General features: G+C 39.5%; 5 protein-coding genes across 7 annotated transcripts; 3 read left to right on the top strand and 2 right to left on the bottom strand.

Moving 5' to 3' along the window:
- Positions 1-14,765: 14,765 nt before the first annotated feature.
- LOC135463540 (protein Mpv17-like) lies at positions 14,766-34,362 on the bottom strand. 2 transcript variants are annotated; one of them, XM_064740799.1, is made up of 8 exons: positions 34,216-34,362; positions 32,800-32,904; positions 28,240-28,355; positions 27,311-27,403; positions 23,606-23,701; positions 21,724-21,756; positions 19,716-19,768; positions 14,766-17,839 (listed from the first exon to the last, which is right to left on the bottom strand). In XM_064740799.1, exons 2-8 carry the CDS (start codon positions 32,870-32,872, stop codon positions 17,749-17,751), a joined length of 555 nt encoding a protein of 184 aa, XP_064596869.1. In that variant the 5' UTR covers positions 32,873-32,904; positions 34,216-34,362; the 3' UTR covers positions 14,766-17,748. The 2 variants fall into 2 exon arrangements, with proteins under 2 accessions (XP_064596869.1, XP_064596870.1); XM_064740800.1 differs by lacking the exon at positions 14,766-17,839 and adding an exon at positions 18,037-18,174.
- A 535-nt stretch (positions 34,363-34,897) lies between these two features.
- On the top strand, positions 34,898-46,849 carry LOC135463537 (adenosine deaminase-like). 2 transcript variants are annotated; one of them, XM_064740795.1, is made up of 9 exons: positions 34,898-35,108; positions 38,477-38,538; positions 40,155-40,280; positions 40,622-40,878; positions 41,585-41,715; positions 43,130-43,201; positions 43,472-43,650; positions 45,177-45,303; positions 45,700-46,849. In XM_064740795.1, exons 1-9 carry the CDS (start codon positions 35,088-35,090, stop codon positions 45,808-45,810), a joined length of 1,086 nt encoding a protein of 361 aa, XP_064596865.1. In that variant the 5' UTR covers positions 34,898-35,087; the 3' UTR covers positions 45,811-46,849. The 2 variants fall into 2 exon arrangements, with proteins under 2 accessions (XP_064596865.1, XP_064596866.1); XM_064740796.1 differs by lacking the exon at positions 38,477-38,538.
- Positions 46,850-48,789: 1,940 nt separating this feature from the next.
- Positions 48,790-59,023, top strand: LOC135463536 (dipeptidyl peptidase 1-like). Its single transcript, XM_064740794.1, has 7 exons — positions 48,790-48,972; positions 50,640-50,748; positions 51,538-51,819; positions 52,337-52,486; positions 53,035-53,277; positions 55,995-56,221; positions 57,872-59,023. Exons 1-7 carry the CDS (start codon positions 48,844-48,846, stop codon positions 58,103-58,105), a joined length of 1,374 nt encoding a protein of 457 aa, XP_064596864.1. The 5' UTR covers positions 48,790-48,843; the 3' UTR covers positions 58,106-59,023.
- Positions 59,024-76,609: 17,586 nt separating this feature from the next.
- LOC135463389 (lipoyl amidotransferase LIPT1, mitochondrial-like) lies at positions 76,610-102,224 on the bottom strand. The gene is made up of 7 exons (XM_064740647.1): positions 101,937-102,224; positions 100,435-100,542; positions 99,611-99,736; positions 98,524-98,914; positions 84,271-84,408; positions 77,667-77,745; positions 76,610-77,147 (listed from the first exon to the last, which is right to left on the bottom strand). Exons 1-7 carry the CDS (start codon positions 102,222-102,224, stop codon positions 76,610-76,612), a joined length of 1,668 nt encoding a protein of 555 aa, XP_064596717.1.
- Positions 102,225-104,383: 2,159 nt separating this feature from the next.
- Positions 104,384-125,727, top strand: LOC135463538 (HAUS augmin-like complex subunit 7). The gene is made up of 9 exons (XM_064740797.1): positions 104,384-104,449; positions 106,559-106,665; positions 108,543-108,619; positions 109,424-109,485; positions 110,716-110,834; positions 111,774-111,944; positions 113,649-113,748; positions 115,203-115,412; positions 125,518-125,727. Exons 1-9 carry the CDS (start codon positions 104,384-104,386, stop codon positions 125,560-125,562), a joined length of 957 nt encoding a protein of 318 aa, XP_064596867.1. The 3' UTR covers positions 125,563-125,727.
- Positions 125,728-144,179: the final 18,452 nt, after the last annotated feature.

Here is a 144,179-nt window from a genome sequence, read left to right as displayed (position 1 = left end):
TTACCTGTTGCCACAGGTTTTAACTAGATTTAACCAGGTTTTTTTTCAAGTTTACAAATATATAGACCGCATACCAAAAAGCAGGCATTTGGCGTAAATCGTCCAATTAGGGCGGGTACACGCCATTACAAATTTACCCCCCCCCTCCCCCACCTCCATGGACATACACAGTCAGTGGCTAAACTCTTGGCGTGCACGGTTATTTATGGGTTCTGTGTCTTTGGGGTTTACATGGTGTTTTCTTTTTGACCATTGGCGGATGCAAGGTTTGCTTACGGAAAGCCGGTACTATGGTTAAGGAGAGGATGTAAGGGAAAACCTTGTGTTGGATCTGTTCTGAAAACAATTTTGTTATATTGGGTGAATTCCGCTATCCAGAATGCAGATGTTTGGCAGCTTAAGTACGGAAAAAGGAATCCGGAGTTTTCCTTTTGAGGTGTTTATTTCTGGTTTTACCTGGGCGGCGCCCGATATCTATGAAAGCCGTTTTTGCTTGTGACCACCGTTTTGTCGTTCTGTTACACAGGTATGCACGCCAGGAAGGAGGTGTGGCGAGCTCTGATTATTCCTAAAGCCAATAAAGTGTATGTTGAAATGACAAATGATTTTTGTTCGTTTGAGTTGGCGAATTAGAACATAAATCCGTTTAACCCGGGACTAGGGACCGGATACTCATTGTGTTGAATTAGATCACCAAGTTGGATAAATAAACAGTTGCGATCAAAGCTCAACTGAGATACGTGTTTTGTTATCGACGACTGGTATTCTGTCATGGTACAAGATTTGAATACTGAATCTATGTGTCGAAACACATTCGTATACCAGCCGTCAACCAGTAAGGACATCCCAGTTCAATAGTCGCAAGGCGAATTCCCCAAAAAGACGTACAACACAAACCACCAAAGAACTAAAAAAGTGTATATAAAAGTACGAAAATAGGACGGAGAAGCAGTCAGCAGTTTGAAATGGTGTAGGAAAGACTCAAGGTATGTTCTACGCGACTGAGAGAAATCAGCATTCAAATCGTGTACCATGCTTTAGAATTTATTCAGTTGTTTAATAACAAAGTGTATCTCAGTGGCGCTTTGATAACTTGCAACTGTTTTATGTGCCCAACATTGCGACTCAACTTAACACAATGAATATTGTGCTCGTAGTCCCGAGTTAAGCGGAATTAAGACACAATCATGAAGCAAAACGCCAGAGATTCTCTGTCCATGTTTACTTACAACAGACTTGTACTCTATGTAACCGTAATAAACTTGGAGTGAAGGCGTTAGATGGAATGTCCTTGACACACTGGTTTTTGCAGTAATAACTTGTGACGTTGATTGAAATCGTCCCACAAAACGCCGAATCTAAGAAATGCTACAAGGCGAGACATGTGCACACCATATGCAGGACCCTTACATATATTGCTGTCTAAGTAAGAATAATTCACACTGTCAAAACTTAAACCATCCCTCTTGTCGTAGAGTCTGCGTGAAAGGAAACCGTTTTGGTCTTTATACAAATATAGGTTCGGATAAGATGTGCCATCAGGAGAGTCTGTAGTTTCTCTAAATCCATCGGAGGTCGATAAATATGTTTAACAGCCTTTGATTATGGATTGTTTACAGTCAGTAGATCATCAACATAAGGAACTATAATCAGGCCAGGTGACGGTTACTCCTTAGTAGTTTCTGCATATAGTCGAATTTATCTGATGACACGTATAGGTCTGCCAAAAAGAGGGAATTTGTACCCATCGAGATACCTATACACTGCTGATATGGGTTTCCTTACATAAGTGTTATTAATCAGAAATTCAAACAACTCAGTGAACAGCGTAATGGTTGGTTGGTAAAAACTGCTGACTGCTTCTCTGCATGATTCCGTCTTATTTTCACACTTTATATTTCTGAGTTCTTTGGTGATTTGTGTTATACGTTGTTTTAAGAATTGATATTGCGATAATTGACCCTGCGATTATTGACCCGGAAAGTCCTTATGGCTGACGGCTGATATACGCATGTCTGTTTCGGGGCATACATTCAGTGCACCCGTGCCTTTTGAGTACTTCTAAACCTGTCAATGACGTGTAATAAATTTATTTATTGATGTACGCTTTAAATTATATTGTATGCCTGCATAAGCCCGGATTCGCTGGGGATGTGTCCCTGTTCCTCTTGCATTGTTTTGATGTGATTGTAAGTTAACTGTTATGAAAAAAACAGGATTTTGTGAAAATCTAGACCAATGACGTCTTTAATCATATTGTCCATAAGAAACAGTGTGCAGTCATCGAAAACATTTCGGGTAAATTTACGAAATAAATAAACCGCCTTGTACCGATTTTAAAAGCAGTGTACTTTATAGTAATGTAGTTTATAGAAAACATTTATCTCTGCACGAAAAACGAAAAAGTTTAAACTATTTCCTCTGAAACAGCTGCTTAATTATCTAACTCTATTGGTAAGCTGTTAAGCCAGCTGGTGGACTGACTGACAACTCTGTAGCATAGCTACTGGCTTGGTTGACTGGTTGACAAATGGGATAACTAATGGACAGGTTCCAAGACACACTGACGGATCCATGAATAGTAAACGATATACTTTTGATATATCGATTGATGAAGTGATTGACTTATTGACTGGTGGACCGATTGGCAGATTTATCTAAAGGCCGTGGTCGATCCGTGTTGGGCTGGTTTATCGGTGGGTTGGTTGACAGATTGTTGAATTTGCGGAAATTGTTGACAACATGGCAGAAACATAGTTTTATGTTGACAGATTGATTATCTACACATAGTGAGCTGGCATACGGATTGAATTACTTGCTCATGGCTGGTAGACTGGTTGACAGGTGAGCTGGTTGACAGATTTAATAACTATTCTAAAAGTATTGCAATATAAATAAAGTCGTACAGCATAAATAGAAAGACCGGAAAAGCGACGACAGTGTTACAGCTAGCAAATGGTCAGACGTAGCCTAACTTGTGAAATACGGCTTTTTGTCAGTTTACGTCAGTCAGGGTTTTATGCACGTCCTATACCGATTTAAGCTCTCAGAATCATTACTATAAGGACTTAGCAGCTCGTCTAGCTGACGGTGTGGTTGACAGATCGATGAATTGATGGTGTACTGGATAGGTTGATCAACCGGTGTGACAGACTGGTTAACCGATGGGTTAGTTGATTGCCTAATTAACGGGTTATCTGGTTGACAAGTTTATTAACCAAGTCCTTGGTTAATGAAATTATTCGACTGTTGTACGCCATACCCAAGAATGTTTTCGCTCAAACGGTGAGTTTTATTGCTGAAGGAACGCCGAGCTTTGACAAGTTAGTGTCTCGAATCCACATACATGTATATTCTGTCCAGGGTCAAGATTGATAGATATTCCCTTTCCTGGTGAGTTTTGTCCGTGAAGGAAATTGGACGTGCCTGAGGTACAGAAAGGACATTTGTCATGTCACTGAAAGACTGTCCCATGTGTTACTTTACAAGCCATATTTCGTCAAACTTAAAAAGACAGAGCAGCGACAGCAGTGTGATAGCTGGCAAATAGTCACACGTAACCGGTGAAATATTGCCACCTGTCAATTTCCATCAATCAGGGCTTTATTCTAAAATGTAGTAGCAATGTAGACATCCTTTAACACCATGGGTTAACTGGAATTAGGTACAAAAATGGGTTGTAGTTTGTTAGATGTAAATACCGCTAGTGAACGTTATTGGGGACTAACAGATATCAGTGATGTCACTCATCGGTTCACGTGTCAGTGCTTCCATAACAGAGTTTTCACAGGTATGATGGCGAACATTTATGTGTAAGTGTGAACCGTCTGAAATTACATGTAGTTGGCGGACGAATGAATTTAATGGGCGGAATAATTGACAGGGACAGTACCCAATGCTTTTCCACTACAAAAGCTTTTGGCTACACGTTTAACGTGCTTTCAAAACCTTGTCTGTGATCTTTTGTCGTGCTTTGTCAGAGTGAGTGGGGTAAATAAACTGGCGAAAAAAACACTTAATATGTGGTTGCCACATTTATCTATTTTTATCGTTTCTTTTATCATGCTGTTTTAGACTATAGATACCTGTGCTTGTTGGAGTAAATACATATTTTTAATAACAAATACTTCTGCATCTTCATCGGTAACATACCTGATAGTATAGCTATTATATAAGGTGTTTTATTACGATTGCGGAGAGGTGAGACATTTAAGTGCTTTCATTCCAGAGAATGTTTTCGTCGCGTACTCGAGCTTTACGAGAGATGTAGCCACACACGGTGACCGTCATAATTAACAAGCAAGTAGAGGATCTAGGTTCTTTGTCCGTGTAGTTCTTAAAGTAAAGTGATGATTTTGTGAGCAGGTGTGGCAAACTGCACAAGTGAAAAAAAAGTTAGTCAGATTTTCAAGAGTCGATTATAAAAAAAAAAAACTCATATCTGTAACTTGCAAAACAGTTCAAAAATGTTGTTACATTTTGAACCTTTCAGTGCTGAAGATTAACTCGTTCTAAAATTGTCCTTTCAGCATATGTTGAGATTGCATTTACATGTATAACAGCTGGACGCCATGTTGTTGCCATACCGAGGACGAAAACGAGACAAAGGTATGACATCAGCAGGAAACAGGACTGTAGTGAGGCTATTTAACGAAAGCCACGTGACACAGTGGTAGACAGTCGCATGTAAATGTGTGGAAGATTCAAACCTAAAGTTAACAATATTAGATTATCCCATAATCTATAGGCAACACCCAGCAATGCCTTCTGTGAGCTCACGCCTGGTGTGTCCTAGTGAGTGGAAGTGACTCTACATATACCTTAACCATCTGACCAAGATCTTGATCAATGGTGTCAAGAATAATTTCTAACACAACATTCAACACAAACTAAAGTGTGTAAAGTAAAAATTTGCTACTTATTCATGTGAAGATAAGCAGTCAACAGTTTTCAACGATGACGGAGGGACCTGAGAAATGTTCTAGGACAGAGAATTGTATCGGAATTCAAACTGTATACCACGATAGTTCATTATTTCTCTGTAATTGGAGTAAGCGTCTAAGATGCGCTTTGATTCAAACTGTTCATATATGTATACTAAATATTGAGACTTTTATTGAGACAACTCAGCTTTAAAGTAAACCAAACAACTGTCTCAAGAATACCTTTGTAGAGTGATGCATGATCGTAAACAGTTAGTCTTTGATGAAAAAATTTTCCGTTGCACATGCAGGTTGTTTTTCTTTGACAATTCAGATTCAAAGATTAAGCCAGTGTATTGGTTAGTTTTTAAAATGAAGTTTCCAACTATTTTTCAGTCAGCCATATGGATTTGTTTCATTTCAACATAGGTGAATGCAGAGATGTGTTAATTTAAGCAAGTAAATAGATCTTACTCTTATGCTTACATATGAAATGGAGTTAGGATAGTCAACAGACTGACCCTACATGGAACGAAGAAGTAGTGTATCAAAACACTGTTTATCACAATAATAAAGTTTAGAGTTTGAAACCAGATTTACTTTACTGTAAAAGAGCTTAACTTTATAATGATTACGTTAAAACCCATTGTCTTATACAATGGTTATGAAGAGGAAAACTGGAGTGGAGTAACTCATTAGAATAAAGCAATAAAATGCCCGGTTTCCTAGCGTCATAATGCTGGCCGCCATCGTATAAGTGAGGTATTCTTGGGTACGGCGTTAAACACCAATCAAATAATTACATAAGATGAGAAAAAAAATGCAACAAAAGACAAACTTTGACGGCACCCAGAAATATATACTTGAAAGCTTCCGAAAAATATTATTCTTGTTAACTTCGATCTTCGGTCTGTAAATGCTTTGTTCGAACCAAAAATTGGCGTTTTTGGTGGAGTGCTGTTTTGGCGAATTATTGCTCTCTCTTTTATGGCTATATAAATTGAATTTCAACCATGTTTTCTACTTCTGATTTGGAAATTTACAGCATAGTACTGGGATTTTGAAATTTTTTTCGCTCGTACAGGCGAAAATTTTATGAATTTCTAAAAATGCGCCTAGTACGTCCGCGCCAGTGACGGTGTGTTTTTCTGGCGATATTGCCCGCCCCGAAATTCCTTTGCATCAAACATCAGATACTAGCGAAGAAATACGTCGACGATTTCACTCTGTCCACGTAGAGTGTCCTCCCCAGCGAATTTCAACGATCGAGACGATCGAGGAGACCAAACAAACAACGCGAAATTGTGTTGATGTGACATTTTGTTTGTGTCACATGGTCTACAAGGTCACATGACATGATCTAATGACGACGATCGACGGAAAAACTATACAAATCTCGGAGATACAGATCATATCGTTTGGGCATATACATGTAGTTGAAATAGGGTATAAAATATCTACATGATATCTGCAGGTGGTGGGGTATTCCGACTGCTAATGACCGAAGGGCCCCTGGTGTTAGAAAGGAAAGGTATGGACATCACGCGACAGCCAGCATTAAGTTCCATTAAAGTGCAGCGTAATGACCCAGGAGTCTCTCACCGCTGTGAGTTTAAGTCCAGCTCACGCTGGCTTCCTCTCCGGCTGTACGTGGGAAGGTCTTCCAGCAACCTGCGGATGGTCGTGGGTATCCCCCGGGCTCTGCCCTGTTTCCACCCACCATAATGCTGGCCGCCGTCGTATAAGTGAAATATTCTTGAGTACGGCGTAAAACACCAAAAAAAAATTTCCATTAATCTACCAAATATGATGTCTGTAGATGTAGTATTAATGGAAATACGATGCAGAGTGTTATTCACAGAAACGCCCCCTGGTTTTACTCTACAATCGAGAAATATTGGCATTTCGTGATAGCCTATGATGTATGTACATGTAGGTGCAGTATTTATGGAGATATGGGCTAGACTGATATTCAGGGCGCGCCCCCTGGTGTTAGGATCAAGAAATATGGGCATAACCTGATACCCTGCATTAATTACCAAAAGTGTGTCGACTGTTATGTCTGTATGTGCGGTATTTATGGAAAAATGGGGCAGATTGCTATCAAAAACTGCTATTTATAAAAGCGTCCCCTGGTGTTAGAAATACGTGTATAGGCATCAGGTGATAGCCCGCATTAAGTGCCATTAATGAACCAAATATGATGTCTGTAGGTGCAGTATTAATGGAGGTATTAGGCAGAGTGCTATTCAGTCTGCTATTCCCAGACGCGCCCTGGAGTTAAAATCGGGAAGTATGGGCCGCACTAAATGTCAATACTGTTCCACAAATGGTGTCTGTAGGTGCAATATTAAAGGGACAAGCAGCCTACGTCGCAAAAAATGTGCTGTTATTATAGGCGTTTTCTACATTAAGCTGCGATTTTCAGACGTCTACTAACTCTGAGTGGACAATGGAATGTTCAGTTTTTTTTCGGTGTTTCCCTTCGACCATCAACTCACTGAAGTCGCCGTATTTGCAGCACCTGGGTCTTTTTCAGTCAGTTACCTCCCCTTGTTGTGTAGGCAACGGGAGACGTTAAGCTAACTTGAAATGTCAGACACTGTATCATGTTGTAATTATGTGGTCTACCATGTAACTTCAGTTCTGCCCTGCAGATCGTTGGAAATTACGAGTACTTTATAAAACGTTTTTCGATAGAAAGGAAGATCGTATTTAGTTAACCAGACTTAGAATTCGCTTTCAATCTATCGTATTGTTTACATGTTCGATCCAAGAGCGAACGTTGCATTGTGGGAATCTTTGCTCTGTCTCACTTGCATGTTATGTCGTCGGGCGGACAGATTAGACAAGTGACGGATTTCGCCTTGTGATTCTCTTAATTGACATTTTTGGGAAAATACAGGCTCAGAAGTTTTAGTTAGGGGTCAAATGCAACTCGTTTTTGTGCAATGGTGAACCAACACAATAATTCTGAATTTCTTTTGGCAGTATGTCCCTTTAATATATATAACCTAATTGACCTTTAGTAAAATATCGACTGGTCGCCTCTGAAAGTCAAGAGCTAACTGCCAACCATCCACTAAGTTATTTCACTTCGCAAATGACTGTAACCTCTTGCATGTACAACCAATACGCCATATATACTGAATTTATCTCGTGTGTGAACCATCCAGAATTTATTTTGGTGGTTTGAAGAGGGGTTGACTTTGACAGCACTTCAGTCGATCGAGCTGACCGATCAAACAACGCGGCCCAAGGGCCCATCAAACCACCAAAATAAATTCTGGATGCTTCATACACGAGATAAATTCAGTATGTATGGCGTACTGGGTGGGAAGAAAGACGGATTACAGGCTATATATGCACATAGAAGAAGAATCATCATTGTGAAAATCACTCAGCAGTTCTTACCCAACAGGGGGTCTCAGTGGCTCAGTTGGTTAGCGCGCTAGCTACTCTAGGGCGCTAACCAACTGAGCCACTGAGAACCCTAATGGGATTGAAACTGCACTATAAATGCGCCAGGAGAGAGCCCTGAAAGAATTTCGTCTATAAGTGAACGAAGTAGAAGAGTAAAGTCAAAAATAATTCCACAAAAGATGAGGGCACACTCTACTGGTAGTACTCAAGACCGATGTACTGCATGTGGCACATTTGCTAGTACATAGTGTATTGTTCCGCATTTTCGTAATGCATAGATTGACGAAAGGTATCAGGGCAATTATCAAATTGCATTTGGAAGTGCCAGGAAGTGTGGAATTTAATCAACCACAGTGATTAACTGTGACTAATCCACCTATGTAATTTCTTGTAAGGTTAATTACTTTTGAACCATTGTGAGTTTCTTAATGCACAGAAGCAAACTAGCAACTAAACGGCAATATTTTCTACACCCCATATGTTTTAATACTGAAATAAAGCACACGCACCTCCCGTCCAGGGAGATAAATCATTGAAAAGGGAAGTAACATATGTATTACGAAAAATACTGAATTGCGTGGTTGATTCAATTCTACTACACTGGTGCATCCAAATGCCAATAGCATGGGTAATTGCCCGGACACCGTCTATCAAGGGAAGTAACTTTCGAGTTACGAAAATACGGAATAAGACATTAGTCTACATGTACATCGATGGTTGGACAGAATGTACGCTTTCTAATCAAGTTGTGTATATCTCATTCAGTTAACCGTAACTGACACCGCACAAGATGGAAATGCAAGTTTGAACCCTGGCATCGCTGACTTACCATCTGAATTTAAATTCCGTATTTTTAGTGAGCTACCAAAGTCAGGTGAAGTACATATTACCTTATTAATATTTTCAGATACATGGTTGGTCGCACAAGAATGCCTCACCGCTGTAAAGCTTTTTTATGCACCTAGTGTGTGAACTATAATCCAGGAGGAAGGACAGTACAATCTACCTAGTCTTGTTGAACTTATCTCTTCCCCATGTGGAGAGTTACACAGCTCCTTGCAAATTTCTATTACTTCAGGATATATCTGTAAGTCAAATATGGAAGAAAATACAGGAGTTGTTCTAAACGCATCCTTTTTTCATCGCAATTTCTGAGAAAATCTGACCGTTGACGGAAAATATGCATAATACAGAAGGGTAATTAACAGGTATAACAATACCCACCAAATGAATTTTTAAGCAAAAATTCTAGGGCATAATTTTCTTCATTTAGCCCAGAAACATAATCTGTGATAAATGCTTCCTTCTCTTTTATCCTTTAACTTACTATATTTATATATACTAAAGCTTTGTTATTCCTTAAAAATCATTTGGAGACGCCCGAACTATTTCTTTCAGGTATACTACATACAGATTCCCACCAATGCTATCACACGTTGTAGTGATCAAGTTGTGGAAAATTTATCACAACGCGTTTTTGATTGGCTTATAAGGTGGAGCCCGCGATATTTAACCAATAAAAAGTAAGCATTTGGCACAAAAGTTCTACACATCACCCTGCCTATATAATTCAATGTGTATTTATCTACTATGGCCACGTCCTGGGTATAGCGTAGTGTCTTTTGAGATGAAGATCAATTACCGCATTGTGTATTTAACTATTAACGTGGTCAAGTATTTAGTTTAGCTGTGTCCTTTTGTACGAGGATCTATTGCCATAGCGTGTATTTAGCAACTATGGCCACGTACTGAGTTTAGCTGTGTCCTTTTGTACGAGGTTCTATTGCCATAACGTGTATTTAGCAACTATGGCCCTTACTGAGTTTAGCTGTGTCCTTTTGTACGAGGTTCTATTGCCATAACGTGTATTTAGCAACTATGGCCACGTACTGAGTTAAGCGGTGTCCTTTTGTACGAGGTTCTATTGCCATAACGTGTATTTAGTAACTATGGCCACGTACTGAGTTTAGCTGTGTCCTTTTGTACTAGGTTCTATTGCAATAACGTGTATTTAGCAACTATGGCCCTTACTGAGTTTAGCTCTGTCCTTTTGTCCGAGGTTCTATTGCCATAACGTGTATTTAGCTACTATGGCCACGTACTGAGTTTAACTGTGTCTTTTTGTACGAGGTTCTATTGCCATAACGTGTATTTAGCAACTATGGCCACGTACTGAGTTTAACTGTGTCTTTTTGTACGAGGTTCTATTGCCACAACGTGTATTTAGCAACTATGGCCACGTACTGAGTTTAGCTGTGTCCTTTTGTAAGAGATTCTATAGCCATAACGTGTATTTAGCAACCATGGCCACGTACTGAGTTTAGCTGTGTCCTTTTGTAAGAGATTCTATAGCCATAACGTGTATTTAGCAACCATGGCCACGTACTGAGTTTAGCGGTGTCCTTTTGTACGAGATTCTATCGCCATAACGTGTATTTAGCTACTATGGCCACGTACTGAGTTTAGCGGTGTTCTTTTGTACGAGGTTCTATTGCCATAACGTGTATTTAGCTACTATGGCCATGTACTGAGTTTAGCTGGGGTCTTTTGTACGAGGTTCTATTGCCATAACGTGTATTTAGCAACTATTGCCACGTACTGAGTTTAGCTGGGTCCTTTTGTACGAGGTTCTATTGCCATAACGTGTATTTAGCTACTATGGCCACGTATTCAGTACAGCGTAGTGTCTATTTATTAAAAGATTATTTATTTGATTGCTTTTTCACGCCGTACTCAAGAATATTTCACTTATACGACGTGGCCAGCATTACGGTGGGGAAATCCACGACAATCCGCTGCCAGGTTGCTGGTAAACATTCCCACGTACGGCCGGGGAGGAAGCAAGAATGAGCTGGACCTGAACTACAGCGGCCACATTGGTGGAGCTCCTGGGTCATTATGCTGTGCTAGCGCGCTAACCAACTGAACTATTTATTACCATAACATTTAGCTACTATATCGATGTGTTGGTTAAAGCGTATAGTCTCCTTTGCAGGGTGCTCTATTACGCTAACGTGCACTTAACAACAGCGACGTACTGGGTATAGCCTAGTTTCCTTTGCTTGAAGATCTATTGCCATTCCGAGCATTGAACTACATGTAAAATGACGACGAAGAGAGCATGGCGTATCGTGTCCTTCTGTACGGACTCACTGTGTAAGATAGTCAAATGAGCTTTGTGCCTTCAGGCCAAGAACCCACGATCTCGTAGCTGCCTTAGACTTAAACTGGACTTGTTTTTAACTTATGGCATCTGTGAACATAAGAGTTTAATTTTAGAATACATCATTTTAACGCTATAAACTGTTTTTGAAGATATTTATTTATTCATTTGATTGGCGTTTTACGCCGTACTCAAGAATAATTCACTTATACGACGGCGGCAAGCATAATGGTGGGAGGAAACCGGACAGAGCCCGGAGGAAACTCACGACCATCCGCAGGTTGCTGGGAGACCTTCCCACGTACAGCCGGAGAGGAGGCCCACATGAGCTGGACTTGAACCGCATTTCGACCGCGTTGGTGAGAGGCTCCTGGGTCATTACTCTGCGCTAGCGCGCTAACCAACAGAGCCACGGAGGCCCTCGTTTTTGAAGATAAGACTAGAATAGTTTCGTTATTCTTAAGGCTGACCTTCATGGCAGTTCCGTGTATATACATGTAAGACCAAGCACACTCGCCTGACCTGTGTAATCCGTTCCTACCGTGAAGTTCATCCACAGAAAAAAAACATAAAATTTAAATCTATTTAAAATTTTTAAAATTATAAAAAAATAAATGAAAAGACATCTTAGCCAATTCCAAAGCAGTCCGTTATGCTATCCTGCGTTAACTATTTTTTTTTTCAGAATTTTGTCGTCATCTGGCTTAAAAATTGTTAAATACGGCGTAAAACTCCAAGCAGGCCTACATACAGTATTTTACACCAACTGAAAACATAGTGACGATTGCGATAGCCTCTCACTAATTTAACGAAAAAGTTTTGGTTTTAACTACGTTTGAACACAACTCTGAATTTAGAAGTTCAACAGAAAAAAAATACAGACATTTAAATTATTGGCTCAAATGTAATGGCGATCAGCCATTAGACGTTACAGTAAAGTATTAACTCCAGCTGAATCGGTTAAGTTTATTGGATTAAGAATTTTGATCAGATTTGGAATGAGCGCAGCAGATTTTTATATTTATTTATTTCATTGTTGTTTAACCCCATACTCACGAATCATTCACTTCTACATGTGACGGTGAGTCTAAAGCGGAGGAAAGCTTGAGGAAAGCGGAGTGCCATTCATAAACCATGGACCTATGGCTAGTCGCCGATAAGCTTTTCCACGTTTGACGTATACAGATCGAGTACAGAGATATGTGCATACATGAATATGTAGTGGAGTATTGAAGATCGTGTGAATTATTACTGATGTATTCATTTTGACTGAGATTTTTTAAAGAAGAAAACATAAAAATGATGCCAAAATCAGATGAAAGAGCGTCAAAAGTTATTTGCAAATATGACATCTAATATTTTTTGGATTTGCTTTTTTTCAAGAGAAAAGGGTATTTGAAAATATTTTGTATGGTGGGTATTTGTAACCAACTTTTGGTATTTATCGTTCTTGCATAATAATGTTCTACATAAGGATGTAATGTTTGTCTATTAATAAATCTATTTGGATGTTAATTTGTTGTTTATATCCAATCATATGCATTTAACCTAGATTATGATAATATTTATGAACATATTAAAACTATATATATGATCTAAACTGAGGTTTAATACATTTGTTACCTGAAAAGAACAAATTCCAGTGCAAAAATATTTATTAAACCTGTGTTACATCCTCATTTATGACATTATTAAACCTATGTAACATCCTCATTTATGACATTATTAAACAAGGAGTATAAATACCAAAATATGGTCCCAAATACCCACAATACAAAAATTATTTTCAAGTGTCTTTCTCTCCTCATGGAAAATTTTTATGTTTTTCTCCACCTTTAACTACGGTGACGTTATAAGTAATTCACGATGGCACTAGGGTTTATATGACGGAGAAGAACAGGGGAAACTTCCGCCTTAGTAAGATATCTCCTGACTAGTCCTCACTGTTATTTGGCGAGAACTGGATTCGAGCCTCCAACCTCGAACGAGGCCAGTGAGGCGCTTTACCTAAATGGTCGTTTTGTATATGTTGTCATAATGTTTTGACGTAATTGTTTCTGAAGACAATTGCACCGAGGTAACATTACAAAACTCGCTGAAAAACAATCGACCCCAATTCTAGTTCATCTTTGACATTTTAATTAAAGTATTTTCACGCATTGCACATCAATAAGGTTTAATATACACTATTTATCACTGACGAGGCAGATTAACAATATGGATTAGCACCCACGAAAAACAAGTTCATGTCCAAGCTGTGTACTTGTGTCTTCTTTGCTATACAGAAATAGTTACGCAGTATGGAAATACTCACTACAGCGCATGCGTCGCTCTATACGTTAGCTTTTCATCACTGCCACCACTAACAAATTTTGTACAGAAATTTTGAATAACGCCGAATTCACTCTGGTCACGATGATGATACAGGAAGTCATGTCAATTCCTCTGTCTCAACCATGTCTCTAATCATAAAAAAGGTGTATGAACTCTAATCAACACCTGAGACAATTTTGCTGATGAATGTTGATTACATGTACACAGTTCAGTTCGGGGGCACCAGTGATGAAGCTAAGCCTAAACAAGCCTACGTTCGTCTCACACGTTCCAAAGGTCAAGCTTGCCTAGTTATGCAAGCGTCGGCGGTGATGTAAAGCCAGTTTAATGAGCCACACACTGCATAAAGTCTAATAAGCCACGCGCTGCATGGAGTCTAGTGAGCCACGCACTGCACGAAGTCTGCCAAAGTCATTGTCATCGTAAAACAAAGAGGTAGAACTGCACCATAACAACAGAGACCGATATATTTTTACACGGCTTGGAACTGTCTTATGTTGTTGAGAAATGTTGAGCGATCACATCCGTCACAGAAAACTAGAATGAAAACTTAACTGCTATAGTCACCAACTTGGCACTTTTTAACCGGGCCACATGTATAACAGATCATTTAACAAACAAACCTTGCATAGAACATAATTTATATCGTACATATGGATACACCTATGTACGTAATATCAAATATAATACCTTTTTTTAATTTGACATCAATACATTATTATATATACAAAGGTTCTTAGTCATCTTGTCTAATTTTTGGATACAGGATTACACGCTGATTTTCAACCTATTGATGGTCGTGAGTTTTCCCAAAGTTCTGGCCGGTTTCCGCCCACCATCATGATGGCCGACGTCGTATAAATGAAATATTCTTGAGTACGGCGTAAAACACCTATAGGAAATACATACACACGCTGATTGGCTAATTAAATGCACGTCGTCTACAAATGCAATCAATCCTGACGTATGCTGTAAAATCATCTGCATAAGTGATCACTAAACACATAATGTCTTGTAATTACAAACGAGCGAATGGATCGTGAAAGAAAAAACGCTAATAACTATTTGAAAATAGTAATTCTCTGACTATACATGTAAGCGTTGTCGAATCTTGAGGTTACACGAGCTCATTGATTTTCCTTACTAAGCATGTAAAAAATTTGTCAACTTCAACCTCAAAAATATTCATCCGTCTTCCGCGATTTTTTGAGCTGCTGTTGCTGGAGTGAAGTCATAGCATTCTGTTACCTTGGTATCATTCAGAGGGGTAGGAAGTAACACTGGGAAAAAAGATTCCAGTTCCATCCCAATTAGCGCTCCGTCACTCTTCAGTTCGGAAGCAAATCTTTCACCCAATTGCCTGAATTGCGCATGTAACCTTAACCGGTAACGCGGATAGCTCTTTATTATCCAGAAATTAAGATGGCGGTGGTGTCGAAGGCCCAGACATGCTATTAATCGTCTTCCCATGATTTTCACGAAAAAGACCATAGAAGCCGATAGCATGTACGGTCTCAAATGTAAAAAATAACCATCACCTTATTTTTGCGATCCTTATTGTATATTTGTATGTAAATCGATCAATTTAATGTGTCTGTCGTATATATGCGGCGCTGTTTACATTCTGACTGGCCATCTCATGGAACAAATAATTTTGTCCTACCAGAACAAGTGTTTTGTCCCTACTTCATCTTCATAGCTTATTCCGAAAGTGACGTGAAATGGTTTGAGAGTTCTGTAATTCAACAAGACGGCTCGGAAGCTGATCTCCTTAGTAACAAACGGCATGAGTGAAGCAAATTGTCCTCCCAACATTGTAGAGTAAGAAAATGCCTATTTTTTAATCGCTGTCAGCAATAGTGTATTTGTATAATTTTCAGCTTTCAAGATAGTCGGAGTATTTCTTTAGAGCTTATGTCTTTCCATACCATTATGCCTTACTGGCGGCTGGCGGAGCGGAAAAGACAACCCTTTTCCACTGTGCTTCACCATGCGGCGCCCATTTTATTTTCACCATGCAAGGGTTATCACGTGATCTCCAACTTCCGGGCCATCAGAATAAGCATTGAGCTATACGTCATCTTGTGTAGCTTTGACAGTGTTAAGTTCGCGAGCCTGTCTTGAGATTCTTTGCAGAATTAATTAAGTTCGACAAGGGCACGAATCATGAAACAACGAGTAGTGAAAAAAAAAATTGCACTGTGTATACATACACAACAATTTGCTCTAACTTATGATACAGGGGACCAAATAGAGTAAATCTATAAAAATTATTATTCCTAGAAATGACATAGCTGCTCGAAGCCAACGATCAGCACGCTCTTTGGTCACATGACTAGAGTTCGGGAGGTAAAAACAGAGCGATTTTAACTCAGTTGAGAAAGGCATTGAAGACGATAAAAATTTTAAATATAGCTTTTAGGCCAGAGATTCTTTCTGGACAAGTAATCAGAATGCACCTAGCCTTCAAATACAATAGTTTCAGTGCGCTGTAACACTGCAAACTCCAGGAATCAACACAAATCAGCATTTTCCTCATTTACCTCCATGTTATTTATCACCTCCAGTCCTTGCGAGGAACCCGGTTGTTCGAAACTATGAATACATTTTTCATTACCTGCTGTGGATCTACCGCATTAATTTCCCATCCAATTAGGTACATTTATTTTGGCTGAATTAACTTACGTTTTGCACTGGAAACATTGTTCAAACGTGTATCATTAAACAATTTTTGAAATGTTTGGATATATGCAAAACTACCAGTTACAGCCAATCAACGTTAACTTTGTACCGCTTAAACACAGGCTCTTTAAATACAAACTGCTTGTAAGACATCAATGGGCAAAAGAGATCAAACACTATACTTTCAAAAATATACTTATACTGTCAAATTTACATAAAGCATGATAAGATTTAAGATTTTTAGGTGTCTCATCAAGTCACACACTTACAGAAAAAAAAAAATAAGAAACAATTAAAACAGAATAAAAATGCTCCTATCGCCTTACCAGTAACAGGAACCAACAGCACGCTGAAACAAATCCTCATGAAAGGAGAATTGCGACCATTCTACAAAACTATTGACACCACATTGAAAAAATAAATGACATTATATTTCAAGACATTTTGCAGCAACCATGGAAATGAGTTTAATCATATCAATCAACAAAACACGTGTTATCTATGTCCTCCCCTGTCGTCATCAGCGCCATGACGTCATGCTTACGTATCAGTTACGTCCTTGTCAACGACTTATTACCTTATTGAAGTTGGACAAAAGGCACTCTCTCTAAAACCTTGCAAAGTTTTAAAAAAATGGAAAGCCATGCAAAATTCCCTGATAAGTTTCATTAAAAATGATCATAATATCATTAAGATTTAACTAATGTTTGTCTAGTGACAAAAAGATGCCGTCTTTGAAAGCGTTGAAAAAAATTTGAGGTTCACCTTTAAGGTTAGACGAACGCATTGATTTTCCATACTACTTATGTAGTAAATTTGCCTAATTCAGCCACAAATATATATATCCTCTAACTTTCGCGTGGTACCATGCCATGCCACCACATGCAGCTTGCATTTTTCTCTACAACATATCAAAATATAAACGAAGCATGACCATCATTTTTTTAGCTGTGGTTATAATCTTGGTAACCTCTACATAGTTGGGTAGTAACACTGAAAAAAGTTTTCAGTTCTATTCAAAACAAACAATGTTCTGGTATATTTTAACCAGATGCAAAACAGCGGAAATTTATAGTGTATCAACCTAAAATGTCTGTGTGGCAGTCAACCCAATCAGTGCTCCTTCACTTTTCAGTTCGGACGCAAATTTGGACCCAAATGCCCAAACTGCGCATCTGTAACCTTAAAAGTTCCAAAATCAGACCTCCTCATGACCTCATCAAATTAATGTACCTCGCCCTCGGGATCCTGTCGTTCCGCTTTCCACGCCAAATAAGTATTCCATCCAAGGGCGACCACATTCACCACTAGAATTCTACAACAGAAATGTATAGAACTAATAAGTATTCCATCCAAGGGCGACCACATTCACCACTAGAATTCTACAACAGAAATGTATAGAACTAATAAGTATTCCATCCAAGGGCGACCACATTCACCACTAGAATTCTACAACAGAAATGTATAGAACTAATAAGTATTCCATCCAAGGGCGACCACATTCACCACTAGAATTCCACAACAGAAATGTATAGAACTAATAAGTATTCCATCCAAGGGCGATCACATTCACCACTAGAATTCTACAACAGAAATGTATAGAACTAATAAATATTCCATCCAAGGGCGACCACATTCACCACTAGAATTCTACAACAGAAATGTATAGAACTAATAAGTATTTCATCCAAGGGCGACCACATTCACTACTAGAATTCTACAACAGAAATGTATAAAACAAATAATAACAGCTATTACGATCAATAACCTCTGGTTTCTTTGAAAGATAGGATGGCATCCTACATGTACAGGAAAAATGTAAAATTTGTGATCTAAACTAATATTTGATGACATTTATATTTGCCTCTACAAATGCACTTTTTATGCCAAATTTTTTAGTCATTTATGATAGATATTAAATTAATTAATGAATTTGGCATTATTTATTTATTTATTTGATTGTTTAATGTGATATTTGGCCCTTAAGGACAAAACTTGGGGTGCTAGGGAAAGGCTCCATTGGTCAGTTACTGACGAATTACTGACCTACACAGTGTTCACACCATACTGGTGTCTTAATTCGCCTAGAGGGACATGTTCAAAATTCATGCATCGGCATGATCATCCAAGAAAAGAAATGCAGTGGTAAACATTTCATCGTATTTATTCATATATCTGATTGGATTTCAATGCTTCATTCAAAGATTTTTTTTTCACTTTTCATGCAATGGCAGTAAGTTTTATGGGTACATTAAACCAGGAAACCAGAGGTGCTTTAAAAATTAGACAGGCTTTTGAGAAAAACGTTTTCAGGCACATCTGTTCCACATCTGTTCCACAATAACAGATGTGCCTGAACATCATGTGCTGAGCCTGTCCATAGAGGAAAAGGACAACCAGGAATAAATGATGCTCTAAGTCTAGGACGTTGTGGCTGTGCGTGGCACATGCATTATGTCCTTAGGGGGAACTGAATAAGCTGATTAAGTGAAAGATTAACAGGTTTAGAGCACTTATAGATATTTTACTTGTAGGAATTGGGGTTAGTTTCCTGGGTGGAGGAAACTAGAGTGTCAGGAGTACACCCCCAGCTTTTGGCAAGTAGGTGACAAGATTTTCTTCAGCAAATTGAGCTCAAATATGTACGCGTGATACATATAATTGATGGGAGTCTTGTGATCGCCTTTGAACTGCGTGTAAGACCACCTAAACGGGTCTTCAGGCACTAATAACAGTTTAATGCCAACAACTCTCAAAGAATGCTCCCTGCAGGGAAAAATTTGCCTGTTCGTGGCTGGAACTGAAACAAAACTTTCTGACAAACGATTCGAAAACACACCTTTACTGGTACACTGTACCGTCTAGAGGAAAACCAAAACCGCTCCTCCAAAATGAAAATAAAAACGATTTCTTACAGAAAAGCTAAAGGAAGCTGAACAATGAAAGTAACACCAGTGAGAGATCGATCCTGCTACCTGTTTTTCAGATCCGGCCGTAAGTTGGAAGGTCTGCCATCAACCTGCCTTTGGTCGTGGGTTTCCCCAGGGCTCTGCCCGGTTTTCTCACACCATAATGCTGGCCGCCGTCGTATAAGTGAAATATTCTTGAGTACGACATAAAACACCAATCAATCAAATAAATAAATAAAATATAACATGTTTTTGCGTATGCGACATTTCTCTTTAACTCACCTGTGCTGAAAAGGCACAAAGTAAAAATTGACTAGCTGAACTGCAGGCCATATCTACAAATTAAAACAGAAGAAATATAACTCACTGCTTCATACAGGATTCTAACCAAAATCGACATCCCCCCCAACCGCTCGCCCCCTCCCCCAAAAAACGTTTTTTTTCAACGTCTTTAAAGGACCTCATGGCATATGTTTTCCAGCATATACATTCAGCTAAGTTAAACCTTTATGTGGAGGATCAATGAATCCTTTTTTTAACTTACTTTAGATAGAGATCATTTCAAAAACATGATGCAACGTGATACTTACCGTACTTTCTCAATAATTACAGACACTCCCTAATTGAGACACAATGAATGTATGCGGCTAGATCATAGAAGCACATAAAGCCAGTTTTTCCTGACACCTTATACAAGGCAGTACATGATGTCATTTTTCAGTATATACGTTTGTTTAAAAAAAAATAAAAGACAAAAATATTGATACTGGAACATCAACATAGTGAAAATATCTCTACACCATTTCTGTACCCAAAACACTCACCATACCGTTTTTTCTGTCTGAGTTCTACAAACTAAGCTATCCGATATTTAAAGTCGATGGTTGTGTGGCTCTATTTACAGTGGAACATTCAACAACCAATCACATTATACCCGCTGGATGGTCTTGAATCTACCGATCGCTTGTCTTCCTCTTCATCATGTAATTGAAATTTAGTAGGTCAGTCTACACGCACATTTTGTTTCCTTACAGTCGGAACTGTCCTCCTACTGCAGAACAGTTCCTTTTCCCGCGTTTTTCTCTCGGGAATCCTTCATTAAACACAGAAAAATATACTCCACCCGAGGCGTTTGCACAACACCTTCACTGGCTTTACAGACACAATGGTCTATGATTTCCCGTATACAGTTTTGCCCCTATGTGATTTATGTGTCGCTGGCGACACATAAGATTATTGTTTTGCCTTTCGCCAGCAAAAATTCACGTGATCAATCGGTAGACAAGTCAAAATTTCGAGTCCTGTGATTGTATGTGGCTTGTATCTACATGTAGATAAAACCCGTGTGTATGACTAAAATTTTATCTGAGGGTACCCGATTCATATTAAGTAAATTTAGTATTCATATATACGAAATATGGACGGATCTTAAGTTGACAGTCTTTCAAATTACGCCAGAAAGAATAAAAAAATTCTTGCTGCAGCGGTGCAAACGCACGTGTGTAGGCGGTCGCTTTGATCGCAATGTCACATCTTCATCTCGTCTGCTGGTAGGCCTAGTTTGCAAGAATTGATTCGCGGTATGCTAAATTCTGCTACAGATTTGTATATGTTTTGTAGCCCTGCAGTTTATAAACGGTTTCTCCCAAACAACGATAAGAAAACAATCAACCTGTTGCGAAGGGCATTTACGAAACTCTTTATAGTTAAAACTGAGAAAAACATGAACTGTTGGCGGTAGGAGCATAAACTGCTAAGTGAAACGTGGGCTTGTTTATTACATTCTTGAACTTTCGATACAATCCCCTGACCACTCCTGATGCGTTCCGCGGCGTTCAGTCCCTAACAACCACAATCAAGGCAATGAATTCTGGGATACACTTTCCGAGTTCCATTACGAAACTTTAGGTCGTTTACCGTACATTATGATTGGCCTGATCTGCATGTATTATATTTATTTATTTACTTGACCAGTGTTTTACGCCGTACTCGTGAATACTTAATTTACTTTATCAACGGCGGCCAGCACTATAGTGGGGGAAAGCAGGGAGAACAGGGGGAAACCCACAACCACCTGCAAGCTGCTGACCGATCTAACCCCGGAGTGCATGTATTATTCGCTTGTATAAGTATGCTTTAAAATGGTCTGATAGACATGTACAGGAATTTTACATATGCTTTGTCTTTATACATGTGCATGTATTGTCACTGTCTACATGATTTATGACTTAGCCTGTATCACATACCCTAAGCGCTACACTAAAAGCGCCTGGAAATCTAGCTGACTTACCTTGTAGTTTGTTATAAGTACAGGCATGAAATCCTGGAATACAGAGAAAACAGCTTATACACAGTTATACACTTCACGTTCTCAAATATACATTGTAGATATGAAAGACATTTCACATTATAAGCACATTATATTGACATTTGTACATATAATTCAGATGAAAATGTCATCCCTTACAGCAGATTTCAGTTGTTAATTACTATAAGTATAATGCAAGTTTATTTATTTAAGTGAGTGAGTGCTTGGGGTTTAACGTCGTACTCAACAATTTTTCAGTCATATGACAACGAAGGAATCATTAGGGTGCATGTACGTGTAATGTGCCTCCTTGTTGCAGGACGGATTTCCACCGCTCTTTTATTTAGTGCTGCTTCACTGAGATGACTTACCGAAGGCAAGTAAGCCCGAGCCATTATACTGATACAGGTCAACCAGTCGTTGCACTATCCCCTTCATGCTGAACGCCAAGCGAGGAAGTTACAACTTCCTCTTTTAAAGTCTTAGGTGTGACTCGATCAAGGATTGATCCTGGATCTACCGGTCCTGAAGCGGACGCTCTACCAACTGTGCTATCCGGGCCGGTCTTTATTTATTTAAATCTTTGTGGAGAATTTAATTGTTACCAATAAAAAGAATATGTGATGCTGATTTAATTCTTCGAGCGCAGAGGATGCCATAACCATAACAACAATGTTCTGTTCTTTTGTCATTTCTTTACTCCCTAGTCATGCCTCCACTACCAGGAAATTTTATTTATTTGACTGATGGGTCCTCCATGGCTGAGGTGGTTACTGCCTGTGCGAGCCTGGTGCAATGGCCCAGGAGCCTCTCGCCAATGCGATCGCTGTGAGTTCAAGTCCAGCTCATGCTAGATTCCTCAAGCCATATGTGGGAAGGTCCTTCAGCAACCCACAGATGGTCGAGGGTTTCCATCGGGCTCTGCTTGGTTTCCCTCCACCATAATGCTGGCTGGTGTCGTGTAAGTGAAATATTCTTAAGTGCGGCATAAAACACCTAGCAACAATCAGTTAAATAAATATTTGATTGGTGTTTTATGCAGCACTCAAAAATATCTCATTCACACTCAGACGGCTAGCATTATGATGGGGGGAAAATGGTGCTTGGTTTCCCTCCACCATAATGCTGGCTGGTGTCGTGTAAGTGAAATATTCTTAAGTGCGGCATAAAACACCTAGCAACAATCAGTTAAATAAATATTTGATTGGTGTTTTATGCAGCACTCAAAAATATCTCATTCACACTCAGACGGCTAGCATTATGATGGGGGGAAAATGGTGGGGCATTATGGTGGACAGAGTCGTGGGGAAACCCATCCACAAGTTGCCGGCAGACCTTCCCCCTACAACTGGAGAGGAAGCCAGCATGAGCTGGACTTGAACTGACCACGACTGCCTTAGTGAGAGGGTTCTGAGCCATTGTGCTGATTTAGCACCCTTATAAACTCTGATACAAAGAAATCACCTGCTGCCTAAAACGACAGTGTTCATTTGCGCGCAAAACCTGTCGATGATACCACTTGCTATCCAAAGAGGTCAGAGTTCAGTTTTCCATTCCACTGTATGTATAACCAGGCCCCCCGTGCAACGAAGAAATCTTAGACTATTAACGTTTAAATTGAAATAACTTTCAAATCGTTATTTCTGATGTAACAATGTCAAAATATCGCTAAATTCAAATTTCAGCTTAAACAGAAAGACACATGCAAAATTTAATGATTAAAATTTTGACTTGAGTCTAAGATCACTTCATGATCCCGAGGCCAGAATTACATGTATGTCATTCTAAAAGGAGCTTAGTAATGCTGCAATGTGGGTTTATTAATTACTTACAAATATATCATTGTATAAACTGTTGTACTTACTCGTTTGATTTTCCTCTTCACTTCCTCTACAGGTTCTTTTCTCATCACAGCCATCGTTCCAATGAAGAACGTCAAAAAGCTCGGAGCAAATACTGTCTACAGAGAAATCAGAATATAAAGCTTGGTGCAAGTATTCTCTCTAGATTAATCAAAATATAAAAACCACATCTACAGACAGATTGAGTCCTAAAGATAAGATTTATTTATTTATTTATTTATTTATTTATTTATTTATTTATTTATTTCACGGATGTTAAAGGTCAAATTTTAGAAGTTTTCACTTATACTATGGCCAATGTTACAGATATTTTTTTCAGAGGGAATACGGTATTCCCGACTTTGAAGCAGAGGGAGTATGGTACTTTCGACTTTTCAAGTAAGTCCTCCGTGGTACCGCAGGACTCATTTTTTCAAACACTTAACACTGCATTACTTTGGGTCACGAGTAATTAATACATGTACCTGTACAGTGTGAAGGTGATGGACTGAACGGGGCTGGAGAAAAGACATATGTGAGCGTACATGTATACATGTACGTAGACTGACACGTACAGAGATAATTCTTTCCTTTGCAGTTACCTAGGACTATACAAGTAGGCCCAGATGTATTTATTTATTTATTTATTTGATTGGTGTTTTACGCCGTACTCAAGAATATTTCACTTATACGACGGCGGCAAGCATTATGGTGGGTGAAAACCGAGCAGAACCCGGGGGAAACCGACGACCATCCGCAGGTTGGTCCACTGCTCACTCTACAGGAAAGCTTGCTAGGGGGAGTTTTAGTGCAGGTGTGAACAGCCAGAAATACTCCTTGCTTACTGAAAATCTGCCACATTTTATTCATTTATTCCACAACAATCCGCAGGTTGCTGACAGACCTTCCCACGTACGACCGTAGAGGAAGCCAGCATGAACTGGGCTTGATCTCACAGCGACCGCATTGGTGAGAGATTGCTGGGTCATTACGCTGCGCTAGCGCGCTAACCAACTGAGCCACGGAGGCCCCGGCCTTGATGTAGGCCTACACGCAAATTGCCAAACATTCTAGAATAAAATAATTATTTCCGCTCTTCCGCAAGAATTTTAATGTAGTTAATACATTTATTTATTTCGCATCAACCTGTGTGGGATTTATTTCAATAACTCACTCATTGCACTGACACTTTATACTGTACTTTTCATATAAATTCGATGTTCTTTGATAGCAGGGGTTACAGTATTTTTTTTTCTATGGTAACCTGCCTGATGCGACAGGTAAATTTTCTTTTACCTATCCAAACATTTCTTGGCTCGTACAAACTTGTTAACTGCTGTCTTCCCGTCGAAACATTCTAAAACGGTTGGGGATAGGCCTATAGGCTAAATCCAAATGTAGGCCCACATTAGAAGACAAGAATATATTGTTTTGGGCTTTAATTAGTGGCAGTATATAGTATAAATCTGAAGTGGTTTTTTTGTATATGTTGCTAGCTTTTCTCATAGTTTTATTCCACTGAAAAGGCCTATGCTTCTATCGTTACGTAATTATAGTTACATGTCAGAAACTGGACCCTCGATGATACTTTAACATAGCAGACTTTACTGACGATTCGTGGGGAATTGAAATTAAAAATTTGGGAGCGATATTAGGTTAATTTCGTGCGGTATATCAACCATAAAGACAATTTTAACCCTTGGTACATCTTATTCATGGCAAACACTCGTGAATGTCGCAAAGACAAATATCACGGTAGACACTCTCCACGACTGCGGCTAGTGGTACTGGAGCATTTGCTGTGTAACGTGGAGAACGTCGAGCACATTGCTCGTGGAGATTTACTGTTGTCTTCAACAGAGCTATCTGCTTTAAATCTCGCATGTACTCTAGATTCTGGGAACTTAGGAGTACACATAAATCCTCTATAAATATAGAGTACGCTCTGTTTTGATTTTAGGAGCATATCATCCAATTGTTTACCCATTCTTTCAAGGGCACACAACTCTAAAAGACATCCAGTTGTTCCATAGATCAAGTTTGTATAAAAAATAACAAAGGTGCATGTAACTCGGGGTATTCAAGTTATAGTCAAGCACATATTTCACGCAAAATCTTTGACTTCAACTACATTTTCCTAGTTTCCACAGATTTTACTCAATACTTCATGCAGTGCTTCCAACACCAGCCTTAAACACAATTCTGCTGAAAGTTCGCAAATCTTGCATTTATGTCAGTTTTAAACTGTGCTTTATGACATCTTAAATACATGCACGTATTTTTATTTCACAGGTACATGTACATTTATATGCACATTTATATATAGATATACATACATATATATATATATATATATATATATATATATATATATAAGCATATGTAAACCTTTTCGCATCCACTTTCCTGGAAATGACACAATTATAGTGAAATACAGGTGGACTATGTCTTTAATAGTTACTGTAATACTAGTATTTTCAGCGATTCACATGTTTTCAAAAACACATTTATACAACCTATACCTTAAATGAAAGAGGTACACAAACTGTGGGGGGTTTTTTCTAGATTTTTGAAAGTTTCAAACATCGTCTTTTTCTACAAAATCCATCGATTCTATTTTTTTTTTCTAGATTTTTGAAAGTTTCAAACATCGTCTTTTTCTACAAAATCCATCGATTCTATTTTTTTTTTTTTTAGATTTTTCAAAGTTTCAAACATCTTCTATTTCTACAAAATCCACTGATTCAATTTTTTTTTTTTTTTTAGATTTTTCAAAGTTTCAAACATCGTCTTTTTCTACAAAATCCACTGATTCAATTTTTTTTTTTTTTTTAGATTTTTCAAAGTTTCAAACATCGTCTTTTTCTACAAAATCCATCGATTCTATTTTTTTTTTTTTTTTTTAGATTTTTCAAAGTTTCAAACATCATCTATTTCTACAAACTCCACTGATTCTAGGCACATCGAAAGTCCTGCTATGTTATAGACTTGTCAAATGAAAAGCCTCCTTTCCTCCTCTCTACTATTCATTGTGACATCACTCTACCTAAGGTTTTATTCCTACGGCATGAGTAATGAGCACTTCCACTCTCGGCTAAACAAGTACGTATATCATAATAATTTTAAGGTTTGTGACTCTAAAAAGGAAGAGTTTGGGATGTACTACAGCGCCACATCAAGCCTACATGCAGGAGTGGCTGGGAGAGCCCTGGAGACCGACTGGGCAAAGCTATGCAAGATGACGTATGTAATCTGTTATAATGGCGGCATGAAGGAGACTTCTAAGCCTTCAAGGTTTAACTAATAAATACTCAAACAACAAGTGCTGCTGACAGAAAATTTAGATATTTTTCAGATTTATTTATTTATTTATTTATTCATTGATTTATTTCACTAGAGTTTTACGCTACATACAAGAATATTTTACTTATATGATGCTGTCAAGTATTATGTTGGGAGGAACCCGTGCAGAGCTGGGATGGCGGGGAGAGGGGAACCCATGACCAGTTGTTGACAAACCTTTCCACTAGAAAGGAAGCCAGCATAAACTGTTCTTAAGCTCACAGCAACAACATTGGTGAAAGGACCCTGAGTCACCACTCGGCCATAGAGGCAATTAAAACCATGCATAATCTATGCTGTAAGTTGTTCATTGATGTTCAAAAAAGTTGAAGAATTAGGGTGCCTTTGTTCCATTTCTAACATACATCTGCACAAAGCACACGTACCTGATCAGTGAGCACTTTGAGCAAAGTTGCCCTCTTTGAGTTTCCTTTGTAAAGCTTATCCAGAGTGAGATACCAGCCTCTTAATAAAGGTCCCTGAATAAAAGTGAAAGTGAAAAGCGTTAATGTGAGATGATGACAAAATCAAAGGGTAACAAAAGAGCATACTGCACAGTGACGGTTGAATATTATAATTTAAATATTTATTATTTATTTGATTGGAGTTTTACGCCACACTCAGGAATATTTCACCTATAACACTGCAGCCAGCATTATGGTGGGAGGAAACTGAGCAGTGCCCAGGGGGAAAGTAACGACCATCCTCAGGTTGTGGCAGACCTTCCAATGTACGGCCAGAGAGGATGCCAGCATGAGCAGGACTTGAACTCACAGCGACCGCATCAGTGAGAGGCTCCTAGGTCATTGCGCCATGCTGGCATCCTAATCCCCTCAGCCACAGAGGCCCCTGCATAACTTGGACAGGTAAATAGTACCAGGGGTACTTACAACATTGATCTGACCAATCACGAATAATCTACTTACAACACTGATCTGACCAATCACAAATAATCTACTGCCATGATCTGACCAATCAAAAATGATTTTACAGCACTGAACTAACCAATCACAAATAATCTACTTACAGCCATGATCTGACCAATCGAAATTGATTTACTAACAGCAATGATCTGACCAATCAAACATGACTTACTTACAACACTGATCTGACCAATCACAAATAATCTACTTACAGCCATGGTCTGACCAATAAAAAATGACTTACTTACAGCCATGATCTGACCAATCAAAAATGATTTACTTACAGCAATTATCTGACCAATCAAAAATGATTTACTTACAGCACTCATCTGACCAATCAAAAATGATTTACTTACAGCAATGATCTGACCAATCAAAAATGATTTACTTACAGCAATGATCTGACCAAATAAGAAGAAGCGTATTGATCTTTTGTAGTCATAGTTACTGGAGTCCTTTTTCTCAACGGCTATCTGAGCAATGACGTCCCCTGCTCCCATCAGTACACCTACATGTGGGGATGCAAACACACTTAAATGTAATATGTCTCAGACATCAGTGTTGGGCCGCCCAAAAGCGAACATCAACCTCCACATCCTTTTTCTGATAAGTTGGTGAGTGTCATTGGGGATGATAAAATCTCAGAATACAACACTGACTCAGACAGCCTGAGAATAGCGGTCTCAAAATATGTAGAGATGTAATCTTACAATATTAACTACAGAAGAGTAAAGTTTCAAAATAGTGGAGTCTCAAAATAGTGGAGTTTCAGACTCAGTTCCAGCATAGTGGGGTGTCATAATGCTGGAGTGTTGGGACACAATAGTCCCAAAATACGTGGAGTTACTGGAGCCTATGCATGAATAGAAGAGTCTTTGACTAGTACTCTCACAATGCTAGTTCAGAAAAGTGAAGAATCAATCAGAACACATGTTGTGGAGAATCAGAATACTGGAGAATCAATCAGAATACATGATGTGGAGAATCAGAATACTGGAGAATCAATCACAATACATGTTGTGGAGAATCAGAATACTGGACAACCAATCGCAATACATGTTGTGGAGCATCAGAATACTGGAGAACCAATCAGAATACATGTTGTGGAGAATCAGAATACTGGAGAACCAATCAGAATACATGTTGTGGAGAATCAGAATACTGGAGAATCAATTAGAATACATGTTGTGGAGAATCAGAATACTGGAGAATCAATTAGAACACATGTTGTGGAGAATCAATCAGAATACATGATGTGGAGAATCAGAATACTGGAGAACCAATCAGAATACATGTTGTGGAGAATCAGAATACTGGAGAATCAATTAGAATACATCTTGTGGAGAATCAGAATACTGGAGAATCAATTAGAACACATGTTGTGGAGAATCAATCAGAATACATGATGTAGAGAATCAGAATACTGGAGAATCAATCAGAATACATGCTGTAGAGTATCAGAATACTGGACAACCAATCAGAATACATGTTGTGGAGAATCAGAATACTGAACAACCAATCAGAATACATGATGTGGAGAATCAGAATACTGGACAACCAATCAGAATACATGATGTGGAGAATCACAATACTGGAGAATCAATCAGAATACATGCTGTGGAGAAACAGAATAGTGGAGAATCAATCAGAATACATCTTGTGGAGAATCAGAATACTGGAGAATCAATCAGAACACATGTTGTGGAGAATCAGAATACTGGACAACCAATTAGAACAAATGTTGTGGAGAATCAGAATACTGGAGAATCAATCAGAATACATGTTGTGGAGAATCAGAATACTGGAGAATCAATCAGAACACATGTTGTGGAGAATCAGAATACTGGAGAATCAATCAGAACACATGTTGTGGAGAATCAGAATACTGGAGAATCAATCAGAATACATGTTGTGGAGAATCACAATACTGGAGAATCAATTAGAACACATGTTGTGGAGAATCAATCAGAATACATGTTGTGGAGAATCAGAAAATACTGGAGAATCAATCAGAATACATGCTGTAGAGAATCACAATACTGGAGAATCAATCAGAATACATGTTGGGGAGAAACAGAATACTGGAGAACCAATCACAATACATGTTGTGGAGAATCAGAATACTGGACAACCAATCAGAATACATGTTGTGGAGAATCAGAATACTGGACAACCAATCAGAATACATGTTGTGGAGAATCAGAATACTGGAGAATCAATCACAATACATGTTGTGAAGAATGAGAATATTGGAGAATCAATCAGAATACATCTTGTGGAGAATCAGAATACTGGAGAATCAATCAGAATACATCTTGTGGAGAATCAGAATACTGGAGAATCAATCAGAATACATGATGTGGAGAATCAGAATACTGGAGAATCAATCACAATACATGTTGTGGAGAATCAGAATACTGGACAACCAATCGCAATACATGTTGTGGAGCATCAGAATACTGGAGAACCAATCAGAATACATGTTGTGGAGAATCAGAATACTGGAGAATCAATTAGAATACATGTTGTGGAGAATCAGAATACTGGAGAATCAATTAGAATACATGTTGTGGAGAATCAGAATACTGGAGAATCAATTAGAACACATGTTGTGGAGAATCAATCAGAATACATGATGTGGAGAATCAGAATACTGGAGAATCAATCAGAATACATGCTGTGGAGAATCAGAATACTGGAGAATCAATTAGAACACATGTTGTGGAGAATCAGAATACTGGAGAATCAATCAGAACACATGCTGTGGAGAATCAGAAAATACTGGAGAATCAATCAGAATACATGTTGTGGAGAATCAGAATACTGGACAACCAATCAGAATACATGTTGTGGAGAATCAGAATACTGGAGAATCAATTAGAATACATGTTGTGGAGAATCAGAAAATACTGGAGAATCAATCAGAATACATGTTGTGGAGAATCAGAATACTGGAGAATCAATTAGAATACATGTTGTGGAGAATCAGAATACTGGAGAATCAATTAGAACACATGTTGTGGAGAATCAATCAGAATACATGTTGTGGAGAATCAGAATACTGGAGAATCAATCAGAATACATGCTGTAGAGTATCAGAATACTGGAGAATCAATCAGAATACATGTTGGGGAGAAACAGAATACTGGAGAACCAATCACAATACATGTTGTGGAGAATCAGAATACTGGACAACCAATCAGAATACATGTTGTGGAGAATCAGAATACTGGACAACCAATCAGAATACATGTTGTGGAGAATCAGAATACTGGACAACCAATCAGAATACATGTTGTGGAGAATCAGAATACTGGAGAATCAATCAGAACACATGTTGTGGAGAATCAATCAGAATACATCTTGTGGAGAATCAGAATACTGGAAAATCAATCAGAACACATGCTGTGGAGAATCACAATACTGGAGAATCAATCACAATACATGTTGTGGAGAATCAGAATACTGGAGAATTAATCAGAAAACATATTGTGGAGGATCAGAATACTGGAGAATCAATCATAACACATGCTGTAGAGAATCAGAAAATACTGGAGAATCAAACAGAATACATGTTGTGGAGAATCAGAATACTGGAGAATCAATCAGAACACATGTTGTGGAGAATCAATCAGAATACATCTTGTGGAGAATCAGAATACTGGAAAATCAATCAGAACACATGCTGTAGAGTATCAGAATACTGGAGAATCAATCAGAATACATGATGTGGAGAATCACAATACTGGAGAATCAATCACAATACATGTTGTGGAGAATCAGAATACTGGAGAATTAATCAGAAAACATGTTGTGGAGAATCAGAATACTGGAGAATCAATCATAACACATGCTGTAGAGAATCAGAAAATACTGGAGAATCAAACAGAATACATGTTGTGGAGAATCAGAATACTGGAGAATCAATCAGAATACATGCTGTAGAGAATCAGAATACTGGAGAATCAATCAGAATACATGCTGTGGAGAAACAGAATACTGAACAACCAATCAGAATACATGCTGTGGAGAATCAGAATAGTGAAGAATCAATCAGAATACATGTTGTGGAGAATCAGAATACTGGAGAATCAATCAGAATACATGCTGTGGAGAAACAGAATACTGAACAACCAATCAGAATACATGCTGTGGAGAAACAGAATAGTGAAGAATCAATCAGAATACATGTTGTGGAGAATCAGAATACTGGAGAATCAATCAGAATGCATGTTGTGGAAAATCAGAATAGTGGAGAATCAATCACAATACATGTTGTGGAGAATCAGAATACTGGAGAATCAATCAGAATACATGTTGTGGAGAATCAGAAAATACTGGAGAATCAATCAGAATACATGTTGTGGAGAATCAGAATACTGGGGAATCAATTAGAACACATGTTGTGGAAAATCAGAATACTGGAGAATCAATCAGAATACATGATGTGGAGAATCAGAATACTGGAGAATCAATTAGAACACATGTTGTGGAGAATCAGAATAGTGGAGAATCAATCAGAATACATGTTGTGGAGAATCAGAATAGTGGAGAATCAATCACAATACATGCTGTGGAGAAACAGAATACTGGACAACCAATCAGAATACATGTTGTGGAGAAACAGAATACTGGACAACCAATCAGAATACATGTTGTGGAGAAACAAAGTCGGGGGAGAATCAATCAGAATGCACCCTAGTCCGCTGCATATACACAAAAACATTTCCATTTCCTGCTGTTGATGTACATAGATATTGTCATAAAGGTGGAGGACAAGGGGTCTTCAAAAAATGTTAGACTGCACAAACCGTAGACCACAGCTCCACAAACAAGAGATACAAATTAGAAGTGAACTGAACTTCGTCTGTCCTTCCAACTGAAAGACAAGTGCCTTTAACCAGCATGATAACAGCCTACGGCTGTATTTATATATATACATATATATATACCTGTTGTTGTTGATTGTGTTGTCCAAGGATAGTGCTCCAGCACACCCAGATAGCTTCTCCACAAGCGTGCCATTGCTGACAGCAATCAGTTTCAGCACTTGATGACTGGGAAAGCAGGAAAATATTATCAGAAATACAATCGGTTTTTCATCAAACACTTTACACTATATTTAAGACTACATACATATAAATTCAAACTCCACTGCTCACTCTACAGGAAAACATGCTATGAGGAGTTTTAGTGCAGGTGTGAACAGCCAGAAATACTTCTTGCTTACTGAAAATCTGCCACATTTTATTCATTTACTCCACAACAATCTGCAAGTTGCCGAGAGACCTTCCCACGTACTGTCACAGAGGAAGCCAGCATGAGCTGGACTTGAACCCACAGTAACCGCATTGTTGAGAGGATCCTGAGTCATTGCACCTCACTTGGGTGCTAACCCCCTCAGCAACGGAGTGAGTGATTAAGTGTTTGAGGTATAACGTCGTACTTAGCAATTTTTCAGTCATATGATGACGAAGGAATCCTTAGAGTGCATGTAACGTGTCCTCTTGTTACAAGACGGATTTCCACCGCTCTTTTATCTAGTGCTGCTTCAATGGGATGCCTTAGTGAAGGCAAGTAAGCCGCTCCACCCAAGCCATTTGCTGATACGGGTCATTGTACTATCCCCTTCATGCTGAATGCCCTCAGCCACAGAGATCCCATGACACCATTTTGTTTCTCACTGTTACTCTCGCAAATGCATCGCTCAACTGAAAGTAACTGAATTCCACAACTATAGGGCTTAGAGAAATTTTCATGTTGTGCAAAATCAAATCCCGAACTTTGCCTTAGAAGCCTAAGTTAAGTACTTTAGTGCTACCGCCTGGCTCACTGGGCTACTTTAACATCAGACATGTCAAATGGCCTCTCAGTACTCATCAATCTCAGAGTCAATGTCTAGAGTGTGATAAAGTGTGTTATTTTAAAACTCTGACATTCATCGTCTGTATTACGGTGAGTGTTAGAATTTTAAAGTACCAGTAGCACACTGAATCCATCTAGATGGACTAATTAGTTATCGTCATACCCTTGCCACTGATGCTCTGACACTATGACAGCTGTCCACAGGCTATGTACATCACGCCTTAGCTCTGTATGGCTGTGATTACGCACAATATGAAGAGTTTATCAAACATATGCAACTCACGGTGTTTGTCAGTTCTGATGTTGACATAAATGTTCCAGTGTGACGTAATGACTGGAAAAAGAACTAGACTCAGGAAAACTATATTTCCTCCCTGGGCTGTTGTGGAGACTAGGTTAGTGTCAATCTAATCTTTACAACTCCCCCTACCCTGTTTCTTCCCTCCCCTTCATTGTGTAAATGCGGGGAGTGGGGGGGAGCAGTCTGAAGTCATACAACTTACTTCTGCCACCTTTTACACAACTTTCTCGACCACTGAATGTTACATTATGGCATCACATTCACGAAAACCTGTTTTCTGTCTTTCCTGTGATGAAAGTTAAGGATTATTTTAGAAGACGATGCAAAATGTTGACATGAAGTCGGCCACATTTACTCGCAGCAACGAACTGTGCACACACAGTACAGCAAAATAGTAAAGAGTAAAATAGAACGAAAACGGACTAGTTTTTAAAAATATAGATAAAATACTCCTAGTACAGGTTTGTGGCCCTTTTACTTACTTACAACTTACAACATACTTGATCATGTGTTTTTACGATTTAAAAATTCGTCACGAAATAAGAATTACTATAAATGTGATGTGAAGACATTCATTTCATAACGGTACGTCTAGTATGCCGGACACCTTAATTATTAGCCTATGTGATTTTCTGCAAATGTACGTTAATAAAAGAATAAATTGAAGATATGTATTATTAAATGATACATCTTATTTTTAGTTAACAACGTTATTGGTTTATTGCTATTTTTCCATTCGTTTTTTTTTTTCTAGTCCGTTTTCCATATTGTTATCTTTATTCTGCAAAAAAAAAACAATCCCCTTTTATACTTTACTGCAGGAAACTGTTGACCTGCCTTGTGGCTAAATTTTGCGTTTGAAAGGCGCTTGGCGGTATGGGTTACTAGTACAGCCCGTGTAAGCAAATACCCAGTACCGGTTGGCTTCCAGGAAAAGATAAACAGAGGTGTAGCCTACACCCCTAGCTATAGCACCTCGTGCTGCGCCCGCTCTCTAGGGATAAATGGGTTAACAGTCGAACTGGTTTAAATTTTATTTCCACAAGGAAGTTAATCAACTGTACAACAATCACTATGGAAAAAATACACGACAAGGTAAGGCATCTGACAAATCATAAAGCAGGTACCACTGAAGGATAATGTCACAATGAGTTAGGCGATACATGTACAATTTATAAGCCAGCCTTGGTGGGACCGGAAATATGTTGCTGGGCCCTACCATTGGTGTAGATATATCATACATGTAGACATGTACTATCGATGTTATAGTCAGCATCCACGTTCTATAGATACCAGTCATGTGAATTTGTGTACATGGTGGCTTACACCTATATATCTGGTTTCATCGTTGGCGGACTTCTTCAGCTTATATATACATGTATGTAGGGCAACGTAGGCCGAGAGCCTAGCCTATCCATTGACTTGTGTATTCAAACTGACTAGAGGTATAAAAGCAAGTGGAAAAACACTGAATGGACACTGCACGGTAACTGTACTGTACCGGTACAGTGAAAACAAATGTTGATCGGTACTGTACCACACAGTGTTTAGGGCCTGTTGAACGTTCAGCTGGTCACTCTACCTGTAGCCCTATAGTGCCTACAATATAGTTTTATTTATTTATTTATTTATTTATTTCACCGGTGAAATGTGGCCTCTTGTCACTTTACCGCAGTCAGGGTTTTATTCTAACTGTTTATGTAAATGCATAAATGGTAACAATGTACACGCCCCCTAGCACCATAGCTTAAGCAGAATTAGGGGGGAAAAAACTTATGGCCTGCAAGTACACGCTTCAGTTTCGGTTTCACTACACTTCCGGGTCAAATATAGTAACAGGATATACCATATACAGACATTGCTATGGTCGATCGTGACTGTTCTGACAGCGGCAGGCCATTTTCTATATGGTATAGGATTATAGGGGCCTACCGGTAGGCCATTGGTACCGAAGTCAAGGAAACGTACAGATTCAGGCCCAGATTCAGATTTATTCTATGAAAACGCCCAGTTCGAGGAAGGAATTAACAACTTGTACACATATAGGCCCTTACGCCTAGGCCTATGTAGTTACGAAGGAGCATTAACGAAGTTAATCCGTTTGAACTGTACTTGCGATGTAGACAAGATGTGTAGGTTATATTTGACTAATATTTATATGATTATCATATGCACATTTACGTGTATAGTGAGCAGCTGGCATATATCACTGTTTCACAAATCCGGTTTAGAAGCTTTAGAAGCAGTATAGAACTAATGTACAGCTCGGCTTCATCGTCACCGTTCACAATTTTTCCCATGTATATTATTAGATAATACATGTACACAAGCCTCCATATCGATGATCAATGATCAAACGAACGTAATTGTCCAATAATAGGCTTTTATCATGAGCTGTCATGTGTTTAAATCGGAAACGCGTTTGTACATGTACGTGTCTGTGCATACACGTGTACATTTAGGCCCATTGTCAATCATTATATAGGCCTATATACGGAACATGCCTACATCTAGACCTATATCCGATGTTGCCCTTTTCATTATATACTTATTTTATTTATTTGTTTGATGTTTAACGCCGTACTCAAGAATATTTCACTTATACGACGGCGGCCAGCATTATGGTGAGAGGAAATCCGGCGAAGCCCACGACCATCCGCAGCTTGTGGCCAGACCTTCATACGTGCGGCCAGAGATGAAGCCAACATGACCTGGACTTGAATTCACAACCGCAGTGGTGGAAGGCTCCTGGGTCGGCATTTCACCGTGCTGGCGTGCTAAACCACTTGGCCACGGAGGCCTCGTCGTAGGAATGATTAAACCTCATTAGATTTAGCACATAACGTACATGTAGGCCTATATACAAAACAAACGAACAACCCATGCTCTATATACTGTACAAACCATCCTGTATACATGCATTTGCATTGGCTTACATTAGCTAAGTCCGGAACTCGATCAATGTACCGTTATATTCAGAGTTATATGTAGGTCATATTCAGTTATGCCCAGTCAATATACATGGGCCTTACATGTGCATATTCAAATATAGGCCTACACATAAACATCCAGGGCCCACGCATATGTACATACCATTATGCAACACTGACGTTAAATATATATACAAACTCAAGATACGCCTCCAAGAACATTAATCCAGAAACACGGCAATCTTGGCATTAGATAAATTACTGTGAAGAACGGTATAATTAATCAAACAGGTTAACTGTAGTTTATTTGTTACAGAGCAAATATTTAATAAAAATCTGACCATAACACGTCCGTTATAATTGTTCGGGGATTTAAAGTGGTATAACGCTGAAAGGTTAACTGTATTCATACACGCTCAGGTAGCCAGCATGATCTGAACTTGAACTCACGACGACCGTATTGGTGAGAGGCTCCTGCGTCATTGTGCTTCGCCAGGACCCTATCCATTGTTAGACACGGATTCCCTTGGCCCCGTTTGTAAACATTAGGCTACACGAGTAGTGTTGACAAGGAGAGGATTACAGATATGAAAGAATGTAGTTCATTAATATTATTCTATTATTGTGACAAAAGCGTAGGCGTGCATTTTGTTCCTTCTCATGCATTCTGACTCTGAGAGAGAGGAACTACACATACCCGATTCCACAGAGATCTTTTAATTCAATTGATTAAGAAATAAAACTATATACGTAGCTTGCCTTTTTAAAATCAGCCAGATAATTGACACCAGATGGGAATTGTCCATTCTGTAAGAACGAATGGCCGGAGAGGGTGTGTCGCATTCAGAGGCACTCTGCTTTCTTCAACCCAGAATTTGTAACTGTCAAGGAATAGAAGAAAGTGCACTAATAAGTGCAAATGCACTAAAATTATATAAATGCATGCTTTCGTGTCTCCGTCGTTTATATGGTATTGTCGTCATTTGATGGAAAAGACCTCTACAAACCGAAGAAGGCATCAGTTAAACAGATCACTTAAAACTATGCAAAAATTATCTTTTATTTATTTTTTTAGATTTTTTTTTGTGAAAAGAGTTAAAGGCGCTCAAACATTTAAGTTCTAAGGTGAGCTTTATGGACCATACTATCGGAGATTAGGAACTCTGACGACACAGTAAGTTTCTCCAACTCTAATCACGGCACTGAATGTTAGAATAACTGTTTTTACCCATGAGTAAAAGATTATTGAAATAACGTTCCCAATAATTCCTTCCTTCTGGTGAACATCAGAATAAAAAGGTGATGTGACGTCAGAGTTCCTTGATACTTTCAGTATGGTTCATAAATCCCACCACTGTATTCAAGTATTTGAATGTCTTTCAATACTGTTTAAAAACATTTTAAAAAAAAATAAATGAAAGAATTTTTACGCATAGTTTTCAGTTGTCTGTATGATGAAACTTACTTCATATTTTAGCTTTCTTTTAGCGTAAAAATATTGCTTCAGATGTGTAAATTTTACTTTACCTGCAGGTCGAGTTGCATGTTCATTTGGATGGAGCGATTCGGCCCGAGACTGTTTTGGAGTTAGGGAAGTAAGTATAAATGTATATATGTTGGATGACCCAAGCTGTATGTTCACAATAACCGTCGTGTTGTGCGAGGTAGAGATAATTTGGCCCATAGGGTGAAGTACATGTACTTCTTTGATAATATCCTAATATTCTTTGACAAAACGTTGATAAAACGTTGGTGAAACGTTGGTAAAACGTTGATAAAACGTTGATAAAACGTTGGTAAGTTTTAACAATCTGTGTATAGAGCAGCAAATTAATAAAACCTTGTATCAAGAGGCAGACAGCCCAACACCAACCAGCATGGAACAATCGTCATCAACAGGACCCAGTTGTTCGAAAATCTATTAGCTAATACAGGTATTCAGTCAAATTTTTATAGTTAAGATTTTAGCCAACTTCAGCAACCAATGCAGTTGGCCAAAGTCTAAAGTATAACCGCAGCGGACTTAGTTCATATTTAATATACTGTTATGCAATTATTTTGGGGCTCATTGGGTTAAAGTTTAATCTGGTATTAAGTCTTCAAACAGCTTTGAACTACCCTGCCCTGCTACAACCATAATCTCCAAACTAACACATCAGTTTAGGTCAATAATCACGAGGTAAACTACACTCGATCATGCCGTCAAACAACGAAAACAACCCATTTTCAATGAATTCTTCATAAAACATACCATACTATATATACAAACTAATTTATCATGAACTAACCATAACACAAGACAACTTATATACCATCAATCAACTGCTTTGTAAACAGCACACCAACAGCATCCATACCATCATGAATCAACATGGGGCCTCAGGAACCTCCTACCTGTGCAGTCGCTGCGAGTTTAAGTCCAGCGCTAGTTCATGTTTTCTTCCCCGCCGGCCGTACGTGGAAGCAACCTGCGGATGATCGTGCGTTTCCCCCGGGTTCTGTCGGGTTTCCTTCCACCATAATGTTGGCCGCTGTCGTATAACTGAAATATTCCTCAGTACGACCTAAAGCACCAAATAAATAAATAAATCAACAGCTATTAGCCAACCTGCATGTATACTAGGTATGAGACATCCGCCATCGACAACGACCAAACCAACCTCCAATCCGCTACCATCAAGCATCAACAACAACCGCCAAGGTGAAGGTCAAACAACCAGGAATAATCTGCAGCTATAGTAAAATACATTTTAGCATCACTCAGGTAATAGGCTTTCTGTTAAAACTGACAAACTATAAATTACTATTTAAACACCAAAGAAGTCTATAATAATACGAGTTGATATGAGAGTAAAAGTACCCTCAAAAACATATGTTTACCGTTTCGTACACATACATGTGTTTGCGTAGCTCACGATGTAAACAAGGTGTGTAGCACAGGTACACAATTTGGTACACATTAAATGTGTACACACCTATGAATGATGGATGTAAAGTGCACACATTCATGTTCCTGTGCAAATTTGTTGCAGTTCTTCTGTGGTACACATGTTGTGTATTTTTTGTACACATATGCATTTAGAGAATATGGGATGGGGTATTACGATGGTTATATTAGATTATTACTCTTACTCTTTTTTTGTGTGAAAGAAAGAAAGAAAATAATGCGGTAAATATGCGCATTATCTGTAAGTTCTTTGTGTTGATTTAGAAAACGTGGAGTGCGCCTTCCGGCGAACAACCTGGAGGACTTGAAGAAGCATATGTGTGTATACAAACGGCCAGGAAATTTCCTAGAGTTCCTGCACACATTCGGAGTTTTCATGCCGTGTGTAGCGTGAGTACAAAAAGTTTACGAAATTTTCTCTGATTTATTTAATTATTTATTTGATTGTTGTTTTACGCCGTGTTTAAGAATATATGTATTTCATTTATACGACGGCAGGCAGCATTATGATGAGAGGAAACTGAAATGCTATGCATAGCTATAACAATATTAAATCCAACATTGTGGCCCTAGTGCATCGAGGAGAAAAAAACATTTATGTATAGGTTAACACTTTCGAAGCATTAGATGTTAGAAATTCAACACTTTACATGTATGAAATGGTTAGAAAATATTGTAATTTACGTCAAATTAACATTTTTATGTATTGTCCATTTTTGTCATGTTCGCAGAGGTGACCCTGAGGCCGTGTGGAGAATGGCGTATGAATTTTGCGAGGATTGTGCCAAGCAGAAAATCTGTTACGTGGAAGCCCGCTACAGTCCGCATATTTTAGCGAATGACAGCCCGAAACCTTATTATTCTCCGATCACCGGAAGTTTCGGAGCTCGCAATGTTGTGGAAACAATCTCAGATGCGTTTAAAAAAGGGTCATACGACTTTGGCATCACCGCGAAATCAATACTATGTTGTCTGCTGGATAACCCAGGTAAATTTAGTGGGTAAATTAGTGAATTTTAGGTGTGGTGCAATCAGTTAATCAGTATATTCGGTATCTATGTATAACAATAAATCTAAATAATGGCCGCGGAATACACCACATGTAAAATGGTTTCTTTCATTCCATCCACTTAGGTGTTTTTTATTAGATTTTAACGCGGCGCTCAAGAATAATTAGCTTACATACGACTGGGACCAGTTTCATGGTTTCAGGAAATTGGACTGCCTGGAGTAAACCCCTCACTTTTGGCGAGTAACTGACAAACTTTCCGACAGATTTTCCCTCGCAAAGCGTGGTCCTATATGCGGTTCGCATAACACTAAAAGAAAACTTTTCTCCAACGAAATTCACATAAGACCACATGCATGGCCTTGCAAGCATGTAACAGACTTTCAGCAATCTCAAGAACAGTGGGGGCAGGTTAGTCCCAAGAAGTCCCTGTCCAAATCTCGATTTGAAACAACACCCCCGAGTGTCGCATCCATGTTAACGCCATTTTAAGTTTTAGTCGGTGCTAATTTGCGCTAGCACATTATAACTTCATTACACTGTAATTTATTTTACTCTAAAATTTTACTCAAATTATTCCATATATAAGCTGGGCTATGCTTTTTTCCGTATTCTGGGCATCTTAAAATCATCCAAAGTCGAAAGCAGAATCTGGTAAAGTCCTTTTTGCTACTGATTTGTACAGAATGGTCCCTGGAAGTCTACCAGCTCTGTGAGGAGTTTAGAAATCAGGGCGTGGTCGCCATTGACTTGGCCTCAGGCGAGCCCTCCAGCAACGCAGACGCCAACACATCATGTCACCTGGAGGCGTTCAGGGTAACTAATATTCTGCTACAGTTTGCACAATTTCAATTTTTACTGAGGTAAATATTTACGACTTTGATATACATGTAACGTACATAGCACTGTGGTTGCGTAGACACCATTTACATGTCGGCCTCGTCAACAAGGTGGATCATCCACAAAGGTCTTTGCAATCATGTCATTTATCTGTATGATTTACGCCACTTATTTCTTTGGCCAGACGTCTGAATTTTGTTTTCGATATAATGTTGCTGGCGACGTTAAGCCTTAGGCCAGATCGTAAATATACAAGTGGGTAGGTGGGGGCAGGGGGTGAAGATTGGGGAGCAGTTTCACACTGGCAAAGATCTAACCAGACCAGAAAACACTGGATGGACGATGTCAGTTGTGTGCTAACAGTAAGCTGACAAGGCGGGCATATACCGGACGTCAAACCGACATTCTCTGGACGATGTCAGCTCTATGCTAATTCTTATACACTAACCTCATCAGACCATCATGCAACTGGCGATGTTAATTCTGTATTAAATGTTACAGAAAGGCTTCCTTTCAGACTGGCATACACTGGAAAACACCAAAATGTTTAGTTAATATTCCTGTAAACTCACCAGACCAGATGTTAATACTGTATATAATATCACAGAAAGCTCACCAGAACAGATGTTAATACTGTATATAATGGCCCAGAAAGCTCACCAGACCAGATGTCAATACTATATATAATGTTCCAGAAAACTCACCAGACCAGATGTTAGTACTGTGTATAATGTCACAGAAAATTTACCAGTCTAGATGTTAATACTGTATATAATGTTCCAGAAAGATCATCAGACAGGATATTAATACTGTATATAATGTCATAGAAAGCTCACAAGTCCAGATGTTAATACTGTATATAATGTTCCAGAAAGCTCACCAGACCAGATGTTAATACTATATATAATGTCACAGAAAGCTCACCAGACCAGATGTTAATAGTGTATATAATGTCACAGAAAATTTACCAGTCTAGATGCTGATACTATATATAATGGCTCATCAGACAGGATATTAATACTGTATATAATGTCCCAGAAAGCTCACCAGACCAGATGTTAATACTGTATATAATGTTCCAGAAAGCTCACCAGACCAGATGTAGATAGTATATACAATGTTCCAGAAATCTCACCAAAGCAAATTTAAAAACTATATACAATGTTCCAGAAAGCTTACCAGAGCAGATGTAAAAACTATATATAATGTTCCAGAAAGCTCACCAGGGCAGATGTAAAAACTATGTACAATGTTCCAGAAAGCTCACCAGAGCTGATGTAAAAACTATATACAATGTTCCAGAAAGCTTACCAGAGCAGATGTAAAAAATATGTATAATGTTCCAAAAAGCTCACCAGACCTGATGTAAATACTATATATAATGTTCCAGAAAGCTCACCAGACAGGGATACATCGTACTATGCACGCTGGGGAAGTGGGCGATTCTAATTCTGTGGATCTGGTAAGGTGGATTGTATTGTTACAATTAAAGAATATGTTACAAAGCATTTCTCATCTGATAGGTGTAATAGTTTGGCTTTATTCCCAGACTTAAGCCTTTTCCCACACTTTGATGTACCACTGTTTTAAAAAATAAACGCTATACTTTTTAGCAAATTACTTCTATATTTTGTTTGTGAAAAGAATTCCTAATAACTTGGCCACTCAGTCAATCATTCAGTTCAATTAAACGGTTATCGCGTATCGGTTAAAGAGACATTTTTGCTAACAGGCTGTCAATCTATTTTACGCGGAGAGAATTGGCCATGGGTACCATGTCTTGGATGATTTGAAGTTGTATAGAGAGCTTTGTGAAAAGGGCATCCATTTTGAGGTCTGTCCCAACTCCTCTGTGCTAACTGGAGCGTGTCCAGAAGCTGCCACCAACCTTTCGCTTCATCCTGCTAAACGGTTTGTATTACCATCACTGTATTTAATTTGAAGTTTGGTACATAAAACTGCACTTTCAGAAGTTCACAAAGGTCGTAAATGACTTTTTTGATGATACTGTTTTTGATAAGAAATTAGTCAAGGTTTTCGAAAAAAAATAAAACAGAATTAGGTGGATGAATCATTTAGAATGAAACAGAGTGTGCCAGTTGATAAACCTGGCGGGAAGCGCACTATATCTCCGCTGTTTCCTTCCATTTCCAAATCTAACGATGTTCAGCAAGTTGTTTATTGCACCATCTTTCTAACTGGCGAATCTCTAAAGGCGCTGTTTTAAGTTATTTATTGTACTGAATTTTTCTCTCGCAAAAGGGCAAAGCTATCTTGGAAATAGTTCATTCTATACCATCATTTTTATCCCGAATCACTAGAGCAATGTGACAAATTGTTCACTGTACTTCAGAGCAAATAGCAAATAGTTCACTGGATCACCCTTCTCCACCAGAATGACTAAAGCAATGTGACAGATAGTTCATTGTAACATCTCTCTCCACCAGAATGGCTGAAAAAATGTGACAGATAGTTCATTGTAACATCCCTCTCCACCGGAATGGCTAAAGCAATGTGACAGATAGTTCATTGTAACATCTCTCTCCACCGGAATGGCTAAGAAAATGTGACAGATAGTTCATTGTAACATCTCTCTCCACCGGAATGGCTAAAGCAATCAGACAAATACGAGAATTGCTAAAGCAATCTGGCAAATAGTTCATCACATTACCTTGGCATACGTTATAACAGTGTCGCAAACAGGTCATTGTACCACCACCGTCGACCTTAATCGCTAAAGCAACCTGCCAGTTGTTCACTGTAATGCCGTTCTCTGAAGGCTACTTAGCTAAATGTTCGTTGTACCACCTTTTCCTCTGGCGAAGTATTGTCTGTCAAATTGTGCTTTGTTGCACCTTTCTCTCTTTCAAATTGTTTATTGCACCACCTTTCCCTCTTACAAAGTGTTTATTTCACTGCCTATTTGTCTGACTAATTATTTATTGCACCACATTTTGCCGAGCTAATTGTTTACTGCCCCACCCCTCTATTGAACAAACTTTCTTGCTTGCATATTGTTTATTGTACCAACTTTCTTATCGGCATACTGTTCGTTGCACCAACTTTCTGAATGGCATACTCTTCATTGTAACAACGTTCTTATTTTCATATTGTTTATTATACCAACTTTCTCATTTGCATAATGTTCATTGTACCAACTTTCTTACTTGCATAATTTTCACTGAACCAACATTCTTATTGGCAAACTGTTCATTGTACTAAGTTTCGTTTTGGCATTTTCTTCATTGCACCACCTTTCTCTTCGGCATTTTCTTCATTTTTCAAAAAAAAAATCTTTCTCTCTGGCAAATTTATTATCGTACCACATTTCTCTCTGGCATATTATTCATGGTACACCTATTTCTGTAACATACTGTTCATTGTACCACCTTTCTCTCTCGCATACTGTTCAGTGGGCCACCTTTTTGTACTTGTAGGTTCTCTGACGATGATACCAATTTTTCCATAAACAGCGACGACCCTCTTCCCTGTGACACAAATCTCACAAAGGAATTTGAGTTTGCCAAGGAGATGGGAATTTCCGAAGATAAGCTGATAACGTGTGTAAGTCATTTATACGTGCATATATACATATAGTGCTGTGTTACTCATTGATTTAAGTCCCATTTTCCGCTTGAGTGAAAAGATATTAAAACTTTTTTTTCATACGGCACACAAATATTGCATTTCAAATGAAGAACTGTTCTTAGATAAGAAACGTGAATCTTAAATAAGAACTGTTCTTAGATAAGAAATGTGAATCTTAAATAAGAAGTGTTTTAAATTTTTACCAAGCAGACGCGTTATTTATATACTCCGAGAGCGTAGTTGTTTCTCGCCTAGACGTCACAGGAACGCTGTCTCGTTTCAACTCCCCTTTCGAAATGACTATCTATGACATTTGTTGGTTTTTCTTTTAAATTTTAATTATAGTCCACTTTTGCCCCGTTTCTGTTTCAGATATTCAACGCCGCAGAAGCGAGTTTTACTTCTCCAGTGGAGAAAAACTCTTTAATTGACAAACTAGAACAAGTGTACGGGAAACAGTCTACATCCTGTCCATATATTTAGTTATTTCAATTAGTGCAGTAGTAAGCGTGTGTGCATATAAGCGTGTCATAGGTGGGATAAGCAAAATCACGTGATTAATTATTCCTATATATTGCAGACTTCTGTGACAGTCCAGAATTCATGTGTGACAGCCCAGAATGCGTGTAACTGCCGAGGGTCATGATTCTTTAACATTGTCACGTGGATTTTTACTGCGCACTGTGATCAGTCATCTAGCTTATTTATGTGTTTTACGCAAACTTTTTTCGCTTTTATTTGTGAGACGTTTATAATATGTGTCAAACATAATTTGAATGTGATTATAACTTGTATATTTAAGATTATTATGAGAAAAAAGAGTGAAAATCCTCGATGTTACACCGGTGTGTGGGATTATGGTGCCATAATTTTATGTCTTTTGTGCATATTTTCAATTATGATATTGCTTAGAAGTCTGGAAATCAGATCAAGTGACTGATACAGTGCTATACAAGAACATGCATGTGCCAAATTTCTTAAAAATTTAATAACCAGTACTAGTTTAATTTTACATTTTTACAATTAATTAGCTTGATTGGATAACAAGTTCTACAGTTTATGACAAGAGCATCTCAAAACAAAGTTTTGTACAGCTGAACGCATGTATAACAACCACATTGTTCCAGATGTTTCCTCCAACCATAATGCTTGCCGCCGTCGTATAAGTGAAATATTGTAACACCAATTAAATAAAGAGATAAATAAATAAAGGGTTCCAATTACCATTACCTGCATGTACATGTTTATGTGTCTATCAGTAAATGGAACGATCTTTATTTATATGTTATATTGTCCACTTTTCATTGGATAAAAACGGACAGGAGGGGTACAGATATACTCTCGAATCCAACACACGACGTTAAATGTGTCTGCAGAATGGGTTATCTCCCTTTGTTGAGTTTTGCATACAATGGTTCCATCGCTGAAGCGATTCATCTATACATCGATCTTCAGTTCTGCACTGAATCGATGGGTCTTTGCAGGATAAATTTGTACATCGTCACTCAGTGATATGATACGTAAGTATGAGGATTACTGACACCATATATGTCCGTATCCCATCACTGAGGACCATTTGACTAATAACATGTACATGCAGTAGAATTAAAGCTGAAACAGGAGAGAAACGGGAGCTCTCTACTATAAATGTGTGTTATACATATGTAACGGTTTGTATAAATGTCAAATAAAGAACAGCATAAACTATCAAGCCCTTTTACCGCCTTATAATTACAGATATTCACAATGTGTGAGTGAGTGAGTGCTTAGGGTTTAGCGTTGAACGTAACAATTTTTCAGTCACACGACGACGAAGGAATCCTTAGAGCGCATGTGCATGTAATGTGACTCCTTGTTGCAGGACGGATTTCCACCCCTTTTTTATCTAGTGCTGCTTCACTGACACAACTTACCGAAGGCAAGTAAGCCGCACCACCCGAGCCATTATAGTGATACGGGTCAGCCAGTCGTTACATTATCCTCTTAATAGTGAACGCCATGCCAGGACGCTACACCTTCCTCTCTTAAGGCCTTAAGTGTGACCCGACCCAGGATTGACCCAGGGGATCTACAGCCCCAGTTACAAATGTGTGTATTACAGCCATATACACATGTGTGATATGGGGTTTGGCTGACTCAGACACTTAAAGTACTGGCTCTTTTGGGCTACACGTGCACCAGTCCCATGACCTATAAGGTCGGGTGTTCGAATCCAGTTCTCGCTGTTTCTTCTGCGGCTTTAAGTCTGGGGTTTGCCAGATACCTGGGAAACATTCCGGTGTTCTTCGTCCATGAATATAGGTAGCCGTCATATAAAGTGAAAAATTCTTGAACGCGGCATAAACACCAATCAAATAAATAAATGAACAAATACATATCAAATGCCGATAAAATCCACTTCAACTGACAAACGCTTTAAATTATTTCAGTTACCTGGATATTTCACATGGACTGTAAGTTTGGAATTTACACGTACAGAACGCTGAGTTGGTCTTCTCAACAGTTTGACTGAGATCGATAGTACTCCGTTCGAACACTTGATCTATACAATAACTGTCAGGAAAGTGTGAATATAGTCAGGAGTAGACTACACTGTAACAAATTGCATTGTAATTTTACAGTGAAAAGTACAGGCAATTTTGTGACCACTTCTTTTTACTGTAGATTTAAAAGATGTGATGTTTAATATTTACACCCAAAATATTAGTATATTTCCACATATACCATTGTAAATAATCAGTTAACTCCATTGCAAATTAACAAAATCTACATATCTACCAAGAAAACAAGAGTACATTTACAGCACTGTAAATGGTCAGACCGATACAGTTTTACAGACAGTGCTGTAAATACACATCAACTAGAGTAAAATTACACCACATAGGTGCAGAATTGCGCTGGAAAATGGTGTAAAATATTTACAACATGATTTACTGTAACGATATACGGTGCTTCAGGCTGTAAATTTGCATTCGATTATTACAGTGTATGCATGTCTCGTGCAGCCAGAGTCCATAACGCATTCAAGATCTGCATTTTAATAATCGATCTGAGTTCGAACATTCGATTTCAATGATTGGTACATTTCATGTATTCGATTGGTATTTATTTAAAGGCCTATATAATCACACGGTGCAAAGAGAACAACCAGACAACAAAGTGATACAGATCTTAAAAACTGAATACCTAGTCTATCACTGAACTGGAGGCCTACGTGTGGAAGTACATGGAGCATGTAGACACATACACTAGGCTTGTACTAGGTACTTAGTGTCGATAAGACTATATACAGAAAACCAGCATCACATACTATGTGTGTGGCTTGCTAACTGAGAAGAACGATACATGTACATGTCATAACACAGCTGAATCGAGTCTCAGTAAGGTGCGAGTTCCTCTAGCTCTGTAGAGTTATCTCCCCTTGATAAACGGGCACATGACAGTCATGTGACATGTCCACCATGGCCACGCCGACTCACGAGGTTTATTGAGGTGAGCTCAGATTTCGAGTGAACCATGGCGGTGTCAACAGTCTTTCTTGTTATCCTGGGTGTTCTCCAGTATGTACAACTGTCGACAGCCGATACTCCTGCCAACTGTACGTACGAAGACATCAAGGGGACATGGAAGTTTCTTATAGGACCAGTAAGTCGTACATTACTACAACAAATTGCATTTTAACATTGATGACGATGTAGCCCCGAAAGACTCTAACTTCTTTTACTGTACTGGCCTTACGTCGTCGGAGGCTAACAGTATTAATTTCGTACTCAACGAAGGTCCAGGCCGATTCTCTTTGTTATCGAACATATCTCGTGCAAATAAAAGACACCAACCTAAAGACCTGCTTTCTGCAAACGCCGCTCCGTCGTCTTTCGGGGCTAATGACGATATTGCCTTACTGAGCTCTATCAGTCTGTGGGTCCCCGGGCTCTGTCCGGTTTCCTCCCACCACAACGATGTCGGCCATCGTATATGTAAACCTTTCTTGAGTATGAAGCACTAATCAAATAAATGAATGTATTTTTTGGACCTGTTTTTCCAACACGGGCGCGCCTATTCCTGCATGCAGGCAGTAAACCATTTATGTCAGTAGAAATAAGGCGTACATGACAAGGCATAAAACGCCTATCTACCGAACCATCGGCCTTTCTAGAACATTTGTTTTCGCAAGAGGTAATGAGATCCCTGGTTCAACCCTATGTCGAGTCTACCTACACATGTAACTATAAGATCGACATAGGTAATTTTGGTAACTGCAACTTTTTCGAATCTGTATAAGAGGAATGGACTGGATGCAGTTCGGTCCGTTGTCAGGACAGTGTGACTGTGTCTGTCTTTCGGTATGACTTTCAGTTGAAATATTGCTGAACGCTAACCGGGCCCCAGTCAACAAACAAACAGATTGATCGGCATCAATATGTTTATGACCTTTGGGAAAGAAATTAATCCACGGGTTGCCAAACGTTTTAAACCTACCTGTTCCTACATTTTGTTCACATCCACTGTTAGAATATGTAGCAAGTACATGGATTAATTTTTTTTGATTGGTTTTTTACGCCGTACTCAAGATTATAGTTAACTCATACGACGGCAGCCAACGTTATGGTGTAAGGAAACCGGGCAGATCCCGTGGGAAACCCACGGCCATCTGCAAGTGGCTGGCAGACCTATCCACGTACCCTGTGAATTGAATTGGCGAGAGGCTTCTGGGTCGTTGAACCACGCTGGCACGCTAACCACGGAGGCAACTTGCAGCACTTTGAAATAATACTGTCATTGTTCAGTCTATTTATGCAGCGTCATATTTTGCAAAAGTTTGTCAGTATAACTGGACTGATGGTTTGCTCCCAACTGAGTATTTAACGGAAATCATGCTGTATCATATACAGTGACCACGTCCGCCTGTGAGCCGTCTTACGACGCGGCTTTAACTATAGATGGTTTACCCCAGGGCACTTTGGTCTCCTCCACCCATAAAACTGACCGCCATGCATATTTGAATTGAAAGTGAATGAGGGACATTCTTGAGTATGGTGTCAAACAACAATCAGGTAAATAAATAAATCAATAAATCAGTAATGCGGCCGGAGCTGGATTTGAGCGTATTAACTCCTTGTTCCGAGGTAGATCAGCCTCGGTGAGAATGACGCTTTAGATAACTGAGTCACTGATACCCTAGCTGTGCCATCAGATCACCGTAGCTTCATACTAGGAGTTTAAGGACTTGTAAATAGATTTTCTTTTTCTGGGATATATTTACTCAAAGTTACCAAGCTCAGTGAAGTTGGTATGAAGGATTTTTATTTCAGAGAGGAAATGACAATACAGTGGACTGCAGCAAACCTTTTACACCTGTATCCACCTATGACGTCATTTTGGAGTTCCCTGATGTAGCATACGACAACCAGGGTCAGAGAGGTAAGAAAAAAACATCAGCAACAACAAAAACTTCAGAAACGGTCACCTGACAAATTATATAATAAGCACAACTCGGTTACATTTGATTGATTTTTATTCGGGGGTACAGTTTTGACAGCGCGAAGAAACTGCTATGATTGGCACTGTGAATATTTATTTATTTATTTATTTATTTGATTGGTGTTTTACGACGTACTCAAGAATATTTCACTTTAATGATGTTGTTCAGCATTATAGCGGGAGGAAACCCACGGCCATCCGCAGGTTGCTGCAAGACCTTCCCATGTGCGGCCGGAGAGAGTTACAAGTTACCACAGACACATGAGCTGGACTTGAACTTACAGCGACGGCATTGTTTAGAGGTTCATAACCACGCACTATAAATAAATCAAGCAATAATTTGTCTACGATTAGCTACAGTCTTTCTTTCTATTATCTGGGGGCCTCCGTGGCTCAGTAGGTTAGCGCGCTAGCACAGCGTAATGACCCAGGAGTCTCATACCAATGCGATCGCTGTGAGTTCAAGTCTCACAAGTCCTCTCCGGCCGTAAGTGGGAAGGTCTGCCAGCAAACTGCGGATGGTCGTGGGTTTCCCCCGGCCTCTGCCCGGTTTCCTCCCACCATAATGCTGGCCGCCATCGTATAAGTGATATATTCTTGAGTACCGCGTAAAACACCAATCAAATAAATAAATATAATAAATAAATCTATTATCTGTATGTGCACTGTCTTACTCTCTTTGAAGAATTGTTGGTAAATTTCTACTTACTTAATTTCTATTTACCGCAGGATTCTGGACGTTAATCTACAACCAAGGTTTTGAGGTTGTCATCAACGACAAAAAATTCTTTGCCTTTTCGGCCTACAAGAATGACTCAGGAAAGATCATCGACTATTGTGAGGAGACTTTCCCAGGTTGGGTCCACGATATTAATGAGAAGAACTGGGCATGCTACAATGGCGTTAAACAGCAAGCCACGTTCACGCCTAAGCATCACGTCCCCTACACCAAGCCAAACCAAGTGTTTGATTCCGAGAGGAAGTATAAACACAACGCAAAGTTCATTGAAGGTGAGAATTGCTGTGTCTGTGGTAACTTGTAACTTGTTTGTTTTGAAGAAGCGAAAATAAAAAAAAATTGAATATGTTCTGCAATTTGCTATTGGTTAAACTAGAAGGAAACGAGCTCAAAACATTCAGTCTTATATTTGAAAGGTAACGCTTGTTCCAACTTCATGTCTATTCTTTCTTTATTTCTCTTCCTTCTTCATTTCCCTTCTTTCTTCACTTCTTTTCCTTATACATTGCAGACAAAAAAGATTTTATAGATTTAAATACTTTTCTCCGGTATGTCATGGACAGATTCAGCAATTTTAGAAAATGCTCAGGACAGGACGTTTAGTAAAAGAAAGTTTTCTTGGGGCGTGAGAAGCTCTGCCAACAACATACGGATGGTCGTAGGTTTCTCCCGGGCTTTGTCCGGTTTCCCCCCACCTTAATGCTGGCCGCCGTGATATAAGTGAAATATTCTTGAAAACGGCGTAAAACACCAATCAAGTAAATAAATTTACTAATATGTGACTTTCAGCTATTAACGTCGTTCAGACGTCCTGGGTGGCGGGAAGGTATGCGGGGTACGAGGGTATGTCACTGAGAGATCTTCATCAGCGAGGAGGTGGAAGGCGGTCGGCCAGAGCCTACCCAAGGCCCGCCCCCATCACTAAATATCAAGAGGAGAGTAAGTAGAAATGAGATGCAGTTCATGCAGTATTGTTTGTGTGTTTTACATGCAGCTTCACAGGGTATAACGTACCGTACAGCAGCTGCACAGTACGACACGGTTACCTGGCAGTTCTGTTCGTGCGCTTTACACGCAGTTCCATAAGGTATAAAGTACCGTACAGGGGCTGCACTGTATTACTACGCAGTACTGTTCATGGTGCTGTGTGTGAACATTACTGCCCAGTATACTGGAGTAACACGAAGTGCGGAATTAAACCCGGCTTTCAACAGGGAATTCGTGGTTGGCTCTCTTTGCTTATATAGGGCCTTGGTGACAATAAGCAGTCGGCGACAGTCGTTCGGAAAAGTTCGTCTGTAAAGGTCATTGGTTTTCCGCGGGGCACTGCGGTATCATCCACTTATGAAACTGACCTCCATCTTTGTAAGTGATCTAGGTATGGCATTAAATAACAGTCAGTTTTTCTTAATACAACTGAAAGTCATCATACAGTGCCATTTGGTGACAGTTGTGCTGTGAGAGATGTCTTTTCTTCCTTCTTGCAGTTTCTGGACAACTCCCGGATGAGTTTGACTGGCGCGACGTCAACGGCGTCAATTACGTTTCACCAGTGCGTAACCAGCAGAGCTGCGGAAGCTGCTACGCCTTCGGATCCATGGCGATGCTGGAAGCTAGGACCCGAATTTTGACGAACAATTCCCGCCAACCGGTGTTTTCCACTCAGGATGCGGTCAGCTGTTCCGAGTACGCCCAAGCCTGTGAAGGAGGGTTCCCCTATCTAATTGCTGGTAAGACCAGGGTTCGTGTTTATTAAGCAACGTAAGATCATAAAATGCAATTGCTTTCAAAAGCCAACGTCAGAACAAGAAGGAATTCAAATTGTGATTGGTACATTGTATTGTATTAAAGAACCATTGTACACATTTTAAACGTCATTTTAAATGTAGTCTTAAGACTGTGATAAATATGTCCCCTGAACGGTTACTTTGACATATAGCTAACATACATCTACTTCGTTCATAGGTTTGGCTATGGGCTTGTATCATTGTCTTTGAGACATACTATTCTAGCGAAGTTAACATGGGAGAGATAGAAAAATAGGGGTAAAATTGTCCTAGAGACATTCCGATTTTAAAATCTGACTAAATCTAAGATTCTCATCTTCCTGGCCCCAGGACGACGAAGCTGTTCAAGACTTAAGTCAGACCTATTCTGAACTTTAAAACTTTAAAACTGAGTTGTGCAAGTCCATCATGGTAAAATGAAAGTTAGGACTTCATGTTCAGGAAAAATATCCGTGGAGTTTGACATACACTATACGTCCAGTTGTACTAGGGAATGTCTGCCAATAACCCCCGAATGGTCATGGGTTCCCTCCAAGCTCTGCCTGGTTATATTTCACCATAATGCTGGCCACTCTCGTATATGAAATATTTTTGAGCACGGCGTAAAACACCAATCAGACTAACAAAGCATATAAACTGACGGGCAAACGAAACTTTACGACTCCGTGAGTTAAATCTAACCAGCATTTACAGCAAATTAGTACCAAAATATTGTAGGAAAACATTGTACGAAGCATATTCCCATGTGCGACAAGCGTCATATACGCCCACACGAGACAACCTTTTGAGACAACGAAGAAAGTTGAAAAATCACGTGACCCATGGATGGCCGCAACTGCACAAGTAATAAGTGTATAAAAACGTTACAGTGTGCTGGACTTGCACACTGACTAAAAACCATCAAAATAATGCCTCGATTGACTCCAGAACAACGGGAAAGGGCCCTGGGTATGTTATCCATGGGAGCCAGCCATTCCCACATTGCAAGGACCTTCGGCTCCTCTCGTGTAACTGTGTCAAACTTGATGCAACGTTACAGACAGACAGGAGACTCATGGCTCACGGAATTAGGGCCTGTTCCGAGCCAATGGAAGACAGCGAGTTTACCATCGAAGAGGCGAACGAATGGCTGCATCATGCGTCCAGTAGATGGTACCGTTTGGTGACGGCAGCGTGACGGTGTGGGGTGGGATTTGTGGAGAGGAACGGACACCACTGGTCATCATCTCCGGGAACCTAACAGCTCACGTTATGTGGATGAAATTCTACGTCCTGTTTTCCTGCCATTCTTTCAACAGCAGTTCATGTGGTGTCCTGTACCAGCATGACAACGCCAGACCCCATACAGCTCGAGTTGTGCAGAACTTCCTGGACGCCAACGACGTCAACGTCTTGCCGTGGCCTGCACGTTCCCCAGATATCTCCCCCATAAAACACCTTTGGGATATCATGGGTCTTCGAGTAAGACAACGGCCACCCCTTGCAGCCCACCGACAAGAACTGGCGTTCGCTCTCCAAGATGAATGGCAACGAATCCCACGTCATCAGACACTTGACTTTTTCTATGCGTCGGAGAGTTTTTGCATGCATTGAAGCAAGGGGTGGCCACACGCGATATTAATTGGTTTTGATATTGACTGATTTTAAAAATAATCAACTTTTTGTATACTCTGCCCATTGTTAACCAAGATTGAATGGCTATTTTTCTACCCCTGCTCTGTTTGTTCACTTGTAAAATGATTTGAGGGCTACTTTGTCCGTTCTTACTCAAGACTTTCAATATCTTTAGGCATTGGTCTTTTCAATATATTAAATTTCAGTCATCCTGTTTTTTGCTTTGGCAAAATAAATTGATTTGAACTCTTTGTAAAGTTTCTTTGGGCCGTCATTTTAGTTGATAGTTCCTTGTTCGCCACGATATGGCTGAAATATTGCCGATGTGGCGTTAAGCCATAATCATTCATTCCTTGATGTCATAGTCAGGAAAGTTCTGATGAATGCGTTGATGGTGTTACTAAAATAGGTAGAGGGCACTGCTGCTCAATGATGATGAATCACAAGATTTGCTTCTCTTTGTAGTGTCAGCAAATGGTCAATCAGTGAGTCGCTGTATGTCATATTTCAAAGTGAAGTCAACATCATTTAACATCATTTATTTCGATAAAGAGTTGGAAACAGACCTAAACGGACACAACAATTTCGAACTTGTCCGCTGTATATCAGATTTTAATCAGGATTTTTTATGAAGCCATGGCAGTAGTCACATCACTCGTATACACCATATGGCTAAAAGACAAGTCACGGTTTGGGTGGGGCCGGTGATCTTGGGCTATAGAAATAACTTGCGCCTGATTGGTTAAAATGGATAAAATGGTGGCAGTTCTGATTTTCTAAATGTGCGCGATTTTGATTTCCTCATTGTGCCCGATTTTGCTCAATTTAGGTTATACAGTATCTCAGTTGTGCAACATCACAAAATAAAAAGGTTTACTTTTAAACTTTATATTATATATACTTATATATTGGATACTTGATCGAGGCATGTATACATTTTACCTAGTGTTATCTTTTCTTTTATCGTCGTCATATGACTGAAAACTTGTTAAGTACAACGTAAAACCCCAAACATGCATACATTTACATATTGTTTCCTTTTAAAGGTAAATACGGTGAGGACTTCGGTGTGATTGAGGAGTCTTGTTTTCCGTACACGGGCAAGGAGAGCCCGTGTAAGAAGACGAAGTGCCGGCGACACTACACGACAGACTATTACTACATCGGCGGGTACTATGGAGCCTGCAACGAACCTCTCATGAGGATGGAACTTGTCAAGAACGGACCCGTTGCCATCAGCTTTGAAGTTTATTCGGATTTCCAAAGTTACAAGGTAGATATGTACATTGCGAATATACTTGGAGATGTCTCATATGTTTCCTTAGTTAAATGTTGTGTTATGTTCTTTTAGTTATTACCGTGCTGTTGCTCATAGGTACTTATCTCTCATAATAAAATTTTGAAATGGCCAACGAATAAAAACAAGAACTAACCAGCGTCATCTATTTTCTTTCATGTGTGGACCGACTGAAAAAGAATGCAAATGTTTGAATTCCAAGGTATACCTGTTAAACCATTTAGGTGTCAGTGACGTTGCAGACGTTGCCAAACATCGTATTTAATGTTGGAATAGCTAATTTGTTGCTAAAATAGATAGAACACTAGTGAAATTTAAAAGAATTGAAGTAGAAAAAAACTTTGTTTACATTTAGTTGAAAAAACATTTCTAAATAGAATAAGTAAAAACAGGTTTAGATATAATTTTCTGTGTTTTTTTTACTGACAATGTGGTTTTTTAACTGACTGTGACTTTGTTGATAAATATATGCTGTAAAACTAAAATTCGAAAAAAAAATATTTTGGGGTTTTAGCAGAAACGAGGCAAACAAGAAGTCATGTGTTATTGGAATATATACTAAGAAAAGGCGTCGATATACCTTTAAATTATGCTACACCAAATCATCATTATTATAATGTCTTCTAAAAACTCTAAAAAGTGTATAAGAAGGAAATCTCTCTGGGTGTAAGGCAAAATCTGGGGAATTTTAGTGAAGGCGTCCAAAACTGTCATGTAATGCATAAGAGGCACCCGCTCACCTGTAAATGTCGAAGTATAGGACATACTGTATCTACCGTTAGACTGCCGTGCTGGCACTTACTTTTGGAAATGATGCGTTTGTTTACGTGAAACGTGTAGTATGACAGTATGCCTCTCGTACTTTGGCTTTTTCCAGCCTTCCATGATAAAAGAAAGACATCATATATTTTACCCAGTTGTCTAACATGTATACAGAATGTAACCAGACATTTTTATTGTTGTTTTATGCCGTACTCAAGAATATTTCACTTATACGGCCAGCATTACGGTGGGAAGAAACCGGGTAGAACCGGGTCAAACCCACGACCCAAGTTGCTGGCAGATCTTCCCACGTTAGGCCGGAGAGGAAGCCACATGACCTGGACTTGAACTCACAGCGACCGCAAACCAGAAATTGATCGAGTAGTTTTAAGGATTAAAAAAGAAGCAGATGACGTTACATGGCATGTGATTTGGTGCTCTGGGCCCAGTTGTTCAAACGTGTTTTCAGAAGGAAGCCCGGTATTAACGTTAATCCAGACTAAAGTCTCATTTACTTTGAGACTGGTGTTAACATTTAGGTCTGGCTTAACTTTAATACAGTTTTGAACAAGTGGCCACAGGAGTTTTAAGCGCCTTGTCTCTGGATCTTGGACAGACGTGTCTACATCTAAATCATGTCAGCAATACCCAGCATGCATTTTTGTATCGGATAATGATTCTTACTGGTGTTGAAACAGTTCATGAACAGTACACTGTTCACAGATTTGATCCAAATTAGTTCAAGCAGGAAACGTTACTAATAAATTCCTTTTTGTCCAGAAACTAACGTCTTAAAAGTGACTATATTCTTAAGTGTGATGTTATGAGAGTGCACAAATCATATCGTGTTTGTTTTCTTTCCAGGGTGGCATCTACCATCACACGGGACTCCAGGATCACTTCAACCCGTGGGAGATCACTAACCACGTGGTTCTTGTCGTTGGCTATGGACAAGACAAAGCGTCTGGGGAAAAATTCTGGACTGTTAAGAACAGTTGGGGAGAGAAATGGGGAGAAAAGGGCTATTTCCGGATCCGCCGGGGAACGGACGAATGTAGCATGGAAAGCATGGCGGTCGCCGTCACACCCGTCGTTTAAGACGACATGAAATTCAATATTTTTCTATACAGTTATCGTAGAAATGAAGTAATACTGGCGTAGGCACACAATCCACTTGCTTACTTAAAACATTTATCAAGTTCTTATCAATATGCCTTTAATGCTAGGCATATTGAGTTTTTAAGTTTTCTGACGCCAATGGTTTAATACATCATGAAATTCAATTTTTTTTTTGATACAGCTGTAATTAAAGTAGAAAAAATAATGAACGTCGGTCTAGGCACATCAAGTTCCATGTTGCTTACTCAAACCATTTATCACATCATTATTAAGATGCCTATAATGACAAGTTTTATAGATAATTTAAACGACGATCCGCCATCAGCTTGTCTTTAGTGAATATTGAATGAGAACTAAATAATTTGTTTTCGTAAAGAACGTGACTTCTTACTGAACATGTGTGTTAACTTCTGCCATGTTGAAATTAAGACTGTGCTAGTTCCCCTGGGCAAAACTCTTCTAGGATGTAGGCGTCCACCTCTGGCCACACGCCACCTTAGCTTATAATCTATCTGTTAAATAAAAGACTAGTAATCGACTGCAGAAATTCTAAAGATGTTCGGAGAAAACCTCCATCCATTAATTAGTAACGGTCAGATGCAGGTTATCTTCATTAAACTTGCAAATTCTATTGTATGTCACAATTTGTTTTCTTTATAGACAACGGAATAATGTGCATAGGGACTTGATTGACGGAATCATTTTATTTATACATGTATAAAGTGGCAAACTGCTAGCTTTTAGGATTTCGAATGGCAGTTTCCTATCAAATTTTTGTCTACATGTATATATTTTGTACATATGATGTATATAAACTGTACAGACATACACATTCTCTACAGTGTACATAAGCGATGCATTGTATAGGCCTATTTTAGTACAGAAATAAATATTTCTTAAAGACATTTTAAGATATATTTGGTCTTGGTCTTGGTGAATAGATTTCGGTTAATGGAGCCTATTTATAACTTATGTTTGTATTAACTAATGTATTAATTTACACATTCCTTTGATTGGTCTTTTTCGCCCTGCTCAAAAATATTTCTCTTATACGACATTGGCCAGCATTATAGTAGGAAGAAACTAAATCCACGATCATACACAGGTTGCTGGAAGACCTTCCTGCGTACAACCAGAGATGGAAGCCAGCTTAAGCTGAACTCTAATGCCACAATGTCACTGGACTCCTTAAATTTAGAAGTCCCAATGCAAAGCTCCGTTTACAGCGGCTTTCACGAAGTTGTATAACCAAACCTTTGTCAGCCTTATTGAAGAGAAACCTAAAAAGAAAAAGCACTGATATCACTGGCAGAAATTCGTCCTTAATTGTTTCGGTTTTCGCTATAACAGGCCACCGTTACATTATCTTGGAAATTATTTATAACGGTTACCATTCATGGTACGTTTTAGTGTTAGCTGAATTGCTGGAATTTCTCGTAAGTCACATTTATGTGAAATTTATTTATTTATTTGTTTCTTGGAATTTTGTGTTACGCCGTACACAAGAATGTTCTTGATATACGAAGTCGGCCAGCATTACGGTGAGAGGAAAACGGGCAGAGCTCGGCGAAACATACGAAGATAGTCCTGGTGGTGTATTTAATTTTAAAGTAAAAGAAAGCTATAATATGAGGTAAGGTTCATCATACAGACAATTGAATACTATGCGTAGGAATACTTTTATTCATTTCTTCTTTTTTAGATCTTTTAAGAGCGTTGACAGATATTTAAATATTTGAATGCTATGGTGGGCTTTATGAACCATACTGAAAGTATCAAGGAACTCTGACGTCACATCACCGTTTTTCCCTAATGTTCACCAGAAGGAGGGAATTTTTGTGAATCTTTTGTGAGTAACCTTTCACTCATGGGTAGAAAGAGTTGGAAAAACTCCCTGTGACGTCATAGTTTCTAAACGCTAATAGTATGGTCCATAAAGCCCACCATAGAATTAAAATGTTTGAACGCCTTCAACGCTTCACAAAAATCCAAAAAAATTGAATGAAAGTATATTTACGCATAGTTTCAAGTGGTCTATTCAGCGATGCCGTCATCGATTTTTAGGGATCCTTTCCATTAATCTGCCAGTAAGTCTGTTCAAGAATGACAAAGGTATCTTCCCATGCTCCCGTCATGAAAAATTTTTTAAGTATAAACTGAATTATTTTTTTTTTTTTTGATTGGTGTTTTACGCCGTACTCAAGAATATTTCACTTATACGACGGCGGACAGCATTATGGTGGGTGGAAACCGGGCACAGCCCGGGGGAAACCCACGACCATCCGCAGGTTGCTGGCAGACCTTCCCACTTACGGCCGGAGAGGAAGCCAGCATGAGCTGGACTTGAACTCACAGCGATCGCATTGGTGAGAGGCTCCTGGGTCATTACGCTGCGATAGCGCGCTAACCGACTGAGCCACGGAGGCCCCTGAATTATTTTAATTTAAATAGTAATATACCGTTACCTTAAGGTGCAGTGCATCTGTCGTGTGTATGCATATATGTGTATCTTGCCTTGTAGCATTTGTTAGATCCTGTGTAAAAATGTGAAGATTTCATTCTGCACGTCACACGTTACTGATTCCAAAACAAGCATGTCAGGGGGCACTCCCCAAAACACCTTCACTATCTTTCTTAAATTCTACTGTGAACATATCACAGTTATTGTCAGCTATGGATGGAGAGTTTATAGCCTCTTGCCATCTGTGTTTAGTTGCAACGAATTCAGCTTAAACCGGGACTAAGGACTGTGCATGTATAAGCATCCATCCTTTTACTTCAACTTGGTGCCGTTCTGAACCGTGGAAGTCAAAGCGTTGCTGAGAGATTTGTATTTTTTATTCGATCTAAAAACTGTCCGTGAACTACATGTACATGTGTGAGTTTTGATTCTTGAATCATCATGTCCCTTTCGTATATAAATGAAAAGTGATAACTGTCCTTCTCTTACATATTACAAGCTTATTTATATATTAATTCTTACATATTCCTCCAGTGGGAGCTGATGTTTTAGGTTGTCAACTTGGAACGCCCCTTCGTCGTTTACATGGTATAGGAATGTCAGATTTTGTGCTTCACTTAATAAAATTTATCCTTTGTAGGCGTGGTTAACTTTCAAGGGCGTGCTTAACTACTGTAGGCGGGGTTAATGTTCCGCACCCACGCTGGCCCAATGAACTCGTCAGTGGACCTGTTAATATCCAGGAATGATTCTTCCAAAAAGATGACTTTTGAAGTCAGATATGGACCAGACATCAAACTGAATTTGCACGTACATGGTGCTCAACGTTGCCTATAATTTTATGAATGAAACTGGCCGTGGGAAATCTGATTTTGGATGTTGTTTTACCGGTTAACGGCCTTAATTGTGCTCTGGATATTTCGCTTACTATCCAGGCTTTGTGTGGTCCATGGATGTGGCACCGCTGAGTCAGTTACATTCCCGAAGCATTAAAATGCACCGAGAAGTCAAGATACATACTGAAGAAATGTAAGATAGCTATAACATTATAGATTTAATAGCATACAAGCGGCCAGTGTTTTCTTCATCAAAGAATAACTGGCCGTTCTTGTATCAAACATTGGCTAAGCGGAAGTGCGTTGGCACCATTTGCCGCGACCGTAGAGACAACTGCACTATGGATATTATTCACATAACAAGTCACGTGGCCATGGTTTGGGTTTTGCTAACCTGATCGATCTCGGGAAGATTTTGGGGGTAAATTTGGGGGTAAATTTGGGGGTAAGTTTGGACGAAGTGATCGAAAACCTGTTTAGAGTTTGTAATTTGTGCGCCATCTGCTTTATACATTGCGTGCGTTGTAATCTTGAGTGCCTTTACAGCATGGTTATAATATTATTGCATAGACGAGAGCTACTGCAAAATAATTACCAAAACCCTCATACACTGTATGTGCAATAAAACGAGATCAATTCAAAAATGAATTCAATGCGCGAGATTGGGAAAAAGAATTTGCCAGAACCGAACGAAAAGGCAAGGTCTAGCGTAACTGGAGATTCAGAAGACAACTCAAGATCTATCCGAGGGCACGAGGTTTAGACGATTATCTGCATCATTTAAATAGTGTATGTTTAGTGAGTAGTGCGGATTATTAAAAAAAAACTTCAGCATAGAGCGCAAAACGAAAGTAGCTACGACAATGAGATTGTTCGCAAATGTTCTCGCGTAATATGGCCTCTTGTCAGTTTACCTCAGCTAGGGTATTATTCTAACACTAAAGAAAGCTTAAGTTGTAGTAGGTAAAAACAAATGTAGAGGTGTTTACTACAATTCACCTTGAAATACTCAAACTGCTCGTCATCAGAACATTTTCGTAGCATTTGTTTGGAACTCATTTTTTTTTAGATTTTGCTTATTTTGGCAATTTAATAGGATTCATATGCAGATGTATCGGGCATATCACCCGGATAGCTACGCCAGGCATATAGGATTTCGAGTCGTTTTGTTATGATCTTGGCGCCCAAATTTGCATCCCAACCATAATGGACCTCCTGTGTCAATAATCGCTCGGTCAATTGCCGAAAAACTGTTCAACGCAAACCATTAGGGAACTAAGAAAGTATAGAAAGCACGAAACTAGGACGGATTCGTGCAAAGAGAAGCAGTCAACAGTTTTCACTGACGATGGAAACTTGCAACAAATGTTCTATAGTTGAATGAATAAAAGTAGTATCCAAATCGTGTACCATGCTAGTATGTAAGTTGTCGATAATCAAAATACCTATGTCCGTTTCGTTTGAATTGCAACTCTTCATTCTATATGCCTCGACTTCGAGGCATATTGGACTACAGCTAGCATACCTTAAGGAGCATCCATTCTAACTGATGATTACACTTATTTGATACAAGAAGGTCCTACGTACAAGAACTCTCCGAAGGCTGTCAGGTATGTATATATTCTACTTAAGCTGAATCACTCAAAAGAAAAGATAATAAAAAATATATCTACTGTTGTTTCAGAAGACGGGTCTAACAGACCTGAACGGGCATGGATATTTTTATTACGTGCTTGATAACTCTACAAATCACTTTTTAATCTGGAATTCTTACGAGGCCATGGGATACACCATTTTGGAGAAACACAGTCGTTCGTACTCTATGCTCTTCAGCATTAGAGGCGCTAAGCGCGAAGTGTGGTCAACCTTATTATCACAACCAAAGGCAACGCATTGTGGCCTTTTGGTTGAGATCTTGGGGAGTACAGAACAGAGACCAGATTGACAACGAATGGCAGCTTTTCCTACTGATATCATGTCCACTGTACATGTGGATCATTAGAATATACAGGTGTTCATTTTTAAAAGTTTATGTCTCGTCAATCATTCATTTTTTTACAAGAAAATGGTCATCTCACATTTAACACCGTGCTGCATTCTTGAAACCATTACTTGCTACATGTAGCTTGATGCTAACCATTAAGTGCGTAGGGCCTCTGTGCCTTAGTGATTAGTGTGCCCGAGCAGTGTAAGGCCTCACACCCGTGCGGTCACTGTGAGTTCACGCTAAAGCTAATGCTGGCTTCCTCTCTGGTCGTACGTGAGAAGGTTTTCCAAAAACATGCGGATTACAGCGTAAAACAACAATCAAATTAACAGGTATATTAATTGCGTTTTGCACGCGGGGCGTACAGCTGGGCTCCGAATCACATGTCCAGCGTGGTGTAAATTACGTGGCGTCTGATGAGTTGATTATTGTTCAAATCAGTCAATATCAAAACCAATCAATATCGCGTGTGGCCACCCCCTTCTTCAATGCATGCAAAAACTCTCCGACGCATAGAAAGTCAGTCGTATGATGAGATGACCAGGGAGTCGTTGCCATTCATCTTGGAGAGCGAACGCCAGTTCTTGTCGGTTGGCTGAAAGGTGTAGCCGTTGTCTTACTCGAAGACCCATGATATCCCAAAGGTGTTCTATGGGGACATATCTGGGGAATGTGCAGGCCACGGCAAGCCGTTGGCGTCCAGGAAGTTCTGCACAACTCGAGCTGGCGTTGTCATGCTGATTGTCTGGCGTTGTCATGCTGGTACAGGACACCACATGAACTGCTGTTGAAAGAATGGCAGGACAGCAGAACGTAGAATTTCATCCACGTAACGTTGAGCTGTAAGGTTTCCGTAGATGATGACCGGTGGTGTCCGTTCATCTCCACAAATCCCACCCCACACCGTCACGCTGCCGCCACAAAAAGATACCACCTTCTGGACGCATGATGCAGCCATTCGTTCCGAGAATCCGTGAAAACAACACGTTGCCAATCACGTTGTTGCCAACGGCATACAATTCGAGCCCATCGCAACCTCTGGCGACGGTGTTCGGCTGTCAACAACTGCCCTCTGAATGGTCGATAAGCCCTAATTCTTGAGCCATGAGTCTCCTGGACAAGGTCTGCTGACTAACCCAGTGACCTAGGGCATTGATTGACGATGAGATCACTGTCAGGAAGCAGTTCCTCAGGTGAAAGGTGCGCAGGTACCCGTCTTCTCTGGCGTAGTTACCCTAGGCTTGCCTGTTCTTGACCTGTGCGGTGTCTACCCTGTCTGTCTGTAACGTTGCATCAAGTCTGACACAGTTACACGAGAGCAGCCGAAGGTTCTTGCAATGTAGGCAAGGGTGGCTCCCATGGATACCATACCAAGGGCCCTTTCGCGTTGTTCTGGAGTCAATCGAGGCGTTAATTTGTTGGTTTTTAGTCAGTGTGCAAATCCAGCACACTGTGTGTAACGTTTTTATACACTTATTACATGTGCAGTTGCGGCCATCCATGGGTCACGTGAACTTTCTTCGTTGTCTCAAAACAATTTCGTGTGGGCGTATATGACGCTTGTCGCACATAGGAATATGCTTCATACAATGTTTTCCTACAATAATTTGTTAATATTTTGCTGAAAAGGCTGGTTAAATTTAACTCACGGAGTCGTAAAGTTTCTTTTGGCCGTCAGTTTATATAGAGAAGCACTACGGAGCGAAACTAGTCATTCATACATGTATTTAATTTGCGTTGTAGTTAGTACTTTAAAATCTTTTTGAAGATTTTAAAAGTGTGTTTACAGTGATATACCAGTACTGAATTGTATTAAATGTACTTTCTTTTACATTTTTGAATAATATACTTTGGATATTTCCACGTTTGGCTTACGTAAATAGTTAACACACATTCAGAGCAAATGTCAACTGTTCATCTGTTGGTGGGTGGTACCTAACAGTGTTATCGTTAGTAGAAATGATTCTTTATGAACGCAGTGTGTAGACTTACGCAGCACTTACGATTATGCGTCTCATATACATTTCATTGCCCAGTTGCTCGAAAGTGTATCAGCTAATACTGGTATGAAATCATATTTTATATTTAAATTTTTAGCCAAACTCCTTAGGAGTTCTCTAAAAATATTAACATTTGTATTCGTTCAAGAACCTTCATTGACTAAGAACTGGCATGAGTGTGACAGCGAATCAATTCTTCAAAGGGCAAGAAGATATAAAAATTACGTGAAGTTCAGACAAAAGAGTGCGAAAAGTTAGTTGTAAATGTGGTCTTTTTCGATTTTGAGAAAAAGACTCTTGAAAATAATTTTTGTATATTATGCATTCACCTTGTGGTATGTATAGTCTTTGTGTAATAATGTTAGAATGAGGATGTAACACATGTGTAATGAATATATTTGCACTAGAATTTGGTCTTTTCAGCTAACAAATGTGTACAACCCGGATTTTGATTATGTTTACATTTTTAGTATATTCGTAAATATTAGTATAATCCAGACATAAACAACAAATTTACATTCAATCAAAATTTATTAGACCTTCACCAGATCCTTATTTACAACGTTATTATGCAACCACAACAAATACCAAAAGGTGTTCCCAAATACCCACATTTTCAAATATTATATAATTGATATTAATATTATTATATATGTATATAATATTCAAATATCCTTTCCTCCTATCAAAAAAAAAAGAATTTAGAAAATATTACATAAGTTTTGAAACCCTTGCATCTGATTTTGTCATTATTTTCATGTTTTCATTTTACTTTAACAGCCTTAAGCCGAGTTCACACGATGCGATTTGTCGTACTGACTCGAATAAGAATGGTTTGTTTCATAAGCATTTTTTACTCGGTTACAAAAATTCTAAAGAAAATAAATCCAACTATTTTCCTGGACAGTTTTTAATGGTCTTTCAATTTGATATATACTTCACGTTAGTGTTATTTTGCCTTTACGTTCCACATTAACTAGATTTGCTTTAGGGTTATAAGGTACATCCTGTGAAAGTTTGGCAGAGGTGCCTTGCCAAAGGCGTGATAAATCGCTTTGCGCCTGCCTCTCGCTGACGTAGTTAATATCTATGACAACTATGAAGACCCACCTGTATCGACTTAGCTAACCTTTACGTCGTTACCAGCTATTAAAAGACTGTGGTTCACGTTGACATCAGGTGAGTGCGATTTGTATTTTTTCCGTGTGTTTTCTGCTTATTATAGGCCTACTTAATAACAACAATACTTTATCGTTGCTCCACTTCTTGCATGTCTCATTCGTTTGTGTGTCTTGGTTACATTCTATACGAGTTGAAACGGCTCCAAAATGCTGTGGAAAATGAAGAAACGTCATAGTAACTACACGGTTTTTTTCCTACAAAAAACAATACACAGGTTTGCTATATTTCCACTAAGAATTGTTCTCAATGGACGTGACAATCACACCTTGATGCAAGCACATCATATGGTATTTTTGCGTTTGCACAAGACACGCCGGCGAAGCCAGAATTTCTTTTTTTAATATTCTGGGCAGAAAATTAAAAGAAAACAATCTTTTCAGTTGTGAAAAACACGACCACATCAAACGAGTCACCGGGAAAATAGAATCGTTTCTATTCCTGCTTGATCGACGACGCGGTAGTGATTCTGTTGTGGACGAAACATGCAGCCAGCTGTGTGACTGCTAAAATGACATAAAAAATCTTCTATTTCCTCGATGTTGTCGTTGTTGTCTTCGTGTGCGGTCTTAAAAAAATACAAGGCAGCACCTGGCTAAAAGATATTTCAATCAAAGCAGGATTTTGAAGCTTTTTTAAAAAAGTACCATGCTTTATTATTTTAATGAAATTTCACCGAATAAAATGTTGAACAAAACGTCAATACTGCACAAATGGCTAGTGTGAATGGAGGAAGACAGCATGAGGATTTTATCCATTGCTGTCAGATTGCGCGGCATAAGCTGAGACGTAGCCTTTGTCTATTCACTCCATGAAGTGACATATGATAACACAGAACTAATCATTTTGAGATAGTTTACAACGATTTAGTTATGTATAGCCGAGAGGCCATTTCACACAATGTTGTTGGACAGGCCTGTATCATTTACGACCACACGTAAAATTAATTGATTTACAAGCCGTGTAGTATTGAACGACGATGTCACAAATTATTTCAGAAAGCAGCACACTCTCTCGGTCCAAAACGCATTCAGTTCCACGGTAGACCCTAGCCCTACTTAGACACGCTGTTCAAATTATACAAATTGTTTATTTTCGCGTTTAGTCAGCAGTTTCTAAATAACAAATATCAGAGTCAGTGAAGAATTCATTAGGGATGCAGAAGGTTGATGGGAATGAGAACACGGTGTCTCACTGGACAATGCTTAAAATTAATTAAATCTTATGATATACTTTTTCTACGTTTATGAGAATTGAAGAATTTAAGTTTTGCTCCTTTGTTTTTCTTGCATACATGGGATCATTTTCTTCTGTTGTCTTTTATAAAACACAATAAAATTATTGAAACGTCGTGTTCAAGCCGAGGTGCTTTCTCTGACCTCTGCGATAACTAGACCAGCACTGCCGTCATCTTAGATTTATTTATATGATTGATGTTTTTACGCTGTACTCTAGAATACTCCACGACCATCCGCAGGCAGTTGGAGACCTTCCCACTTCCGACCGGAGAGGAAGCCAGCATGAGCTGGACTAACAGACTGATCCACGTAGGCTCCACTCTTTCATCTTAGAAGCCACCACCACAAAACTGAAGCATAAAATTCAGCGACAGTCGATTGTCTAGATTAGCCTCAGTGGTTCTTAGATTTATTTTCATTTGTTTCAGAGCTGAGCATGAATCTAGTTGTACAACAATCCTGTTTTATCCCAATCCTAATCCAAAATTTTGTAAATAATTAAAAGGGGTCCAAATCACCAGCACAACCCTTCCTGTGTACACGTGACGTCATCTTGCTGTCGATAAGTGGAGACGCACTAAAGCTTTGCCAAGACGGAGTTTCACTAAACCATTACTGGGTTGAAAAAAAAATCTTAAAAAATATTTAATGCCGGTTTAAGGTACTTTGAATGGTAGTCTTTCTATGGGCTTAAACATTAGCCAAGTGCTGTATTTCACTTTAACAAATAAAATCTTCGACTGTCCAAACATAAGGAAGACAAACTGAAGAACAGTGTACTAGATAGAACGGGAACAACGCAGAAAACAAAATGTAGGAGTAAATCTTCGACCTCGTATCCACGATCATGTTTGTTCAGGTTGCGAGGCAACATGCTGGTGTCCAGGGAACATGAATTTTAGGTGTTTACCTCCGGACGTGTTTGTTAAAGGGTCTGTGACCAGGTCAACGTCTCGTTGCGCCCGACAAATACTTGTTTTAAATATATTTTATTTGAATTACGGAACAAAAGTAAGCATACTACCAGTATTACTCAGGCTGCCGGTCTGACTATGTTCAGTGTTAAATGAGGAGAAAACGATTCAGGCGGAAATCCCCCGTAATGGATTTCGGGGTTGCCTTGCACTCATACCCCTCCTTAAATGTTATATACGTATGTTCTGTCTCTTCTGCAGCGTATATTCTAGGGTCCGATGTAAACATCTAATAAAATAAATAAATTTTCAGTATGTATATCCGTCACAATGTTTCCGTTTTCTCTGTATGTGCTCTAATAGTCTGCGCCATATGCTTTTGCCTGTGCGCCTGTCATAATAGGTCGACGACGAATATTGCGGACGATCAATGGTACGTTAAATGTGACAGACTATTATATTATAATAACAGAAAACATTCTAGCATCATTCAGATAACAGACTTTCTGTTAAAAGTAGCAGATTAATTTTTTGAGAGTAATAACCGTAAACCATATTTGATTTATTTTTTGAGACCTCTAATATAAGCAAAAAAGAATTAAATGAAACAAATGCAGGAATGCTGTTGTATATTGTGTAACCGTACATCAACTCAATGTATTCCTGGAATAGATGTTAACATCCTCTCCCGGGGTCACGAAGCGTTCTTAGACTCAAGCTAAAATTTCAAATCGCTTTAAAATTGTTATTTCTAATGTAACAAGGTCGAAATAAAAACGCAAAACGTAAATTCTGGGTATGTTATTGCGCAACAAATGTCAGCTAATCTGACGGAAAAGAACATACCAAATATAATGCTTAAAATTTTGGCTTAAGTCTAAGAATGCTTCGTAATTTGGAGGACGGAATATTAATTGCGACATAGTTAATGGGCCTCGGTTACAGTTTACATGTAATATTACTGGTCATAACGATTGATACACAGAAACTTTTGTCTTGTCCATTTTGTATTTCCAGTGAGTTCGCTTTTGCAAATCAAGTTTTCACTGTTTCTGCTATGGATTTTAGACGGGATTTTTTAGGTATTTTCAGGTAAATGTCAGTGTCTTACCCCAGGCATTCTCGCTTTTCCCACCATTAAACCTTACCGCAGTGATGTAAGCGGAAAACTATCCCAGTTCGGTGTTGAACATCAATCAATCAATTAATCAACTAGTCAGTCCATCGTGTTTAATGGTGTTTTAATCTTTTTGCAGGCTAACACAATGTCAAGAGGCCAACCGAGAAACGCTGAAATGTTTAACGGAAGTTCGACTGAACGTACTGGAAAATTTCACGACATTTTTGACCCACACAACGACGACATCCTCGCTGATGCGTCCGATATAGAACGGGGTTTTCTAGAAAGCTTTGCGTCCACCCCTAGTTCCCCAGGGTCTTTCATTGCCAGCTCTTCCATTAACCTGGACTTCTCTGGTAACGACATTGTGAATGGTCACGTGGCGACCGAGCAGATGACACGGGAGAGAGTTCACGTGACAGAGGCAGGAAACAACCCGTCGTCTGTCTTGGGCGGAAATCTGTCGACCCTAACACAGCGGGTAGATATGCGAGTCTCCGGAAATCTGAACGCCACCATCGTTAAACTGCAGCAGCTTCAATTAGAGAGACAAAAAGACGACAATGCATTTAAAACGGAAGAAGATCAAGTCATAAATTTGTCGGAACTCGAACGAAATGGCCCCGTCATTACAGAGGGCAGTTTTCCTTGTCAAAATGGCCTCGGACTGACTTTATCCATCATAAACAACAACAACTCTCTTGCGTCTCACACAAACGTAAAACAGGCCGAGGGACAGGAAATACTGTCAGATCTCCCTGCCATCGGAATCACCTGCTCCTCTCCAACTAAGTGGACTATTCAAGAGAACAGAAGGGTTGACTTGAGCCCGTCCAGCCTGTCGCCAGGAAGCTTAACCCCGGCTCCCTCCCTCTCAGGGACGTCCAGCCCGATAGATCTACGACTGACACCGTCGTCTAGATCGGATTCAGACTCACCTCTCCCTCCTTTGAAGGGCACGCCAAAAATGGGCAGGAAGACGCTTCCACCCATAAGGTCGAACAGCGTGTCGCCTGTAAATTTACCTACTCCACCCAAGTATTCGAAGTTGGGCAACCGAGCATTGGTACCTCCAATTGATTTCAAGAGTTCGTTTGATGTGAATTTCAGACAGGAAGACACCGATAGCAAAGAAGTTTCTCACTTAACCGCTGACTCAGTATGCCCTTATCTGGACCATAGTCGTAAACTTATTGACCCGTCTTTTCATGACCATCGTGAAATAACATTAACGGCACTTCAAGAAAAACGCATCCCTTCGCGTAGTCCGTCTAGTTCTCCATGTGCTGAAAACGATGGAAATGGAAACCATCGCTTCACTTATAATCACGACGAAATATATTCTGAATTTGACGCAGTGATTGGCGATCAAGATCACCATTTGGATGACAAAAGGGAAGTCCGTTTTGCATATTCTGGTAATTACCGAGACCGTCCAGGCAACAATGACGTTCATATCAACACTGTATCTGACAACAAAGGTTCTCATTTCAACGTAGTCCGAACTCACTTCAATGAAATTTGCGACAAGAGAGATGCTCGCTTCGAAAACAGTCGCATTGAAAGTAACCCCCATATCTCAAATCCTTCCGGCAAAAATGTTCGTCTTTTCAGCAATACGTGTGAGGACAGACGCTCTTTTCATGATCGCAAATGTTCCCATCCCCAGCAAGAGAGCGAAATTCAGCTTAACGTTCAACATTCCCAGTTTCTTCCAGGGCAGAAAGCGATCGTGTCTAAAGACGGTGATCAGATAGATTGTTACTTTGAATTCCCTAGTAACTGCAGGGGGGATCATCTGACCTTTCCTCTTAATTCAAGACAGCTTTCTTTTCCCCCTGATGGTTCATGTGGGCGTCAGTGTACTCACAATCTGCGGGATCAACGTAGCACTGTCTATTCTGTGGACATTCCTTACAATCTCCAGTCGCCCCAGTGCCCAAAACATATCTACGTGTCACAACGCTCCCTTCCTCAAGATGATCATGATTCCATGGAAATTCATGCCCATTTTCATCACGATTCAACCCGTCCACATACTCATTCTTTTCCTGATCCCCGAAAGAATGAGCTTTCATTTCGTCGAGAGTCACTACGAGATCCCTTTTCTAAATGTGTCCCTGTGGAAATGGCTCATGACCCGCTGGTGATTCGGTGCCGCAAACCTTCTCAAACAGAATGGAGCCGCAAGGATATTCACTGGAAAGGGACACGATATCAACGAAATTCGATTTCGATGCATGATGCTGACAACGTCCATAATGACAGCACTCCTCCATTTGTGAGGAATCGGGAAAGAGCTAAATTTTCTTTACCGGCGCAGCGTAAATCTGAAGTCGGTTTTAACGACAACGCAAAACGTGAAGGCAGGCTTGTAAAACTTCCTGCCACCAGCTCACTCCGATCTTCCTCACTGTGCCGAGCAAGACAATTACCAGGGGAGCTGATTGATCAACGTTTAGATACGAAATGCGACGTCTCCAGCGAAAGGCGTGCTAGGACACGTTCTTTGAGCAGTTCTCAAGAGGACAGGCCCATCGGCTGCGCTGAGCGACGTCTACGAAAAAGTGGCATAGCAGATGGCGACTTCATGGATAAACGACGCCTCACCCAAGGCCGACGTTTGCTCCCATGCATTCGTCAGTCTCGCCATACTTCCCCGGAAAACTCTGGAACTAACGCAGATGGACAGATGAAGCCTTTTCTCATACGGCGGAAGAATATGTCCAGCTGATCGTGATTTATACCCAGTAAACAGTGCAGGAATGACCGTATTCTGGTGCGGTTACTTTTGTTGTAATGGTCCAATGTCGGTGGACCATTGCTGGGGCAGAATAGTTTTGCGCGTCGGCGCAACATTGGCCCATCACGACTGGCCAGCAATCGACCAAGGCAGAGCCTATTCTGGACCTTTTCTGGAATGGGACTATCGGGCCAGCTCCGCGTTACTGGTTCCACACCAACATTTCGCCATAATAGGCCGGTACTGGCTTAGCGAGTTTTGCCATCACATCGCCAGTGTGCATCTTTCAGTGTTATCACATTGCATTTGCGTGCATAATTTCGTGAGTTTAATGGAGTTCAACATGAAAATGCCCTAATCAAAACGTCCGACCTCTTGTAGTTCAGCATTCTTGAGTACGACGTTAAAGAATAATCAATGAAATAAATAAATTCTTAAAGTTTAGCGGATTTTCAAGAGAAGATATTGAAAACACAAGTGGAGCAACAAATTATAGAGGTATTACAAAGCAACACCAACACCAAAGTTTGGATTTTCGTAAAACTCATTTTATTAATTTCAAAACAAATCTCATTCACAACTCAAATCTATAAAAACATCTCTGCATCTCGCCCCTACATCTGTTCGTCTGCTCCATTTCTGATCCAATGCACAATTTGCCTCTCAAATCTTGGCTGGTGTTGGGAAGTTGTCGAAATTAAGTTCTTCTTTTGAATGGCTCCTGAAACGATAGTTTTTGAGTGGGCTGCTAATTACAATTTGAACAACATAACTTATGGCAGCTTAATTAAACAACGGAACTTTATTTAAAAATTCCAGTATTCATTCAGCATTTGGTAGAAAGAGCAATTTTTAGTGATACCTAAAATATGTGATTATGTTTGTCTCTACATACGCCAATCAATAAAGTTAATCCAAGTTAATCCAATGTTGTTGTTGTTTTATGGTTGTGTGAGAACATCAGATTTGCCTTTAAAAGTAACCAGTATCAAGGCGTGTGTAAGAAAAGCACTGAAATATTTAGACTATGACTTAAGAGATATTGAAGCTGTACTAAACTTTAAAAGATTTTAACAGGGATATCAAAGATCTTACCCTCTAAATATCGAATTTGCGTTTTGGCCAGCATGGTGTTGAACAAGCAGACGACGAATCGTTATGAAGTCAGGCTTCCCAGCAATGGCACGATGAATGGCCAACATAGACGAAACACAACTGGCTCATCAACATAAGCCAGTACCGGTCCTACTTTGACCCAGTGCTGAGGTGCCTTTTCTAATTTTCAAATGTTGGGCCAGCGTCAAAACTACACTGGCAAAGTTGTGGAAGGACGTATTTTGTTCCTGCCAGTATCGCCATCATTGGCCATAAAAAAAACTTTTTATGGCCAATTCGCCATTGTTTGCTGGGCCGATGGTGTAGTCATGACGTAATAGGACGCGGTATGACGTCATGGTGTTCTGGAAACGCCTATGTTGTAGTACAGTGTTGTAGCACGCGGGCCAGGTGCACCGGCCGCCTATATGGGGTGCAAGCCATGCACCCGAGGCCGTGGAGTGCACAGTAGAGTGTGGATGCACTCCAAGACCTGCTCTGCTGCCTACATAATCCTGTCATAATGACACACATAAACCTGCTCAGATTGAAATATCTGTTTCGGGAAGATGTGGTTGAGAAGGGCCGTTGGCGCGCTGTCATCAAGCACGCCACGCCCTCTCCTCAGACGTGGTTGTCTGCTACACGCAAGCCTGCAAACCAGCATTGTGGTGGGAGGAAACCGAGCACAACCCGGGGGAAACCCACGGCCGTCCGCAGGTTGCTGGCTGACCAATTAACAGTATAATTTACTTTTTTTCATGTCAGTCTGAAGCATATATTCTAGTAAATAAACCACTCAGGAGATGAAGAATTTTTTAAAAAATAAATATAGCTGTAGTAACCACGGCGTATGACTTAAAAAAAATTATGACAAAAAATATTAAAATAGGATATTCTTGTGCAGTGGATGTAGGTGACCTGAATATATTAGGGGACCAGCTTACAAGGTCAATATGAAAAGCTATCTACAAGTACTCGCCAGCCATCATCGGCGGTTGCTCAGCCTGCTTACGGGACTTGTGCCCTGGGCATGACTGCACTTCGCCGGCGCGTACCGGTAATGTAATGTGTACCTGCGGGGAGCCGTGGTTGTGAGTGTGTGTTTTCCTAACGTCAGCTTACCCAGTGCACTGCACGATCTCAATACTCGATGAAGCCAAGTTCTCCTATACAAATAGCACTACATACCTCGACAACACTTGTCAATAAAGGCATGTTTTTAGTCGGTATATTCATTCATGTAGCAGTTTTTGGACACAGTAACGGTATTATTCGTGTCGTAAAACATTTATGTATACCAGATGCTACTTTTTTAGCGTACATATTGTATTTTGACCTCTTTTTATAAATAAATATTGAAGCCGGGGCGAAAATAGTCCGCCAGGGGGAACTGATCGACAACTCAGGTTTAAAAGCAGACGGCGCTGTTGCATGGTTTGCACTCTGAAGCACTGTGAACATCAACAATCAAGAGAAACTTGCGCTCCACCACAAAAAAGCTGGCCTAATCACGTGATAACATTGAAGCGGTCTACTAATGCGCGGTATTCCTCCAGCACCCCCCCCCCCCCTCCACCCCCACCCACCTCCTGCCACTAGATGGCGCAACTATATCATTAACCCTCAGGGCCCGGTAGCGTCGTGTACTTGACGACAAAGCGGTTATCATCATCTTCGGAAGAAAGCAATTTTTTCTACATCTCCTACCAAAATTAAACCCAACTGCTACATATAGTTTTATTGTATCCATTTCCCAATCGAAAATTATCACCAAACATTCATAAATAGCATATCTGGCTCAGTGAATGAGCAAAATTCACCATCAGAATAAAAAAAAATTTACCTCTATCAATCGACGAACGTTCGTTGGACATTAACTAATTCCGCATTCGAAATCAATCATCTGGTCTCACTCGGCAGCATGTCTCACACAACCAACACGTTTCAGTTAGTCAGCACATCTAACTTTAATAGCCGTCTCAATCACCCACCGTATTTCCATTAACCACCATGTCTTTATGAGTCACCGTCTCAATGATCCACCACGTCTCAACCATTTACAATATTTCCATTAAGTTAAACAGCCATGTCTCAGTCAGTTGCAATATTTTAGTTAACCACCATATCTTAATGAGCCATCATGTCTCAATCAGTTACTTTATTTGATTGATTTATTTGATTGGTGTTTTACGCCGTACTCAAGAATATTTCACTTATACGACGGCGGCCAGCATTATGGTAGGAGGAAACTGGGCAGAGCCCAAGAGAAACCCACGACCATCCTTAAACTGTAACAATATTTCCATTAACCACCATGGCTCAATCAGTCACAATATTTCCATTAACCACCATGTCTCAATCAGTCACAATATTTCCATTAACCACCATGTCTCAATCAGTCAAAATATTTCCATTAACCACCATGTCTCAATCAGTCACAATATTTCCATTAACCACCATGTCTCAATCAGTCATAATATTTCCATTAACCACCATGTCTCAATCAGTCAAAATATTTCCATTAACCACCATGTCTCAATCAGTCACAATATTTCCATTAACCACCATGTCTCAATCAGTCACAATATTTCCATTAACCACCATGTCTCAATCAGTCACAATATTTCCATTTACCACCATGTCTCAATCAGTCACAATATTTCCATTAACCACCATGTCTCAATCAGTCACAATATTTCCATTAACCACCTTGTCTCAGTAAGTCACCATGTGTCAATTAGCCCCCATGTCTCAATAAGCCACCATTTATCAATTTGCCACAAATGAGCTTCTTCATTAGATATGATGAACATGACACCTGTACTTTATTTGGAACATACTTCCCACTGTTTTCATAGAAAATTATATAACTGCACTTTCTGGATCTCTACTCTCCACATATAACAGCTATCCGGTTCGCGTAGACCCCTGCCAAACCTCTATTTCATCGATAACAGGGAGTGTGGCGTCCAACGCTGTATTGGCCTGTGACGTAGACTGTGGGCTTGGTACAGAACCTCTTCCAGCGTCCCCAACGCTCTCTCCAAGACCGGCGTTCTGTTGTCGACCCAGTGCACTTGCAGCCAACCCTTCATTACCAGTATGCGCAGAAAACTGACTAGCCTCGGAGTGAACATTGTCAGACGTAGTGGGAGTAATGACGTCAGGGGACGCTTCAGTGTCTGACGTCGAGGTGTCGATCAAAGGTTGCGACGTTGACGTTGCTTCGCCAAACTGCTGCGAGAGCGTTGCGCCTGAATTAGATGTTTCTGGCGATGTAGTTTCCGGCGTTAAACCTCTTGACCTATTACCTTGTTCTAGATCAGCTCTTACTGGCGTTGAAACGTCAGCACGTATAGGTTCTATGGTAACACCTTGATCATCGACTGCCGGATTATCCGCTGGATTATACTCCTCAACGAGCGGGCTTGATCTTCTCCGTCTTCTGCAAATACAACAATGTGCATGCATGTTTATGCAGTAGAAGCTATCAATTTTTAATTTAATTTTTTTTCCTGAGTTGAGCATATTCTTGTGCTGAAAGACATGTTAATGGCTCTGAGCACAAGGTTGGGTTTAAAACCCAGTCTTCCACAATGAATCTGTAGATTCCCCCGCTCTCACTATTTTTGGGGCCTTGGTGACAATATTTATTTATTTATTTGATTGGTGTTTTACGTCGTACTCAAGAATATTTCATTTATACGTCGGCGGCCAGCATTATGGTGGGAGGAAACCGGGCACAGCCCGGGGGAAACCCACGGCCATCCGCACGTTGTTGCCAGACCTTGGTGAAAATAAGCTGGTGTGGCCGTTCCCGCAGTTTTACGTTGGTTGGAGACCACGACGCCATGGTATAAACGTAAAAACTGTAGCGTTAAACCGAGATCAAATATATAAATAAATTAGTGATTTCATTAATAATTAAATAAATAATAAATAATAATTAGTGAAGCGAACTTACCGTCGTATCAACCACCCTAAAATCAATGCGGTCATAAGGGATGCCAAGATTGCTAATCCAATTCCGAAATATTCCAAAGCTGAAACAATGAATGTCAAAAAACATGTACTTGTAATTTAAATTGCAAATATCGTCCCCGTCCTTCCTCTGATATTGCACGCGACTGTGAAAGTTTTCCTTATGAAAACAAAAATCAGTATTTTTAATATCTATGTATACATCTGTTTCCACCACCTTGCTGGTGCCCGTTATTTTTTTTTGGAGATCATTCTTTGTGACGTCGTTGACGTCCAGATGAATCAACCAGGTCCACGCTGACCATTCGACGTTCCAAATGGTAAATAGTTATACACCTGCTAGTTTCAGGTTGAACAATTTACCTTTTAAAAGAACTCAATTGGCTTTTCTCGCCCGGGTGCACTTAAAAGTGAAAAGATACAAATGATGCCAAGATGACATGAAAGAGCATCAAAACTTATTTTGGACTTAGCAAATATGGTCTTTGATTTATTTCTTCAGGAAAAAAGTGTATTTGAAAATATTTTTGTATGGTGGGTATTTGGGGACACGTTTTGATATGTATCATCGTTGCATAATAATGTTCTAAATAAGGATGTGATGTATGTTTAATAAATATACTTGAATTTAAATTTGTTGTTTATATCCAAACATATGCATTTAAGCTGAATTATTATAATATTCATGAATATATTAAACATATCAATATGATCAAAATCCAGATTGAGCCCATTTGTAGCTGAAAATACCAAATGCTCATGCAAATATATTTATTAATCATGTTTTACATCATCATTTATAACATTATTACACAAAGACTATAAATCCCAAATATGTCCCAGATGCCCACCATGCACAAAATTAATTATTTTCAAGTGTCCTTTTCTCTTGAAAGAAAAATCGAAAAAAATTTTGAAGTCCACATTTACCTCTAATTTTTCGCAGTCCTTCAACTGAACTTCATGTAATTTTTACGTTTTCTCCACCTTTAAGAATAGGTAAACCTGAACGTTATTTATTTATTTATTTGATTGTTGTTTTACGCCGTACTCAAGGATATTTCACGTATATGCCGGCGGCCAGCAATTATGGTGGGAGGTAACCGGGCAGACTCATAATCTGACAGCACTGTAAGCTGTAATATACCGTTATAAGAAAACCTACGTTGCATAATTACTTACATATATGAAGAAAGCCGACAAAAAATACATAATATGGTCGCTGTGCACAATGAACACAAGTGTTCAAACAGTTTCGCAATGATAGATGGTTAGGAATGTGTACATGCTTCACACTGTCGAATCATCCTCACACTTACTTCTGTCGTTAAAGGAGATCTCCGTGGAGCCGATGGTAACGCCTGGATTTAAAGGGAAGGAAAATGTTTATAAGACAGATGTGGATTTGTTTTTTGTTTATATTCGATCAGGCGCAAGTGTTTCGTTTTCAGGGAGAGCCATAATCATTTTCAAGTTATTTTCATCGAACTTTCATCATTCACACTTTCTTGCAACAAGTACCGCCCTCCCCATCCCAACCCATTCCACCGTCTTAAATAAAAGAAAATAAAATCGAAAAACATGCACATGGATAAATGTTTACTACACACTTGCGTCATGGAGATGTATTTTAACTGTTAAGCACCATCATTAAACTGTTTCTATCACTAGATACATAGCAAACACTGATAGGCATATACTTATTCATTTATTTGATTAGTGTTATACGCCGTACTCGAGAACATTTCACTTATACGACGGCGGCCAGCAGTATGGTGGGAGGAAATAGGGCAAAAGCCCGGGCGAAACCTACGACCGTCCGCAGATTGTTGGAAGACCTTCCCACGTACGGCCAGGGAGGAAGCCAGCTTGAGCCGAACTTGAACTCACAGCATTGGTGAGAAGCTCCAGGGTCATTACGCTGGGCTAGCGCGTAAACCATCTGAGCCACGGAGGGCGCAATAGGCATATACATGTTAAATAAACACGACTATTTGACCACCCTAGTGGACACATCACATGTTTTCTATAAAACGTCAATGTTAAGGAGAAAATATTGGAAATGATTTACTAAAAACGTCAATGTTATGAAAATGATACCATTCTATGTTTTAATGAAAGCGTATGCGTGTATAATCCCAATATATACATGTAACGTGTTTATGGATAAGACGTCTGTGTTCAAATCAAAACGACAAGGCGTTGGCATACTAATGAGAGTGTTTTTATAAATGATATACATGTCATGCGTCGTAAAAATTTGCAGTGTACTAATAATTATTAAAATTAACACTGGTTATGGAGCGTTAATTACCAGAGCATGAATCTCCCACGCACGTGCAGTTAAACGACCCATTGCTGTTGGTGCATGTGCTCTCTTGTCCGCATGCGGAATCCCCTAGAACCTCGCACTCGTCGATATCTGCGTGAATATGTGTTGATTGCATAATAAATTAACACTTCATAGTAATTTTCGAGGATGATAAAACAATATGATCGCCCTGGGTATGGAAAATATTAGATTCCGCTTAAAAAAATTAAATCAAATTGACAACATATTTCACCATCATGTAAGCCTCCTCCAAATCAATGTCGGCCATGGAGAGGATATTTATTTTTGTGGGAAACCTCACAGAGCGTGAAAGATTTTACCGCACTACTCCGGGTAACTGAAAAACCTCCAGAAGTACTGCAGCAGCCACTAGCCAGTAACGAGGTGGACGCAAACACGTGACGTCATTAATCAGGAGCTCATCTTAAATGTCTTATTAGAATGGGCTACGTGAAATGGAATGATATTGCGTTTCAGTCTCCGGATTTTCAGTGTTTTTATAATAAACAACAGAAATGAATGAATGATTATGGTTTAACGCCACATTGGCATGCAAGTTTTCAGCCATATCGTGGCATACAACAGAAATGGTTCAGGCCCCGCGATCACAAAGCGATCTTAGACTTAAGTCTAAATTTCATTCAACTTGGTATGTTTTTCCGTTATTTTAGTTGAAATTTGTTTTACTATAACATACCGAGAATTTACTTTGGCAAGCACTATCTTTACCATGTTACCGAGGCCAGAAACCTTACCTGAGCACTCGTGTACACCATCACCAGTGTACCCCTCCGCGCACTGACAGTTTGAGTTCCCACTGGTGTCATTTAAGCACGTGGCGTTCACGTGACAGAAATTGAAAAGATCACAGCCACTGGTAACTTAAGAAAAGAAAGAGAACTCCAGGAAAACAACCTGACGCTACTACTAATTAAATTTTTAATTTAGAAAATGGCAATAAAAATGAAGAAATGATTTGAGCTTTGAAAATTATTTCATTATTGCTAGACACCTTTTTATTCATTTCAGACCTTTCTATTATTAAAGGTAGTTAGTAACATTTCGAAGAAAATTTCAAGTTCTCAAATTCTTTCTTCACTTTTATCATACAAAAGTGATTATTCAGCGATAAATTATCAGACATGTTGTTAACCCATAAATCAGGATTCATTTCCCACTGAAATCAGGCGAAAGTTGTTTGGTTTTTCTTCACACTGGAGAATATCTGATGCTCCTCTGTAAGTGTAATGGAAGTACACATCTGTAAGTGTTACCATCCATTATTTAAGGTTTAAAATTGTTTAAAAATAATGTTTCATCACCTCTTACCAAACATCCCAACAGCTATAGACCAAACTATAGTCTTAACTACAAAATACTTTAGTGCACTAAACTTGTGATTTACTCTAGGAACGTTCACTTCAATGTCAGTTCTTCAGGACAAAATCGAAATTATTGTTTATGTGCAAGTCTAGATCAGGAATAATAACACAATTAAGATTAAGCCTGACCAAAGTTTAAAGTAGCTTAAAATTCCAAGTCGGGAGACCCCAGGATCAAACCGGGACGGGTCATACCAAAGACTTTAAAAATGGTACGTGTTGCCGCCTATGCCTTATTGCTTAGCACTGAAAGGTTAGAGCAAGGAAACAGAGCTGGTTGGCTCGGTGTCAGTATAATGTGACTGGGTGGAGTGTTTCAGCTAGTGTCTTCGGCGTGATACTTCATTGGCGGCCCCACTTTGGCGACATGGACTCCCCCCCCCCCCCCCACACACACACACCCACCACAAGAAGACACAATATATACACACCCCTAATGACTCTACTTCCTCATGTGAATGACATATTGGAGTGCGACGAAAATCCTAAGTATACATACATATAAACGTACAACTAAAATTAGAATGAGGACAGTTGAGAATGGAGGGAGAGGAGATTGGAGCGCAATGTCAGAAAGCTCTTAGTAAGCATAAACCGCAATTTGCATAACAATATAGCAAATACAGTATGCTACCAAAATGACACATAACTGTATAAATTATTTTTATTAATTTTTGTATTGTTAATTTAAATACTGAACCTTTACAACTATAATTTCAGAATAACACGTCAAAAACCCTTTAAACCCCAAGGAAGTAAGTCATTTCACACAGAGTTCAGTTTATGGTGGAGCACATGTGGAGAGGAAATTATAAGCTTGAACAACCGTACCATTGCAATTTGCCACTCCGTCTCCTAAATAACCAGCTGCACATGCACACTGGAAGCTTCCAACTGTGTTCGTGCATTCGGCATTGCGGTGACAGCGATCTCCCACCTGACATTCGTCAAGGTCTGTTAACCATTGTGAAAAAAAAAAACAAAAAAAAACGTGCCTTAGTATGGAAGCCGGTTAAGGCCATCGCCTGACGATAGCACGATAGTATGATGACAGGACCTTAATGGATCTCATACCTTAGTAGAACTAAAATAGGTACTGAAAGACAAGAAAAAATCAGGTAAATGTAACTAGTTCACCTGCTCAATAAATAGTTACGGGCTTTGTTTTTGACAGCATTCAGGGAACTGACAGAAACTCAGATGTAATGCTGGTAGTATTAACCCTGTGGGTCACACCCACATGTTTTTCTCTGAACTCCACTGTCCTAAAATAAATTTAACGAGCTATACTGCTGGTACAAGTACTGAAAAACATTTCCGGTTGCTTCATCACGCGCGCGGTACATTGTATGAAAACTGTGAAAAAAAGCAGATAATTGCCACAATGTTTGTGTTTTTTTTTCTTCCCCTCAAAAGTACATGTCAAGTAGCAAATGCTCAAGCCGACGTTCTGCACATGGATTTTGAGCTAAAGATCTTGGCAACATTTGTCTTGTGGGTGGCCTAAAGTATAATATATTTTAAATGACATACACGTATAATCAGTCTCAATAAATCAATTTTCCACTCTGCGGCATTGCCTGTGAGTCTTGTGTTTTCCATTCCCGTTGATCTTTATTTTAAACATTTTTGCTTTGCTAATTAAAAGAAATATGTTGTACAATCCATTACTTCTAAAAGAATCTCAGTCCATGAGTGAAGTTAAGAAATACATCTATTTCCACACAGGAAAACGAACCATCACACGTGTCGACTCCATTTCCGGTGTACCCTCGTCTGCACCAACATAGATAGCTACCCTTGGTGTTGACACACATAGCATCAGGGTGGCATAACCCTTTCTCCTGGCACTCGTCTACATCTTGTGGGGTTTGAAAAAATGAAAAGATTAGATTAACTTATTTGTTTATATATTTATCTGACGCAAGATTTCTGAACTTTTACGAATGAGATCAGTTTTACGGGCGGAGGGAATCGGTGTGTCAGACGTAATCCACAGATGTCACGATGACGTCATTACTGAAGAATTTTCAGGCATGATACGAACAAAAATGTAAACCATATCTGTGAACGAACAACGGATTGCGTAAAGGGTTACACCAGCTTCGTCGACCGCTTACTGTCATGAAAACGCTCAAAATTAGGTCCGTTTTCCAGATCGTCATAATAAACGATAGTATCTTTCAAACATATCTTCTTTAAGACAGGAATCAACAAATAGCTAAAAAAAATCACTCCGCAATATGAGTATCGCCAAGATTGCAGCTTACAGCTTTGAGTTGAGTGTTTTTGAGCTTAATCGCCAATTAATAGCAAAAATCGCCAATATTTATTTTATCCTAGGGAAAAAGGTTTTTATCCAATGACCAAACTTTTCAACCAATTGACGAATGTTTCTGCTTTTACCAAACATTTAGTACCTTTAGCTTACCTTTAGCTTAACATAACTTTTAGTTTTCACTTGGTGACGCATACCTTACACCACAGAAATAATCCCAAAGATATCTGATATAAGAGTTAACATCACTAACAACTTTTACTGCTTACGGTGTGCTCTCAAAAAAAAAAACAAACAAAAACAAAAAGCAAAAACAAAAAACAAAAACAAAAAAGAAACAAGAACAATGTGATCATTTTACCAGAAAGTTTACTAGAGCGTATTCTGTTGTTGCAGTAGATTATTCTGTTCATTATTCCACACATATGTCCATTATTTCAACATAAAGGTTACATATGACACGGTATAATTTTATAATAACAGAACACATCATATCATCACCGAGAGAGACTTTGTGATAGATATTAATATAATTAAATATAACATAATTAAAGACGCACATTACACAATTAATACAAGTGGAAGTTTGACGTACCATCCACAATTCTGGAAATGGCGCAGTTCTGCCCGTCCCCCTCGTAGCCTTCCAGACACTCACAGGTGTAGCTTCCGTCAGTGTTAACACACCTTGCCTGAGTGTGACAATGGTGTCGGCCGCGGCACTCGTCAATATCTGCCAAAAAAAAATGGAGTTGGTGATTGCTTCGATGATTAAAACTCGTGGGTCAAACATGGTCAAACTAAACAAATATCATACCCCAATACATTGGACCATATCCACTATGACATGAAATGACGTTAAATCTGACGTTAACAGGGGACGGGTTAAATAGAAGTTTAACTGGAAATCAAATGCCGAGGTGGTTAGCGCGCCATCGCGCCATAATGACCAAGGAGCCTCTCACCTATGCTGTCGCTGTAACTTCGTGTCCAGCTCATGCTGGCTTCCTCTCCGGCCGTACGTGGGAAGGTCTGGCATCAACTTGCGGATGGTTGTGTGTTTCCCTTGGATTCTGCCCGATTAAATCCCACCATAATGCTGTCCGTTGTCATACAAGTGAAATATTCTTGAGTACGGCGTAAAAATCAAATAAGTAAACAAATACTACAAGTCTGGGATAAAATAGATTAAAAAAAATATTAATAAGGTAAGAATGGGGAAGATAAATTGGAAGTTGGAAGGACAATTAATAATTTTCAGCAACTTATTGGATGCCTGTCATATGAAATAGGGGACAGGGGGAACGAGGGGGGGTGGGGGTGGATGGTGGGTGGGGGAAGCATGTTTGCACCTACCCACCTCTGCAGACGATAGGTGCCCCCGTGACACCTGTGCCCACGTTTGCGTAACCAGTCTTACAAAAGGGCATACAACTGTAGCCCCCAGGATGGTTTACACATCTAGATTGAGCGCTGGGGCATCGGTGTGTACCGCTCTGACACTCGTCAATGTCTGAAAAAGAGAGTGTTTGATTGACACAAAGTCGTTAATATAACATTAGCATACATGTACATACATACATACATTACCACAAAGCAGACGACATTTTTGTGTTCGTCAGATTGATTGGTTGATTGATTGATTGGTGGTAAACGTAGTTCTCAAGAATAGTTCACTTATACGACGGCAGCCGTGTTCATGTAAAGAAAGAATGGGAATAAAGGGAGTAAACTAATGAACTATGTCAATCACAATGTCGTACAACACCTTTTCTGCCTTTAACAATACGGCCAGATATAAGTATGTTGCTTTTGGGTTACACGTACATTAACGAGACATTGGACTTTTAGGCAAAAAACTACGAGAAAAAGTACTTCGCCTGTTGAAGTATGCTGTACGTAAGCTATGTCACTACAACGCGCGGCAACTATTCTCTCGGCAACACGTTTGATAAACATGACATCAATCATTGTAACTCGCAGAAATGTGGACAGATCTTAAATGGCATAGATGTTTTTCAGTTTCTTTAGGATAAGCATATTCTTCGACGGAGTTTGCCGAAGCTGTTTGGTGTAGACCTATATGTATATTTATTTAGTGTATTTTTAAATTCGATTGGAATTCAAATTCCTTATGCCGCTTTAAATTACCACTACAATATGACATGTGAATTTCCAATTAAATACAAACGTCGTGAAACAGTAATTACATAGTAATTACCATGACTTCCTATAAGCGCAGTTAGCTTTCTCAAATGCAATAGTATTATGTAATTTAGGCTAATTTATTCATTTTGTTTTTCAGTATTAAAGTTCCATTGAATTCACCTAACTACGTTTGCAGCTGACATTATCAGTCAGGTCTGCGAAGACACGAAAGCTCTTAGGGTATTGTCCAATATACAGGTGTCGTGACCAGTATGTTCCAACACGCATGTCGCTCTGGATATGTAGACATCACTCCCACAATGCGGGTTGTTCTCTTTTGCCTGTATGTATGTACATGTATGTTTGCGGTTTAACATGTTCTCTTTCGCTTCGCTGTTCTGGAATCATACTTTCAAATATAAAGGTTGGCAAACTCAGAAGCGGGTGTGTGCACCACGTACGTAGATGGTTTCCGTGCATCTCCGTCTGATCGATCGATTAGCAAGGAATGCTTGCGGAATCTCCACCCAGATCCTGGTCAGGTTTCTCACCACTGCGCCAACGTTTCGGGGCTGGCGTCGCTGCCGTCTCCAATGTCGGTTCATTTCGTTTCTAACGCGCTCAATAGGTACTAAACTAGGCGAATTTGCAGACCAAACGTCCACATGAAAGTTGTTTGCATCCATAAATGTAACTCGAGCAGTAGGGGGACGAACCTTGTCTTGCTGAAATGTGATTCCGGAGCCTTGAAGCTGCAGGAGAGGGACGGCAACGGGCTGTCGGTCTGGCCTCGGTAACCTCCAGAACTCAAGTTACCGTCAACAACAACAACAACAACAGGGGTATAGTGATGAAATGTGAAACACCCCCACACCATCACTGATCCTCCGCCAAAACGGTTTCTTCTCGACAACAGGCGTCACCTCGACAACGATACACGAGTTGACGCCGTACTTAGTGAGAAAGGTGGAAACATGGTTCGTCCGTAAACAGTACATTTCGTCACCAGTGTGCAGGGCGTCTGACGCGGTGTCTGCACCACTGCTAGACGATGCTGTGGCGTCACTGACATATCGCAGGACGACGTGTGTGCAACCCAATATCCTGCAGACGATTTCTTACGGTTTGTGGGTTTATGCGACGGTGGTCTGGAATGGTTCGAGCGGTTTCAACTGGCTGTTTCTAAGGCGTGTCAAACTAATCCACAGATTCCTTACCCGTGGACTAGAGCGCGGACGATCCCCCTACATCCTAAAAAATTCTCTGGCGTTGGACCAGAGCTGCTAAGTGGTGTTTCTGTGAAAATGCATCCGACTCGCGACCTCGTTTTGAGTTAATCCTGCAGAATTCTAACCGCGGGATTACGTTCGTTTAACGTCAGTCTTAGCATGACGTCGTAATGCCTTTAAGACTGAATGGATGAACGTTTGCAGAGGCTTAAGAGTGCCTGTTCAATGACACACAATACTGGCACATCATAGCATGCAAAGTCTTTAAATACTCACCGCGTGCTAAAGTGTCACGTGGTCCGTTTGCTTAATGCAACGCGTAATATTCCGTAAATGCTCTTTCCGAGGTCGCCTATAACAAATATTAATGTAGGGTGTGCCTGTATAATCTTGTTCATTCAAACGTCTTTAGAATTCCGCAAACTTTAGTGCAGAATAACTTCTTTGACCGAGTATGTTTACTGCCGGGTTACTTTATCTTTGTACAAAAGGCCGAACAATAGGTACACAAATCACTAGGCCCTGTAAACCATCTCACGGTTGATTCTAAAACATAATCAACTGCAAACGGTGAAATCTTTTGACATAGACAATCCGACAATAGTCGTAATCAACCACACAAGAAACAGCTACTAGCGCAAATAACAAGTGAGGTGTGAATAATTTTGGCTTAATTTTTACGGACAACACCTTACCTGTGCAGTCGATAACGGCCGTTGCTCGGTCTGTACATGGTTTCTCGTATCCAGATAAACACTCACACCGCTGATTGGCGGAACACCTGGCATTTTGCCCACAGGTGAACCCAGCGCACGGTCCCACGGGGCAGGGCATACCCCATATTCCACAGGCAGAGGTCACTGTATACGAGATAATAAATAGTGCAAAACTCGTTACGTGAATAATTACTTGTTTATTTGATTGGGGTTTTACGGTGTACTCAAGACTATTTCTCTTATACGATGGCGGTCAGCATTATCCTAGCACATGTAGGTAACCTAGAGAAACCCACGACCAGCAGCAGGTTGCTGCAGCCTTTGCCACGCACAACCGGAGAAGAAGACGGCAGGAGCATCAGGTATATACTTTCACATTCATTCTTATCGATATCCATTTTATACTTGTCCACAATCATAGCTCATTTTCCAAAAGCAGAGGTCATTTTTCAGAATAAAAATGAATCGTGGTGGGCCGGTGATGGGGTAAGGGGGAGAGACAATTCCATAATCAGTCGAGGGTTACATGTACGTAAACAAAAACATGCTCACGTGCATGCAGGTGTAGCTTCAGGAGACAATTGTTTATTGGATTCATTGCCATGCAGAAAACATGTCTTGATCGGAACATATGGTTGGTCCCTCCATCTTTGAAAGGGCACCGCCCTTTTGAAAGTCCCGCTCTCCAGCTATCTACGCCATTAATGTGTGTATAATGTTCCAGCGTTACCTGTATAATATCACGCCCGTTCCTTATCAAACATTTAACACGAACACACCTATATTCAATCGACAAACATCACTGCCCACGACGCAACAACTGTTACATGCATAATTTCATACGAATTTCTGGTGCAATTGCTGCATAATTCCATACGAATTGCTGGTGCAATCGCTGCATAATTTTATACGAATTGTTGGTACAAACGCTGCATAATTTCATACGAATTGCTGGTACAATTGCTGCATCATTTCATACAAATTGCTGGTACAATTGCTGCATCATTTCATACGAATTGCTGGTACAAACGCTTCATAATTTCATACGAATTGCTGGTGCAATCGCTGCATAATTTCATACGAATTGCTGGTGCAATTGCTGCATAATTTCATACGAATTGTTGGTACAATCGCTGCATAATTTCATACGAATTGCTGGTGCAATCGCTGCATAATTTCATACGAATTGCTGGTGCAATTGCTACATAATTCCATACGAATTGTTGGTACAAACGCTGCATAATTTCATACGAATTGCTGGTGCAATTGCTGCATAATTTCATACGAATTCTTGTCAATATCAACTGTATAAATGACCACCAATATGCAGTGTCTCTCGTACATGGAACAAACCTTAACACACACACACGCACGCACGCACGTACGCGCACACGCACACACGCACACAAACATGATCACAGTCTTGTGTTCTTTCCAACAAAATTTTATGGCATATTTGAACAACTCTTTCTTGTTTTGAATTAACATAAAGTCTTGTGACCGCTTCGGTGGCCTATTGATTAGAGCATCCGCCTCAAAGTCGGGAGACCCGGGATCAAGCCGGGTCAAATAAAAATGAAAGTGACACTTGTTGCTACTTTGCTTGGTTCTCAGCACTGAGAGGTTAGAACAAAGAAGCAGGACTGGTTGGCCGGTGTTAGTACATTATACGTACACGCACCTAATGACTTTTCGTCGTGATATCAATGAAAAAATGTTAAGTAACCCCAAGCATTCGTACATCTAGTCATAAGGCTTTGTGTTGAAAGAATTGAACACAAGGTGTGTTGGATGTTATATACAAATTTTTGTTGTACCAACATTAGTGCGCATGATATGCAAAATTACCTCATATTGGTTCAACACAAGTTTGTGTTTTATTTTTTTGTAACACAAACTTGATGGTGTACTTCACATTTCTTTAACACATGTTTGTGTTGGGGTAACATACTTCTATGTTGAATAAAAACAACAAAAGATGTTGTGTTCAACACGTGTTTTAGAACCCAAGGCATGCATATATGACAATGTGCGTAAGTTCGTCGATAACGGCATGCTGTGAGAAAGGTACATTCATGAAGACTTATTAAAAGGTGTTAATTGCTGTATAAAGGATGGTCAACCGCCACTACGACGATCTCAACGGGAACGTCACTATCCATTCTAAGCCTGTCCACCGATACATTCCGTGCAGAAATGGCTCAAGAATATTTCACTTGTACTACGGTGACCAGTACTATAATGGAAGGAAACCTGACAGAGCTCGGGGGGCGGGGGCGGGGGAGAGGGGAGGGGATACACGACAGGTTATACCATGGCCATAAAAGAGATACTAGTAATCAATCAAATGTTAACGGCAAATTAATTAAATGGTGACTGGTCATTTAAAAAGGCGCCTGGCGCTGCTAATCACAACCATTGAAGTAATTGGAAAACTGCTTATAACCCCCGGGTCCTGCCCGGTTTCCTCCTACAACAATGCTGACCGCCGTCGTATGAGCGAAATATTCTTTTTGTACAGCTTTAAACACCAATAAAAAATATTGCATCGAAGCGCATTATGACTCTGAACATGAGCTTGAATAACAAAAATAGAAGCGTAAATGCGCACAAATTGTCAATATCTCGCTAAAATTCACCCATGCGGCCGGTTTTTGTGTCGTATTACACTAATGTCCCTTTTATTGAATGACCCATTTGTTTTTTTGTTTTTTTTTTGGCATGTTATTTTGACAAAATGTTAACAACTTAACCGGCCCACAAACCGACGGATCGATCTACCGGGTGTCCTACCGACAGGTATTACTTAGAGAAACTTGTTACCTAATAACAGGCCTGGTTAGGTTGAATGGAACCGTTACAATTACAGGCGTGGCAAAAAAACATGACTTTTATGTGACTGTGCACAACATGGAATTGGCAGCAGATCCATTCAGCTTAGATATAAGATGTCAGAGTAGTTTTCTGTTATATTCTGTTAAGTAACACGGGTGTGTATGGAAGCCGCTTAAGGCCATCACATAGGCCCACTATTGTCTCATTTCTCGACCAAACTTCGTGTCATCGTGTCATCGTTTCGCAGTACGATTTCATCGTTTGTCAGTACTGTCATCGCTTCGTTCCGTCGTAGAGCGATGGAAAGATAATGCAATGGAAGGATGATGGCCTTAACGGGCTTCCACACACGAGACTTGTATGCATTGTTTCTTAATGCTCAAGTTACATGTTTACCTGAGTGCCGACCCTACAATCTTACATTTATTTACATTTTTTTGTTGTTGTTTTTTTGTTTTTCATTGTTACTTATCACCATGTCCATGAATTTTTCACCCACCGCTACATACGACGGCAGTCACCTGGGTGGCGGAAACCGGAGTGCCCGGAGAAACCGACATTTCGCAAGTCCTTGCGAACTTCCCCATATTCATCATACATTCACACCATATTGGTTGAATGATAGATTATGGCTGAACTCTCCATCGGCAATCTTTCAGCCATATCTTGTCCAGACCATATTGGTTGAAGACAAGTGGTCAGCAACCAGCGTGAAATTGCGCAATGAGCCGCCGGAGTATCGTCGACGGCGAACTAAAGCAGAATTTTATTCTAAATAATATTTAAGCGTAAGTACAGGCTATACTTAAACGCCGATTTTGGTTACATTTCAGATAGTCCCTGTTGTCCAAAGTGTAGCTAAACTTCATATAATGATCCGAAGTTATGAGGGTATAGAGGTACTTACCTTGCGATAGACTCGATGTTGAACAAAAAATCAGCAGGACGCTGAACTGGATAAAAAGTTCCCGTAACTCCATATCACGTAAAAAGCGGAAAACAGACAACAAAACGGGTAAGTGTATATAATCATTTCACATTAGTCCCCCACGATCAAGTAATCATATGTCTCTACAAAATTTTGAAAAAAAAAATTATATGTATAAATCCTCCATTTCCTCTCAACAATAGGATATGTATAATGGGCCTGATGAACAACACCCGTTGTTGCCATCAAGAATAAACGAATGTGTGAATTGTCAAATGGCACAAGGCTGCGGGAAAAGAAAAAAACAAGACAGAAGTTTTAAAACAAAAGAAAGGACGGGAGCGTCGCGGATAAAGTCACCTGGCCGTGCGTAAGACAAAACAGATTCGTCCATACAGGTGAGCTGCCCAGGTAAGGTGTCACAGGTACATAATGACGTGCCTGTTAGATGTATACCGACAAAAGAAGATGGGTTAGGTGTGAGATCACGCCAACTTGAACAGCTGAAGTGAACTGGGATAAGACATGTCCGGGTAAAAGAAGAGACTATTATATTAGATCTCCCCCTGTCTTTCTTTATACACACATCCTGATCACGGATTCAGCTTGCCATAAAACAGGTTTTATTGAATGACAGATATATGTAGGTGCCCAAACAATTCAGCAGTAGAATTGTGCAAGCTTAAAAATAACATTATCTATAGTGTGGGCATGTTGGTCAGTTAACATTACAATTTATTACATCTAGGGCTACCCTCAGAACATTAATCTGTCATTTGAACAGAAAGCCTGTTGTCTGTGTGATGCTTGAATGTAGTCTATTGCAACAGATTATTCTGTTAAATATAACATACATATTTCATTAAGTCGACATAAAAGACTCCATTAGACTAAAAGGTCGCTATATTTATGTTAAATATGACACAGTATTATATTAGAATAAGAATATACTGTAACAGTATCAGCCGGACAACAGACTTTCTGTTAAAATTAACAGATTATTTTTTTGAATGTTTAAGCAGCTACATAAGTCGGTAGTTCATTCAGTCGGTTGATCAACCGGTCAGTTGAATGTCATGGTAACTCACATGTTCATATATCTTTTAACAGAGGCCTCTTTTCTTTCAACACGGGCGATTTACTTAACGGGCAACTTGGTGTAAGACGGCATGGAATTCAACGTAGGCATGGATGATATCGTACCCAGCTATAATTTGCTGTTGTTTCTTTATATTTATTTATTTATTTATTTGATTGACGTTTTACGCCGTAACTCAAGAATATGTCCCTTCTACGACGGCGGCCAGCATTATGGTGGGTGGAAACCGGGCAGAGCCTGAGGGAAACCTAAGACCATCCGCAGCTTGTGGTCAGACCTTCCCACGTGTTTGTTTATGTGATTGGTATCTAACGCCGATCTTAGGGATTTTCCTCTGACGCGACGTCGATCGGTTTATGGAAGGAAGAAACCCGAGTGATCGGAGTAACCTATGCACCGCCCTTCAATAGCCAGGTAAGGGTACTGACAAACATCCAGACCTAAAGCTGCATTCGGACTGAACTGAGCTGGATTCGAACCCACAACCTTATTAGCCGGCGAGTGATAAGCAGCGGTGAGAAGGAAATTATTACTTTTACAAATCTTAAAACAAAAATGTCGGTTTCTTGAGAGCTGGCGCATATATAAACAAAACAAATTTTGTTTCCATAGTAACACACCTGCTATTGTGCGTGAAACACGACTCTTTCGTGAAAACCATTGTTCTTTATCCAACAGGTTATATTTTCGGCAGCAAAAATGTCAGTATTTTGATCATGACACATAGACCTATTATAGTCCGCGTTAATTTTCGTACCGTTTCCAACGCAACGCCGTGCTACTCTGCGTAAGACACGTCAAAGTCTTCCATGAAAACTATCATGGGTCCAATAAGCAATTAAGGACCCACATTTTTTTTAACAAAAGCTGGCTCTCTTAATCATATAATACCTGTGGAATTTGTGTCCCGGCATCCCTTTACATTAATGTACAAATGATTGCCATCATATCAATGAAAAATTCTTGAGTATGACGTTAAACAAGAATCAGATAAAGTCACCACTAAAGGGATACAGAAACGATTCTGAATAGCTGACCGTGGAGACAGGAATTCCTGGGTTAATCCCTGCAGGCTTGATCACACTTCGAATAAATCTGCCCTATTAAAATTGAGCTAAGGCTAGGCATAGCCTGAACTTGCTTACCTCTCACACCAGCCAATCAGAATTAATTCTATTTTCCTTTAAAGGAGAAGAAAACATAAAAATGATGCCAAAATCAAATGAAAGAGCGTTAAAACTTATTTGCAAATATGATTTTTTATAATTTTTGGGGATTTTTTTTCCAAGAGAAAAGGGTATTTGAAAATATTTTTGTATGGCCAGTATTTCGGACCAACTTTTGGTATTTATCGTTGTTGCATAATAATGTTCTAAATAAGGTGCGATGCATATCTAATAAATTTATTTAAATGTAAATCTGTTGTTCATATCGAAACATATGCATTTAACCTACATGATGATAATATTTATAAACATAGTAAATATATATAAAAAAATGATCCAAATTGAGGTTTAATACATTTGTTAGCTGAAAAGAACACATTCAAGTGCAAAAATATTTATTAAGCCTGTGTTACATCCTCATTTATGACATTATTAAACAAAGACTATAAATACCAAAAGGTGGTCCCAAATACCTACCATACAAAAATTATTTTCAAGTTTCTTGTTCTCATTAAGGAAAAATCGGAAAAAATATCGAAGATCATATGTAGGAATTAACTTTTCGCACTCTATCATCTGAACTTTGTCATTTTTATCTTTTCTCCAGATGAAAGACAAATAGCAAATGTTTGCAACTGAAATTAAAATAAACCTCATTTTCTTTAAATTTTTACTTTTTTCCCAGAATTGAAAAGAAAATTAACCTATACTTTTCTGTATGATGGTAAATTGATATCATTTTTGTATTTTGTGTTGCTGTTGCTTTGATTATTTGTTACGTACATGTACTTTAATCGTTTGTCTTTTTCAGTGATGAGTGCGAACAGAAGATCCAAAAATAAGGGGAAAAAGTAAATAAATATGTAAATGAATTAAGAAATTATTTAAACGTTTAGGCTAAGAAGTTAAAGTGAACATAAAGAACATATACACAAAGAACTTAATTAAGCCCCCACCCCCACCGCAACACACACACACACACTCCCACTGGTTTTCATTGTGGCAATTTTATACGCATACGATAAATATTCTTCTGTATCAAAATAGTATAAAATGTTACCCTCTTTTGATACAGAAAAACATTAATCGCATGTCTACAAAATCGCCACTGTGAAAACCAGAGGTGGTGTGGGGGTCGGGGAGGTGCTTAATTAATGTTTTCGTGTACATATAATAAGACAAAATAAGCGCATATAATATGCGCAAGGCAAATCTGTTCATAAAGCTGTATTCATTCATTTTTTCCGAATACTTAGTGTGAGTTAATGCAAAAGCGAAATCGCACTTTGGTGCCAGAGCTGCATGTTATCAGGAAGACTTCTGTTCTGTCTGTCCTGTTGTTTTGAAGAACATTGACGTTGAGAAGAGGGATTTGTTTACGAAACGCCAATTTCTGCAAAATCATATCTCTGGTGAACAACAGGGATCGATATAGGATCCTTCTACTGAGTAAAACAGGCCTAAGTTAATTTTGATAAATTTTCAGGAGGTCAAAATAATGTAAAAACCCTGTAGAAAGTATAATCTAAAAAACACAAATTAACAAACGATTGCTCTCGTTCCATTTCTTGGTTTACAGAAATGATTTTAAAAAAAGTTACAAAATTGCTGGATTCAATTCTCTGGTGCTTGAAGCGTACATTACTTTTCACTTCATATATGTATAAGCCCACACTTCAACCTAAGATACAACTGTGGTTATAACACAGTAGCGAGAGCGTTCACACCTACTGGAGGAACACCTTGACGCAGGAACACGAACTGACCCCTATCGTCACCAGAAGTTTTCTCTCTTACACCGGTGAAGCTGGTCCTAGATCGAAACGTGACATACTTTATGTGCCTTGTGACATTTTTTGGGGTGAGGTCGATTAGGTTGTCGGTGACTGAGTTCAAAGTTTTTAAATTATTCGGTTTGTTTTCACCTCCAGTACTCTAGTCACGTGACTAACAAGTGCGCTTATGATCGGCTCACAGCTGTTATGACACCACTTCAAAACTATTAAAAGTAGCCTTACAAGCTCTAAATGACTGACATACAAATACTAGTGCTATACAGGAACACGTAAATGATCCCAGTCAGGGCAGGAGAGAGAACTCCGGGCACGCTTGAACAAAATCCTCTTCGTCGTTATCCACGCACCTGTAGCTACACCAAAGTTACCAGCACTGTATGTATTTCGTTGCCTTGGCCGTAGCATTCTAAAGAGGACATGGTGCAAGTTGTGATTGTCGCACTAGCAAGCGTGGACCTCGTTTAATGTTATGCCTGGGACCCTGGTGGTATATGTGGATGATATATATACCTCCATGCTGGGACTGAGCAAGTTATATTATATATAGTCCCAAGCTTTACGCACACGAAGGCCGACGTGCACGCCAGTATACAGTGTAATTGCCATAGCGACTTATTAAATGCTCCCGGTTTTCTCACACCATAATGCATACAGGTGCACTATCGGCTTTTAGCATTTCTAGCAATAGTTTGCATCTAAGTAGCATTCGTCAGAGCAAATCCCTTTTAGAATATATTTGCTAAATAGCATTTCAAATCTATTTTAAATAGCTGTTGACAGAATACTCTATGTATATTCTTTGAATTTCAAAGTATTGTCTAAATAGATCCTAACTACCACAGCCTGGGGAAGTTATGCGTACAACACAACATATTTGCTAATTAGCGATTTCAAGGTATAGCCTAATAGATGCTAACTATTACTGCCAGGGTCGTGTTACCCTTACAACAGAATGTATTCCAGTGGCGTTGGAAGCAGTATGGTCGGTACAGCCATTCCTGTACTGCTTTTCATACAAAAAAAATAACTCAACAAAACTCCAAAAAGGTTAATAAAACAAATCAAAAATAAAGTCTAATAAATGTCTGCATTCACTGATGACTTTCTTGCATGTATTTTCTGCATTCTACAATTTATACTCAACTGACTGATCGACTTTCAAGGTCAAACATGCTGCAGTGGCGTAGGAATTATGTGTGGAGGTGACGGGCGGAGGGGGGGGGGGGGGAGTGGGGCATCCCTGCGACATGGCCTATAATTAGATGAGATAGTCATTCCGCTTGCTTTTGTATGACACCTCCACCTCTGCCAAATAGCTCATGTATAGTTCAACCATACTGCACAAATGGCCTCTTTGACAGTTAGCTTCTACATAGCGCTATCTTAACCGCACTGAATAGCGAATATATTGCTCTTCAACAAATCCCCACAAATTGCCCTTTCTTGTAGGTAGCTTCTACATAGCGCTATGATTGCGGATCTAAATAGCGAATATATTGTTGTTCCAGAAAATCCGCCCAGCTCTCTACTTTGACAGTTATAGCTTCTATACATACAGGCACTTATCTTGTTCTCTCCACCAATTGGCACAGCTGGCCTCTTTGACAGTTAGCTTCTACATAGCGCTATCATAAAAGCGCTAAATAGCGAATATATTCTCCTTTATATATAAATATGCACAGAGCGTCTCTTCGATAGTTTCTACACAGCGCTATGATAGCAGTGGTAGAAAGCTAATATAGTGTCCTCTCAACAAATCCGCACAGGCGGCCTATTTGAGCCTATAGTACACTTATATCGCATAATGCTGGCCACCGTGGTATATACATGAAATGTTCTAACTTGTGTATGGCGTAAACACCAATCAAATAAATCAATAAACGTTTGCAGTGGCGATTGCCTTGGTAGTTACTGTACTCCAGAAACCTAGATATATGAAGAATACAAAAATAAAAAGCAGGAATTCAACTTCAATAATTGTTGTTATTACATTACTTGAATGTTATTTTGGAAATTCTACCACTAACCATGGTTTATGCTCACACTAACTCAGCTGTACTGCATGGCCTTGTGGCGAATTGTATGCTAATTGGTCTAATGCCATGCTCAAGAACTGTTCACGGATACGATGGTGGTCATTGCAGATGTATGGGTGCAGGAAACCAGACTGTCCGTCATAAACCAACGGCTTCTCATTGTCACCAAGGCCTAACTTGGATTTGAACTTGTAACATCAATGACAAGTGGAACTTCTCATCCATTTCCAAAATCAGACTGATACATGTTTACGTTTTGCATATTACTTAAATTCAGGATTCTCATTGGCCTGGTGTTTAGTTTCCCTGCAGTTTTAATATTGATAACATTTTGTGTGGAATTATTTTGTGACCCCATCAAATAAAATATGAAAACCAGCTTACTCCACACATACGTTTTGCATACCTTGTATGGGATATACAATTTTCACAGGGATCCCCAGATTTTAAGTCACAGCATTGTGACAATAGCCCTCTCTGAACTGACAACTGTTCATGTTGATTAGAACAACCTGAAACCAAGTTGCCAAGTTAACCAATTTATGTAGGTATGTAGGTATGTATGTAAAATTTTTTGAATTTGCTCGGTTTGTTCTTTTTTGTTTTTAGAAGCTAGAGGAGTACGCCTATTTTTAATTATCCACTTATGTGTATACGTTCGCTATCTAGTCCTTCAACTTTGGCTTTTTCAATACTCCTAATTAAAAAGTAAATATTTTATACTTCTTACATTAGGTTAAAACCAAAATGAAAGATCACACACACATGCTCTTTTAAAAAAAAATATATTATCTGAATAATATAAATATTCTTTTATCCCTAATAAATTATTTATATCTAGTACATGTATATCAACAAAAATTAAATAATCTTTTAACACAATCCATAATCCAACTTAACATTTTTTTCTCCTCATGTGAAAGAAATGCAGCTTTCTTTTCAACCTTTACAACACATTCTGTGATCAGCTGCGAATTCACATTTCGCTCCGTCAGATTACTTTGTACTTCCTTTAGGGCCCACTGCGCTTGTGCACACTGCACACCTGCAGTTCTAAACTCAACTGTTGTGATTCTGCCTTTGTCGATCAGCACATTAATTTTAAGTTTTGTATCCTCTCCACTTGTTTTAGCGCCTTTCGATCCACCAGAAAATACAAACTCTCTTACAATAGAAAATTTTGGGGTCTTGTTGAATGTCCAGTTTGAATCACATAGTTCCTTGATTTTCTCCTCAATTCCCGGGAACTCTTTCTCTGTGGGAAGTAATGGTCTCATCTGACCGTCCTGAAAAACAATCAGACTGATTGACTGACTGAAGACTTCAAGAATAGAAAATACAATGAGAAAATGAAAAAAGGTATTATTTTTTCCAGAAATATTGACGAGAAAAGCAGAAACCATCTGCGTACATGAAAATATGTTACCCCACAAAGTACCTGAAGGGGAGTAACTAGGAAAATAATTACCCTATTGTAATTAACTTAAGCATACACAAGTTCAGATGACAGGCAAGATATATGATAAGTTTCGTCAAAGTAGGCCCACTAGTTTGGGAGGAGAGGCACAGACAAAACTGTGTCTACAGACAAAACTGTGTCTACAGACAAAACTGTGCCTACAGACAGACAGACAGACAAACACGGCGATTCCAGTATACACCAACTTCGTTGAGGAGGGTATAAAAAATAAAAAAGTTTGTTTCGAGTCACCATAACTATCCACCAAAAAGACCTTACCCAAATGTATTTTCTTACCAAGCTATTATTCAGAAAGGACAGTTTGCCTTCAAACGTAAAATTAAATAAAAAAAAAAAGAAATTGCAGAAAGGATCTGGTTATGCATTTTTTAAAAAATGATACACTTGAAACTCTACAGACACAGAAACACCCTTAAGGTGTACCTGGGATTATCTTAATCTATCTTAATCCCAGGGTGTACATAAATCTTGAGCAAACTGTACAGTATCAGATTCCCCATACCTGCTTGTCTAGATATTGTTTGGCTATTGCTGATGTCAGGGAGTCAAAATCCACACTGCGGTCAGCGTCCGTTAGATTCATTACCTGTGAAGGAACGCTACCGGTTGCTTTCGTGTCACTGCCCATCTGCAAAATAACAGAAATGAAGAAATAAAGTACTTCCAGTTGTAATATCTCATATGTTTGAAGGTCAATACTTATATGAGATAATGGAACAAATTTGACGAAATGTTAATATATATACATGTATGTATGTTTGGGCTTTAATTTCGAATGATTTTTCAGTCATACAACCACAAGGAGTCAATAGGTGTGTGCACGTATACTGTCTTCTTGAGGCAGGGCGTGTCCACTGCCACCCCTGAAGTATCGTGCCAAAGTCAATGAAAGTCACCAGACATGACACCCTGCCTGGTCACATTATACGGACACCAGGCCGACCAGTCATGTTCCCTTATTCTAACACCTCAATGCTGAGTGCCAAGCGATCCCGCAACACCTACCACTTTTAGTCTTTGGTGTGACCCGACCCAGGTTTGATCCCAGGTCTCCCAACTTCGAGACAGACACTCTAACCATTATTTCACCCGAGCGCTCAGCTTTAATACATTTTTTGACTTCTGTATGTTATTACTTATGTATTTATTTGATTGGTGCCTTACGCCGTACTCAAATCAAAGTTTTAGCACATTCAGTATGTGGCATAGTCTGAACTGTGTGAAACAGAGCTTGTCCCATTTCCACGCCACTACCGGTAGTCAACTTGGATGAGCCTAACTCAGTACGTTATATCAAATCATATGAAGCTGGTTTAGCACACATACCATGGGGCTTTGTAACAGGCCTGGTATCTTGCCCAGCTCTGCGTCAAACAGGAGTGTGAAGTGGTGATAGGCTCGCTTTCCCCCAAGCTTTGCAGCGGTGCCTGAAATCTGAATCTTACATATACAAAAACCACACTCCCGATAGTGCATGTGCCGCCCTCTACACTTGTTTTACATCATTGCCACCACCAGACAAGCTCACTGGGTGTCCTCGCAGAACTCTGTGTAATCAGCTCTCATCAATAAATTTGTTTAAGGTGTTGATTAGAATCGTGTTGTCCATGCTTTTACAGACACAGAGAATGCATGTGTATAAAGTATTATTTACAAACAACAGTTCAGACTGAGCACTTGTCTTTTCTGACATCATGCACTTCTTGCCCCATCACCATGACCCCAGTGACCTTGATGTTGTTCAATATTTCTAAACAAATTTTGCTAGTGGTGGCAGCGATGTAAAGCGAATGGAGAGAGTGGCACACGTACCGTAAGGAGTACATTGCATGAATTTGTAAATTAATCAATTACAATATTTCAAGCGGTTACATAACCTGACATTTTCAGATAAAATTGATCAGAACAGATCCAATTCGAACTTTTGCTACTATTTTAGAAAGACCTAAAAGTGGTAGTTGTAAAAAGTAGGTTGCTGCTTTTGATGGTCGTTGATTCCTTTCTCAAATGTTCATTGATAAAAAAACAAGTCCTTTAAGTAATTAACTGAAGACACTATATGCCACAATGGTAGTAACCTCATCTTCAAAACCCCCTTAAAATTATCTTTCAAAAAATATCAGCCTTGTCTGTGCAGGTATTAACATTTGAAAATCACTAATTAGGTTCCTAAAATTAACAGAGGGGGTCACATTATAACTTTCTCCAAACATTAGGATAACTGTTATACAACAATACATGTACAAATATGACATTTACTAAAAGGTAATTTTTGGAGTTATTTTTAGTAAATGCCAAAAATTTGATTTGATTAGTGAACTTTTGCCAAAATCTCTGGTACTGGTAATGCCTCTTTCAGGTGTTAAATGCTGAACTGAAGAAATTTCTCTGCAGACAATCCCCTGACAAACCTCCTAACTAGTTAAAGTTTTTTTTCTTTCAATTTTTGCAACAATACTGACCATTCATGTACACGTTAATATGTCTTATAATTAGCGCTACTCTGGATATGCATTCTTTTTACACACTTAACGATTTCTCAGAAATGGACAGTTGGAAAACAGAAAAAACAAACACTTTCATAGAGTAGCTTTAAGGAAGAGACCACTTATATACAGTATGCCTCATCTAAAAAGCCATTTTCTCCAGATTTCAAATATAGCTTTCATCATTACTGTCTCTTCAGTAAACAAAATGTAAAAATCAGAAAAAAAAACATTGAGGTTTTATAACAAAACAAATATATAGACAACAATTTCTATTTATTCAGTGAGGGACGTTTCGGTATAGATACTAATATCGTTATCAAGCATAATAAGAAGTATTACCTTGTACAACCCATCCATCATAATATCATCTCTAGAGTTGACCACCAGTGGAATATCCCATTTTGACTGGATGGCCTTAACAACCAGATCCAGGTTCTCTTTTCTGTTATACATCTTGCGATTGGTCAAAACCGAACAGTTCAAATTGCCTTTATCATGATACACAGTTCCTCCACCACTCTTTCGTCTAACCAATGAAATGCCTTGTTTCCTAGCTTCTGGAACATTGCATTCCAGCCATGGATTTTGGTGTCTGCCAATCACAATCGCTGATTCATTTCTCCACATGAGTAAAATATTCCGTGTCTCTAAATCTGCCTTCCCATACAACCAATCTTCTAAGGCCAAATTAGTGTGAATGTCTTCTGATAGGCTAATGATTACCTCTCGTCGGACCTTGGACGAAGACATTGAATGTGAATGAAAAAATCCTGGTTGCATCAGATCAGTGATGCCCAAGAATCCTTTTCGTTTACGCAGGTATCTTAGACAGCAATAGGAGCAAGCTTTGAGCGAACGCATCATCAACACTCGTTTAAGTCTCTCCTCACAGAAAATCTGAAATTAGACAAAGTACATTTTCTTTCATGAAAAGGCAGTTAGGTTTGGCAAATTTAATAGTGCTTTATAAAGTAAAAAACCATGTACATATTTACATAGGGTAACCTGTCAAGGTGGGGGACAACATTTCTAGTTCAGCTTCAAATCTTCAAAAGATTGCAAAAATTTTTGCTTGAGCTTGCACAAACAGACATGCTGCTGATGAGAATTTAGTCCGAGAATGCACTGGTGTTAGGTCGGCCAAAATTTTGTTTCGCCATGCAAGGGCCCCAAACTAACATCAGAGTGTGCTCCATTTAAAAACCTGCTGCAGTTGTCGTGGAAGTTTGTCACAGCGTTCGAGACAGAAATTACCCATGAAAAACATTTCCACAAACATACGTTTACAAATATGTATGCGCCTAACCTTTTTGTCTGTGAATTTTTCTCAAGCAAAGTCATGACAATACTGATTGTAATTCAACAATGTTAAATGTACTCCCTCCGTATTTCGTATATCTGACATTCATTTGATCCGTAGACGTCGACCGACTAGATAGTCTTAATGTTAAATAAGGAGGGAGATCATTTAGCTCACTGAATTATGTGGATTGTTGATTTCTTAGGCTGTGTGGGGCCCAAGATTCTTTCTTTATACTCAAATTAAGCCACACCCTGCACTGACAGCATCAGCATATTTGACAAGGGCAGGTAAATGCATCAAATTTTTGAATTCAACAACGTTAAATGTACTACCTCCATATTTTATATTTCTGGCATTCATTCAGTCGACCGACAAAGTAAATGTCAAAAAGTTAAATAAGAAGAACGATCATTTTGCTCGCTGACTTACTGATTTTTAAATGAAACGCACACTGAAATTGGTTTTGGGCACATCCTTGGCCAAACAAAATTTTGTCAAACCCAACGTCATCGCAATCTTGGGCTGGTGAAACTTTCATTGTACTGAATCCGCGTCATACAGGCACTCTGATTTCTTTTACTCATAAACCTGACTACCATCGCAGGAGTGAGAATTTTTGAGTATAGCGTTAAACATAAGTATAGTAAATAAACTAGACCAGAGTGTTACGTTGTTGTTGTTGTTGCGCGGTATGTTACAATGCTCGCCTATGGCCCATAAATAGCAGTGTCTCGTTTAACTTGCTGAACGAGCTTGAAGTCCGGTGCTTTCACTCACTCACAGCGCCAGTTTTGCACGCTGATTTAAGTCTTTCTTTTCTTATTTCAAGCTGTCTAATAGAAGCAGATTTACCACCTTTGCATGGATTAACTAATTAGCCCCATGTGGTTTACCCTAACAGTTACATCGCTCACCAACAATCTCAATGTCAACGAATTCCAAACGTCAAAACCCACGTGGATACAGTTTAACAGCAAGGAAGCCTCGGCCTGCTGTTCTCGTCGATGGAACCCCTGCTTTTAGCTCGGGCGGATGACTGCATCCTTCGGGATGCTTAAAAATTCTGAACTGATTACGTGTTTCTTAAGTAAAAAAAGAAAAAAAGACAGCATAAAACCCCCCACAAAAAAACAAAACAAACATAAACAAACAAAAACAATAGCAACAATTTTTTGATTGTTGTACATATACTGCAATTTAGACATTTAGACTTTCAGCACATTCTTCAGATAAGTAAATAAATATTTTTGCATACATTTGTTGATTTCAGTTTGCTACGCGTTTACATTTTGTAGACGACGGTCAAATATCGTACAGATTCTTAGAAATCATATCTGTCAATATGATTTGTATGTTCAAGTACTCACACCTAAGCAGAGGTTTTTTAGCAGTGTGGGTTGTGGAAGAAAAATGCACTCAAGTCCATGTTTCGGTTCTATACAGCATTCATACTTTTACATGTCTGTCATAATATCCGTGCAAAATGGCGGCGACTTCGAAAGAAACGAAGGAATGCAAGATGTCAAAGTCTTTCAAGAAGCGATTAGATGTAATGATTTTCTCTACATTTGAAGATTAACCTTTGATTACAGTATCTGGCGGAGTTTTTTGAGATTTCCATCGATGAGGTTAAATCTCGTGGTTCAGATTTGACAATGTTGTTGTAACTTGTTTGAGTAGCATTTAGAAGTTGGAATGAAAGTACACTCAACAAGGCATTCTTATGGATATATTCACTGAACAAGGCATTCTTATAGATATACTACTTCTTGGTTTATTAACACAACGTTTCCATGTAGCATCGTTATCAAGTGAATGGCACCAAAAACATAAATGGGTTTAAATATAAATTCTAACAAGTTGAGAAATAAGTGTCAACAATAGAACAGAAGATATATACATGTATGGTCTGTGCCGCTTATGAGAGCCAAATCCCTTAATCTCATAAGCAGTCCAGGAGTGTGCGCTGTCGAAGCCTTCATGGCTATGATAAAATCTATTCTAAAGTTAGTAGGACCATACGGTGTTGGTGTGGTCGGTGTGGAAAGCAGGTTGGTGTCTTCTATTTATGCAAGACTTATTTGATTACAAAGAAATCGGCCCAGACCTTAATTAACCCTGTTATCACCAAGATGCCAACAATGCTTGGACAGTAAAATCAGTTGTAGTCTTTTGGGGCTAACTCTATCTGGAAAACATAGAACTAGCATACTGACATACAGCCAATTGAATGAGAGCATGGATGGCATAATTAGTATTTCCTTGATCAGATTGCCTTGCATTTGGAAATGTTTTCATGGGGTTTGAGTTTTACAAAAAGTTGTTTGACACAAATACAGCTTTAAAAGAACTAACCAGGCCAAAGAAAAAAAATGGAAATTGACAAAGTATAATGAATTAAGCTGACATGAAAAAGTTTTGAAAATATTTGTTAGTGTGGCAGCTCTAGGCAGAGTAATGGGATTAAACAAAAACAATAGGGATTATTAAACAGTCAAATTTATATTGTTGTTTGATCGTATGTTAGACCGCCATCGTATAAGTGAAATATTCTTGAGTACAGCATAAAACACTAATCATATAAAGAAATCGTGTGTTAGAGGATATGACGCCAGCCACGTTTAAACTCTTGGCGCCTGAAAGGCTTGCTCTACGTTGTCCAGGTCAGGTGCTTTTGACATCCCATGATGGTTTAACATCCAAGTGTGCACTAGCTGGTACCTGATGGTACAGTCTCCTATCCCTGGGAGAAATGCATTGGAGAAAGTATTCACTGTTTGACTGGTATAATCTTTCCAGGGTGAAAGCATCTTTGAATAAGGTGCTGCAGGCCTCATGAAAGTCCAGATCTGTTAGTTCCCTTTCACCCAGGCTGTCTGCCACAGTGACTACACATTACCTTGGTGATTTTATTGGGACAAATTTTGACAAATCGCTCTATTAGTAAGGTTATTTTTATGTCACAGCTCGCTGAAGTAAACACAGAATTTGATCCCATGACGATAGAGTTTGAGTTCATGTGATTTTGAAATGTTCAAGTTCTGCGGAAAAAAATTTCCAACATTAACTTTTGGTGAAAGGGGACTCAGGGAGCTGATGTATTGGTATTTGCTTGAGGCCAGTAACACCTTATTCAAAGATGCAACATATGGTTCTTACCAGTTACCAGTTCAGGCCTTATTGACTGGAGGAAGTGATTAGAGATGTGTCAGAGAGTTGCAAGAGAGAGTCATGTATAGGCATCACCAAAGGTACATCCAACTGTTGAATCGTCTTGGACCGTCAATGCCACTTGATCACGGCAGCTTTAGTACAGACATTACTGGTGTGCCGATTGTTTAAACATTGCTAATGTGATGTCGGTGTACTGAAGAAACTGCTCTTCACAGTGAACATCTGAGAAGCAGGTCAAGGAAAAACAAAGGACAACAACATAAACCTCACCATTCAGTCCCCAATTTAGAAAACTGATTGTCTCCCTTTAATGGCTGATGGAGACTCCCTGGAGACATTAGATTTGGACTAGATTCTCACATTGCTCTAAAGCAAATCTACAGGAATGAATTTAGATTGTGGTAAAGAATTTAAGAAAATTAAGCCCTGACTCTGTGTTGGGAGTTTATCTGCAGTCATGTGCAGTAACAGTTTTCTATTGCAGATGTTGGAGTGCCCGTACACATCTGATGTTGATGAGTCCTGGATTTCACAGCTTCTCCTTAAGCCTGGGGAGTCGAGGATAAGAATTCTTCATTGGCTGTTTTCAAGGTACGTCTGGTCAAATAAATCTGACTGGTTAAGGTTGATAAGGTGGCGGCCCTTACAATTTTCTCAAGGCACACGATTTTGCTTACTGAAAAATGTGATTTTTTGGTATTATAAAGGTAATGTCACAAAAAGGTACTTTTGAAAAATTTTATGTCGGATTTATTATCAATACATATATGTAATACACAAGGTGTAATTAAATGTCTTTTCTTTTAAAATGCATACAGGATTACATGAATGTGGCATTTGAAAAAAGAATTTTCTTTTAATTCACATTTATCATGTTTGAAAATGACTCATTATCTCGCCCAGAGTATTTATTTTTAAATCATTTTATTTCCAATTCTTTTTTACTGTGACCTATATACATGTATTAATATATGTTGGCTAAATATTTCAGAATTTGTTTCAGTGTGAGTACACATAAGGCATATTTGACCTTTGAACTTCTTGCTTGTCCAGATTGTGATCTGAACAATATGGATGTAATATCAGAGATCTTTCTCAACAAGAAAATTGCAGTGAATTGTGCTATGATAAAATTTTACCTGTGAATGTTCAGCCAACAAAAGTGGGTTGGAATCGAAAATTTAAAGTGAGCTTAGTTGGTGAGCGCGCTAGCGCAGCGTAATGGCCCAGGAGCCTCTCACCAATGCTTTTGCTGTGAGTTCAAGTGGTGGCTTCCTCTCCAGCCATATGTGGGAAGGTCTGCCTGCAACCTGCAGATGGGTCGTGGGTTTCCCCCAGGCTCTGCCCTTTTTCCTCCCACCATAATGCTGGCCGCTGTCGTATAAGTGAAATATTCTTGAGTATGGCGTAAAACACCAATCAAATAAATAAATAAAGTGAGCATTTTAATTGAATATCCTTGTAGCTATAAGAAAATATGGTGTATACTTGAGTTAAATGGTCACCCATGTATTTATTTGGTATCCAAATTAGGTTTTTCGTCATATGGACACACAAGACTTCTTTCTGTTCAGTCCAGGCCGTAAGGAAGCCTTTAGAATCCTGCCTCCATTGCTCATAATGATAAGTTTAAGAGAGACCTCTTTTCTTCAATCAGTGGTGATATATATGCATTATGTCTGTCACTGTCGTTGCATGTGGGAAAGTTTAGCATTAACTAGCCAGTGGTGGTTGGTGTACTATGGGCCCCTCAGTTTTCTCCAGCCCAAGAACTGACCTCTGCCCATGCTGTATATATGAAATATTCTTCACACATGCTTGAGGACAGAGTTAAAAATCAAATATATATGTGGGAAGGTCTGTCAGCAACCTGCAGATGGTCATGGGTTTCACCCACACTCTGCCTCTCATTATAATGCTTATCGCCATTGTATAAGCGAAATATTCTTGAGTACGTCGTAAAACATCAATGAAATAAATAAATAAATTAATATCAAATATACTCTATCTGCTACTTAATGATACTTTCATTTTTTATGGTTTTTTTCCATGCAAAAGTGGTGATATGATATTACAGAGTATGTGTACATGTAGTACCATTTAAACCAAGGTGCTTTCTCCTCTTCAATAAACTGCCCACCAGGCGATTACTCTGTTAAATTTCAGCCTTTTCAACCACATTTGCAACCAATATTTTGAAACATTCTGAGAGAACTATGAGGTGTAGAGAAATAATTAGCGCAGTGTTTTGAAGCTTAAATGATACAGATAAATCATTTTTAGCATCATTTTCGTAATGATTGTATGCAGAATTCCACAGAAAAAAGTGCTTTAGTGCTTAAAAATTCACCGTCAGTGAGTTAATGATAAATGGATTGGTTACTGTTCTTATTTCAGGTTTAGCAATAAGGCACTTATTATTTGTGAAGTACTGAATTGATTTTTAATAGTATTTGTTCTCATTTTAGGTTTGACCAGGCAGTGAGTGATGTACTTGATGCTCAGTACTCATCAGTTACCACACATGTGGATTCCAGGCTACAGAGTAAGGAATGAAATGGTGGCCTATAAATTTATGTATTTATTTATTTATTTCATCGGTGTTTTACCCCGTACTCAAGAATATTTCACTTATACGACGGCGGCCAGCATTACTGTTGGAGAAAACCGGGAAAACTCTTTAGTATGGCATTAAGCAATGGTTGAATAAATAAAAATACTTTTTTTGTGATTAAAATAAGTGAATATCCTATTTCCTCTAATTTTTTGAGACACCTAGTTTGCTCATTTTAGCCAGTATACATGTAATGGTAGCAGGAATATTTAGTTTTTTTTTTATCAAATGGTTAGTCCGTCAAATGATCAGCATGCTCATATCTTTACTTTTTGAAAAAGCTGGGAAAGAAAGGTAATATTTTGCCTTTAGCACTTGTGATATCTGTCCCCAAAAATAGAAGCATTGGGGCACTCATTGGCTTTGTTTACATTGGTGTTGGGAAATATTTGAATGTTTGTTCTGCTTACTTGCCTTCGATAAGGTGCCTCGGTGAACCAGCACTAAATAAAAGAGGGGTGGAAATCCACCCTTCAACAAGGAGGAACATTACATGTATTCATTCTAAGGATTTCTTTATCATCATATGACTGAAAAATTGTTGAGTACGACATTAAACCCCAAGCACTCACTCACTCCATTGTAATCGCTGTGGGTTCGAATCCAGCTCTTTGTGATTAGGGTCTCGTGGGCTTAGTTCGGCATAAAGAACATTAATCAAATAAGTAAATAAATATATAAATAAATAAAATAATATCATGTTCCTAAAGTGTGAGTTTTTCTGTTGTTTACCAGGGTTGTTACAAGTAGCCTCTGCTCTTGGATTGTGTTCCTATGATGACATTGACTTGGTCAGGGTAAGATTTCAATTTCTAATCTGCTGTGTTGGTGAAATGCTTTTGAATACGGCATTAAGCACAATCAAAATACAAAGTAAATCAAACAGCTAACTAAGTAAAACTTGATACTGGATATTCTTCATGTTGTGCCCTAGGTTGTTGCCGAGATCAGAGCTTACAGGATGAAAGGATGAATCAAGTACCTTTGATTAATATCAGTAATAAAGCACTCACAGATTGTTGTATGTACAGATAATATTTTTGACAGCTTTTGAGCTGGTTTCTCAGGCTTAACATAAAAAGTGATGAGAGAGAGGTGCCATGCATGCCAGGTCAGAGTCCTGCACGCCAGCTTGGAGCCATGCATGCCAGCTCAGAGCCATGCTCGCCAGCTCGGAGTCCTGCACGCCATCTCGGAGTCCTACACGCCAGCTCAGAGCCATGCACGCCAGCTCAGAGCCATGCACGCCAGCTTGGAGTCATGCGCGCCAGCTCGAAGCCATGCATGCCAGCTCGGAGTCATGCACGCCAGCTCTTAGCCAAGCACGCCAGCTCGGAGTCATGCACACCATCTCGGCACCCTGACTCATGATTATCTCACCCATGCGTTCTCTGCGAGTTGTAGTTCAGCTCAAACAGGCCACTTCTCTGGCTGTGGGAAGGTCTGCCAGCAACCAGCTTATGGTCGATTTACTCCCACCAAAATGCATGCCGCCACTGGATAAGTGAAATATTCTTGAGTATGGCATGGAACACCCATCAAGTAAATAAAAAAATAAATGAAAAGTGATAAGGTAACAAGGTTCCTGTTTTTGAGGGGTTTTTTTGCACACATCTGTGAATTTAACTACATTCATGTACAGAATTGCTTGAACTCCGTTTAATTCCCATCACTTTAAAATTTTACAGGGTAATCCCCCTTTTTGTCATGTATTGGTGTTTTATGTCAATACCTAAAGAACTGGTACATTTAAAATGTTGAAATTGGACGATTGTGTGTATATCGTAAGCATCAAGTCTGAAGTCATTGTTTGATACTGTAATTCTTCATCACCTGTCGTACATTGGAAGGCCTGCCAGCAACCTGCGGATTGGTTGTGAGTTCCACAGCCCGGTTTCCTCCCACCGTAATGCTAGCTACTGTTGATGAAGAAAGGTGTTCACTATTAAGCCATGGCTATCATATATAAAGGCTCTGGAAGTCTTTGTCTCACACACATGGCTGTGTTTGTTTTTCTCTCTGCATAGGGAGTGACCACAGGACCAAAACAGTGGTTGTTTTTGGACCAGTTGCTGGACATTGTGAGCATTGCTGACTCAGCCGAAGATCCGCAGACAAAGTCCTTCAGTGTGCCAGGAGTTGTTAGGTAAGTGATTAAACCTGATATCAATATCACTACCAAAGCGTTGAAAAGTGAATTTCATGAATTTATAATACGAGTCACACTGACTAAGTGTGGAGGATATTGCTTTGATCAGTGGCATAGTAAGGCATTTGTTTGAATTTAAAATACATTTTTTTTATCTTTCGGAAATATTGTCGATTGTTATTTGGTATCTTTTTGCATCAAGCACTCCTTGGCAGTAAATGGTAAGCTAGTGATGTTTGAAGTTCTATAAGCTGAACAAAGAATTGTCCTGTCTTCAGCCAGATGTGAATAGATCAGCCTACTTTCGAGAAAATTTTAGAAATCATAATACCCCTGTGAAAATGTAATTTGAAATTTTATCTTGATGGCTCTGAAGCAAACCTGCTGAAATATGTTTATAAACCTCTCCCCCTGGGAGCAACCCGGTGGGGTAATTGAGGCTGTTAATTTTAGTAACATATACATGTACATAAGGTCCACACTGCCAGCTTGGGCAGAGGTCTTCAAAAGCAGTCGCGTACAGTTTTTTAGATAAATTTTTAGCAGGAGGCAGTAAACATCAACATTTAACAGAGGCTTGTCTATTTACAGAAGGTAGTGTTTCTCAGTGAGTTACTCCACCTAGTCAGGAAATGTTGTGAACCAACTGCCTTTGCTTCACAGCAAGTTCAATGTTTGTCAGTTTTAAGATATTTATTATTTGAATTTGGTTTTCATCTTTAACTGAACGGAAAGCTAAAGAAAATAGAGAATCAGAGTGTGAAGTAAACATCAAAGAAAACTTGATGAAATTTCATCCCTTACAGATTCAAGCACCCTTATTTGGCTGTTACCATGTTTACAGTGACAGCTAGAGCCCAGGGGAGCAGTTCGCTCAGGACTGTACAGAGTGCTTAGTTAGGGTGCACATGTCTGATTATGTGATGTCTCTTACAGTGACAGTTGGAGCCTGGAGGAGCAGTTCACACAGGACTCTGTGTATCTGGAGAGACTGGTCACTCAGGAGAGGATGACCACGCTGTTCCACCCTGCCATCACACTCCTGCCACCGGACCTTGCTCACAAGCTAGAGCGATCCTGGGTGGAAAGAGGGTTCACCAAAGACAAGTAAGGAACATTTCAAAAATTCATTTTAAAACCTCAGCTGGTTAAATCTCTGGCTTGCGGTGATTTTCAGGCCTGTGACCAGTAATGGTTGCATGTTTGAATACCGGCCTGGATAGCACAGTTTGTAGAGCGTCCGCTTCGGGACCGGTAGATCCAGGATCAATCCTTGATCGAGTCACACCTGAGACTTTAAAAGAGGAAGTTGTAACTTCCTCGCTTGGCCTTCAGCATGAAGGGGATAGTGCAATGACTGGTTGACCCATATCAGTATAATGGCTCGGGCGTCGCGGCTTACTTGCCTTCGGTAAGTCGTCTCAGTGAAGCAGCACTAAATAAAAGAGCGGTGGAAATCCGTCCTGCGACAAGGAGGCACATTACACCTACATGCACCCTTATGATTCCTTCGTCGTCATATGACTGAAAAATTGTTGAGTACGACGTTAAACCCCAAGCACTCACTCACTCACTCGCATGTTTGAATCCGGCTGTCTGTATTTTGACTGCTGCTTCATAGGTCAAATAGGCAGTTTGTGTATGTGGGGACTCCTGGCCGGGGGAGCTTAGCACACCAGCACAGAGCAATTACCCAGGAGCCTCTCACCAATGCGGTCGCTGTTAGTTCAAGTCCAGCTCATGCTGGCTTCCTCTCTGGCCATAGGTGGGAAGGTCTGTCAGCAACCTTCAGATGGTTGTGGGTTTCCCCCAGGCTGTGCCTGGTTTCCTCCCACCATAATGCTGTCCGCCATCATATAAGTGAAATATTCTTGAGTTGGGCATAAAACACCAGTCAAATAGAGTAAATAAATAAATTTGTGTATGTATTTGATCAATAAGCAACTTTTAAATTTCATTCAAAGATGTTACCATTGAAAAAAATATATTTATGAAGAAAAAGAAGATACTATACACATTTTACAGTTGTGGTATTCAGATATGTGTGAGGTCTTGCGAGCTCTGATGGTTAAATAACTGGCTTATGAGGAAGCTCCTTGACCCATGAAGTTGCGTGTTTGAACCCAGGTTCCTCTGTTTTAACAGCAAAAGGTTTGCCAGGTACCTGATGAAGGTCAGTGATGAGAGGTATTGCATATCAACATGATCAATTGCGAGGAAACATGAGGTGTGGGTTCAGACCGCCGGCTTTGGACGCTGCTTATGGGGCCTGGGTGAACATTAGCAGTCGATGATGCTCGTTTGACTAATTGCACAGTTTAATGTTTATTAGACCAGTTTTTATCTGTCAGTATTATTTGTAAACCTGTTTGTCAAATGTGCACAATTATTTCACTTCCAGTAAGGTGAGAGGAAATCATGCAGAACTCGGTGGTTGGGGGTGGGGGGGTGGGGATGGGCTCGGGGAACCCATGATCCTCTGCAGGTTGCTGGCATAACTTCCCGCATATGAACAGAGAGGGAGCCAGCATGAGTTGGACTTGACCTCATAGCAACCACATTGGTGAGAGGCTCCTGGCTCAATCTTCTGCACTAGCACGCTAACTGCCTGGAGGCCCCTCATCAATAACTTGCCAGAGGTTGGTGTTTTACGCCAGGCAATCCTGTTTCCTCCACTCATGAGACTGACCAACATTGTGTAATTTACATGTAAGTGAAAAAATTCTTGAGTATGGCATTAAACCAAAAATCAATCTTAAGTACAGAAAATCTGGTACCGGTATTGAACTTTGACTTTGTGTGCATCTCCAGACCTCCTCTACCAGATGTCAAGCAGTTGTCTGAGAGTTACTCCGATCTGATGGGTCAGCTAACAAGACAGAGAGAAATTCTACAAGAACTGCTGGAAGAGGTGATATCTTTTCTTCTGAATTGCACTCATGAAGTGCTTAGCCTTTTACCCAATTTCTTCTAAAATTTGGGACATCTAGTCTGCTCATTTTAGCCAGTATATGTGTAATTCTAGCAGGAATATAGAGTTTCTTTTTTTTTTTCTCCCGTGGTTAGACCATCTGATGAACAACGTACTCATATCTTTACTTTTCCCTAAAGGCTGGTAAAGAAATGTAATGTTCTACAGTCTGCTTTAGAAGAATTAGGGTATTTCAAAAATTTAGCGCTTGTTAAAAGTGAAGTTTTTAACTTAAAAAATTTGCCATTTTTAGTGGCAAATAAATGTAATAAAATATTACTTTTGATGGTGATGCTGGTATTTTTCCAGTAGCACATCACCCTTCTTTCTAAATGAACCTCAGAAACACATACCTAAAAAAAAAAAGGAACAAGATTAACAATCATGGACAAAATTTTAGGTCATTTACATTTAGTGTCAGTTTAATAATGCAACGATCAATGGAGACCCCTAAATGACCATGAATTTTGTCCATGACCATTTTGTCCATTTTTCCTGATTCAGGGTGTTCTATTGATTTTAGAAAGTTGTTTTGAGGTTTGCTTGGAACATGGGATGTTATTTCTACTGGAAAATTCTAAACTTCAGCACCAAAATTAATATTTTGTGACATTTGTTGGCCTCTAAAAGTGCACGTTTATCAGAGAAATTTTAGGTCACTTAGGGTATAGCTGAAAGTGCAATCTATTTACTCAATGAATAATATGCGGCCAGGGGCTTGGTGACATCCGGCTTCAAATCACTGTCCATCAAAGTGGTAGGATTTTCTCTCGTCTCTTTCCCCAGCCTCACTTACATAACTTAAATGTCAGCCCAAAGGTTCCTCATATATGCTATGGATATGTGAAATGCTTGGTTTTTATTTCTTGATGTGGAATTTGAGATACAGCCCAACATATAAAAGTACAAAAATGTTCTCGACTTTCTTCTTCGACGGTAAAAATTGCTTTAAACCTAGAGTTTTCCTAAACGCCAAGCAGTCAGTCTGGAAATTAAGTAGTCTGCTGTGATGATGTCAGCAGTGATAGCCCTGAAAACAACTTTGTTGGGGGGGGAGAAGCCTGAATTGCTAAGCTGGTCCAGCTTTGCTTTTATATTTATCAATTATGCCATTTCTAATCATCCCTGACTACTGACGAAAAATTTGCATAAAGTTAAAGGGTTATTAAAAATATAAAATATGCCTCAAAATGAAAATTTAAAAAAAAATTTCATTTTTTTTAGCACGTCTTCCGTCTTCCATGTCTTCATTTTCCGTAAAACTATGCCCTTCCTATTACCTTTTCATGTATCTTTTAAGAGTTCACCAAAACCCAAACACGTTTCTTCAACAGCTTTCAGAGATGACCTGGAATGACCCGTCTCTAGTAACATGTATGTTTGATGTGATTCAGTTGCCTCAGAAAGAGGACCAGAACTCTGACCTGAACCATGTCAGCACTACCTTGGGGTTGATGCTGAAGGAGCTGGGACAGTTCATCACAGGCTTCACATACAGCTTCGAGAATGAGATCCGTCCCTGGTGTAACAAACCCCAGCCTCACCTGACACCCCTGGGGCCGGCTGTGAAGAGGGTTCACAGCCTCCTGTCAGGTCTGAAAGAGGTCAGTTTGAACACTTCAATGAACCTTGTACATGAATCTTTTCTGTGTCAGACTAATGAGAGGTGGTTTAGGGGGCCTCCGTGGCTGAGGAGGTTAGAACGCCATCACGGCCCAACGACCCAGGAGCCACCCACCAATGTTGTCGTCGTGAATTCATGTCCAGCTCATGCTGGCTTCCTCTCCAACCGTACATGGGAATGTCTGCCAGCAACCTGCGGATGGTCATGGGTTTCCTCCCCCCATAATGCTGGCTGCTATTATATGTGTGAAATATTCTTGAGTACGGCATAAAACACCAATCAAATAAATTAAGGGATGTTTGCCAGGTATGGAGCTAGCGGCTAGGGGTGGTGGTTTACTCTGGGCACTCTGGTTCCTCCACCCATAAACCGGGCTGCTGTCACTCAATCCAGGTGTTGGGTATGGGGAGAAAACAGCAATCAGTTGATAATCCTGCAAGTTTATGCCTTTGGATTTCATCTAAGTCTTTGAAGTTGCCCAGAATTACTGTGTGTTTTGTCCTGAAAAAATTTGTTTAGGTAGATAGCAAATAAGCTAATCTGACCTAGATCAAATACAGAGTGGCCTCCTGTACTTTGTGGATTTGATTCCACAAAGCAATTTCTGACATAAGTCAAAATTTGAAATGCGATCTTAAAGCTTATTTTTCAACTTCAGAAATCAAAGTATGGTCCACCTCATCAATATTATCTAAAGACAAATGTGTTCAAATTTCAACTTCCATTACCAAAAACTAAGCATTGTGAAAATGTTGTAAGTTTTTACTAAAGTCAGAAATGGCTTTGTGGAATTAGCCTCTGAAGTTTAGTGTAGGAAGTAAGGATAGGGTCGGTTGTTTGAAGCCATGTTATCTTAATGGCATGCTAATCACTAACAGCCTTTTATCCTTCTCTTGGCTTGTTTATAATTGGTGAAATGTTAAACTCTTTTCTCCCAGGTTATATAACCTTCACAATGCATAATGAGAACTGTTTTGTTGTGACATGTATCTATTATGTTGATATGAATTAACATCACGTTGTAACGTGTAAATGTGTGTCGATAGGGACATTCTAAAATCAAGGGACATAACTCACTGTTTCATACCCACACAGGATTGTGTAGCCTAATCAACCAGTCAGTCAGTAACAACGTGCTTTAAATTGGTCACTTAACAGAAAAAGGAGTGTGCCAAGGCGTGTGTTTAGCTCACCTGTACAAAGTAAGGCAAGGTATTGTAAGAGGGGTGGGAGGGGAGGAGTGTCAGTGTCGGAATCTGGCTCCTATATTATGGGCTCTCATACATAGATAGAAGGGTAAGCTTCTTTTTTTTTTTTGCCTAGTCTAAAGCATGGTGTGTAAATGTAAGTACTTGGATGGAAGGTTAAGCTTTTTTTTTCATCTCCTGTATACTTTAAACCATAATTTCCCTTCCCTGCTGTTAAAAAAATTAGCTGGCCCGTTGGGTGTTCTTAGCACAACCCCTGTCACCCTGGCGAAGATTTCCCTTCATTATTACTACTACCTGTAGTACATGATTCAGTATTGGATATTTTTTTCGCTGGAATTAATTTTCGCAGGAAATTCTTGGCCACGAAATCCGCAAAAATTATTTCCGCACGAAAGTTTAGTACTTCACAGTATTTATTTGATTGGTGTTTTATGCCGTTCTCAAGACTATTTCACTTATTTGACAGCGGCCAGCATTATGGTGGGAGGAAACCATGCAGAGCCCGGGGGAAACCCAGGACCATCCGCAGGTTGCTGGTGAGGAAGCCAGCATGAGCTGGATTCGAACTCAGTGACCGCATTGTAAAGGGCCTTGAAGGCAAACAATGTAAAAAATCTGAATGAATCTACCCTCACCATAAAAGTAAGTTTCTATTCATTAATTCAATGACAAAAAAATATTACTTGAAACATATGCGATGCAACCTACCTAGCAATTATCCATATAACATGCAGGTTTGGTCCTTCGGGAAAGCCATATGGCACAGAGAATTAGAAATTCAATGCAGCCTTAGAATGGGAACATGTGACCAAAACTCGCTTAACCAGTTCACATTGGACCAAACCATGAGAACTAATAGGGTATGTATGGGGGATTCAAGTGTAATACTCAAGATATGGAAGTTTCCACTATATTTATAATATGCATACAGGCAACATCAATGTAAAGACTGCCACTGCCTTTTGAGAAGTTTGTGCACCAGCTTGCAGCAAATCACAAACCGCATTTGACTGTCCGTGTACTGTTGTGACTTTTGTAACAGCATGATTGGCTGAGCAAATGCTTAGCTGGCACCAATGGTTGTGGATGATTTAAACAGTCTGTTGTAGTCTTTGGGAAGGCACACTTACATCAGCCTTTGTCCTGGGACCCTAGTGCTACATGACAATCTCTGCCAATAGCCTTTTTTTTTTCTCCCGTATGTGTACTCTGTATGTGGCTCTATTCACAAAAATTGTAGCCCTATATGTTACAGAAAGCTTTTGGTAGATGAGAAAATTTCCAAACCCATAAACCTGGTAAAAGTTGTCCGACATCTGCTAAACAATGGGCTTGTAAGCCGTTCATTGCCCCTTTAATGTACACTGTAGGTTGAACAGTGTGTAAGAATTGTATCCCTACATGGGGACTTCTTAGAGGAGAAAACAAAATGAAGTTTATATATTTGGTAAATTAGGGCAACTGTCAGCAGTGCTAAAATCAAGAAATTAGCCTTTTTTCGTACTTTATTTGGAAAAGTAAAGACATGTATGATTCTTTGGATGGACCTACTGTGTCAAAAAAGAGAAACTGTGCAACTTTGTTAAAGGTACTTGTTGAAAAGAGCAGACCAGAAAATTAGAAGAAATAGGGTGGGTCTTTGGTAGATGTTCACACAACCATGACTAAACATACAGGGGATTGTCACTCCAGACACACCGGTTTGCGTAAAAGTCACTGCTGTCAAACCGCTGAAAAAGAATTAAGTACGGAATTAAAGAGCAGTCAGATTAAAATATGCTTTCATCTCTATTCTGATTGCTATATCAGACGATCAGGGATCAGGGATTATGTGAGTGCCTTGTTTTGTTCGCCGAGACACCTACCTCATCCTTGAATTTTTTATGGTGAAATTTGGCAGAGTTTACATGAGAGTTTAACACACCCTTTTATTGTGAAACTGTCATGAACAGTGGCTAACCTCATGGACCTGGAGCTCTTCCATGCTGGCCCTGTAATATTGTTAATACATGAATATAGAGAAATTTCTAAAGATATTTGTAAAAATTGTATGCAAAGGACATTTCATGTGATTTGTGTGTATAAAGTAGAAGTATAGCTTTATGTCATACCCAGAGCGAAGGCGTGGGCGTCAATGCCAAACAAAATGTGAAACGAATGTTTGGCTTGGTATCTTAAAGGAAAAAACCTCTAAAAATCAAAGTAGGCATCACTTGGTAGACCCCTTAAGACTATGCATAAATATACTTTCATTTATTTTTTTAGATTTTTGTGAAAAGAGTGCTCAAATATTTGACTTCTAAGGTGGGTTTTATTAACAATGCTATCAGAGGTTAGGAACTCTGATGTCACGGGAAGTTTATCCAACTCTTATCACGACAGTGAATGTTGGAATAACTGTATTTACCCATGAATTAAAGATTCTTGAAATAATATTCCCAAAAATTCCTTAATTTTGGTGAATTATCGGGAAAAAATTGTGACGTGTCGTCAGGGTTCCTAAATACCGTCAGTATGGCTTGTGAAGACCACCATAGTTTTCAAGTATTTGAAGGCCTTTAAGCACTCTCAAAAAAATCTGACAGAACAAATGAAAGTATTTTTATGCTTAGTTTTCAGTTGCCTCTATGATGAACCTTACTTCAGATTTTAGCTTTCTTTTACTCCAAAAAGTACAGGATGTATTGAGCTCAGGTTTGGCACACAATACAAAGAGCAGCATACCATGAGGAGAATGTTCCATTATTGATTTGCTGTGTGCATACTAAATACCACAATCTACAAAATTCATGACTTAGGGTAGTGTGTATTAGAATTAGTGTTAAACAAAATGTTAGGTTTTTCATGTTGATAACTGGGATGTTCCATTGCTCATTCACTGTGTACATATTAATTATTAAAAACTGTAAAAGTCTGTATTATGTGTTATAATAAGTGTTAAAGTAAATGGTAGGCGTGATATCACAGAAGTACTGCAAGGATTGAGCTGAAGTTTTAGATGCATGTAAAGCACAGTGACACCAAGTGGATGCTTCATCACTGATGCACTGTGTGTATATTATTTACTGTTAAATTACCAATATCAGTAGTCTATGTATTGAGCTGAATTTTCGCATTCATGTGTCTAATACTTGAGATCTGCTTGTACTTGTACATACATGTAGTTCTATTGTGGGCTACAACTCTGCCCAGTAGACTGGGTTGTTCTTGATGTGTGGTATATCTGCTTATACTTGTACGCAGTTCTAGGGTGAGCTACAGCTCTGCCCAGTAGGCTGGGTTGTTCTTGATGTGTGGTATATCTGCTTGTACTTGTAGTTCCAGGATGGACTACAACCCTGCCCAGTAGGCTGGGTTGTTCTTGATGTGTAGTATATCTGCTTGTACTTGTATGTAGTTCTAGGGTGGGCTACAACTCTGCCCAGTAGGTTGGGTTGTTCTTGATGTGTGGTATATCTGCTTGTACTTGTAGTTCCAGGACGGACTACAACTCTGCCCAGTAAACTGGGTTGTTCTTGATGTGTGGTATATCTGCTTGTACTTGTAGTTCCAGGAAGGACTACAACTCTGCCCAGTAGGCTGGGTTGTTCTTGATGTGTGGTATATCTGCTTGTACTTGTAGTTCCAGGACGGACTACAACTCTGCCGAGTAGGCTGGCTTGTTCTTGATGTGTGGTATATCTGCTTGTACTTGTAGTTCCAGGATGGACTACAACTCTGCCCAGTAGGCTGGGTTGTTCTTGATGTGTGGTATATCTGCTTGTACTTGTATGTAGTTCTAGGGTGGGCTACAACTCTGCCGAGTAGGCTGGGTTGTTCTTGATGTGTGGTATATCTGCTTGTACTTGTAGTTCCAGGATGGACTACAACCCTGCCCAGTAGGCTGGGTTGTTCTTGATGTGTGGTATATCTGCTTGTACTTGTAGTTCCAGGATGGACTACAACTCTGCCCAGTAGGCTGGGTTGTTCTTGATGTGTCGTATATCTGCTTGTACTTGTAGTTCCAGGATGGACTACAACCCTGCCCAGTAGGCTGGGTTGTTCTTGATGTGTGGTATATCTGCTTGTACTTGTAGTTCCAGGACGGACTACAACTCTGCCCAGTAGGCTGGGTTGTTTTTGATGTGTGGTATATCTTCTTGCACTTGTAGTTCCAGGATGGGCCACAACTCTGCCCAGTAGGCTGGGTTGTTCTTAATGTGTGGTATATCTGCTTGTACTTGTAGTTCTAGGTCAGGCTACAAATCTGCCCAGTAGGTTGGGTTGTTCTTGATGTGTGGTATATCTGCTTGTACTTGTATTTCCAGGATGGACTACAACTCTGCCCAGTAGACTGGGTTGTTCTTGATGTGTGGTATATCTGCTTGTACTTGTAGTTCCAGGATGGACAACTCTGCCCAGTAGGCTGGGTTGTTTTTTGATGTGTATTGATCTGCTTGTACTTGTAGTTCCAGGATGGACTGCGTTCTACCCAACTGTCATATGAGATCCTGAAGAAACAGCCCACAGGAGAGAGTGGCCGAGGTGAACATCTACCCTTTCAAGTGAACAGTGGTGAGTTTAGAAATGGTAATAGAATGTTTGAAGCCCGAAGGCTGTAGTCGACATTATATTCCTCTCACTGGTAATCAAAGCAGCTTGAAATGCTGGCTGCTGTCATAGAAGTGAAATAATTTGGACTACGCTCTAAAACTCCAATCAAATAAATAAATACCTAAATTGAAATGAGTTGTCCATTGTTCATTGATCAAATTTAGATGTTTCGCCTAAAGTATTTAAGCGCAAATGTTTTAAATTAAGATGGTTGATTTGTGTGTAGGTAGAAATAGCCCGACCCTGCAGACAAGTTCTTAATTTAATCTACAGGTATAGTTCATAATAATGGACTTTCTAACTGCAATACTAACAATATTTAATAGGGAAGTTTACTAGGAAACTTATTCTAGTTTGAAGTACAAGTTTCAAGGTTCAAATTAAAAGGTCACCAATTTTCAAACCTGAGTGTGACACACACATTCTCATTGAAGATTTTGTAATTTGAAAGGAAGTGTAATTTGAAAGAATGTGCACTTTGCTATGTGTATGACTTAGCCCCAGTTTAAATTACAAGTATTTTCAACTCCATATGAGCTTTTCTGCCATATTTTGAGTCATGTGTCTGACTTCTGTTGTGTTATATACATGTACATAGGTCAAACTGCCTGTTTCCTGTTGGTTGCTTTGGCAACCAGAAATTTGATTGCAACAGCCCCAGTTCTTAACAGGAACGTGCTTTACCTCAACGTGGACGCGCAAACAAATACAAAATCATTCTTTGAAGGGTTTTAACTTCTTTGTTGTGATCACATGATTTAAACAAGGTGATTGATATGGAGGCCAGCAATTTGATCTTTACAGCCCAGTTTTTATGAATATAGGTAATTCTAATAAGCAATTGACCTATCCGAACTGTCAATCAAGAACAGGCAATTGACGAATCATAAGCAGTGTTACTGGAAATAGGTCAACAGGATGACCCACACATCGGTTACAAATGTTCAGTCTTTCTGTGACATCATGACGTCATAATTGCTTTCACCGGGACTGGAATGAAATGTGATGTGTCATGAGAAGGGGTGGTGGGAGGTCTGATGTGTTGAATTAATCCATTCTCCTCATTATGAATCTGCATATCAAGTATGAAATTTTTACCTTGGAAGTGTTTTGATTTACCCTAATTCTTATGATTTTGGCCATGCGGTCTCTGTGAGTTCAAGTCCAGCTTATGCTGGCTTCCTCTCCGGCCGTACGTGGGAAGGTCTGTTAGCAGCCTGCGGATGGTTGTGGGTTTCCCCCGGGCTCTACCTGGTTTCCAACCACTATAATGCTGGTCACTGTCGTATAAGTGAAATATTCTTGAGTACGGCATAAAACACCAATCAAATAAATAAATAAGTATAATTTTGGAACACCTGGTCTGCTCTTTAGCCAATATGTATGTAACTTTAACAGGAATGAACAGTTTTTCTTTTCTCACAAGGTTATTTCAGTGGAGAACACATCCTTAACTTTACTATTCTGAAGGGGGGGGGGGGGGGGTGGGGGGAACAGAAAGAGAATTGTAATTTTTTTTACTTTCAGCCCTGCTGATATCTATCCTAAGAATTAGACGAAGTATGGTATGTTGCTATCATGTGATTTGTAGGGTCATGTGGGAGACAGACATACCTTGTACATTGTAGTGATGACATAACCCCTTCAGAATTATATTCCAATGGGCTTCATAGTGTCAACTCTTCTCCTCCTTTGAACGGTAAACCTCAAGCACTCGCTTTCCTCCTTTGAAACAGAATTGGACAAATAATCTCAGAGGGGAGTTTCAGCTGGCCTGATTTTGTTCTTTGTTTGGTTGCTGTGCTGCATAGAAATTGGCTTATGAAAGGTAGAAGAAAAGAAAACCCAGTTCTTTATCCTATACTCTTGGAAAGTGTTCATAGGGACCCCTGTTTATGTCACACTGACAGGCAGAGTTATTTATGCAAGACTGGCAGAAAAGTATTGTCTACGTTATCGTGTCAGCTTTATCGTGTCTCCCAAGTGGACTAGAGGAAACATTAACTCATCTAGGTCAGGGTCCTCTTACACAAAGCGATTCTGGGATGTAAAACCCCAAACATTTTGCTTGCAGAGATCAGCACTGCAATGCTCAGAGAGATATATGTACTGTAATACTAGCACCACAGTCAGGACAAGTGCACAACAGTCAGCACTATAAGTACTGGTACAAAGACAAATGCTGTAATACTCATTCAGAAATTAGCACTTTGTAAATACTCCTTCAAAGGTCAGCACCATAAAAACTGGTACAAAGACAAACGCTGTAATACTTATACAGAAATTAACACTTTGTAAATACTCTCTCAAAGGTCAGCAACATACTGGTATGAGGTGAAGGCTGCAATACTCGTACAGAAATTAGCACTGTATAAATACTTCTTCGAAGGTCAGCAATATAAATACAGGTACAAGATGAAGGCTGTAACACTCATACAGAAATTAGCTCTGTACAGATACTCCTTCAAAGGTCAGCAATATAGTGGTACAAGATGAATGCTGCAATACTCGTACAGAAATTAGCTCTGTACAGATACTCCTTCAGAGGTCAGCAATATAAATACTGGTACAAGATGAAGGCTGCAATACTCATACAGAAATTAGCTCTGTACAGATACTCCTTCAAAGGTCAGCAATATAGTGGTACAAGGTGAAGGCTGCAATACTCATACAGAAATTAGCACGGTGTAGATACTCCTTCAAAGGTCAGCAATATAGTGGTACAAGGTGAAGGCTGCAATACTCATACAGAAATTAGCTCTGTACAGATACTCCTTCGAAGGTCAGCAATATAAATACAGGTACAAGAAGAAAGCTGTAACACTCATACAGAAATTACCTCTGTACAGATACTCCTTCAAAGGTCAGCAATATAGTGGTACAAGATGAACGCTGCAATACTCGTACAGAAATTAGCTCTGTACAGATACTCCTTCAAAGGTCAGCAATATAGTGGTACAAGGTGAATGCTGCAATACTCACACAGAAATTAGCACCGTGTAGATACTCCTTCAAAGGTCAGCAATATAGTGGTACAAGGTGAAGGCTGCAATACTCACACAGAAATTAGGACCGTGTAGATACTCCTTCAAAGGTCAGCAATATAGTGGTACAAGGTGAATGCTGCAATACTCGTACAGAAATTAGCACTGTATAAATACTTCTTCGAAGGTCAGCAATATAAATACTGGTACAAGATGAAGGCTGTAACACTCATACAGAAATTACCTCTGTACAGATACTCCTTCAAAGGTCAGCAATATAGTGGTACAAGATGAAGGCTGTAACACTGATGCAGAAATTAGCTCTGTACAGATACTCCTTCAAAGGTCAGCAATATAGTGGTACAAGGTGAAGGCTGCAATACTCATACAGAAATTAGCTCTGTACAAATACTCCTTCAGAGGTCAGCAATATAAATACTGGTACAAGATGAAGGCTGCAATACTCATACAGAAATTAGCACGGTGTAGATACTTGTACCAAGTTCAAGACAGTATTTACATGTATAATAACCAGATGGCACAGCTGTCGTCCATGTAAACCCAGTGTAAAGTGACGTGCCTTCCAGCAATCTGCAACCCGTGACTTTAGTGAGATTTCCACTGATCGCGATATGGGGAATTTGAGTGGGATGGGCATGAAAACATGTCATTTGAAAAGAAATAAAAGTGTTTACAAAGCACCAAGGGCCTGAGGTCCAAAGCTTGTACATATGGGTCTCATATATGAAAGGGTGCCAAAGTTTAATCCAACTTTAAATAAAGTGTACATAAAGTAAAAATAATGTATAATATAAAATACTTCATATTATTGTTTTTACGTATTGTTCTGCGTTTACTTATTGGATTGCTTTTGCTTATCGCGTTGCTTTACTTATTGCTTTGATGATGATTTTATATTTCAGGGTTGATAATGATTTTTTTATATTTTAGGGGCTGTACAAGCTGGGCATATAAATCTCTCCTTTACATCTCAGATTATTGAATGAATTATATTTCATATGAATTAAATATGTCTTCATCATTTGGGGACCTCTGTGGCCAAGTGGCTACTGTGCTAGTGCACTACAATAACCTGGGAACATGCCACCAATGCGGTCCCTTTTGAATTCAAGACAAGTTCTTGCTGACTTCCTCTCCAGTCGCACGTTGGAAGGTCGGAAATCTGCGAATGGCCGTGGGTAAAGCATGGTATAAGTGAAATATCCTTGAGTATAGCGTCAATCAAACACCAAACCAAATAAATAAATAAATCCATATTTTTTTGTTTTTCTTTCAGTGGATTCTACCATGGCAGCTGTTGCGAAATTTCAGAATTATGTGAAGATTTTGGAGGAGTCGAATTCACGAAGAGGCAGTTCGATAGACCCTTCTGTTTGACAAATGGTGAAAATCTTATGGATATATGTTTATTGTTGCTTTTTGTCATGATAATTGAAACACTTCGGTATGTTTCATTTTGAACATGATACAGATCGAATATGGAGAAAATTGTTACTCTGACATACATACAGTACAATTTGGCAGTGTTCTTGTGTACATCCCATGAAGACATTTACATTTTGATATGAAACATAAAGAAAACCCGTAAATTCACTCAGTTTATGAGAAGTCCACTTCCATTCAACCCTAAGCTTCTACAATTAAATCAAGTGTAGACTTCGAGGATGAGGATAATTGTAGACCTACCCAAAGTGATTTACAACACATTAAAGTCTCAGCTCCGTGTTTTGCGAAACGCCGATGAGAGAATTAAAACTCTTTCCCCGATTTGACATCCTTCCAGTGGTCAATATACGGTTAGATGATATTCGGCAAAACGCGATGTATAACGATAGCGAGCTCCATCAAAGCAACGCCACTCTCACAAAGTAATATCCCACGTTCACGGGGCGGTAGGCAACGATATCGTGCGTTCATTCTATTGCAGTTACCGCTCTTTGTGCGCATTCTGTAATACGTCTTCAATTCCTGATATGCCATCCTTCAAAAGGCACTACCCCTATAATATATCAGTTATTGCTACCTAGGTATCCGTGGGCGATTCCACAAAGCCATTTCTAACTTGAGTCAAAATTTGAAATGCAACATGAAAGCTTGTTTTTGGGCTTGTCTTCAAAGAATTTTGTTGCCATCGCCAATGCTGTCTTAATACAAATATGCCCAAATTCCAACTTTCTGTACCAAAACATAATCATAAGAGTTTTTCAATTTTGACCGAAGCCAGAAAGGACTTTCTGGAATCGGCCCCAGTTCTCGGGACCTTGATGGCAAGCGGGCGATTCTTATGACCTGTATGTGCTTTTGGAGATCGCTCGTTTTCGACCAGTATGACAATGTAGTACAGGACCGTATGGTGAACAACTTACTCTATATACTTCAGGTTATTCTTTGCATCTTTTAACCATTTTGTACAACGAACTACATATATTCAGTTGGTGCCTAAACATGAACATTAGTGAGCTGGTAGGCCTTGTAGCGTGGTTTAACTATATGAAGAATTAATGGATCTAATTATTTGATCGGCATTAAACGCAGTACTTAAACCCTGTCGTCGCTGCTCTGGTTTTAATCTCCATGCTGTACGTCTTCATGTAATTATGTTGCATTCCCACATAGACCAGGATATTCTGCATCCCTGAGGCCTGGTCAGTTTGCATTGTTTTAATGTCATCTTATATTAAATGTGATGACAACACAGTATTTTTGAGTAATTCTAGACCAGTGACGTCTAATATATTGCGATTAACATTAAGCCATGGTGTTAAAAGGCATTTTTGGGCATTTACATGAGCAGTTAGAATAAAAACTTGACTGAGGTAAATTGACAAGAGGCCGTATTTCACCCGTTACGTTTGACTGTTTGCAGGCTGTCACACTGTCATCGCTGCTCTGGTTTACTTTCTATGCTGTACGTCTTTAATAATGCTTAAGAAAATGAGTTTTATGGGTGGCGGAAACAGGAGTCCTTACAACATACCCCTGGCCTTCGGAAAGTAACTGACGAAGTTCGAACGTCTGACACTCGGCATTTCGTCCACCGAGTGAGCCCAGCACGTATACAGCATGTGAGTGGAAAGCAAACGACGTCTACCAAAGAACGTCATGTAAGACCAACTGAATACTTTATATTTCCACCAATTCCACCGGAAACATTGGGATCGTGTTAATCTCGGTGAGTCCCCTGTCTGAGGCTGGGACCAGCACTTCGTTAATCCTACGGATTCCCATGATAATTAACCCAGAATGGCCATCCTTCCTTTTTATGTATTTTTCTTGCGCTCGCAGTCACTACTGCGTTCTATTCACTTCTGTAGGTTACCAGTGCAGTTACTCCATTACGATGCTTAGAGTCCTAGAGCAATAGATTGATACAATCCCGAACTGTCAGTCATCCCGAAGGTACATTGTAAATATTCATCCATATTTCTGCAAGTTCAACTTCTCCGCTCGCTTGGACTTCACAAAAATGGCCACCCATCACACACGCGCCATCACACAATCCTACCGTTTCCAGTCGCGAGGCCCTGTATCCAGCATCATACATATAAAAGATATCGGCCTTTTGGGGAACTTGAATTAACGGAGAGATTGAACTTGCTGACTTAGCATTAGTTGAATTTCAAGTTGAAACTCTGGTCATCAAGGATAAAAACAGTCCTACTGTGTCGTGTGACTGGCAATCTTGGTGGACATGAATTTACTGATCACCTGTCTCACCCTTTTCCATGTGCCAAAATGACACTTTGTCAACTTTCTTCATCATTCGTCCACTCTAAATTACTTTTCAAGCTTTTTTTCAGATGTCTATGTTAAAGTAAATGTGACGAAAAATATTAGCCTAACATTTCAGACAGGTCTCAAGATACATTTTGACTGAGGATATTACTTGTATAGAGTGAAATTGTAGTTCAGTTGCATAACCATTCATGGTTATGCTTTAGAGCTTGTGAAGGCCTGGGTTCTGATGTACCGGTTCGTACATATAAAGCGAGGCAATTAAGCACCACACCTACGGGCTCAAACTGTCCCGCATATCCTTTCAACGTTATGAAGAGCGGGTATACACAATGACCTCCTTGACAATGTATTTATTTGATTGGTGTTTTACGCTGTACTCAAGAATATTTCACTTATACGACGGCCGCCAGCATTATGGTGCGAGGAAACGAAACACAGCCCGCAAAAAACCCACGACCATCCGCAGGTTGCTGCAGACATTCCCACGCTCGGTTGGATTCATTTATTTATTTGATTGGTGTTTTACGCCGTACTCAGAAATATTTCAGCGCTCTGGTGGGAGAAAACCGGGCAGAGCCCGATGAAAACCCGCGACCATCCGCAGGTTTCTGGCAGACCTTCCCACGTATGGCCGGAGAGGAAACCAGCCTGAACTGCACTTGAACTCACAGCTACCGCATCGCTCGGTTGGAGAGGAAACCGGCATGAGCTGGACTTGAACTCACCCATATGTGGGTGGCTTCTGTAAGCGCTGACCTCCATGGAAATAAAGAATTGTGAAAAGGCAGCGTATCGTGTTTAACCAACAATTATTCATTTATTTAATTTGCAGTTGTCAGCAACGCCATACTCAAGACTTTTTCGGTCAGTTTTATGGGTGGGGGTAATCGGGGTGCTTGGGGAAACCTCCGACCAGTGGGAAGTCATTGACGAAATTTCCCCATATCTGGCGTACAGATGATGCGCGCGTAATAGGAGATTCGAGGACGAGCTACACAGAAGGGTCAAAATGACCGTAGAATGCATCGTTTCCTTCTGTGACGTTGCAGTGCATGAACACTTCATGAACGTTTTATGAGCACAGGTACACCGGTAATTGTGACGTAATAAAGAGAGGAACCAATGGGTTCACAACTTTGAACCGTCTTAATACAGGCGGGAAGGAGATTTACGAGTTCCCCATTGGTGAAAGATGGGTGGTTTTGAACGAACGTCTCCCCAAATGTTAACTTGATCGTCGTCGACCAGGCCAGCATTATTGTGCCAGGAAATCGGGGAGAGCCCGGGGAAACCCACAACCATCCGCAGGTTGAGCGACTGAATAGCAAGCACCCTAAACACCCGCCCACGATCCGCTCCATGGTTGAGACAACCTTTGCACCGTTTCTCTGGAGTTTATTTGATTTACCAGAGCGGTGTTCTCGCTACCATATTCCTGTACTGGACGTTTTTAGATCATTTACGGGGCACATGTAGGCGCATGGTCTTCTCCACTTGGCTACATCCCAACCTACATGGGCGTGAAACCTGTCAGCTGTGTATCTTAAAAGGTGGGAGACCTAATGCCTGGAAGAATGTAACCACTAGATTTCTGGGACTTTCTGTTTTCATGTTATAATGGCAGGTGTTTTTCTCTACTACCTTGGTGCCGCCCTACTCTTTTGATAGGTTTATGCAAGTTAATATACTCGGAGCAGACTTCGTGTATAGAGAACCAGTTGGCAATTGCATAATGCAAGGGAATAGATTGTACGCACATCTAAACTCAATGTATCTTGGGCGTATACACCATAAAATTTATGAATACATGATACAAAATGAACACATAATAGTGGGTTTCAACCCTGGTGAACTAAGTACAGGGTTTGAAACAGCCTATCCTTTTTGTTCGGATATCAACATCACGCCTATATATATATAAATGGGTAACTGAAAAAATTACGGCAGGATCTAATACAACGACTGTTAAGCTGTTAAGTAGCGAACAATAGATTAATCAGTACTTGAGAGATTTATGCGTGTACGACCTTCTTGCCAGCAACAATTATGCCTTGTAAATAAACCACTGCCCGTTTTGACAGGTACATAACATGTTCCTTAGTTACTGGTAACACATGTCGTATATAAAGTCCTCTGTGGATATTCATATTGATATTCCTTGAAAATAGCTTGAAGTTTGAAACTGCAGTTGAAATATAACAGAACGTAGAATGATGAGAAGGCGTTTTGTTATTTTTTTCATATATATATAGAAGACATATGACAAACTCAACTTGTTGATTTAACTTACTAAATCATGACGGTTGTTCAGAGCTGTTTCTTTATTTCAACATACTAGTATCTTGTGACAGCTGTATATACAAGAGGTAGATTAAGCCATGGTGATGAGTCCTGGTTACAAAGTACATATAATATAATAAAATTCTACATAGGCGAAACCCGTTATTCTTTAAGGAATCGATATAGGGCAAATAGGCAAGAAATTAACACGCACAGTTTACAGATTTTACATGTAACCAAACATATTGCATCATGTACCCGTAACCTAGACAATGGGCCCAAGTTCCACATAATGCCCTTTAAATTATCGGTAAATAAAGCTCAAACCAGAGGAATCAAAGAACAGTGCTTCATTCATAAATTTAAATCTGAACTTAACAGAGAAAACATCGGGAGATAGTCTCTCCGAATGGATAATCCCCTGGGCAAGTTCGAACTTCTTATAATTATATAATTAATTATAATAATATAATTAATTATATTATGAATTATTATAATATGTTGTAAATTATATATTATGACGGTGGTAATGTTTTATGGATTATGGTAACCGGAGTTAACGGCCGCCTTTCGCCTGGAGCTTTTCGGCGGTGGTGGGGACTGCTGGTCTGCTGTATTGTTCCAGTTTCTTAACAAATCACTGTTGGAAACGTTTCAGTACGTTACATGTTTTACAATGTACATCTCCATTTGACACAGGTTTTGACAAAAAAAAAAGGACAGAGCACGTATAGTTTACTGTAACATGCATGTACATGTACACGTTAGTAATCTGTAGTTGTTGTTCATAAGTACATAATGCTTAAAGTACCGGTCAAGTGGTCATTTCTATATTGACGTCTGGTCTTTCTAGACTGTGGTAAAAATTGTATTGGTATTGTGTCAAATATATTATTTATTTTTTTGATTGGTGTTTTACGCCGTAGTTAAAAATATTTCACGTATACGGCGGCGGCCAGCATTATAGTGGACGGAAACCGGACAGAGCCCGGGGGAAAGCCACAGCGACGGCATTGGTGAGAGACTGATCCACGGAGCCATTCTCTCTCTCTCTCTCTCTCTCTCTCTCTCATTCTCATGTTTATCTATCTATCGCCAATATAAATTGTATATTTCAGTGTCATCCATCAATAAAGCTGACCGTCACCATAAAGCGAAAATGCAAAAGACCACAGCATCGAAAGTAAAACAAGAGCAGTAACGACAGTGTGATAGTTCACAATGGGTTATCGATAATTGAAACCCGCATTGAAATCCTGCTTCCAGTCAATTTACCATTATAAAGGTCCAAATACAACTGCTCCTGCAAATGCCCCGAACACAGCAACCCACACTCCCACGCACCCATCCCCACTCTCCAGCACCAGACCCACGCCAGCAGAACGCATAATCGAAAGGTTCTTCTTTGAACAGTTCAATCAAATAAACGACCATATTTATAAATACAGTTAGGCCCTGATAATTCTGTCAGTACAGCTTTGCCATAAACGCCCGCATTTGTGAATACAAGTTACCCTGTACAAAAGAGTCAGAAACGTCCTTATCTATGATCTGAGTCTTGATTGTACAGCGGACGGAAATATCACAACCTGATTAAAAGAAAGCGTAATCTAATTTTGACTACAGATGTACCACTGACTAGAACGTCATTATTCAAATATATTATAATAATTTTTATGAAGTCTAAATTGAGTTTTGGCTGTACAGAAAGGCTACCAAAGAAGTTAAACTACATTTTGTGTGTACGGTTGACTTAAACGTCAATAGTTTAATTGACATCTGTCATCGCAACACATTCAAGATAATATACTTATAACAGAATACATTCTAGTCTCACTCAGATAACACACCTTCTGTTAAATTTAACAGATTCTTTTTTTTTTTTAGTGTACCGTACACCCGTTTCGTTAAGAAAATAAGGATTGGACTGTCGGACCGCAGATTTAATATCTGTGATATCAGTGAGACCTAGGCATCGTTTGTTTACCCGTCACAAACCAGCCCACTTTGTCTGGATGAATGAATGAACGATTACAGCTTAACGCCACATTGGCAATATTTCAGCCATATCGTGGCGAATTGTCTGGATAAAGGTTGAGTGGTATTTCGTTTAATTTGATTTGTACTTATTTGTATAGCCTTCCAAGAAACGTAGGCATTCTTTAACACGGAATAAGTTTGCCCGCACGTATAAGGTCCTCTGCGTCCTGTAAGATTTTAGAGAATACATACAAAATATGATGTCATTATAGTATAAAACCCTACAGATAAGAGAGAAAACTCTTACAGTGCGATAGACCTTGGGAAAGTCCATTCAGTGACAAAAGTGGTATTACATTGAACGGTTTTATATAGTCAATCTGATCTACAATTGAGCCAACACACTTTCAATTTCTTAAGAAGACATTGTGTACACCTCTCCACTTTGTTATCAGTTAAAAAGGGCGTGCCGAAATTATAGCCACAAGATAAGTTTTATAAAAGTTCACGTGAGTACTCAGCTACTGGTTTTTGTCTGCCTTTGTAAGCTTGTCAGCGTGTTTTCTACAGTGATCAGTACCTGTTTTTTTTTTTTGGGTTTTTTTTTTGTGGTCATTGTCTCCGCTAGTCGCTATAAACTCCCCGCTGCGGCAGGATCGAGCTGGGTGCAACTGTACACGCATAAAGTGTGTTTTCGAATACTGTTTACTTCACAGATATGACTTTTCAAACGCTGTCGCGTTTCTCACTTAATTTACTGTAAACACCTTTCAGCGTATGTCATTTAGCATTTACTTATCTTTGTTAGTGAGAATAAAACCATGAATTTACTTTTATATAATAACACTAGTTTTATCATCAATATATTTTTTAAATTTTGCTTTCCGCCTCTCTTTTTACTTTCATTCTGTTAAATTGTCGAAAAAGTCTCTGTGATTTTTTTCTGTCTTAATAATGAGACAGACTACTTTTATTCTTTAGAGGTAGATTTAGGTGTCGAAAAGGGCGTCTACGCTATCACCATAGCTTTTATAAGAGACGTTGGAGGTCAGGTCATTCAAATGGTTTGATTCTAGAGAAATAAGGACGGGTGTGGTGTTATCGCTGAATGCACGTGCGTTTTGCAGTAAGGTATATCGAAAAAATGAATTTTCCATAGGACACATGTCGACGGCACAGTTCTCCTTTGTAAAATAAACTTCGCGTAACACGACAACAATTGTGAATACGTCCGTAAACATTTGCTAGGCTGGGGTTTTTAATCATTGAATATCTTTGTCAGGTGTCTGTGCCTTGCTCTAGTTCTGAGATAAGTTGGACATGTTCCATATCAACCGCTCTGAATGGTTACATTCACTAACCTGGAACTCCAGCCTGTGGCCTGTGCTGTCCTCGTATTTGTCAACGCTTTGCCCCACGAATACGAAGAACCCCTTGCAACTATAGATAGGAAATTATCACACTTTGGTGTAATTCTTTTCATGCAGAAAAACAAGTAAAACGTATTTGACTATAAGGTACAATTACTGAAGATCATGTGTGTGAAAAATTGTGATTTATACTTTTTCTTTTATCAAAGTTGCCCATCTAGGCACAAGGGGCCCATTCCAATGATTTCAAAGCACTTTATTCCCAGAGATTCCCAAACAGTTTGTCAGCATCTCGTTGAATGGTGATCACCTTCTCGGTTTAAATCCCGACATTCCACTGGTGCATCTTCCCAGGACGACACCTAGTGAGGCCGATTCGAATTGAAAAACTCGGTTAGAGGAGTTTTTCTTTCCATCGAGAGCTTTAGCAAGTCTCCGCTGTTGCGGTCTTTATCTTTATTATTGGCGAATAACTATGCGATAAGAAGTCAGAATTATCTTAAGATTACAGGAAAAATGTTTTTGTAGTGCGCAGATTGGACAACACACTGGAAAAAAAAATAAGTAAGATGAGAAGATTGAAACATACCTCGGATCTAACGTCTCGGGGACTTCGGTTTTTCTTCCAACTATTGACCTATCTACAGTCACGTAAATGACAAATTCTTGAGCACAGCGTTAAACATATACTGTCCATGTACCAGACAAATAAAGCGCAACTGAGATACATATTTTGTTTTCCACAACTGATATTCTAGCATGGTACACGATTTGAATACTGATTTCTCTCATTTGCCTAGAACATACCTTGCATCTCTCCAACATAATTGAAAACTATTGACTTCTTTTTGCATGGCTCCGCCCTGTTTTTGTACTTTATATACTTTCTTAATTCTTTAGTATCTTTATCGGAATTGGCCTTGCGGTTATTGACATGGAGCGTCCTTGTTGGTTGATGGCTTGTATACGAATGTCTGATTAGAGGTATAGATCTAGAGATCTTGATTTATGCGACTTTATTGAAATGCGTTATATTAGGGTATAACTAGCATAAAAAAATTTAAATTATTTGTTTATTTATTTATTGGATTTGATTTTCGTTTAAAGTCATATTCGAAATTTTCTCCGCTGTGAGACGGCGGAAAATTTTGTGGGTTTAGGAAACCGTTCCCGGCCTAAACCAATGACCTTTGGCAAATTATTGACCAACTTTTCCACATGTTGTTATACCATATGCACATCGCTGTATCGATAAAAAAAAACAGTGGTTTTTAACCGAGCGCATAACCGTCCTTATCATCTATCTCATCTACACTGAGGTCTGTTTGGAAGCATAGATTCTTATTTCAACAATTCCTCTCCGGTCGTTCGTGGGAAGATTTTCCAGCAACCTGTGGATGGTCGTGGGTTTCCCCCGAGCTCTGCCCGGTTTCCTCCAACCATAATTCTGGCCGCCGTCGTATAGGTGAAATATTCTTGAGTACGGCGTAAAAGACCAATCAAATAAATAAATGAATAAAGTATTTCAACACAGCCCTACCAGGAGTAAGGGCAGTAGTAATCTATGAATTCCCTGTCTCAGATCGGTTTTGAGCTCACATCTCGTGTGTTCATGCGACTGAGTGACAAGCGCCTAAAAACAAGATAAAATGGTGGATCAAAATTATTGAGTGCAGGTACCGCAACGTCATGCTCTTACAATTGATGGCTATTGTAAAAACACAACGGGAGCTTGACAAAATCATTATCCTTGCCGCCGTTGTATTAGTGAAATCTTCTTGAGAACGGCGTATAACACCGATGAAAAAAATAATAGAACGTATTAATAATAGAATCATGGGTTAGCACAGCACTAATTAAACCCCGAACTACAATGCAATAGACCTTCTATTAAACCTTCATCAGATTTTCTGCTTATGACTGGTCTGAAATGGATTTAAACGTGAATGAGTGATTTCAAGCCTCCTTTTTCTCTTCAATCCACGCAAAAAATTTATTTGGGCAGTCGTTTTAGGTGGATTTAAAGGCCCATTTCGTCCTGCAAAGCGCTTTGCGGAATAGACCGACTGGATTTTTCACGTCAGTGATTAAACGTTGAGGCAGGTAAATATTGGAAATTGTTGAAAATAGACCTCAACATTTAATTTAATGGGGACCTGTCAAACACCTGGCAGCAGGACCGTGACGTCATTTTGTTGACGTCCAATGTTCTTGTCATCACGATTATGTCACATAAAAGACAGTGCAAGGAAACAATAGAAGCTGATAGAAGGTAACATTGGGACGTTGCGCCACAATTCAGGTTAGACATACAATATCGGGATTAAAACATAAGCTGCCTCCTCATAGAATCACCGCCATGGCATAGATACCTAAATGTAGTGTTAATTTACAGATGTATGGCAGTGACGAAAGAAACGGACAAATATCTATATTTAGAATACACAGGCCACGAACTAAAAAATGTAATCTACCTTCAGACTGGGTGGGTTAAACTTTCTCCTTTTCTGACCGTTTTGGGCCCAGTGACGTGACATCAAGTTTTCAATACTTACCAAACATATGCATATAACTCTATGAAACGAACCTCAAAACGAACCAGTCCAAGTAAAAATATAGACTTGATGTCACTAAAACCTTTTGGTCAGACCATCGTAGAATCTGATGTTTTAATACCCTTCGATTAGAAACACTCTAACAATTAATTAAGCTATTTTCCTGGACAGTGTTCACAGGTCTCTCATCTGATATACACCTCATTTTACTATAATTTTCTTTACCTTTAAGGAAATTCGATCATCGAGTATTACAAAGAAGCCTTAAACGAATGGTTGAGGTTTCGCAATGCATTCGGAATATAAAAGACAGGTTGTGGCGAGAACGTGTTATAAAATCTCGGAAAGAAGAATGGGAAAAATATCTCTAGGCCATATTATTAGAGTTATTCTTAAATAGAAGGCGCGTGCATTTTTAATGCAGTGTGCTCAGGGATGCCTGCACTTTTTGTACCCAGAAGGCTTCTTCACCAGACCGAGGAAAAAGGGCCGTTTAGTGGACCATTTACATAGACTTATGGGAGGAGTCTGTCCAGTTCTGGGCGTGGTATCCAAATATGGCTAATATAAATTCGTCATCCAGCTCGCTGTTGCTTCCACTTGGAGGTACGTTTGGTGCTGCTGACACCTCGGCTACAGACATCATGGGGAAAGGCACACTGATGAAGACCTCCTGGATCCTGTACGTGGTGTCAGTATGGATGAAGCAAGTAAATGGTAAGTTAGTCTTAGATTGTTATTCTTCTAGTTGATGTTGTTTCCTCTCACTATATAATTCTGGCCAATGAAATAAATAAACACACAAATTATTCTTCTTGCACCCTTTTATACCTCGACGCAGCTAGAAAAAGCTAGTCAAGGATTTACATTTACATAAGGGTTATAAGAACAGGGTAAATACGTCTGAAGGTTTAGCGTTACATATTATTACACCACAAGCGTTCATCTCTGAAGGTTTAACTTTGCACATAATTGTTCCACGAACTTTTAACTTGGAAACCTCACCTGTAATCAGTAGAGTAATTGCAAATCTTTGCCTCTGAAGGTTCATGTGTACTCAGTAGGGAAATTTCTAACTTTTACCTCTGAATGATCACGTGTACTCTGCAGAGTACTTTTATATCAGAAGGCTTAAGTGTACTCAGTAGAGTAGTAACAAACTTTTAACTCCAAAGGTTCACTTGTACGCAGTAGAGTAGTTGCAAACTTTTATCTCTGAAGACTTACGTGTACTCAGTAGTTACAAACCTTTTAACTCTGGACGCTCACGTGTAAGCTGTAGAATAGTTACAAACTTTTACCGGTAAAGACTCATGTGTACTCAGTAGAGTAGTTACAAACTTATAACTCTGAAGGATTATGTTTACGTAGTTTTAACTCATGAGGATTGTTTTTACACCGGAGAATTTCGCCAAGCTTTTAACACTGACGGCTTATGTTTAGAGAGCTTCACCACCAGATACCAACTGAAAAAGATTAGTTTTAGAATTGCCATATTGGATTATAGCCACAACAATTTACTCCTCTGAATGATTATATCTACACTGAAAAGTCATTATAAACATTTAAATCTACACGATAAGTTTTCCCAACTTTTTACCTTTACAGAATAATATTCACAGATTTTGCTCATAATTACTGGATAATATTCACGAACTGTTTCTTCTTAGGGATAACGTTTAAAGGCGATATCCACAGCCCTTTTGCTCTATTAAGTATTACCTTCACACATGGTGATATCCACGAACGTTTAACTCTGAATGAGTACCTTCAAACAGTGTGATATCCACAAACATTTAATTCTGAAGGATTATCTTCACACAGGGTGATAGCCACAAACATTTAACTTTGATGGATTATCATCACACAGGGCGATATCCACAGCCCTTTTGCTCTATTAAGTATTATTTCACAATGATTTTCACAATCATCTAAATCTGAAGGATTATATTCACACAGGGTGATATCCACAAACCTTTGACTCTCAAGGATTAACTTCACACAATGTGACATCCGCAATGTTTTAACTCTTATGTATTATGTAATGGTCAGAAAAGGCCACAGAAGAATACAAAAAGTTTATGATGCATTACACTACGTTAAAAAAAAAAATTAAAAAAGCTAAATCAAACGATTTTCCTGTACAGTGTTTAATGATCTTTCATCTGACATGTACTCCATCCTGGTGATTTGTTTGCCTTTAAAGATGCTGGGCATAGACTTAAATCTATTTACTGAATTCTAGAAACGTAAACCACACTGCCACGAAGGAATTAGCTTTGTAGCTATTATGTAAGCATAATACCCATACCAAGAAAAAGTGGAAGCTGTTTCGCTTAACGCATTATTATTCTGGTAATAATTCTTCTATCCTATCAATACTCTGTTGCGTTTTGAATTCCTTTCCAAGGATTGACATGTGGGGACGAGAACTTTCGACCCTATCTGGGGATGGCGGGCGATGGAGGAACCTGTGATACCAGTGCAGAAGATTGTTTACGTCCGCAGGTTCAAGTGGCACAAGGAAGTGCCATCGTTAACAGTGCCAACCTTAAATGCAGGTTTAGACAGATTTCGGTAAGATTGTTAATGGTGTCTGTTACTTATTTATTTATTTATTTGATTGGTATGTTACGCCGCAAAAATATTCATCTATACGACACCGACCAGCATTATGGGGAAACGGACGGAGCCCTGAAGAAATCCTTCCCACGTAGGATCGAGGACGAAACAAGCATGAGCTGAACTTGAACTTACAGCGACCGCATTTGTGAGAGGCTCCCGAGTCATTGGGCCGCGCAGGCACGCTGACCACCCCGGCCAAGGAGGCCCCCAAAGTTATCTGTTAGGAAAGATGCCAAACAAGGCTTTTCATGAGCAAGTTGACAAGTGATTTGCTCATGAGCAGTGTTTAGGAATAAAGTGGTGTGCTCAGAAGTATTGTTCATGACTGGTGTGTATTAGTGTTGTGTTCATGAGAGGTGTTTAGGAGTAGAGTTTACGATTGGTGTGCTCAGAAGTATTGTTCATGACTGATGTGTATTAGTGGTGTGTTCATGAGCGATGTTTAGGAGTCGAGTTTACGATTGGTGTGCTCAGAAGTATTGTTCATCACTGATGTGTATTAGTGGTGTGTTCATGAGCGGTGTTTAGGAGTCGAGTTTATGAGTGGTGTGCTCAGAAATATTGTTCATGACTGACGTGTATTAGTGGTGTGTTCATGAGGGGCGTTTAGGAGTAGAGTTTACGATTGGTGTGCTGAGAAATATTGTTCATCACTGATGTGTATTAGTGGTGTGTTCGTGAGCGGTGTTTAAGAGTAGAGTTTACGATTGGTGTGCTCAGAAATATTGTTCATGGCTGATTTGTATTAGTGGTGTGCTCAGGAGCGGTGTTTAGGAGTTGAGTTTACGAGTGGTGTGCTCAGAAATATTGTTCATCCCTGATGTGTATTACTGGTGTGTTCATGAGCGGTGTTTAGGAGTCGAGTTCACGAATGTTGTGCTCAGAAGTATTGTTCCTGACTGATGTGTATTAGTGTTGTGCTCATGAGCGGTGTTTAGGAGTCGAGTTTACGAGTGGTGTGCTCAGAAATATTGTTCATGACTGGTGTGTATTAGTGGTGTGCTCATGAGCGGTGTTTAGAAATAGCGTTTACGAGTGGTGTGCTCAGAAGTATTGTTCATGACTGATGTGTATTAGTGGTGTGTCCATGAGGGGCGTTTAGGAGTCGAGTTTACGAGTGGTGTGCTCAGAAGTATTGTTCATGACTGATGTGTATTAGTGGTGTGTTCATGAGAGGTGTTTAGGAGTAGAGTGTACGATTGGTGTGCTCAGAAGTATTGTTCATGACTGATGTGTATTAGTGGTGTGCTCATGAGCGGTGTTTAGGAGTAGAGTTTACGATTGGTGTGCTCATGAGCGGTGTTTAGGAGTAGAGTTTAACAGTGGTGTGCTCAGAAGTATTGTTCATGACTGATGTGTATTAGTGGTGTGCTCATGAGCGGTGTTTAGGAGTAGAGTTTACGAGTGGTGTGCTCAGAAGTATTGTTTATGACTTGTGTGTATTAGTGGTATGCTCATGAGTCGTGTTCTTTTTTTAAGTACTCTTTTTTTGAGTGCTGTTTTAGGAGTGCTGTTTTTATGAGTGCTGTTTTGTGTGATGTTTGGGGGTACTGTTCACAAGTTGTGTGTTTGTAAGTGGTATGTACAGGAGTGGTGTTAAAGGGTAGTACTTACAAGTGATGTGTTTACTTAGTAATGTTTGTGACGTGTGTTTACCTGTGATGTTATTGGTGAGTAGCGTTTATGAATGGTATGTTAATGAGTAGTGAATATATGAATGCTATGTGTATATAAGTTGTGTTTACGACTTGTGTGTATTTGTGGTGTGCTCATGTGGGGTGTTTTATGAGTGTTTTTAATGGTTTTTATCAGGCGGAGCGTATTATGTTTTAGTGATTTTGACCATCTGTCCATCCGTCCGTATTCGCCTTCGGGCTAAAACTCAAAAAGTCTTCAGCGTAGAGTTTTAATTTTTTGTGGATACATACACAAGTGACAATGTGTCGCGACTCACATTTGTCCATTTCCACAGTTGTCATAGTCACCAGATTGCCATTTCCTTACGTATACATTATAAATAGATATGAACTCGTGTTCGGGCTATAACTCTAAGAGTTTTCCACATAGAGTTTTAATTTTAGGTGGATACATAGATATACAGATGACGATGTCTTGCGGACTCACACTCGTGCATTTTCGCAGTTGTCATGGTAACGAGATAGCCATTTTCCTTATATACTATGTAAATAGATTTGATTTTCATGTCACGGTGAAAACTTTTTTTTCTGCATAAAGTTTAAATTTGAGGCGGACACATTTGTCAACTTACGATGAAGATTGCTCTCAGAGGTTATACTCACCAAAATGCTGCTGGTATTCCTTTATACATTTCAAAAAAATGCATTTCTTAGAACGTATGTTGTGATCACCCGAGCTTTTGTTTCCTGTTGCAAACAGATGACTTAGGCGCTGACTATATCTGACTATTTCGAGTCCATAACGAATGAGTGCTCGAATCCAGTTCTCGCCCGATGAGATGGAGGTGTAAATCAGAAAGCTTAACCGGTATCAGACGAAGATCGGTGATCAATTAATCAATCAATCAAACATTCAGTTAATGAATTAATCAACCAATCAACAAACCAACCAATCAAGCAACCAACCAGCTAATCAATCTACAAATCATCAACCAAGTTAATCAAACATCCAAGTTGATCTCGTATTTTTCAAAGTAATCACATTGCCCACATTTTCCTTCATCTTTACTCGACAGTATCATGCTTTTAATTTAATCCGCCCCAAACGAACATCAGAGATTTCCTGCCCATCGGCGATGACTCGCTCCTGTAATGTCCGCTCTCATAGCTTCAAAAGCTTTTGACTTCTGATATCCGTTCTTTTATTTTTTTCTTTTTTTTTTTTGGAGCGAGGAGAGGGAGGGATGTTAGAGCGCACTGGGGAAGGGATATAAAGCTCCTCCAGCACGACATTTTATTTCATGCGTCAAAATACTACATTTGCCATACATGTACTTGAGTGTACCTTTACCGGCTACAGGTGGGGCACTTTTCACTAGGTTGTATTCGAGTTTATCTTTACAAAAATAAAACCCTCCGTTACACACCGATTTACTCGGCCGTTTCACAACTCTCCTGAGCTTACAATGGGGCAACTTCGCTGGACAATATCTTTGATTTATCCCCCATAATATTCAGTTCTTTTCACCACTTTACAGTATCAAACTTTTATAACAAATCGTTGGATTATAGTAATACTGATATTTGTATTAATTTTTTAATTTTTCATTAAATAGCTGTGCATGTCTTCTATCCGGTTTGTCGAAAACCTCGTGACGTGGGTACTCAGCATATTAACCAGGCAACCGTCGTATGCCTGTATGTGGAAAATTGTAGAGAAAAGATGGCGTTAAAGACCAGATCAAGGTGTACAGAAATAAGTACACCAAATAAATAAACTTTCTTCACTGCTTCTAAACAGGTTACCATGAGAAGTATACTTTTAACAGGCCCAGACAGTATTGTGTCTGGCGAGTATGTCAACTGTACCCATCTAGTTTGCCCAGTACCTGGCAACAGCATACCGATCGGTGATGGAAAGGAGGTTATTGGCTGGCTTATATCTGTCAGCAACGACAACATGGAGTTGGGAACAGAAACTGCGTACCTCCCTTACGACGGCAGGTGTCTAACCTGTGACACCGGAAACGTTCCATCATGCACGTGGCAAGTGAGTATTTACACGTAAATACGAAATATCCCCTAAAATCTGTCCTCATTACTACCTAGACACGTCATTGGCCCGGTTCACACCTGCGCTGAATAAAACAGACCAGTGTAGTCCATACGACAGCCGCTGTTGTGTCATATTATGACACTGTCAGCAAAGCCTATTGATGCACACAAAAAACACTTGTATGAACACAAAGTTGTGTTACTTTCCAACAAAAGGCATGTGATACATTTGAACAACTCAACCTTGTGTTTTCAAGTAACACATGATCTTATGTTGAAAGAATTAAACACAAGATGATGTTCTACACAACACTTATTGCAAAATATCCAAGTTTTTGTTGTATTGGATAAATTACCTCATTTTGGCTCTGCACAAGTTTATGTTCTATTATTTTGTAACACGTTCATGTTTTCTTCACATTTATTTAATACATGTTTGTGTTGAGGTAACACATTTCTGTGTTGAACATGTTGAATAAAAATAAAGCTCTTGTGTCATTCCATACAAGGTTTTTTGTGTGTGTGCACATTGAGTACTGTGACAATAACATACAACAGACCAGTATCAGTACTACACGTTTTTTGTGTGTGTGCACATTGAGCACTGTGACAATAACATACAACAGACCAGTATCAGTACTACACGTTTTTTGTGTGTGTGCACATTGAGCACTGTGACAATAACATACAACAGACCAGTATCAGTACTACACGTACGACTGAGTGAAAAGTCTCAATTGCCTGTTTCCGATTTTTAGAACTGGTGAAAACAACCGGTGAAACAAAATCCAAAGTCAAATCCCCCAATACCTGTTTCATGACAAAAATCGCATCATAATCGCCAAACGCTAATCTAAAACATGTAACGATTGATTGTATAACTGTTCTACAGGAAGAAGACCATTGCTTCATCGGCGGGGTATGTTACATGCCTGGGGACCTTTGCACTAATCTCACTTGCTACAGCTGTGACCCCACACAGTCGACCACTGAATGGACACTTTTGCGTAAGTTTGTCCAAAAATAAGCCACCTTAATATTTTATGTATTTGCTTGTCCGCTGTTGTTAGCTATTGGGGTGCGGTGCGGGCGTGGGGGGAAGGGGTGAAGGGGGGAGATTCATGATAATGAATTGAAACTTGACACATGTCTTCAACATAAAGACTTACAGTTCACAGTTTGAGTTTCGGCCGTTTCGTCTATGTGTGACAAAATTATAGCCGTTTATTGGTTCGGTCGCAAACCGCTCACTGCCATGAAGTACACCAACAACATTGTGGAACTCGCGTTTTCCTGTCAGTTATTCATGCAAAATTCATTGAGCTGACACAAATGTGCAAGCTGTGAAACATATACCTATGAAACAATTTGCGTATATGAAGCAGTATACGTTTTTTTTTTTTTTTTTTTTTTTTTTTTGATTGGTGTTTTACGCCGTACTCAAGAATATTTCACTTATACAACGGCGGCCAGCATTATGGTGGGTGGAAACCGGGCAGAGCCCGGGGGAAACCCACGACCATCCGCAGGTTGCTGACAGACCTTCCCACTTACGGCCGGAGAGGAAGCCAGCATGAGCTGGACTTGAACTCACAGCGACCGCATTGGTGAGAGACTCCTGGGTCATTACGCTGCGCTAGCGCGCTAACCGACTGAGCCACGGAGGCCCCCAGTATACGTAAATAGTGCAGTATACGT

This window comes from Liolophura sinensis, chromosome 3, assembly GCF_032854445.1.
Source record: "Liolophura sinensis isolate JHLJ2023 chromosome 3, CUHK_Ljap_v2, whole genome shotgun sequence".
Lineage (NCBI taxonomy): Eukaryota > Metazoa > Mollusca > Polyplacophora > Chitonida > Chitonidae > Liolophura > Liolophura sinensis.
Note: the sequence above shows the minus strand (reverse complement) of the source record. Positions and strands in the feature narration are given on the sequence as shown.

Coding starts and splice junctions, on each gene's coding strand:
- LOC135463540 (XM_064740799.1), bottom strand. CDS start 32,872: ATGGCACGCTTGTGGAGAAGCTATCTGGGTGTGCTGGAGCACTATCCT. Junction 27,404..28,239: donor TATTTGGTCAGATCATTGCT/GTAAGTAAATCA, acceptor ACTTTTATTCAG/GGACCTTTATTAAGAGGCTG. Junction 17,840..19,715: donor TTTGTGCCTTTTCAGCACAG/GTGAGTTAAAGA, acceptor TTTCTGTTGTAG/AATTCTAGTGGTGAATGTGG.
- LOC135463536 (XM_064740794.1), top strand. CDS start 48,844: ATGGCGGTGTCAACAGTCTTTCTTGTTATCCTGGGTGTTCTCCAGTAT. Junction 53,278..55,994: donor GTTCCCCTATCTAATTGCTG/GTAAGACCAGGG, acceptor TTCCTTTTAAAG/GTAAATACGGTGAGGACTTC. Junction 56,222..57,871: donor CGGATTTCCAAAGTTACAAG/GTAGATATGTAC, acceptor TTTTCTTTCCAG/GGTGGCATCTACCATCACAC.
- LOC135463389 (XM_064740647.1), bottom strand. CDS start 102,224: ATGTGGAGAAATGAATCAGCGATTGTGATTGGCAGACACCAAAATCCA. Junction 99,737..100,434: donor GCCTGTTACAAAGCCCCATG/GTATGTGTGCTA, acceptor GTTATTTTGCAG/ATGGGCAGTGACACGAAAGC. Junction 84,409..98,523: donor TGAGGAGAAAAAAATGTTAA/GTTGGATTATGG, acceptor TTTTTTTGGCAG/ATATTGACGAGTGCCGCGGC.
- LOC135463537 (XM_064740795.1), top strand. CDS start 35,088: ATGGAAAAAATACACGACAAG. Junction 38,539..40,154: donor ACTGTTTTGGAGTTAGGGAA/GTAAGTATAAAT, acceptor GTGTTGATTTAG/AAAACGTGGAGTGCGCCTTC. Junction 41,716..43,129: donor GTCACCTGGAGGCGTTCAGG/GTAACTAATATT, acceptor ATAATGTTCCAG/AAAGCTCACCAGACAGGGAT.
- LOC135463538 (XM_064740797.1), top strand. CDS start 104,384: ATGGCGGCGACTTCGAAAGAAACGAAGGAATGCAAGATGTCAAAGTCT. Junction 106,666..108,542: donor CTTCATTGGCTGTTTTCAAG/GTACGTCTGGTC, acceptor TTCTCATTTTAG/GTTTGACCAGGCAGTGAGTG. Junction 111,945..113,648: donor AGAGGGTTCACCAAAGACAA/GTAAGGAACATT, acceptor GTGCATCTCCAG/ACCTCCTCTACCAGATGTCA.